The following is a 130573-nucleotide window of genomic DNA, read 5'->3' on the forward strand; positions in this document are numbered from 1 at the left end:
GAATCTTTGGGTTCAAATGCTGTTCATTGTGCAATAGGTCCCAAGCCTAGTGACGCTCAAAGTTTCATCCAAAAAAAGAAAAGAAATTATTCCATGTGAAGAGATACCTAAGAAAAGTTTACTCCCACTTCCTTTGGTCAATCGATAGGGCATTTAAAAAAGGGAAATTTTCCCACATGTTATCTAGTAATAGAGCCAATAATACATGTAGCTATGATTATAAACTCAACACTGCTGACAAGAATAACATGTTCCTATCATTGTAAAACCAATACTAATGTGGAAAGAATAATATTGCAATGATATGAATAGATATTGAAGTGACAAAATGCTAGGGTCATGATGGCAATGTGCATTTGCGTGCTAATAAAGTCATAAAATGACGGCACTGATTGATTTGATGATGATCATGAGTGTTGCACCATATTGCCGTGATGGTCATAGCCTTTCCCAAAACAAGTTTGTTAGAGTTAACAAGCTAACTTTGTGTCTTTTTGTTGAAGCTGGCCGCCTATAGCCCCATGGCCATGGAAAGCGCTCCCAATCGAAACCTCAAGGTTATCATTCCCAATCGAAACCTCAAGGTTATCCTCATTGGAGACAGCAGGTAAATAACATTATTACCGCATTTATTTCCAAGTTCACTGCTGCTGCTACTTTTGCTTCAAATCATAAGTTATATATGTTTGCAGGGTGGGAAAGACATCACTTATCAACCAGTATCCGTTTGCAAAATTAGTGTGTGCTGCTAAGGTTCAACTAAGCTTAATCGCATTGTTTGGTAAATAAAACCCTTGACCATTTTAACCTTAGATATGTGAATAAGAGATTTAGTGATCACAAGGGAACAGTGGCTCCCGATATTTTGACTAAGGAAGTAAAGGTTGAAGACAACTCTGCAACACTGGAGGTAAGAGTGGCTTAATTGTAGCGTAAGATAATGATTAGGTAGAGCTTAGCATAATGTGTATACAGACAGTGTATGCTGTAATTATGATGATTAATAACTACTTTTGGTTTAGGGAGAGATATATAATCTGTATGCGATTTATGTAAAGTGGAATTGCATTTCCTTAATTTTCTGAATTGGTGTGTGTTTTGTTGTGTTGTAGATGTGGGATACAGTGGGGCAAGAGCATTTGCAAGGCCTTGGGCCTGCCTTCTTTAGGGGTGCAAAAGGCTGCATCCTTGTTTATGATGTGAATCAGATGAAGACTTTTGAAAGTCTGGAGGGATGGCGCGACGAGTTTATCACCCAGGTCATGCCTGCCCCATCCTTATATATATATATATATATATATATATAGTGTACTATCACTCGCTCATATATATATATATATATATATATATATATATATATATGAGCGAGTGATAGTACACTATATATATATATATATATATATATATATAGTGTACTATCACTCGCTCATATATATATATATATATATATATATATATATATAGTGTACTATCACTCGCTCATATATATATATATATATATATATATATATATATATATATATATATATATATATATATATATATATATATGAGCGAGTGATAGTACACTATATATATATATATACACTATATATATATATAGTGTACTATCACTCGCTCATATATATATATATATATATATATATATATATATATATATACACACTATATATATATATAGTGTACTATCACTCGCTCATGTATATATATATATATATATATATATATATATATATATATATATATATATATATATATATATATATGAGCGAGTGATAGTACACTATATATATATAGTGTACTATCACTCGCTCATATATAGTACACTATATATATATATATATAGTGTACTATCACTCGCTCATATATATATATATATATATATATATATATACATGAGCGAGTGATAGTACACTATATATATATATATATATGTGTGTGTGTGTGTGTGTGTGTGTGTGTGTGTATGTATGTATGTACAATGTATTATCACCCCGCTCTTTTTTTGCATATACACATATATGTATATATAGTGTATTATCACCTTTTTTTTGCATATGGCCCACCCATCCCTTTAAGGTTTTTTCTTCCTTCTTGAAAGATATATATATATACCCCCAAATTTTCATTTGAAGGGATCATTTCAACATTGCATTTCTTTGTAAAGAATTTGGAAGACATCCTAAGGGCAATTGTGAGGATAAAACCTACTAGTAGTAACCTTCAAATTCTAGCAATGGGGAGAGAGACCATGAATCTTAGCACATCCATGTTTATGTATGTTTATCTGAATGGCTTCATCTATGTTTCTCCTAGCAATTAAGCAAGCTTGGTAAGGCCTGCTTTACTAACCTAAGGTCTCGACTTTAGGATAAAGATCTAAGACCTCATTTAGACTTTGTTCTTTCAAGATAATTCTCACCACACTAGACTTTGGAATTATATATATATATATATATATATATATATATATATATAGTTCTTTTTTACAATAGTTTATATATATATATAAACTATTGTAAAAAAGAACAATATAAAAAGTTGGCAAAAATAAGGTTGTTTCTTAAAAAAAGCTTACCTAACTAAATAAGGTACACACTCACATCTTAAAAAAGCAATTTATTATTATTGAAACATATGAATGTTACTTCCACAACAAGAGTCACCATGATGGTGTAGTGTAAGTGGTAGGACACATTAGTCCTGATGACTTGGAGGCTTGGATTCAAATCCTAACGCTCTCACTTTTTTTTTTTGTATGAGAGAGTGGGCCTTTAATAAGTAATAATGTGGATCTCCCATTAAATCTCATGTTGGTCTAATTAAGAGAATAAATATAAAAGGAGCGATTTGGATAGATATGTGTGTGTTATTGTAATGAAACTCACCCTTGAAATGCACATCAACACACTAGCATGTTAAGCCAATCACAACCTGTATGTGAACCTCGGGTGCTTATATGATGTAGAAACTTCCTCTTTTTTTTCTTTTCTTTTTTTGTCGATTCCAAATTGTAAGGTTGTTTTTCTATTCTTGTGATTCTCTCATCTCTTGATTGAGGTGTCTCTCTAATTCCTAAGCTTAGATGTACTTTACACGCATGTAGTTGAATGTGGCATATATGATGAAGCTATTCAGTCAACTTTCCTTCTTGCGTTGGATTTTGTTGCAGGTAGCTCTAGCTGAACCAGATAAGTTTCCTTTCATTGTGATTGGAAACAAAATAGATTTAGATGGTGGGAGGAAGAGAGTGGTATGACAAGATTTGCATGATGCTTGCTTTCACTAGCCTTATGTTAATAAGGTCTTGGCATGTAGAAAGTTATTATATATTACTTGGCTTGTTTTGGATCTAGGTATATGAGAAAATGGCAAAAGAATGGTGTGACAAGAAAGGGAACATTCCTCATTTCGAAACTTCTGCAAAAGAAAACAAGAATGTGGATGTAGCCTTTCAACACATTGTTCGACTTGTTTTGAAGAAGGAAATCAACAAGTGAGTATATGGGGATCAATAACTGTTTCTATATATGTGCTTTCTATTAGTTTGACCCTCTCTTTTGTGTTTCCCTCTTTTTAGTGCATACAGCTATAAACCTCCTCCATCACCTCCTCCATCACCTTCTCCTCCATGTCGTTGTTGTTAAGGATCCAATATGATCTTTTTCTTCCCAAGGTTTCAACGAGGCAGCACACGAAGGGAAGAAAGCTTCATGATCAGTTTCTTTTAAACTTGGCTTTAATAGGTATTTGAAATTTGAATGGGGTTTTATTTTTCATTAATATCTGTAAAGTTTTTCCATAACTATATAAGCATGATACAACACCCATGCAATGTATTTTGTGAAATACCATGCTGACAAGCATATGTTTAATGGTAAAGACATTACATGAGATTTGTTTGCAAAAATGCATGTACCTGATCAAGCCTATAATTAGATGCATTCTAAAAATTAAATTGATAATTATTAAGGGTGAATCAAGGTTTATTTTTGAGGGAGACTGGAAGAAACCCACACCCAAAAATCCAAGTACCATAAGAAAATTCATCAAGAGTGACCTCATGTTACATGCATCATTATGGGGCACCCCGGATTACCTTTGTAGTCACCTTCTCTCACGGTGATGTCTCAAGACGGGTCATGCACTCTAACACTAGTGTTTAGCATACACTTATCTCATGGGGCACCCCGGATTACCTTTGTAGTCACCTTCTCACGGTGATGTCTCAAGATGGGTCATGCACTCTAACACTAGTGTTTAGCATACACTTATCTCATGGAGCATTGCTTCTAGGGAAGTTATGTCACTTTGAGGTTGCAACCAGGATTGAAATCTGAAGGCTTATCATAACCTTCAATTTGAAGGCCATAAACTAGGTTGACCTTTAAAATATATATGTTTATGTCTAAAATTTTGAGAAATTCTTCAAAATAGTGGCCTTAGGTGACCTTCCTATTTTCTAAAAGGCCTTCTCTAGAAGGTTTGGATGGCTTTGATGCCCTCTAAAAGCTTCAAATTTCAGCATTGGTCACAACACCACTTTTAAGAAGAAAATGCCATATATGCACGAAAGCCAAATCATGTTGCATATGCATTTATTACTTATCAAAAAGATGCTACCATCCTGTAAGAGATTTCGTGATGTAATCAACTTTCATGCCACCATGCTTAGCACCAGAACAAGACTTTTGAGGCACTAAGGAGACTCCATACCACTCAATACTAAAACTACAGCTTGGAGGGAAGAAGTGGATTATTATACAATAAGGTACTTAGTTACAAAGTAAGAGTCAAGTGTATAGAGTATTATACATTAGGCCACTTCCACCCGATGAGATTCGTGCTACGAGATGGAAAGATGGGCAAGTTTGCCAATGTCCTAAGGTGTCTATCTACCAAGTGGAGTAGCAAGCACATCACATGGATGAAGAAACTTTTGTCGATAAGGACCTAGCATGGAGATTCATTAAACAGAAAAGTTGTAGTTGTAAATGATGATATCCTCATCTTAAGCACCATACCTATGTTGTTTATTTTTTGTATATAACATATCCTAGAAAAGGAGTCTATCTACCAAGTGGAGCAACAAGCAAATCACATGGATGAAGGAAATTCAAAGACTTGTATCTTTTAAAGTAAGCCCAAGAGCTTGTGTGAGGAAGGTGTAGGCTAAACTAGAGCCAATGCTAGAGTAAGTGGTCAAGCATGCCCAAAGTTCCTGGAACTATATAGCAGTCGAATGCCACTGAGTGATCAATAGTGCTGCTATCCACACACCAAAAAATATCTTGACCACTCTTGCATCACATGAGGGATAATAAGAGTCACGCTACCATTCAAGTGCCTAGTACACCACTCCACCACTCTACATCGTGTCGAAGTCGGTGATGCTGTAAAGAGCACTTCACGCACACACTAGCACCATCATGCGCCCCTTTTCCATGGCCAATCTCAAAAAAGCTCCAAATAACCTGTCTAAGTTGCTAGTCTCTAAGTGTCACCTGTATAGCCAATAGAACTACTTTGAAGACTTAAATTGATGCTTAACAAGGTGCGATAAATAAGCTCAAATTTCAATCCACAAAGATTGATGAGGCAATTGTGGATGATAATGTGGATGAGGAAAGTGCAGTTGTACAAGTATCTAAGGATATGCCAAAATGGATGGTAGTAAAGACATTAAGAGATAGCAAATTAGCTACACCTTTGCCTAGGAGGAAACGATATATACAACAAGAAAGATCTTCCATAAATAGTATACGAAAACTTTGTATGACCTCTAATATGAATAATCATATGGGTCATCATATTCACCACCACAATATTTTCTTGGTGACTCAACTTCATTTTGACCCCATCAAAGGAACCGCCTCCTATAGAAGGATTAGTGCACATCCCTTATAGATTGGCAGGCCTATCTCTGAGTAAGAACAAACCAAGTGAGCACAAATCTCACCCAAGGGACTAGCATGCTGCACTACCTTCTTATTGTGAGGCATATCTCTTACAGATTGGTAGACCTAGCTCTGAGTAAGTACAAAACAAGTGAGCATAAATATCACTCAAGGGACATAGCATGCCTCACAACCTTCTTGTTATCCTTGGAGGTCTACCACCAACTAGGACACAAGATGGAGGAAAAGGACTTGCCATTTGCAGATATGCTCAAAGATAAGAGGTACAATACTAATGGAGAGTATGAAAACATTGTTACAAAAAGGGCGCATTGAGCCTTGCCAATGATAATTCAAGTTAAACAAATGGACATGTACAATACTAATGGAGAGTATGAAAACATTGTTACAAAAAGTGCGCATTGAGCCTTTCCAATGATAATTCAAGTTAAACAAATGGACATGTACAATTGGCTAGATCTTTGCAAGCTACAAAAGGTGCATCTAGGTATACAAGATGAGTAGGCATGACTAGGCATATTATATCTATAAGGAGATGAATTTCTATCTCCATGCCTACTAAAGCAAAGTGGTAAATCCATTTCTACTTAATCATAAAGTTGATCAATCATGCAAGTGGTATTATATTATATCTATAAGGAGATGAATTTCTATCTCCATGCCTACTAAAGCAAAGTGGTAAATCCATTTCTACTTAATCATAAAGTTGATCAATCATGCAAGTGGTATCCCTCTTCCTATAGAACTGATGGGAGATCAAGTTCCAGCACCGTGGGCTCAGGAGGCAAAGGAAGAAGAAATGTAAGAGCCAACTGCTCTTATTGTACTAGCACCCAAGAATTATGGAGAAACTAGGGAAAGTGCATGTTCAAAAGAAGAGGATAAAGAAGATATTCATGAAGCCAAAGCTAAAAATCCATAAGGTGAACCATCTCAAGAACAAGAGGAAGTAGAGGAAACAACAAGTGTTATTGGCGATGAACCACTCTCTCCCCCCTCTACTTCAATGCAAGACTACGACATGGAGGTCACCATAGTGGTTGACTAGCACATAGGTATAGAGCATATTACATTATCACCAACACAAAAATGTGACTGGTGCGCAATTTAACTAAAGCATTAATGCAAATATAATGCCCAAGTGTTATAGGTTCCAATCCATGGTGCCAATATTTTTACACAAGTTGAAATGCTAATGCCTACATGTCATAGATAGTGTAGATAAAAGTATGTCCATAACTGTGCCATTATCATAAGAAGTTGATATTAAATGAGTTAGGACAGAGAATAAATAATGTAACCAAAGGACAATTGCAACTTAAAACACCTATGCCGACTCCCATGATATTCATTGATGCAACTACTAGTATGTCCCATAGAAATGTAGATAGCACAGATGATGCAAAGATGATGTAAAAGGAAGGAAGATATTAGATTTATCATATGAAGGTGTAAGAATGCCAAATCTCCCGCTCACACACATAAGAATGCCAATTCTCCCACTTATACATAAACAAGCTGCCCATTGAAGTTACAGAGGTGTGCTAACCTCGATGTTAGAAGATATTCAGCATTGTGATTGGAAGGTTTTGAGCATTGTGATTAGAAGGTAGTGAGAATTGTGATTAACATCTCATTATGAGTTTTCATACAACAAAGACACATGAAAACTAGGTTGCCCATTAATATATATTATTACACTACACAAATAGATGATCAGTTGACTAATGAATTCCCTCAAATAAAAAGGCTTAGAACTCATAAAGACAAATGAGGAGAAGACAGTGGCACAAGCTCAAGCAACAGAACTTCAAGTAGTTAAAGGTAAAATTAAACACCCCAAGACAAGAGACGAAGAAAAACTAGAACATCCAAGTCCAAATAGCTCTCTCGAGTCAGCCACGTGAGCCCACAATAGTCCCACAAAGATCAGACATAATGTGAGCCTGTAGGGATGATGTGAGCCTAACCAGACATCATGTGAGCTTGGTTTGAAACATGATGTGAGCCTAGTGATAGTTGCACACCTAATATTATACTGAGCAATTAAACCCACCTTAACTTATAAGGACTCACATACCCTATCCCAAAAAGATTTTTTTTGCCATAGATACATATGTACCAGCACCAAGGAAATTTCTTTTCCTTTCTAATAAGTTTCCAATTAGAAGGCTATAAAGACCTAATTTTTTCTCACCAACCTCGTTGAGGTACTGGGATCCACTTTTTCCACTTGAAACCAAAACCACAAGCTTGGCTCACCAAAATGATTAAGCCTAATTAGACATGATGTGATACCAGCTAGACGTGATGTGAGCCAACTAGACATGACATGAGCCCAACCAGATATTATGTGAGCTCATCAAATTAAGCCTATTTGAGCTAAATCACGTGAACACATTTCATCCAAATCACTTGAGCTAAGGGAGCCACAATTAATGTGAGCCTACCTAGACATGATGTGAGCCAAAGCTCACCAAACTCGTATGAGACTATATCACCAAATTGTGTGAGCTCACTAGCAAGCAACACTGTGTGAGCCTAGCAAGTCCTCACAATTGGACGTGACGGGCCCTAACATGATATGTGCCTAACCAAACATGACATGAGCCTAAGTAGACATGATATGTGCCTAACCAGATGTGATATTAGCCTACTAACTAGACATGACGTGAGCTCACCAAACCTGCATGAGCAATTTTTATCCAAACTTGAGTGATAAATACAAAAACAAACATAAAAAAAGTTAAAACAAAAAGAAAATAAGAAAATGCATTTTTTTTTGCAACTTGCACAGTGTGTCTTTGATTTCAGTTAGACCTAAGTGGCCCATCATAGTAATTCCTTAGCATATTTTTTTCCAATAACATTGTTATCGAACTTGCTCATCTAGATAACTATGAACCACCAAAGGAGCACTAGAGACCAATTCACTTGAGAGAAACTCTTTGATGCGAACTCAATCTAATTCTCTGGTTTAATTATTTGGGAGAAATGACAATTTGGTGGATTGTAGTACTTCAAACCACCCATCCTTTGGTCCCACCATCAAACCACCCATCCTTTGTTCCCACCATATTAAATAACCAGCACTCAATGGATTGTGTCCTCGATAAGAAGGCAAGTTTCCTTTGAATCTACCTCAATCAAGAAGCTTTAGAAATGAGCTAAATAAACATACACTTGGGTGGGGAAACCAGTGAACCTTTGGAAACAAGAGGCCCACAGTCCTCCAAGCCCTAAATTTTCTATAGGCATTCAACAATCCTACCTTTGGGCACAACTCCACAACTCTTGAGAGGGGAGTAGGACTAGGACCATAAAGGTTCACTCTCCAGAGCCGAAAGTACTCAATCCATGTCGGACACACACTTTTTCAAACCCTAGGTGTGTCAACTTCAAGTTGGGAATGCCGAGAGGGAATGCCCCTAGTTGGACTTAGCTATGCAACCCCATTACCTCCTTTGGCATCAATCTCTCGAGTTAGGAATGCCCCCAGCTATGCAACCCCATTACCTCCCTTGGTGTTAATCTTGAGTTGGCTATGCAACCTTTTACCTCCCGTGTGGCAATCGAGATGACATGTCTCTTTTGTAGCACCATTAAGGGAAGATAACCCGTAGGGAAATGCCCAATCCAGTCCCCCCACAAGTATACGCAAGAGATGACCACTTCTCAAAGGAGTTCACCTTGTACATTTCTTCACTGTAGTTCGAATTCCTCCATTAGATGAGGAACAAAAAATATAGGAAAAGGTTAAGAATACATCCCAGGTAAAGAATACATCCCAGGTAAAGAATACAGTTCCAATTCCTCCATTAGATGAGGAACAAAGAATACATCCCAGTCCACAAGGGCAATCATCACCTAATGTAAACTCAGCTATGTTAGGCGTGTAACATGGTGTAGGTGTCATTGGAAGCACAATTTGGGACCAGAAAGCTTTCAATTTTTATTGGAGATTGGTAAAATATTTACTAGGATGTTCCTAAAGTATAGATGAGTACCATAAAAATACAGATCAAATGGATCTATAGACGTGCGTATACTCTCTATACTACTAACTCTTTCATGGATTCTCAGAGATAGATTTTTTCCTTTTCGAACCCCTTCTCTCTCTTTACCGCCGATAAAAAATCAAACAAGAAAAAAAAAAGAGTTGGAATAATATACCGGTACTGGGGGAAATATCTAATAAATGCCAATGATTGTTTGACAAAAGAAATAATATCTTTGGGATGGAATCCCAAATTAGGGTTTGTCGATATGCGGCAGAAGGGTTGACGAAATCTCGGAAGAAAAGAAGGTTTACCCACTTTTTGGGGAATTACGTAACAAAATGTTTCATCTTGGGACTAAGTCGATATTCATAGATTGAAAAAGGAGAGACGATTAAAAACGTAATATTATATGGGAAAAAAGGAATAAGAATAGACAAAAAACCGTACAGCCCACTCCCATGGGGCTTGAAGCTCCTAACCCACAGATAGAATTTTATGCACAACCATTCCCTTACATTCTTGTAACCTCATGAATATGTCGACACCATTTTTAGGATGGCTTACAAGGGAAGTAGGAAGGGGGATTGCCATGCATATAGTGCACCTAGAATCATGAACTTCACTATAGCACCAAGGCAATCATGGACTTCTCTAAGGTAATTACCATATTTGACAAAAATGGAGATCCCATTTAATGCCTATAAAATTTCAAACAAGTTTACAAAGCTATGGGAATCCTCTCATTTGGAATTCCCTTGAAGGGAAGGCAATTTGCCTTTAAGGCAAAGCAAGCCAATGGTTTAGGTCACTAAATCCACTTACAAAGGCACATATGAGGTCTTGAGGCACACCTTCATAGTCATATTATCATCGAGCGGAACTAGGTAAAGACCCATGGCTTAGGTCTATAACCTCAAGTAGGAGGAAGGAGAATCCATCGAGACTACATTGCCAGAGCCATATACCTCCATACAAGATGCAGTCCTTGAGAAAGACTAGATGATCAACCTAAAGAGCAAGATGCTTCACAACCATTTCTAATGTCTGGGCACTATATCAAGTTTTCCCATAAGGAAATTGACTTTATAGATAATCTACAAGGTAAGGATGTTGAGAAAAAGATGTCCACCCGAACTAAGAGGCCTCCATAGCCTAGGAAGCCCACAACTATAAGATATGGATGTAGAGCAATCATCCACTTGAGCCAAGAGAGAGGGGTAACATCATCCAAGGCCTCCACAACTAAGGGATTATCCCAATTGCACAATGAGAAGGGGCTATAGTCAAGGACATGTGCATAGATGAGTAGGTCGAAAATCTACTCAACCCTATCTAGCTCCACAAGCCAGAACACCCACATCTATTCCCATGAAGAGATATGGATTTATGCACAATTTGTCCCAAAACTGTGTAAGTATGGTGTGATGCTAAGGACAAGGTCACAATAGATTTGTGCTTACACTCTGGTGTTCAAGTACGAAGTGTGATGGGTAGCTAAGGTCACAATAGATTTGTGCTCATTGTGCCAATGCCACCACGGGATACCTCTCATTATGGTACTAAGGAAAGCTTACTATTAGTACTAAGGATTTACCTCTCATTATGGTACTAAGGAAAGCTTACTGTTAGTACTAAGGAAAGCTTACTGTTAGTACTAAGGATTTACCCGCCGATAGGGTGGACTTATGTATGCCCTTAACATGGACTCCTGCCCCACAATAGTGCCAAGTAGCACCTCACCTAGCATAAACTTCAGTGCCTATTACTAGAACCCCTTACTAAGAGTATGTACAGACTACCACAGATGCCATACCCACCTCTGATGCTACCACCGCATCCAATTCCTCCAAGAACCAAACTAGTACAATAGTACTCAATGACTTTATTAGCAAACTCTGAGATTCCAAAATATGAGAGCTATGAGTCTTATTAAGCAATACAATTTGTATGGATTTTGGAGAGGAAAAACCGACCATAGAATATACCTCCTTGTTTGAAGCCATGGTGCAACAAAGAGAGACCTCCATAACATGTCATGCAAGCCACCTCTTCTCACAATGTTTCCATTGTAAGGGGCTACACTATGTTGTCAAGTGTGCTCATAAAGCACTTGCACCAAGTATCCCAACTCTGTTGCCAAACTCCAATGCCATTCCTTAGGAGGCACATGTTATAAGTGTGGATTCAAACATGCTTTCAAAGAATGTCCCAATAGATTGATAATTGTTCCAACCTTGAAAGCAAGTAGCTAAGAAGCTTGAGGCACAAGTCTTGAGGTGCAAGTCCCAAAGGCTATGGTAGCCCTTGAAAAGGCTTAAGAACCAAAACTTACGACCTAAAAAAGAAGTAGAAATTAAATAGATACATGAAAACTAACGCACGATCAATCAATGGCATCATGACTTGACAAGTAAGGCAAAGACTCCATCAAATGCCAAACCAAAGATGGAGTCGAGACCTGAAGTTGTGCCTCTGATACCATCCCCATAGACTAAGTAGGAATGAAGTGCAGTGCTATCACCTCTACTCAAGAGAGCCGACACCACCCTTGGAGAAGTTTGATGGCCAAGTTCATTTGGAATGGCCCTGCCCATAGCCATTCACGTACGTTGGAAGATGCGATCTCGGCCGTTTAAATATCTCGATCGAGGTATATAATGAATCTTGACCGTCGAGATACCTTGTCGTGGTAATGCCTTTAAATCGTGGCCGTCCATGTACCTCGAACGAGATAGTAATATCAAATCTCAGCCGTCGATCCTTCCCCAACCCTAAAATTAGGTGTGTATCTTGGCCGTATGTTGCACTAACCCTAATATCCAGAGCGTTAATCTTGCAAACCCTAAATTGCATGATGTTACCAAACCTCGATCGAGGTTATAAAACCGGAAAACCTTTTTTTTGCCTCATTGTCACAAGTCGTTTTCACTCTCCTTGCTCTCTTGATTTGGATTAGCATTAGTGAGCCCATTAGCTTTGTTTTTTAGCTTCATTAGTGCTACTTAGCACTAAGCATTAGACCCTTCACATTGGACCCTTCACATTTGGCTTAGGTTTTAGCATGGAGTCACACGAGGAGGGCCACGAGGAGGGCCGCTCATCTATTGCGGACCTCATCGCGGAGATAGACCGCGAGTTAGCGGCTATCCGTAGGAGTGCTAGAGACACTCCGTCTACATTACATATCGTGGCAGACTTGGAGGCGATGCTTGCGTCCCTTCGTAGCCTTCACGATATTGTTTATGTAGATGAGTGGATAGCCCACCATCGCGCTGCTCCTGTGTCACATGGCCTGACATATCGTCAGGTCTGTGATCTTGCTCCTATTAGGGATGGAGCCTACCTAGATCTTTTCCTCGATAGTCGTGGGATGAGGCCTGGGGCGGGCAAGCCCCTCACTATTTCGCGGTGTTTGCATCCTCGTATGGCGGCACATATCTATAGTCGATATGTTGCCGCATATGGGAGGATGCTGAACAACCGCCAGATTCCCATATACTTCGCAAAGCAGTTATATGCGGAGTTTGTCTTAGGGGAGGAGGTGGATTACACCAGCCATCGTCCGGGTGGTGGTGCTGGCCGAGGCCGTCTCCAGGACCAAGGTAGGCGGCCTCCACCAGCCCTTCGTGTAGCACCTACCACAGATCCTTCATTTGTGCCATTGTCGACAGTAGAGGCTCTTGGCACCCAGGTCAGCATTGACGTACGGAGTACCACGGAGAGCATCCAGCACGTGGTGCGCCTATTCTCACAATCTATACCGACGCGACAGATGTGGAGGTATTTACATATATATTACGTCTTAAGTTTTTTTAGTCATTTATCTTCATGTTTATATATACTTTTCTATATTTTTACATGAGCAGCATGGTTGATTGTGTCACGTAGGTTCCCACACCTACCACTGAGAGGCTCACTCAGGAGTTGGTAGAGGCGAGAGCGGAGATTGACCGCCTCAGAGCTGCATTACAGATGGCAGAGGCACAGCATCTGAGAGAGTCCGACATCCAGCAGGTAGGTTTCTCTTGCACGTAAAAGAGTTATAATTAAGGTCCTAAGTTATAAATTTCTTTAAGTAATACCTAATGAGAGACTAATCAATTATTTTAATACCTAATGAGAGACTAATCAATTATTTTAATGCTTTACTTTTTTGCGTAGGCTCGGACCGAGGTAGAGAGCTCCAGAGCTGAGGCACAGCATCATCAGATTATGGAGCAGATTGCCCAGCACAGGGCAGAGCAGCTGATGCTGCATGTTCGAGAGTATCGTAGATCCTCGGACGTGACAGTGCCTTACCTACCTTTATATCCACGGCCTGTTATTTCACAGAGGTTTTTCGATGACCTCTCCCGCAGGATGCACCACCCTTCCTACGTGATGCGTGCTGCTCTTTATGTATCGAGGACATTGATAGTACATGTGGATATGCCCTGGGATGTGGACATATTTCCCACTTGTCTTGCATCACCCAGGAGCTAGTCCGGTTCTCAGCATGCCCCTCCTGCCGTGCACGCGTCGACCTAGCGACGTACAGGGTATTGGGCATCGATGATCTTCACCCAGGCCTCGTTCGAGTAGATGCCAGGATTGGCAGGCCTGTCGACTTTACATCAGCTATGGACTTGGGACTCGACGCCTTCGACGATAGAGCCCAAGAGCCTGAGGTGCCTCCTGAGATAGAGTAGAGCTCACATGAGTTCGACGCTTACTAGAGAGTCCTACATGAGAGCCAGGTCACAGCATATGAGCGCGTGGGTGGTGCTGGCCCTAGTGGCACATCGGGTGATGGTGCTAGTAGCAGTGCTGCTTCTCATGAGCAGCGTGTCCTTACAGCAGAGGAGCTTACACGAGCAGAGTGGCAGACACGTACCATTGCAGATTATAGATTTTGGGTTTACAGACAGAGGCGTCTTGCATTAGCACGACGTAGAGAGAGAGAGAGGGCCATAGCAGCTTTTGGGACTCGTGAGCTCCCGAGTACACCGGCACCAGCTCACGATCCTGCCTTTGAGGCAGACCTCCCCACAGACATTCGACGACCCCCGCAGCCGGCACAGCCTCCTCGACGTGCACAGCAGCCTCGACGCGCACGTCGACCGACAGTTAGAGATGACGATTTTGATTGGGTTGCTGTTGATAGTGACTAAACTCAAACTAGCTGGGTTAGCTCACTTACATTGTACTTAGATTTCTGGGCAGTGACTAACCTCAGACTAGTTGGGGTAGCTCATTTTCATTCTGATGTACTTATTTGATGTTTATATCATTATTGAGTATCATTACATTTTAGTTGATGTTCTTGATTTTATTATATTTTTTAACACTTTGGCTATCATATTGTTTGTTGAAAATCTCCATGCCATCGTACCCAAACATGCTCTGATTGGGGACCAAACTTTGCAAGCATGGGGGGGCACCCACCCCCACATGCTTGCAAAGTTTGGTCACAATCAGAGCATGTTTGGATTGGTAATTAGTGCCCAGTGCGGGTTTTTGAAGTCTCTTGGTGCTTAAGAGGCCATGGAAAATCCGGGCCTTCCCCATACCATCGTACCCAAACATGCTCCGATGGGGACCAAACTTTGCAAGTATGTGGGGGTGGGTCCCCCCCACATGCTTGCAAAGTTTGGTCACAATCAGAGCATGTTTGGATTGGTAATTAGCGCCCAGTGCGGGTTTTTCAAGTCTCTTGGTGCTTAAGAGGCCATGGAAAATCCGGGCCTTCCCCATACCATCGTACCCAAACATGCTCCGATGGGGACCAAACTTTGCAAGCATGTGGGGGTGGGTCCTCCCCACATGCTTGAAAAGTTTGGTCACAATCAGAGCATGTTTGGATTGGTAATTGGCGCCCAGTGCGGGTTTTTGAAGTCTCTTGGTGCTTAAGAGGCCATGGAAAATCCGGGCCTTCCCCATACCATCGTACCCAAACATGCTCCGATAGGGACCAAACTTTGCAAGCATGTGGGGGTGGGTCCCCCCCACATGCTTGCAAAGTTTGGTCCCCATCAGAGCATGTTTGGATTGGTAATTAGCGCCCAGTGCGGGTTTTTCAAGTCTCTTGGTGCTTAAGAGGCCATGGAAAATCCGGGCCTTCCCCATACCATCGTACCCAAACATGCTCCGATGGGGACCAAACTTTGCAAGCCTGTGGGGGTGGGTCCCCCCCACATGCTTGCAAAGTTTGGTCACAATCAGAGCATGTTTGGATTGGTAATTAGCGCCCAATGCGGGTTTTTCAAGTCTCTTGGTGCTTAAGAGGCCATGGAAAATCCGGGCCTTCCCCATACCATCGTACCCAAACATGCTCCGATGGGGACCAAACTTTGCAAGCATGTGGGGGTGGGTCCCCCCCACATGCTTGCAAAGTTTGGTCCCCATCGGAGCATGTTTGGATTGGTAATTAGCGCCCAGTGCGGGTTTTTGAAGTCTCTTGGTGCTTAAGAGGCCATGGAAAATCCGGGCCTTCCCCATACCATCGTACCCAAACATGCTCCGATGGGGACCAAACTTTGCAAGCATGTGGGGGTGGGTCCCCCCCACATGCTTGCAAAGTTTGGTCATAATCAGAGCATGTTTGGATTGGTAATTAGCGCCCAGTGCGGGTTTTTGAAGTCTCTTGGTGCTTAAGAGGCCATGGAAAATCCGGGCCTTCCCCATACCACCGTACCCAAACATGCTCCGATGGGGACCAAACTTTGCAAGCATGTGGGGGTGGGTCCCCCCCACATGCTTGCAAAGTTTGGTCACAATCAGAGCATGTTTGGATTGGTAATTGGCGCCCAGTGCGGGTTTTTGAAGTCTCTTGGTGCTTAAGAGGCCATGGAAAATCCGGGCCTTCCCCATACCATCGTACCCAAACATGCTCCGATGGGGACCAAACTTTGCAAGCATGTGGGGGTGGGTCCCCCCCACATGCTTGCAAAGTTTAGTCACAATCAGAGCATGTTTGGATTGGTAATTGGCGCCCAGTGCGGGTTTTTGAAGTCTCTTGGTGCTTAAGAGGCCATGGAAAATCCGGGCCTTCCCCATACCATCATACCCAAACATGCTCTGATAGGGACCAAACTTTGCAAGCATGTGGGGGTGGGTCCCCCCCACATGCTTGCAAAGTTTGGTCCCCATCGGAGCATGTTTGGATTGGTAATTAGCGCCCAATACGGGTTTTTCAAGTCTCTTGGTGCTTAAGAGGCCATGGAAAATCCGGGCCTTCCCCATACCACCGTACCCAAACATGCTCCGATGGGGACCAAACTTTGCAAGCATGTGGGGGTGGGTCCCTCCCACATGCTTGCAAAGTTTGGTCACAATCAGAGCATGTTTGAATTGGTAATTGGCGCCCTGTGCGGGTTTTTGAAGTCTCTTGGTGCTTAAGAGGCCAATCCAAACATGCTCTGATTGTGACCAATCCAAACATGCTCTCATTGTGACCAAACTTTGCAAGCATGTGGGGGTGGGTCCCCTCCCCATGCTTGCAAAGTTTGGTCCCCATCAGAGCATGTTTGGGTACGATGGCATGGAGATTTTCAACAAATAATATGATAGCCAAAGTGTTAAAAAATATAATAAAATCAAGAACATCAACTAAAATATAATGATACTCAATAATGAGAAAACTCATAATGATATAAACATCAAATAAGTACATCAGAATGAAAATGAGCTACCCCAGCTAGTCTGAGGTTAGTCACTGCCCAAAAATCTAAGTACAATGTAAGTGAGCTAACCCAGCTAGTCTGAGTTTAGTCACTATCAAGATAGAGATCTAGTTAGCAGCACCCTCTCTAGCTCTCAACTGCTCTAGAATGCTCTCATGGTCATCCACTCGAAGCCGAAAATGAGGGTGAGAACTGTGTTTTCGGCTCTGTACTCGAACAAGAGTGAGCCTGGTAGCAACCACTAGATGAGAGAACTGAAATGCCTCTAACTCCCACTTCCACTGCTGGAACTCAAGACTCCCCCGATGAAGTCGAATCTGCTGGTAGAACCGGCCTGCCACAATCATGCTATGGGCGTCATAAGAAAACCCATGATCATCCACTGTATCCTGGTCAAGCATGCACTTTGGCCTAGTGCAACTCATCAGATAGTAGTCTACTCCCTCGATATTTCCCTCACTGGCAATAACAGCAAATACATCACCCTCTTGTAGCAAATCTGTCAGGTCATCATAACTGACCATGAACGCAGGACCTGTGTGCTCATCAGACACCACTGGATGTGAAGGATGCTCGGGGGAGAGGAATGTCTGTATCCATGCATCTGCCCATCCTCTCGAGGCACAATGTGACCAATCGCCATCCATACATGCTCCATAGAAGCATGCAAACCGTCGTGTGTAAATCATGGGGGCCGCCATGCACGTGCTCCTGATGGAATGTAAGCCCAAGGTGCCAGGTACTGTGTCACAATCATGGGAGGCTCTACGGTCAATCATGCCACCATCCACATGCCAAAAAAATCTCCTGACAATCCGAGCATCACGTTTGGGGTACGATGATGCTGCACTCCCACATAAATGTTGGGAGCACCACTCGACTACGTGGCCCGCATCTCTGAACCGCTGAGCATCCTGTCGCAGCTGATGATGCCTCAAGGCACGTTTCACACACGCGCCCGCACTATCATGCTCACCCTTCCCGTGACCAGTCTCAAAGAATGACCAAATCACTGGGATACTAGACTGCACATGCCACCTATAAATCCATAAAAGATAGTCTTAGTTATTGTTTTCTTTAAGATGTTCTAGTGAATTTAGTTTAATTGTAAATGTAAGAAAGCCATAAGTACTACCTGTAGAGCCAATAGAATTGACGTGATGACTTGAACTGTGCGCCACAACCATCCGACCAAACCCATCGCTGGACATGTCTGATCCCACAATCTCCTTAAAAATCGTCATGGAGACGAAAACAGTGTTGCACAAAATGTGCATCATGTGAATGATCATCACTGATATAGAAATGATACTCTCGAATAATGACACGGGTCTCGGGGATACTCACTATCCCATCTACATGAGCCTCTGCATGTCGATAGCTAATGTGGACCAAAATAGCAACCTGGTGAGGTAAGCAATACATACGTTTAGGACACAAAAAATCAATTAAGTAATGTAGCTCAAACATAAAACAAATATTACAAAATATAACCATTACCTGCTCTGAGAAGTAATACTCAGATTGTATCTCCTGAAAAGGTGTGAAAGTGTAGTTCTCTGCAAAATCAATCACAGAGACGACCACACCAATAGGAAACTCTGCTAGGCATGCTCGGAACTGACGATCCTGCCACTTGGCACAATGACTGTGCCGTATGTAGAGGTAGATCTGCTCCCTAAATGTGGCTGTGAACTGACAACGTGGTGTATGTTTGTCCACGAGCTGCAACTTCCTGGACTGTCCACCACTCTGGAGCTGGTGTGTCACATACTCATAACGTTGCCATGCCACTATCTCTTGGTCACTTGCATCAAGATCTACCATCTGTAGATGTGCAAGTGAACCACATGATGTGCAATTGCTCTCCACACAAGGCATCCTATGGAACTGGGCATCCTCCGTGTGTGCACACAAAAGAGAGTGGATGAAATCACGTGGACTACGAGGCAACTCTCTATGCCCACTAAGAGAACGGAACACATTATAAAAAAGTTTGAACTCAACATGGTAGCGACAACAACATGTGTCACGCTGACGTGAGTACCTCACAAACCAAGGCTTACACCCCTCAAATGACCTTTGCCCAATTTTAAACTCTGGATACGAAGCCACAAACTGAGAATACAACTCAGTTTGGGACATTTCAAGAAAGCAAGCACCGTGCTCAATGAACACTCCTCTTGTCACTCTCTTACGCAAAGCTTTCTTGAAAACTGGCGATGCACGACAATTCTCCTCCCAAAAACTTTCTATCAAGGTTCTAGTGGTTTCATCTAGTAGGCGATCATGCCTAGCTACACGACCACTACTCGCCCACATAGCACCAACCTCATTGGCATCTAAACTTTGTCGCCTAATAGACCCAACTCTAAGTGCGTGTGGTGCTATGGAAAGGATGCAAGATGTGGCACTAACCTTACCCTTCATTTGGGAGCTACTTATGGCTGCCACAATAGCCCGTTGAGCAGCCAAAGCGTCCGCAGAGTTCCTCTTCTTGTTAACTATATAGGAATGACGAACACTTTGTAGCACCGCCATGCCAGCTCTCCTCTCTCTTCGACCTCCAATGTCGGAAAGCGCCCTGCAGTTGGCCATGTTGGGCAGATCAATCAAAGCATCAAGCACACATGCCTGTGATGAAGACGTGAGGTCTTTGAAATAGGAATGGAAGATTGCATGGGCACGATGATGTGCCCCTGACTTTGATAGTTCTTTCCTATCCACACGAAGGGCGCCCAAAGGAGGGGGGTGGGTTCTTGTAGAAGAGAGGACTCAAGAAGGGCGGGTTCATGTGGATTATCTAAACTAAGGGGTAGTGGGGGGGAAGAGGGTGAAGGGAGAGGAAGTGGAAGAGGAGGAGCAAGGCTTGGATCATCGCCAACGGAAGGTGTTGCTCATTGACGTGCTCTCCACTCTCTCTTTCTCTCACGAGCTACCCTTCTCCTCTCCTCCTCTTGAACTTGGTGGATGGGGGGGAGTCTAGTCCTATCACGTTTCCGACTCCTACGACTTTGAGAACCCATTCTCAAGGAAGCTAAGAGAGAAAATATTATAAAGGCTCAATGATGGGATAGTACTAGAGATAAGTGTGGGATAGTACTAGAGATGTGTGATTATATAGGAAAAATAGGTTATCCACTTCAAATCTCATTGGATTTCCTATCTAAGATTGATTGGATAACTAAGATAAACATAAAGATAATTAAAGATAAACTATTATCCACTTAAAAATTAATATTATTTATAATATTTATTAACAAGTCTAAATATTTATCATTACTAGATATATAAATATATCTTTAAAGATATCTTTTATTTTATAATTATATAACTGCTTTTTTTAAATAAAGTATTTTTTTCAAATTTTATTCAAAGGTTTATTCTACATAAAAAAATTTTAAGAAATATAAAATTAAAAAATTTATTTTTTTTAAAATTAATAATATGATCTTTAATAATATTTTTATTGATCTAATCCCAAAATATAATCCTTTAAAATTAGTGATTTTAAATTATTTTATTTAATAAGTTACATATATTTTATTATTTAAATTTCTATATTCTATTTCTCTAAATTACTAAATTAACTTTTCCAAAAATATGTTTTTGAAAAAAGAGGGGAGGTGGGAAGGAGATGCCACGTGTCACAAGCGTGCATGACACGTGGCATTCTCTTGACATGTGGCACTATTATGGTTGATGTGGCAATTCCATGATGTGGCATGCCATGTCACCATGTGCGAGGTGGCATGCAAAGGTGGCAATTCCATGATGTGGCATGCCATGTCACCATGTGCGAGGTGGCATGCAAAGGTGGCAAGATGATGTGGCATTAATGATGACTAGGATGATGAGGTGGGGAGTCAACTAGGTTGACCATGTTGACATGGAGAGTGGAGGTGGCAAGCTGAGGTGGCAAGCTGCTTATGTGGATCCTCTCGATGCTCACGTGGACATAAAGTGGCATGCATATAGAAGGTTTGGGCCTATCCAAGCCTCACACATGGAATAAAACCTAAGCTGTGAAGTTTACCAAGTCTAGATTTCCAAACCTAACTAGGATTGGTTTTAGACTTGAAAAGGGGAGAGTGGACACAATATGGGAATTTTCACTTGGGAGGATTGAAAATGGACCTTCCCATACTCAAATTAAGCCAAATTTTTTTTAATAAATTCATGGCAATAAGAGTATTGATCCCTTGAGTTTTTAGATTGAAAGATTCAATATTTAATTTTTTAGAATTAAATTACTATTGATTTAATGGGCCTCTAACAGTCATAATAAATTTTTCAAAGTAAATCGACAAAAATCAAACCGTTAGATTTGTAATTTTACCTTACATCCACATTATACTAATCTTTCCCAATCTAATCATCACTAAATCCATACAATTTGAGTATTTTAAATGGTAGATGTGGTGGGAGGATAAAATAGTATGTTTTTTAACAATTCTAATATCTTTTAAATAATATAGAAAATAGTAAAACACATCAAAAATTACTCAATAAATCAAGTTAAGCTCTATGTTATTTGTATTTGTGATATGCAAAGTGGGAACATCATATGAGTAATAATGTAAAAGTTATAGGCAATTTACTCACATTCACTATACCTGTCTAAACCTAGGACAGGGCCTGTATACAAACTTGGTTCCCAAAGAAAAGGGGATTTGCAATTATTGGATATTTGATCAGATTATAGTTTTAGGTGCCCAACTTTGCATATGATGTTTCATTAGAAGACCTTGAAGTGAAACTCCTTGGCTAACTATGAGAGATTGGCTATTCTTCTTGAAAAAATGCCTGTTTTTCAGCTAAAGCCAAGGGCGCCCACGACATGAAACGAGATAACCTCATCTTGCAACCACCCTTAGTGTTAATCATTTTTTAGTATATGTTAAATACTATTTTTAAAAATCATGTTCTCTAAGTTTAGTGCATAATTTCCTAGTGATTTTTTTCATCAAATCCATTTGTAAACCCTAGTTTCCTTCATTATTTGCCTAGTTTCTTTAGATTCTTGGTAGTTTGGGAGATACAGGTGGTTGTTATGCAAATCTTAGTGCAGAGTTTATCAAGAAAGTGTATAGATTGCAGTTATGTTTGTAGATTTGAGCAGATTTATATACATATTGTAGTTCTATTATAGATTTGAGCAGATCTATGTGTAGTTTATAGTTCTATTACAGATTTAGATAGACTGGAGTTTAGAGAAATCTTGGTGCGGATTTATGGAGTTTATACAGATTAAGTGCAAAAATTTAAATTTGAGCAAACCTAATATCAGTGAGTGATTCTTGATCAAATCTTTCCCAACCTTGATTATTTCTTACAAGCAATTATGTTTTCTTTAAATAAAATTGCTAAAAACTTCAAGAAACCACGCTCAAGCAAGAAAAGCACAATTGTTGAATTCTTGTTGAAATTGATGCAAGAAAAGCAAGATAAGTGAACCTTGTGGATGTGGTGTAAGATTGATCAAGTTCTTGCAATCTTTTGTGAAACATTTTGTATCAGTGGGGGAATTAATTGCCATCTAAGTTTTTAATCAAGAAAGTGATTAACACGAAGAATGCTTTGAGGATATATGCAAAGAGATTAAGCATGCTTGAAGCTTAATCAAGGGGATTAAGTCTAGATTCACAAAAAAGATTGCAATCAAATACAATTAAGATAATTTGTTGACAAAGATTAGTAGATTAACAATAAATTATGTAAGCTAGTTGGATGCAAAGATAAGAGCAGAGATTAATGTTTCATAGAGCATCACCTCTTCAAAGAGAGCTTAGAAGGCACGAGCATCAAATAGCTTTTACTCTCAACAAAGGGAAAAGATATTCAAAACTTTATCTAATGAATGTATAAGCTATGGCCTAAGCTATCGTGGGCAACATGTTCTGAATTCTTTCTTGGAAGCCTAACCATATCTTTGTGAAGCCTTTTAGCAATGACAAAGCAAACAAGTGGACAACAAGAGATTTATTAGATTATGCAGAGATTAAGCTTATTTGTAATTTAATCAAGAAGATTAAGATGGTATTAAAGTTTGATTTGCAAAAGATTGGTGACTAAGAGCTATGGAGATAGCTTCTTGGCAAAGATTTATAGTCGGTACTAATCTTAAAGATTAATGACTAATCTTGGTAAAATCATCACTATAGAGTTGCAACAAGATAATTACAACCTTAACAACAGAATAGTACCTTTATAACATTTATAGTGAATTATCAGTGCTTAACAATGGATCAACAGTGCTGGACATTTTTGAAAAATGTATCATTTATGTTGAGAAGTGTAATTAGAAGACCTAATGGAGTTTTTCGGCTTTTTGACTATTACCAAGCAGTTGTGCACCTGCTCTCCACTTCGAGAGAAGAAGTACTGTGCGCATGGCAAATGACACTGATATTGGTGACATGGTCTCAACCAGTAGCTCTGTGACCAATAAGCGAAATGGACGTTGACGCCTATATTGAGGAGGCAAATGCGAGCTTAGACTCTTAGGACTCACAGTAAAACAAGAGCAAACAGGGACTGCTGGCCAGATGCGAGCTAAGACTGTTAGCACTCACAGAAGCCGGACAAGAGCGAACAGGGAGGGCCTGGTTGCAAGGTAGGGTCAGCTTCTTCACCTTCTGATGCTGCAACAGCAGAGCCACTACAGTGGCGGAAAACAGTGTGTTGGTGTACAGCTGCTATCGCTTCGAAGCGTGTAGCAAAAGGCAAAGCAAATTAGTTCACAGGACATCGGTGCTGCATGCTTTCAACAAACGTGCAGGTTTGGCAAAGAGAGGAAGGGTGGTTTTTCTTTGCCATCACAGCAAAAGAAGAAGAAGAAAAAGGAGCAAAAACTCCAAGCTTGTTGTGTTCAGTGTTCTCTTGAGGAAAGGAGTTGGGGGCGCTGGGCGATCACAGACAAAGAAAAAGAAAGAAAAGGGCATCATAGTCGGCTCAGCAACGCGCACTTTATAAGAGCTTGTGAGAAGCTCTAAGCTCACTCAGTACTTCAGATCATAAAGCTTCACAATGCTCTAAGCTCCTCTCAAGGAGATAGCTTCAGTGTGAGGAGAAGGATGAGATTTTTTTTTTAAAAGAAATTGAGTTTCTAGACGTAGCTACGCTCTTCCCTTGCTCATTCCCTCTTGTCCCACCATCTTACCCTTTTCACACTTCATTTGGTCCATGCTTTGAATTCGTGGGCATATTCACATTTTTAGGGGCTTTGTGGAGAGCGTTCACACGCCTTGTATTTTGTGGAGGTTTTTCACATATATTTCACATCCCAGGTGGTTTAGCGTTTGATTTGAGCAATTTAGGTAGTGTTCACATGCTTTGAGTGTGTTGGGTGGTGGTCACGTGTAGCCAGGGTTTATTAATACTATTCTTCATTGGACCGACATGCTACATACCATCATCGATATCGGCATCACTTTGTTTCCATGGTTTTGATCGTAGGAGATCTGCTCATGCTTTGTCTCATCATGGCCCTTTGCTCGTTATTTTGCGAGTTGCCATTTTGTGTCTTGGGTCACATTTCTTTTGCCGAGTTCACACATATCTTTGGTACTTCAAGGCTTAGACCTCTATCTCCTCATCTGTCAACTTCATGCTATGACGAGATGTTATGAGACGACACGGCGTATTCATGTCACGGCGGTTGGATGTTCGAGTTTGAGAGTTTGATGCCTAGCCATTTGAGGCACTTGTCAGGGGATGTATGTGCCGAATGATCTAGATGGTTTGAACGCGACGACTTATTGATTCATTGCTTGGCTACCTCATGGTTCGACATTGTTCACATGGGATGATTCTTCTTTTGGCTACTTGCATGAGTGTCCTATGCTCTTGAGCCATCATGATTATGTTCCTAGGGATGATTCTTCTTTTAGCGACTTACATGAGTGTCCCGCATGATGTTGTACCACAACATACACACACACACACATGTTGATATTGATAGTATCCTACAGATGCTCATGATGATTACATTGATACATATGAACATAATGATATTCATACACGTACACATGATGATATTGATACACATGCACATGATGATGACATTGACAGATATGCACATGATGACGATGTATGTGGTATTGATTGATGTGTGTGAGCTAAAGCATGTGGACATGATCTTGAGGGCAAGCATAGCATCAAGTATTGTGGGTACACCTATGTCTACCTATCTTCCTAGTAGGGATCATTGGGATGATTCTTCTTTTGGCGACTTGCATGAGTGTCCTATACTCTTGAGCCATCATGATTATGTTCTTGGGGATGATTCTTCTTTTGGCGACTTACATGAGTATCCTACATAGGCTTGAGCCATCATGATTATGTTCCTGAGGATGCATACCACTCCGATATAGATTTAGATGGTCATGATGTTGTATCACACACACACACACACATGTTGATATTGATACACATGCTCATGATGATGACATTGATACATATGCACATAATGATATTCATACACATACACATGATGATATTGATACACATGCACATGATGATGACATTGACAAATATGCACATGATGACAATGTATGTGGTATTGATTGATGTGTGTGAGCTAGATCATGTGGACATGATCTTGAGGGCAAGCATAGCATCGAGTATCATGGGTACACCTATGTCTACCTACCTTTCTAGGGATCATGGGGATGCATTAGACATTGATGAGGGTCTATCAGAGATCATGAGCATTTGACTAGTAATGTATCTATTGTTACACATGGGGATGATGATACTTCACATGTTGGATCATATGAGCATATGATGGACCAGAGCATAGACCTAAGTTTCTTGTGTTAGATATGTTAGGCTATTCCTCTAGAGTTTTGCATGTGGAGACATTCCTGATTTGACCATTATTCCTAGTTCTCATAGCTTTCATAGCAATGTTCGTGTCAATAGAATTACATGATTAGCCTCATCTTCGATGGCATTCCACCTTTATTTCCATTTGATCCCGAGGGTTATGTGACTTTGGCATTGACATTGTGCGACTCATGTTTTTGCCATCCATTTGCCTCGGTAGCATTGACACCTAGTTATGGTCAATTTTTGGCTTTTGTATTGTTTGTGTACTGTCACCCTTTGATTTCAAGGATGAAATCATTGTAGGAGGGGATGGTTTGTAACAAAGTGATTTTAGGATGTACATGCACATGGGGCATGGACCGAGGCACATGGAGCATGGACCTAGGCACGTAGGGACTTAGGGTACATTCGCATGTGGGATTTGGGCATATGGGGTTTTGGTGAATATAAAAGACAACGGCCTCCTGTACCTTTTGATGTCTTTTGATAGTAAACATTTTATCTTTTTTAGAGTTTATGATCCAAGCTTCCATGGTGGCTACTCCCATGAGTAGCACATGTGTGTACTCCATGCATTATAATGAGTACAAAGCTGTGTCATGGGAAGCCTTCCCATACTCCCTATGATGAGTGAATTTAGAGAGAACTCCCTATGACCGTGGATATATGGTGGCACTCCTTTTATGAATGCAATCTTGATCTCTATTCCAAGATGCCTACTAGCCAAAAACCCCTCTCTAGGCCTTCTGATTTAAAAAAAACAGACACACACGCCTCTCCTTTCCATTGTAATTTTTCCTCTTTCCGAAGTGGTCGCCCTGGGGTAGGTAGTAAACGACCTCCAATGGGTGGCTGTCCAGATGCTGCCGCAGCAGCACGCACTGACTGGAGTTCTGTTTCTAGTAAAAGTGGGGTTGCTGCTGCCCGCCCACCATCGACCAGCTGGTGTGCACTCAAGTCTGCAGACAATCCGGGCGATTTCGTTGTGGACATCTTCTATACGGCACCAATATATGGTACAGGCAGGCGACTGGAGTGGCAAGGATGTACCGAAGCATAGGCAAGCAAAGCATTGGTCGGCGCCAACCTGGATTTGTCGCAGAGGAAAAAAACAGGTGATTCCGATGTTCTACTTTTCCTCTCATCACGTGTATAATTTGTTGTTCTTCCTCAACCGCCCTCCACACTGGTTTCTTCCCCTTGTTTTTAACTCATATCCCTTGTTTATCCTCGCACACTCTAAACCTAAGGACGACGTAACCAACTCCCTACACAAGGAACGCAAATACACCCAAGACCTCACAAGCATATCATCTCCAACATGCTTCAAAGAAGTAGTTCATGGTTCTCCCTCCAAGACTGCAGTTTCTCGCTAGACACTGGAGTACCACAAAGTTCGCTCGCTATAGACACCAGAGTACCACAACAATGCACCATAACCATTGAGGTATATGTCTGGAACTATAGTGGGTGAAAGCCATAACCTTGTCACAACCATTGAGGTATATGTCTGGAACTATAGTGGGTGAAAGCCTGGTCTACCATGGTATGGCCCGTCGCCTGGTTTTCCTCAATAGGTGCACGCCCAAACGGTTGTCCTCAATGAGCCAATTACCATTCTAATTGACACTCCAATCTCGCTAGCAACCAATCCCTTCAATGACAACCTCCTCATAAATAGGCCCCTCAAAATTCTCTCAAGAAAAATGAGCATATGCCACGGAAAGCAGATATCAAAGTCAAAGATATAAGAGTCCAAGAAATAAGAATTGAGCTAGTATATGGAAGAGAACACCCTCGGGCACAACATCCACCCACATAGCCCATGCACTCCACTTGCATTATTCACAAAGGGCTTCGTGCTTCATAGGCATATCTTGCATAGGCATTCACAATCACTAACACCTACACCAAAGCCTCGTCATCCATGTAAACATGATGGTTCTGTGGTGTGCAATATGGGCAGGTGAGAGCAACAAGCTTGGACAATGTTTGATCGATCACCTGGATTCTCAGAAATAAAAGAAAGATTCTGTTTTACCCTGACCTAGAGAGAGAAAATATCTAGAGAGAGGTAGTCCAAAATTGAGATATTTTTGGATATAAAAATCCTTCTAGTGTCTAAAATGGGTTCCCTTGAAACAAAAATTCAAAAAGAACTTTCCAATGTGCAATTGGAATTAATTAGAAATAGGTATAAAGGACCTTAGCCTAAGGGTTTAGATTTTCAGAAATTTTTGGATTATGGTCCAATTAAGGTTCCTATGGGCCAATAGGATCAATCCATGTGTGGGGAGGATATAAATCCAATTTGTAAAAGAAGATACCCAAAAATGAGTGAATGCCCACATAAGATGAAGAGTTGACTATGTACAAGGTTTATAGGTAAAAGACTATGAGTATTACTAAGAAAATGAGATATTTTGGGTATAATGATTCCATTTTGACACATGTGTAAGGAAGGGGAGTCCCTTCAAGGAGGCGCCTACTTCACATGTGTAAGGAAGAGGAGTCCCTTCAAGGAGGCACCTACTTCACATGCTTGAATGAGTTTTAAACTAAAAAATAATGTGATATTTTTATCTCTTCTCTCTCTTGGATCAAACTAAATCAAAAGGGAACCTAAAATCTTATCCAAATTCAACCAAACTGAACTTGGAAAATTTTAAAAATTAGTTGGACTTGGTTAGAGGCCTCCCTCACCTATAAATAGATCCTTAACCCTTTGTAAAAAAATATGAAAACTATAATATGCCAGTATTATACTGAAATAATGATAATTTTTACTATTCTCTAAAATTCTCTCCAAATTGAAGAAATTGGAGCTTCCCTCTTTCTTCAATCTCCATTGGTGGCTCCATCAACATACCAAACCAATTGATTGGTTGGGGGCCTCTACCGTGATCAAAGAATCAAGCAATTTGTAAGGTAAAGGGTGAATTTTGATCTTTTTCTATAATTTCTCAATGTTTCTCTCTTCTCAACCCCTCTCAAGCTTGAGAAGCTTAATTGGAATGGCTTTTTAATGCTATTGAAGTTAATTGACGAATGGTAGTAAGGAAATACATAAATTTCTATTTATGCTTAATTTTAATGGTTTTTATGTAATTTCTCTCTCTCACTCAAAGAATGGTCATTCCCATGACCTATTCTCAATCCAAAATGAAGCTTCTCACTGAAGTTTTTCCCTAATCCAAGAATAAATTCTATGCTTGTTTAATTGGAGGCCAAATTAATGGCTTTTTTATGCTTTTAAGTTAGTTATTTCATGAAAATTTATGATTCAATCCATAATGGGTTAATGTTCCAATTAGGGATCATTCTAATGATATCCATAATGTTAAAGTTCATCCTTTTAGAATAAATTGAGATTTATCAGTAATAGCAACGGAGCTATGGGCGAAATTTCTGTAAAAATTACACATAAAACATTTTCATTCAAAGTATGAAAAGAGGACTTCCTACCATATTCTAGGAATTATCATCCTAGATAAACTGATTGATTCTCATTGTAATCATAGAAATATTGATTTTTAGATTTATGCATAATTAATAAAATTTTACATAAATTTATTTATCTATGAGAAATAATTAAATGTTAAAAGAGGAATTCCCATTACATTTGGAATTCCATGATTGGATGAAAAAAGAGAATTTCCTATCATATTGGAATTATGGGATAATTCATTTAATTTCAAAAATAAAATTTTAGATAAATTTATTTATCTATGAGAAATAATTAAATGTTAAAAGAGAAATTTTCATTACATTTGGAATTCCATGGTTGGATGGAAAAAAGAAAATTTCCTATCATATTGAAATTATATGATAATTCAATTAATTTTAAAAATACATTTTTAGATAAATTTATTTATCTATGAGAAATAATTAAATGTTAAAAGAGGAATTCCCATTACATTTAGAATTCCATGATTGGATGGGAAAAAGAGAATTTCCTATCATATTGGAATCATGGGATAATTGATTTAATTTTAAAAATTAATTTTGAGATAAATTTATTTATCTATGATGAGAAATATTTAAATGTTAAAAGAGGAATTCCCATTACATTTGGAATTCCATCATTAGATGGAAAAAAGAGAATTTCTTATCATATTGAAATTATGGGATAATTCATTTAATTTCAAAGATGAATTTTTAGATAAATTTATTTATCTATGAGAAACATTTAAATGTCAAAAAAGGAATCCTTACGACATTTGGAATTCCATCATTTAGATGGACAAAGAGAAATTTCTAGCATATTGAAATAATGGATATTTTAAATGAATTTATTTTATAAGAAATATTTGATGGGAAAAGAGGAATTCCCATGGTAATTGGGATCCTAGAAATTAAATGGGAAGAAGAGGAATTTTTAGTATAAATTTGATTTATGATTATTTTACCATAAGAGGAAATATGGATAGAATTGATTTCTACAAATCCCATGAATTCTTTTATTCAAAAGAAGAATATTGAATATAATTTAATTGAGGAATTTAGAAGGAATACGGAACTAGTTGTCAGAAAAAGAATCTTTAATTAGGTCAAGCAATTGGCAGAAATTTAAAAAAAGTCCTATTATCGGTATCAATCTGGAAAAAGCTATTAAATGGTAATAGCATGTGACTGGATGTGATAAGAAGAAAATAGGATGTGATAAGATGTGTATGGGTTGTGATAGGATGAGAATGGATGTGTGTATGGGATACGATAGGATGTGATAAGATGTGTATGGGTTGTGATAGGATGAGAATGGATGTGTGTATAGGATGTGATAAGATGTGAATGACTGTGATAAGATGAAAATAGGATGTGATAAGATATGATGTAATGGAAATAGATGTAAATGTGAATAATGAGATGAGAAAAGGGTTGAGAGGATATGTGAAAGGGTGAGATGGGAAGTACACGGATGTGAATACGGATGTATATATGAAAGAAGGGATATGCATGTGTATGTGGATGTATTTGTAAAAGAATAGATATGAAGGTGGATGTGGATGTGGATGTGGATGTGGATGTGGATAGATATGAAGGTGGATGTGGATATGGATGTATGGATGTGGATGTGGATGTGGAAGTGGATATGATATGGAATGTGGATGTGGATGTGGATATGGATGTATGGAAGTAGATGTGGATGTGGATGTGGAAATGGATGTATGGATGTGGATGTGGATGTGGATGTGGATGTATGAATGTGAATGTGGATGTGGATGTGGAAATGGATGTATGGATGTGGATGTGGATGTATGGATGTGGAAGTGGATATGTATGGATGTGGATGTGGATGTATGGATGTGGAAGTGGATATGATATGGAATGTGGATGTGGATGTATGAAAGTGGATGTGGATATGGATGTATGGATGTGGATGTGGATGTATGAATGTGGATGTGGATGTATGAATGAGAATGTGGATGTGGATGTGAAAATGGATGTATGGATGTGAATGTATGAATGTGAATGTGGATGTGGATGTATGAATGTGGATGTGGAAATGGATGTATGGCTGTGGATGTGGATGTGGTGGATGTATGGATGTGGAAGTGGATATGATATGAAATGTGGAAGTGGATATGATATGAAATGTGGATGTGGATGTATGAATGCGGATGTGGATGTGGATGTATGGATGTAGATATGAAATGTGGATGTGGATATGGATGTATGGAAGTAGATGTGGGTGTGGAGATGGATGTGGATGTATGAAATTGAATTGGATGTGGATGTGGAAATGGATGTATGAATGTGGATGTGGAAATGGATGTATGGATGTGGATGTATGAATGTGGATGTGGATGTGGAAGTGGATATGATATGGAATGTGGATGTGGATGCATGAATGTGGATGTGGATGTGGATGTATGGATGTAGATATGGAATGTGGATGTGGATATGGATGTATGGAAGTAGATGTGGATGTGGATGTATGAATGTGGATGTGAAAATAGATGTATGGATGTGGATGTGGATGTGGATGTGGATGTGAATAGGGATGTATGGATGTAGATGTAGATGTGGATGTATGAATGTGGATGTGAAAATGGATGTGGATGTGGATATGGATGTATGAATGTGGATGTGGATAGGGATGTATGGATGTAGATGTGGATGTATGAATGTGGATGTGGATAGGGATGTATGGATGTGGATGTGGATGTGGATGTGGATGTATGAATGTGGATGTGGAAATGGATGTATGGATGTGGATGTATGGATGAGGATATGGATGTGGATATGGATGTATGAATGCAGATGTGGATGTGGATGTACGAATGTGGATGTGTATGTGGAATAATGAATGCGAATGAGTATGTGAAAGGATGTGACGTTGATATGAGTGAATGGATGAGATGTGATGACATGCGAATCAAGACGTGAATAAATGAAATGGGATGTGAATGAATGATATGTGATTTGAATGAATCTGATGTGATGAGATGGAAAATGATGTGATTGGATGAGAATGGAAAATGATGTGATTGGATGAGAATGGATACATATATGAATTGAATGTGGAATAAGTAATGTGGACTGATGAGGGATAAATGTGGAAAGATAAGAGTTCATTATAGAAACTGTAATTGTGACCTGTTTGTAAATGACTGTTCTATGTCAAGAATGCTGGGGAAGCATTTTGACTATCTTGTGAATAAGGTCATGGAGACCTAACTGATAAAGTTGCAATAGCTGACGGAGAGTCAACGGAGGACGTCTCGCGTAGCAAGGTCGGTCGAGGTCTTGACCAGCCTCGGTTCAATTTAAATGGTGAGCTTTCGGTACGGTGGATGAGGGACCAAGGAAGCGGCCTATGAGTGAAGCGCTAGGTGACCTGCGAGAAGGATCCTAGAGGGTGCTGACCATACGGTGCTCGGGCTCTGGGTCACCGAAGATACCCACACGTGCGTCGTGGAAGATATTGGAACAAGGAGTAAGAGTTGTTTTCTGAAACCGAGCATGGATCTAGTTGACTGACCTTGCTGGTCCTCAACGGATGAGTCCATGGATTTTTTTATATATGGATCTGTTGGTTGATCTTGCTGATCTTCAACGGAGATTCTATCTTGATTTTTATAAGTGAATATATTGCCGGGTACTATGAGCTAGGAACTATTAAAAAGGCCCCTGAGTGGACAGATGGTGAGCGTTCTGGTTGCCAATGATGCCATAGATACTCCGATAAAGGAATGATTGGAAATTAAGATTCAACCAGATATTTTGGAGGATTGTGATCAGTGATACTATGGTTTCATTAAATGATTGTTTTAAAGATGGCTGAATCTGTGAAAAAGGCAATTTCATATTGGGTGTGTAAGTGGCATGACTGGTGTTAAATTTGCATGAATATCCGGCTAGGGGGCCTAGGAACTCTTTTCCCTGGTACCCGGGATAAAACCTAATCAAATTCTAAATTGGATCCCATCACTATAGTGGTTGGACGGTTGGCTAACCCATGGGACTCTGGATAGGGTTAGGCTGGACTGATGGATCCGTAAAATGAGACTCAATTCTATTATAATATGATAGATGAAGTAGACCCCGGATAGTAATTGTTCTATGGATAAGAATCAACGGCTGTGCCTTCTCTCGATGGGAAAAAAAGCGTTGATCTCTATGATCCAAGTGCAAGTTTCTTCCTTGATCTGACCGAGTGTCTTTATAGGTTCGGTCAGATCAGTTTGGTTAGTAATGACCTTGACTACGTTAAAGTAAAAATATCCTGGAGGAATCGCCCGTGCTTTCTGGGCAAGGGAAGTTTTTTTTCGGGTTCGGTTTTGGAAAAACCGAGGGATTAGTCTCCTGTTCGGATATCCGTGTGGTGGGCGAGGCCCCGAGTGAGAGGACCCTGCACTGCGCAAGGAGTGCTACTTCCGCTGCTAGCACCCCCGAATCCGTTGCACGGAGGGGGCAGGGATCTTTCACTAAAGCACCAAACTTGGCATAAATAAAGCACTTAATTTCATTGAATAAAGCACCAAACTTGGCGTAAATAAACAGCTAGCATTCCAACCCAATATAATGTTGACAATCTCAACACACCTGAACAAAGCTTTAAAACAATCTTCGGACAACTGGATTATCTCTCCTTGGAAGTCTATACTCCTCGCCTCCATTTGGCAAAAAAATATTTAAGAAAAAAAATTAGTTATTGCAAGATATACTTTTTGTGGAAAAAAAGAAAGAAAATGACAAAACCTACAGAACTCATTTGGTGGATCATATTTCAGGCGAATGGGGTTTGAACAGGCTTATAGACAGCAAATCAAAAAATTATGTATTGTCCAGTGCCTATGACTTGAAAATCTAACCTATCAAGCTTTTCATAGTCCACAAACATTACATGTACATGAAGTTGATCCGCGATCTTTTGTAATCTCAGATTGTAAATTCCAAGGAGCCCAAAGCTCTTGTTGTAAGGGCCTTGACCATACAAACTCAGCAATAATTTGGGTTCTAAAAGATAAAGATATTCCCTGTTGCAAAAAGAATGTATCAATAGGCAATATAAATTTATCAAACAAAACGCAAAAGCTACATAAAAAATAAGTTTCTATATATACCGTAAAACACCGGTGCTCTCTAACAGTTCGATAATTAGAGATGTTGTTGCTTGTCCTTCCCAAAATGGAGGGACTACAATTCAGCCATGAATATTAATAGATTATGAAAAACAATAATACCTAAATTATAGCAATCTAAAAAATATTTACCTTCAATATCTTGGTCATCACCATAAACAAATGAAAATGATCTCCTTGCCACCTCCATCATAAGCAATATACCCCTAATATCAAATATAACACTCACTACACTAATCATTTACATAACACTTTAAGGTCTCCCTCTCTCTCTCTCTCTCTCTCTCTCTATATATATATATATATATATATATATATATATATATATATATGTTTAGTATTTTGTGCCAAGAAAGAAAAATAAATAATGCTACTGTATATAAAAGCAAGTCAAAAGTAAATGTTTGCTTATCCAAATGTCAAAAAAAAACAGGAACTCATCGATACCCTTCAGCCATCTCAATAATTAGAACCACCTCTTGAGCAATGACGGGGAACTCCCTTTTGTGGATTTACATGGTACCTTTATATTAATGCAAGTAGATTTATACACATGAATTCAATAATACCAAAGAGAGTAGCATAAATGTGAAAGATTTGCAAACATTCTCTTTTCAAATGCTCACTTCATTGATACAGAGATATCTATGAATGTAGTCTCTAGCATTTGTAAGCTGCTCTATCAATAGCTTGTTCTCTACCTTTTGGGCATAGATTAAATTTACATTATGATTCATGCCATTTGGAAAACCTCCTTGTAGATAACATTGGTTGTGAAGACTTCGGTTGAACCTTCTATGCTGCTTTGTTCCATATAATGCTTTACACACACTTTCACTGCATTAGATGATCTAACACGTGACATAGCAACGTACAACTGTCCATGTGTGAATACTTGTGTGGCTAGATAAAGTCCCAATACACTCAATGTTTGTCCTTGTTGTTGGGACTTATTTATTGACATACCAAAGGTTAACCTTTTAGGAAATTGTCTCCTTCTCATGTCAAAAGGCAATTGCAACATAGTAGGTATGAATGTTATCTTGGGAATAAAGACCATGTCTCCAATGTTTGTACCTGTAATGATTTCTGCTTCTATCACCTTTGAGTGAAATTTCTTGCATGTCAATCTAGTACAATTACAAAGTCCCCGCCAAGGATCCAAATTTGCGAAGCAACATGATAGGAGCATTAATCTTTAGAATTGGGTACAATATTGCGTCATTCTCGAAAGAACAGTATTGAGGTATTCTCTTTCAAGATCGGGCAATGCACTCAAGGCTAGTTCATTAACCTCATCAACCTCTACATTTCGTGGTGCAAATATAGCACGGTCTTTAAAGAAGCATACATAATCCTCTACCCTCTAAAGATCTTTGTATACCCATTCTGCCAAACTCAAAATGGAGTTCCCATGGATCAACATTCGTGGTGGTATTACCACTCTGCCTTCATTGTTTGGATGGCCTATAGAGCAATCTCTAATTTGTAATGTCCATTTGACAAATTCTTGTTCTGTACAATCATAAGCACTCTGTCTAACCCGCATGTTTTGGGTGAGCTTTAGAACATTCACATATCTCCAAATATGTGACTGGCATAACATTGCATCAACAATGGCCTCACGCGATCCCTTTGGCACAACCAGTAAGATTTGCCTGAAGTCACCACCAGTAAGATTTGCCTGAAGTCACCAGCAAAGAGCATAACTTTTCGGCCAAACACTGTATCACTCTGCATAATGTCTTTCAATGTCATGTCCAGTGCTTCATATGTGTATCGATACATCATTGGAGCCTCATCCCAAATAATTAACCTTGCAAGCTTCAACACCTTCGCTAATGGGTTGTTCTCTTTGATACCACATGCGCTAGAAGCCTTGAGCACCAATGGAATTTTAAAACGTGAGTGTGTTGTACTAAGCATTGACGTTTAAAATCTTTTGTATAAAAGCTTTAACCTATAAACCTTGCTTTGTGCTAAAGCTTATGAGCCCATAATTCAAACCTTTATATATATATATATGTATATATATATATATAAGAGCTCTAAAAAAAATTCTATCTTTGAAAAGCTTGGTTTTAAAAACACTTTAAAGGCTTTCCAAAGCTTTGAAATTCAAAGAACTTTGTATAAATACAAGGGACATTGTTTTTCAAAGTTGATTTTGTGGACAAAAACCTTTCAAGTGGAAATTTTGCAACAAATCTCAATCACTTTGCTGTATTTCTTGGGCTTTTTCAAATTTTAAATCACTCAGATTTCTTGGTAATTGGTAATTTACAATTAGTTTATCCAACATCAAGGAATTATTTTTCACATCTTCTTTTTCGATTTCCCTTGGCTTCAAAATTCTATTTTCTTATCGGCACATCAACAACAAGCACGATGACAAAGTTTATTTTTCACTCAGCAGGAATCAAATTAAATCAAGGGTTCAAGGACACTTTGGGTGTTAAGAATTTTCATATTTTGGGCTTCTTTGATACTTTTTTCTCAAGAGCTTCCAAAGGGATACAAATAAAGAGCAAGGCCTTTAGCAAATTGAGCATCAACCAAGAGCTTTTTACAAATTTCATCATGGCTTGTTATTTTTCACGAGTCAACCATAAGGATGACTACTTTTCTCTTGAGCAAGAAAGTAATTCTGCACACAAAGGTATTTTTGATAATCTAGGTATGCCTAAACATATTCAAAATATAGTTTCACTTCATATGCTTCTAAAATAATATTAATTAATTAAAAAATAAAAGACACATTAATGATAAGGAAATAACATATCCTAAAATTAGAAGAACATCTTATTATTACTGACCACCATGAGACCATCACTACACGTATGCATAACCCTTATGTCAAATATCCTATTCAAGATGCCAGAAAAGTTTTTTTTTTCGTTCTTACCAAAATCTCATCCATGTAATTGAGGTCAATTGTAATCCGAGCAAGAGGGAATGTTAGTTGTAACCTCTTTGGGAACGCCCATTATTTTATTTTAAGATATTTTATTTTTGGATACGCTTTTTATATCATTTACCAAGATTAGTGTGTTTAATCAAGCTGTGTGCACTGGTATGATATAGTCAGGATTAATGTGTTTAATTAGCTGTGTGCATTGATTAATATTATTTTGGATGAAGACAATGATTGAGTGGCGGATTAATTGTTAATCGTGGGTGGAACATGTGTTGGACCACTATGAGATATTTTGGAAGACATGTGAATACCTTAGATGGTTTCATATTTAGGCATCTATATTTTTGTAAGGTTAAGGCCTCATCCTTTTGTACATACCAAATAGTATTTATACTTTTGGTAGGCCCAAGACTTTATATTAATGCTTGCTATATTTTTGTAGAGCTTGCAACTCAAAAGCATTTGCTTGTGCTTTGATTTTGGAATTATTTTTTTGAAAAGTAAGTGCTTTTTCTAATACATATAAATATGGGAGATTGGTACAAGGGCCCACACTCTATCCAGGGGAGATTCAACCCAATCTTGTGTTGACGGTGATCTCTACTCTATTTCCATCTTTTTTATTTATTTTATTTTATTGAGGTTTATGCTTTTAATTCTTACAAATATATGTTATGCTCTAACTTTTGTGGTGAGAAATTGCAATTCCTTCTCCAAGGTCCTGACAGATTCTTTAAGGGTCTCTTTGTAATCCAAACTTTAATGTTCCATTTAAAGTAGTGAAATCATGGTGGGAGAATAGGAGAGGCTTTCATACCCACGAGACGTTATTGATATCATGGTTTGGGAGATAAAAGTGTACCTTGGGGTGGTGGTTGATGGAGAGGCCCACTTTTAAGGAGAGCTTGTGGTGCTCATCATGTGGCATAGCAGCAAAATAGTCTACCACATGAGCCACATCAGCATATGGGTCTCATAGTAGCCATAGTGGCATAAGGGTCTCTAAAGCTCACGATCTGCATGTGGAAGAACCACATAAAACTGAGCTTGGAGGTTGTTTTCTTACATCATGCTATTAATGCATACTATGTAAGGGACATACATGCATGTAGGGGTGGCTTGTAAATAGGATACAAGTATCTAACAAAGGCATGAGCATGATGATAATGTTGACCTAACCATGATGTGAACATGGCCGTCATGACATGACTATGTTAGATATGCACAATACCATGACGAGATGATAAGGAGTGAGAGGCCTACACAATACCATGCTAATTGTGCTCTAATGCTCCTCCACTCACCTATCACAAAGGGCCTAGGACAACAAGGGGCCTCACGATTCCTAGAACCAATAGCACATTAAGAGCACCTAGTTGATGCACACAGCAAATAGGGATGGCAAACTGAAAAAATACATTCTATGCTCTTGTAATGAGGGAGGGCAGATGTGAACATGACCACCATGATACATGACCTACAATGACACGAACAACATGATGAGCCAAATACCATGGCCTACAATGACATGCATTGACATGATGGTTGGCAAAGCACAACCATACTTTAACACACCACGAGAGGAAAACCAAATCTACATCAAAAGTCCATAGTGTTGAAATATACAAGTGAATAGGGTGTGTGCGGGAACAAGCCCTTGGTTAGAGGCTGTAAAAGAGAATGTGTAAATGTGAGAGAACCTGTGAAAAGGTGAGAAGAATCTACTGGGAGAGAATAAAGGGTAGCATGAGAAGATTTAGGAAGTGTGGAGATATTCTGGGAGAGGTGGAGAGAATCAAGCAAAAGAGGTGGAGTGAATCAAGGAGAAATCAGTGGGATTAGATGCTTGGATATAAACTCTATAAATTGAGGCATTGGCCTAATGAGAATCTGCTGGTTTTTTATTATCCATGCCTACATTAAGCTATTAGTTAATTGCTCACTAATTACATCTTAATTATTTACTAATCACTTTGTTAATGATGTTGATTCTAGTATTTGATCCACCATAGCTCATCACATTGCTGTAATTTCAACATGGTATCAGAGCCAAGCCTAGAATCCATCATTTTGTGAGCCCATTATCTTGCTAATCATTTTGCTAATTTAGGATTAGTATAGCTAATTATAATTTTTCCCTCCTTTTTCAACTCACCTCTGTACCCCCAGCTGGTGGAGGAGCTCTAGCTCCTTGCATACTCATCATTAGGCCAAACCCTTCTAGCCACAAATAGCCATGATCCCCACGATTCAGCCAGTCGAATCAGAACGTCAAATCGCCGCGTAGAACTCCGAAAATTCGCTGATTAGTGGGCGCCTTTTTTCTACAGCAAATCAAAGATCTCTACTTCATCAAATCAAATCTCTACTTCTTAGCCCAGGGGGTTTTCAAGCATGCTCTACAAGTTGGTGAAGTCAAAATTCAATTTGATCAAGTCTACAGTGAGATCCAAGCTCTTCATCAAATCTGCAGGTGACTTTGGTAAAACAGAGATTAAGCATTCAATATTTGGTTAAATCTTGTGTTTATTGGCTTAATCCTCTACTAGACTCATTGCTATTGATGGCCTTGAAAGCATTTAAGCTCATTTGAAGTCTAAGGCACCAGATCTGGACTCCTCGCATACTCTGTTTTCTGCACACAAAATAGAGGATTAATTTGCTAATCAGTGAGGATTAATCAGTGCTAATCACTATATTTTGGTACAATTGAGGGTTCAAATTAACCATTAGGTATCTGATACAGATCCCTATAACTTCAGATTGCAATTCGGAGTTGGTTTGATACTCCAACCATTCCGTACAAATTGGTTACCCTTCATTTAATGTAATTTCTGGTGATTTTATGCTGATAAATTTGTTGTAATCATCTCTTAAACACCAGATTGAGTTGTAAAAGGGTAGACATTACCCTTGAATCTTGAAATTGGATCAAGAGGTAAGACCCCCTTCACATCATCATGAGTACAGCACAAGAAATAGCCAAATTTAATGGGGAGCAGTTTTACACATGGCAGACAAAAACCATGTATTTGCTCATGAGGAAAAATTTGTGGGGGCTAGTTGAGGGAAGAGATGAATGCCCGGAGGCGAGAGGGAAAAATGAGTGGAAGAGCAGGAATGAAAAAGCATTGGGACTTATTGCACTCAGTTTAAATGACGAAATCATTCATCACATCACAGGGATACAATGGGCAAAAGATGCATGGGATGAACTCAATAAATTATTTGGCACACAAGCTAAAAATTCAAAGATAAATCTGTTAATGCAATTCTACAAATTGGATATGAAGGAAAGTGAACCTTTAATCACACACTTGAACAGATATAAAAGCATTAAGCAACAAGTGGCAGCTATTGGCAAAAAGGTAGAAGATGATGAGGCAGTAGTAGCAGTGCTTCTGAAGAGTGTGGACAAAGGTGAATATGAAAATATTGTAGCAACACTAAAGAATATACCTGAATTGAAGCTACACGAGATAGAAGCAGCTCTACTAGAGCAAGAGAGCAGAGGCAAAGAGAAGAAATGGCTCGACTCAACAGAGCAGGAGAAGAAAAAGCATTCTTCACCCGAGGAGGATTCTCTCGAGGACGAGGACGAGGAAGAGGCAGAGTAGGAGGAAGGACCTTCACTTGCCACAACTGTGGAAAGCCAGGACACATGGCAAGAGACTGCTACAGGAAACCCAGTGGAGAAGGAACGACATCGGCAAACTTCATGGAGGCTCCAAAGGAAGTGGAGTCGGATCATCTTTTCTGAGAGAGAGAGAGAGAGAGAGAGAGAAACCCCACAACCCAATGTAACCTGCTCCAACAAAGTAAAACCACCTCTGAGAGCCACCGATGATGTAGGCCACGTCGTAGATGTATGTGTGAGCACTTTAGTCAAGGTCGCGCGGGCACTTGTAGTAGCCTTGGACACATAGAGAGAGAGTGTCAAGGACTATGAGTTTAGGGACTTGAGGCACTGGTCGCGGGCTATATCAAGTAAGAGAGAAACTTGGTATAGGGTCCAGGTGTGCTAGGAGTATTCACTTAAGGGGAGGTGTTGAAATATACAAGTGAATAGGGTGTGTGCGAGAACAAGCCCTTGGTTAGAGGCTGTAAAAGAGAATGTGTAAATGTGAGAGAACTTGTGAAAAGGTGAGAAGAATCTACTGGGAGAGAATAAAGCGTAGCATGCCAACAGAATCCTGGGATAAAGATCCCTTATATAGAACTCATCATCAGATAACAATTCATTCAGAATATATCATTCATCATCAGATAACAATTCATTCAGAATATATCATTCATATCTTTAACACAATAATGGTCCTTTAGACCGAAATTTTTTTTTCTGAACATTCCTCCACGGGAATTTAAGTCAAGCAAGTCCTCAATTTGTCATCCAATTAACTTGATCCACTGGGTCAAGTGTTAACAGTAGCAATCTGACAGCACAATCCACTAATCTCATAGTGATTTGCTGAAGTCATTATCATCGTTCCAGTTACGAACATTATCATAGAGACTTGTCCTATTCATCCTCATTGTGGTTTTTGCTCAGCTTAACGCTTTTTAACCAAAATTCAGGAATCATCTTTTTCCAATCAGAATCCAAATCAACTCATCAATTCTCAACGAGAATTTTAAAATCATATCAACCACATTCGAATTCATCATCTGGATAGCATTTTAGCTTATAATTTCAAGGTCTTAGATTTACTCGTATATATTGCCAGTAAAGAGCGCAATTATACCCTCGGTATATACGGGTAGTCACGGTCCTTGGAATTATAAGGTAAATACCATCATGTCTAGGCCTCAAGCAAGTCAGGGATTCCATACAATTGCAGTACTTCCATCTGAAGACCCAATTACCAACTTATGAATTTCAGTCTGAATACCAATTTGTATGAATTTCATCACACAATTCCAACCTTTTACTGTTACTTCATAAATTTTTGACATTTTTGGCTTCTCAGTTGATCCTCATTAGCCAATTCGCTCTGATATCAGCTGAAAGATCCCTGCCCCCTCCGCGCAATGGATTCGGGGGTGCTAGCAGCGAAAGTAGCTCTCCTTGCGCGGTGCAGGGTCAAGGTCACAAATTCAATTTCTATAATAAACTCTCGTCTTTCCACATTTATCCCTCATCAATCCACATTACTTATTCCACATTCAATTCATATGTGTACCCATTCTCATCCAATCACATCATTTTCCATCTCATCACATCAGATTCATTCTCATCACATCAGATTCATTCACATCACATATCATTCATTCACATCCCATTTCATTCATTCACGTCCTGATTCGCATGTCATCCATTCACTCATATCGATGTCACATCCTTTCACATACTCATTCGTATTCATTATTCCACATACACATCCACACATCCACATCTACTTTCATGAATCCATATCCATATCCACATCCACATCCACTCCACATCCACATCCATACATCCATTTCCACATCCACATTCATACATCCATTTCCACATCCACATCCACATCCATACATCCATTTCCACATCCACATTCATACATCCACACCCACATCTACTTCCATACATCCATATCCACATCCGCATTCCATATCTACATCCATACATCCACATCCACATTCATACATCCACATCCACATTCTATATCATATCCACTTCCACATCCATACATCCACATCCACATCCATACATCCATTTCCACATCCACATTCATACATCCATTTCCATATCCACATTCATACATCCACATCCACATTCACATTCATACATCCACATCCATACATCCATTTTCACATCCACATCCACATTCTTATTCATACATCCACATCCATATCCACATCCAAACATCCACATCCACATCCAAACATCCACATCCACATCCACATTCATACATCCATATCCACATCCACATTCCATATCATATCCACTTCCACATCCATACATCCACATCCACATCCACATCCATACATCCATTTTCACATCCATATTCATACATCCACATCCACATCCACATCCATACATCCATTTTCACATCCATATTCATATATCCACATCCACATCCACATCCACATCCATACATCCATTTTCACATCCATATTCATATATCCACATCCACATCCACATCCATACATCCATTTCCACATCCACATTCATACATCCAAATCCACATCTACTTCCATACATCCATATCCACATCCACATTCCATATCCAAATCCACATCTACTTCCATACATCCATATCCACATCCACATTCCATATCTACATCCATACATCCACATCCATATCCACATTCCATATCATATCCACTTCCACATCCATACATCCACATCCACATCCATACATCCATTTCCACATCTACATCCACATCCATACATCCACATTCATACATCCACATCCACATCCACATCCACATCCACCTTTACATCTATTCTTTTACATACACATGCATATCCCTTCTTTCATATATACATCCGTATTCACATCCGTGTACTTCCCATCTCACCCTTTCACATATCCTCTCAACCCTTTTCTCATCTCATTATTCACATTTACATCTATTTCCATTACATCACATCTTATCACATCCTATTTTCATCTTATCACATTCATTCACATCCTATCGCATCCCATACACACATCCATTCTCATCCTATCACAGCCCATACCCATCTTGTCACATCCTATTTTCTTCTTATCACATCCAATCACATGCTATTACTATTTAATAGCTTTTTCTAGATTGATACCGATAATAGGACCTTTTATAAATTTCTGCCAATTGCTTGGCCTAATTAAAGATTCTTTTTCTGACAACTAGTTCCGTATTCCTTCTCAATTCCTCAATTGAATTATATTCAATATTCCTCTTTTGAATAAAAGAATTCATGGGATTTGTAGAAATAAATTCTACCCATATTTTCTCTTATGGTAAAATAATCATAAATCGAATTTATACTAAAGATTCCTCTTCTTCCCATTTAATTTCAAGGATCCCAATTACCATGGGAATTTTCCTTTTTCCATCAAATATTTCTTATAAAATAAATTCATTTAAAATATCCATTATTTCAATATACTAGAAAGTTCTATTTGTCCATCTAAATGATGGAATTCCAAATGTCATAAGGATTCCTTTTTTGACATTTAAATGTTTCTCATAGATAAATAAATTTATCTAAAAATTCATCTTTGAAATTAAATGAATTATCCCATAATTCCAATATGATAGGAAATTCTTTTTTCCCATCCAATGATAGAATTCCAAATGTAATGGGAATTCCTCTTTTAACATTTAATTATTTCTCATCATAGAAAAATAAATTTATCTAAAAATTCATTTTTGAAATTAAATGAATTATCCCATAATTTCAATATGATAGGAAATTCTCTTTTTCCCATCCAATCATGGAATTCCAAATGTAATGGGAATTCCTCTTTTAACATTTAATTATTTCTCATCATAGATAAATAAATTTATCTAAAAAAATATTTTTAAAATTAAATAAATTATCCCATAACTCCAATATGATAGAAAATTCTCTTTTTCCCATCCAATCATGGAATTCCAAATGTAATGGGAATTCCTCTTTTAACATTTAATTATTTCTCATAGATAAATAAATTTATCTAAAAATTCATTTTTAAAATTAAATGAATTATCCCATAATTCCAATATGATAGAAAATTCTCTTTTTTCCATCCAATCGTGGAATTCCAAATGTAATGGGAATTCCTTTTTTAACATTTAATTATTTCTCATAGATAAATAAATTTATCTAAAAATTCTTTTTTAAAATTAAATGAATTATCCCATAATTCCAATATGATAGGAAATTCTCTTTTCCCATCCAATCATGGAATTTTAAATGTAATGGGAATTCCTCTTTTAACATTTAATTATTTCTCATAGATAAATAAATTTATCTAAAATTTTATTAATTATGCATAAACCTAAAAATCAATATTTCTATGATTACAATGAGAATCAATCAGTTTATCTAGGATGATAATTCCTAGAATATGGTAGGAAGTCCTCTTTTCATACTTTGAATGAAAATATTTTATTTGTAATTTTTAGAGAAATTTTGCCGTAGCTCCATTGCTACTGATAAATCTCAATTTATTCTAAAAGAATGAACTTTAACATTATGGATATGATTAGAATGATCCCTAATTGGATCATTAACCCATTATGGATTGAATCATAAATTTTCATGAAATAACTAATTTAAAAGCATAAAAAAGCCATTAATTTGGCTTCCAATTAAACAAACATAGAATTTATTCTTGGATTAGGGAAAAACTTCATGAGAAGCTTCATTTTGGATTGAGAATAGGTCCATGCATGGGAATGACCATTCTTTGAGTGAGAGAGAAATTACATAAAAACCATTAAAATTAAGCATAAATAAAAATTTATGTATTTCCTTACTACCATTTGTCAATTAACTTCATTAGCATTAAAAAGCCATTCCAATTAAGCTTCTCAAGCTTGAGAGGGGTTGAGAAGAGAGAAACATTGAGAAATTATAGAGAAAGATCAAAATTCACCCTTTACCTTATAAATTACTTGATTCTTTGATCACAGTAGAGGCCCCCAACCAATCAATTGGTTTGGTATGTTGATGGAGCCACCAATGGAGATTGAAGAAAGAGGGAAGCTCCAATTTCTTCAATTTGGAGAGAATTTTAGAGAATAGTAAAAATTATCATTATTTCAGCATAATACTGGCATAGTATAGTTCTCATATTTTTTTACAAAGGGCTAAGGATCTATTTATAGGTGAGGGAGACCTCTAACCAAGTCCAACTAATTTCTAGAATTTTCCAGGTTCAGTTTGGTTGAATTTGGACAAGATTTTTGGTTCCCTTTTGATTTGGTTTGATCCAAGAGAGAGGAGAGATAAAAATATCACATTATTTTTTAGTTTAAAACTCATTCAAGCATGTGAAGTAGGTACCTCCTTGAAGGGACTCCCCTTCCTTACACATGTGTCAAAATGGAATCATTATACCCAAAATATCTCATTTTCTTAGTAATACTCATAGTCTTTTACTAATAAACCTTGTACATAGTCAACTCTTCATCTTATGTGGGCATTTACTCATTTTTGGGTATCTTCTTTTACAAATTGGATTTATCTCTTCCCCACACATGGATTAATCCTATTGGCCCATAGGAACCTTAATTGGACCATAATCCAAAATTTTTTGAAAATCTAGACCCTTAGGCTAAGGTCCTTTATACCTATTTCCAATTAATTCCAATTGCACATTGGAAAGTTCTTTTTGAATTTTTGTTTCAAGGGAACCCATTTTAGACACTAGGAGGATTTTTATATCCAAAAATATCTCAATTTTGGACTATCTCTCTCTAGACATTTTCTCTCTCTAGATCAAGGTAAAACAGAATCTTTCTTTTATTTCTGAGAGGGGAATAATTATAAGATCAGAAAGGGAGGTTCTTACTCCTGTATACCTCAAAAGCTGGGGGAAGGAATCTTACATCCTACCCCACTTAAAAAACGTGAGATGTCCTCATCTCGCAAACTAGAGGACAACTCTTTCCCTTAAGATCCAATTGATTCTAGGGTTCCTTATATTCTGGTCAACCCAACAGAATCCTGGGATAAAGATCCCTTATATAGAACTCATCATCAGATAACAATTCATTCAGAACATATCATTCATATCTTTAACACAATAATGGTCCTTTAGACCGAAAAATTTCTTTCTGAACATTCCTCCACGGGAATTTAAGTCAAGCAAGTCCTCAATTTGTTATCCAATTAACTTGATCCACCGAGTCAAGTGTTAACAGTAGCAATCTGACAGCACAATCCACTAATCTCATAGTGATTTGCTGAAGTCATTATCATCGTTCCAGTCACGAACATTATCATAGGGACTTGTCGTATTCATCCTCATTGTGGTTTTTGCTCAGCTTAACGCTTTTTAACCAAAATTCAGGAATCATCTTTTTCCAATCAGAATCCAAATCAACTCATCAATTCTCAACCAAAATTTTAAAATCATATCAACCACATTTGAATTCATCATCTGGATAGCATTTTAGCTTATAATTTCAAGGTCTTAGATTTACTCGTATATACTGCCAGTAAAAGAGCTGCAGTTATACCCTTGGTATATACGGGTAGTCACGGTCCTTGGAATTATAAGGTAAATACCATCATGTCTAGGCCTCAAGCAAGTCAAGGATTCCATACAATTGCGGTACTTCCATCTGAAGACCCAATTACCAACTTATGAATTTCTGTCTGAATACCAATTTGTATGAATTTCATCACAAAATTCCAACCTTTTACTGTTACTTCATAAATTTTTGACATTTTTGGCTTCTCAGTCGATCCTCATTAGCCAATTCGCTCTAATACCAGCTGAAAGATCCCTGCTCCCTCCGCACAACGGATTCGGGAGTGCTAGCAGCGGAAGTAGCTCTCCTTGCGCGATGCAGGGGTCAAGGTCACAAATTCAATTTCTATAATGAACTCTCGTCTTTCCACATTTATCCCTCATCAGTCCACATTACTTATTCCACATTCAATTCATATGTGTACCCATTCTCATCCAATCACATCATTTTCCATCTCATCACATCAGATTCATTCACATCACATATCTTTCATTCACATCCCATTTCATTCATTCACGTCCTGATTCGCATGTCATCACATCTCATCCATTCGCTCATATCAACGTCACATCATTTCACATACTCATTCACATTCATTATTCCACATACACATCCACATTCGTTTATCCACATCCATACATCCGCATCCACATCCATACATCCACATCCACATCCGCATTCATACATCTACATCCATACATCCACATCCACATCCACATCCACATCCACATCCATACATACATTTCCACATCCACATTCATACATCCACATCCACATCTACATCCATACATCCCTATCCACATCCACATTCATACATCCACATCCACATCCACATCCACATCCATACATCCATTTTCACATCCACATCCACATCTACTTCCATACATCCATATCCACATCCACATTCCATATCATATCCACTTCCACATCCATACATCCACATCCACATCCATACATCCATTTCCACATCCACATTCATACATCCATTTCCACATTCACATCCACATTCATACACATCCACATCCATATCCACATCCATACATCCATTTCCACATCCACATTCATACATCCACATCCACATCTACTTCCATACATCCATATCCACATCCACATTCCATATCTACATCCATACATCCACATCCACATTCATACATCCACATCCACATTCCATATCATATCCACTTCCACATCCATACATCCACATCCACATCCACATCCATACATCCATTTTCACATCCACATTCATACATCCACATCCATACATCCATTTTCACATCCACATCCACATTCTTATTCATACATCCACATCCATATCCACATCTATACATCCACATCCACATCCACATTCCATATCATATACACTTGCACATCCATACATCGACATCCACATCCACATCCATACATCTATTTCCACATCCACATTCATACATCCACATCCACATCCACATCCACATCCATACATCCATTTCCACATCCACATTCATACATCCACATCCACATCTACTTCTATACATCCATATCCACATCCACATTCCATATCTACATCCATACATCCACATCCACATCCACATTCATATCTACATCCATACATCCACATCCACATTCATACATCCACATCCACATTCCATATCATATCCACTTCCACATCCATACATCCATTTCCACATCCACACATCCACATTCATACATCCATTTCCACCTTCACATCTATTCTTTTACAAACACATCCACATTTATACATCCACATACACATGCATATCCCTTCTTTCATATATACATCCGTATTCACATCCGTGTACTTCTCCCATTTCACCCTTTCACATATCCTCTCATCCCTTTTCTCATCTCATTATTCACATTTACATCTATTTCCATTACATCACATCCTATTTTTATCTTATCACATTCATTCACATCCTATCACATCCCATACACACATCCATTCTCATCCTATCACACAGCCCATATACATCTTATCACATCCTATTTTTTTCTTATTATCACATCCAGTCACATGCTATTATCATTTAATAGCTTTTTCTAGATTGATATTGATAATAGGACTTTTTTTAAATTTCTGCCAATTACTTGGCCTAATTAAAGATTCTTTTTCTGACAACTAGTTCCCTATTCCTTCTCAATTCCTCAATTGAATTATATTCAATATTCTTCTTTTGAATAAAAGAATTCATAGGATTTGTAAGATTCTTTTTCTGACAACTAGTTCCATATTCCTTCTCAATTCCTCAATTGAATTATATTCAATATTCTTCTTTTGAATAAAAGAATTCATAGGATTTATAGAAATCAATTCTACCCATATTTCCTCTTATGGTAAAATAATCATAAATCGAATTTATACTAAAAATTCCTCTTCTTTCCATTTAATTTCTAGGATCCCAATTACCATGGGAATTCCCCTTTTCCCATCAAATATTTCTTATAAAATAAATTCATTTAAAATATCCATTATTTCAATATGCTAGAAATTTATCTTTGTCCATATAAATGATGGAATTCCAAATGTCGTAAGGATTCCTTTTTTGACATTTAAATGTTTCTCACAGATAAATAAATTTATCTAAAAATTCATATAAAAATTTATCTTTGAAATTAAATGAATTATCCCATAATTCCAATATGATAGAAAATTCTCTTTTTCCCATCCAATGATAAAATTCCAAATGTAATGGGAATTCCTCTTTTAACATTTAATTATTTCTCATCATAGATAAATAAATTTATCTAAAAATTAATTTTTGAAATTAAATGAATTATCCCATAATTCCAATATGATAGCAAATTCTCTTTTTCCCATCCAATCATGGAATTCCAAATGTAATAGAAATTCCTCTTTTAACATTTAATTATTTCTCATAGATAAATAAATTTATCTAAAAATTTATTTTTAAAATTAAATAAATTATCCCATAATTCCAATATGATAGGAAATTCTCTTTTTCCCATCCAATCATGGAATTCCAAATGTAATGGGAATTCCTCTTTTAACATTTAATTATTTCTCATAGATAAATAAATTTATATAAAAAATTATTTTTAAAATTAAATAAATTATCCCATAATTCCAATATGATAAGAAATTCTCTTTTCCTATCCAATCATGGAATTCCAAATGTAATGGGAATTCCTCTTTTAACATTTAATTATTTCTCATAGATAAATAAATTTATCTAAATTTTTATTAATTATGCATAAACCTAAAAATCAATATTTCTATGATTACAATGAGAATCAATCAGTTTATCTAGGATGATAATTCCTAGAATATGGTAGGAAGTCCTCTTTTCATACTTTGAATGAAAATGTTTTATGTGTAATTTTTACAGAAATTTCGCCATAGCTCCGTTGCTATTACTGATAAATCTCAATTTATTCTAAAAGGATGAACTTTAACATTATGGATATGATTAGAATGATCCCTAATTGGATCATTAACCCATTATGGATTGCATCATAAATTTTCATGAAATAACTAACTTAAAAGCATAAAAAAGCCATTAATTTGGCCTCCAATTAAACAAGCATAGAATTTATTCTTGGATTAGAGAAAAACTTCATGAGAAGCTTCATTTGGATTGAGAATAGGTCATGGGAATGACCATTCTTTGAGTGAGAGAGAGAAATTACATAAAAACCATTAAAATTAATAAAAATTTATGTATTTCCTTACTACCATTTGCCAATTAACTTCATTAGCATTAAAAAGCCATTCCAATTAAGCTTCTCAAGCTTGAGAGGGGTTGAGAAGAGAGAAACATTGAGAAATTATAGAAAAAGATCAAAATTCACCCTTTACCTTACAAATTGCTTGATTCTTGGAGCCACCAATGGAGATTGAAGAAAGAGGGAAGCTCCAATTTTTTCAATTTGGAGAGAATTTTAGAGAATAGTAAAAATTATCATTATTTCAGCATAATACTGGCATAGTATAGTTCTCATTATTTTTTACAAAGGGCTAAGGATCTATTTATAGGTGAGGGAGGCCTCTAACCAAGTCCAACTAATTTCTAGAATTTTTTAGGTTCACTTTGGTTGAATTTGGACAAAGGGCTAAGGATCTATTTATAGGTGAGGGAGGCCTCTAACCAAGTCCAACTAATTTCTAGAATTTTCTAGGTTCACTTTGGTTGAATTTGGATAAAATTTTTGGTTCCCTTTTAATTTGGTTTGATCCAAGAGAGAGGAGAGATAAAAATATCACATTATTTTTTAGTTTAAAACTCATTCAAGCATGTGAAGTAGGCGCCTCCTTGAAGGGACTCCCCTTCCTTACATTATCCATATACAAATATTATATTGAAACCTTTTAACCCTTTGATTTGTGTTTATTATTCTTGAAGGGGCTTTGTTCAGGTGTGTTGAGATTGTCAACATTATTTTGGGTTGGAATGCTAGCTGTTTATTTACGCCAAGTTTGGTGTTTATTCAATGAAATTAAGTGCTTTAGGAGATTCTACATGGATATATATGGCAAGCATGGTGTGTTTATATATAGGTTGGCAAGTTAGGGGAACCATGGAGCCCATCATGGGCTTCAAATATGAGGCTTATCTCTACTTACCCTTCGAGGACGAGCGTTTCTTTTGTTTTTTTACAATTGGTTGGAATTAGAAAATCAAAAAACACACACCCGTGCGTGCCATCGCTTTCGCAATGAGGGCTTGAACCCGTGACCTTAGGACTCTAGAACAACACCCTCTCCTCTCTCTTGCACTAATTTGTGATCGACAAAGATGAATGGAAGAAAACTCTTGCCCGTCAGGGATTGGTCAAGCCACTAGTGGAGAATAATAGCTAGTGAATGGTAGAAAAGAAAACGAGAAAGCACTGGCGGCAGCACATGCGAGGAGAGGGAAAAAATCAACCCATCACTATATATATATATATATATATATATATATATATATATATATATATATATATAAAAGGGCAGCCAGAGCATTAACACAGAAAAACGAAATGACGATAGGTGTGACGTAAAAGAGACAGTCGGTTTAGCACAAAAGAGAATTAGAAAATTAAAAAGGCGGCCAGTTGAGTTGTGCTGTGGTGCAGATTTGAAAGAAGAGAGCGATTGAAATCAGGCAGTAGCGCAACTCTTTTTTTTTTAATAAAGAGAAAGCGTTACTTTGAAAAATAAGAGGCCGTCACGCAGCCCAAGATGGATTTGAAATTGTTCTCTTTCTTTTTGAAAAATCAATGAGAAATGATTATGAGTATGCAAATTCTGTCTTATAATGGGTTTAGCAATTTGAAGATTAGGGGATTGAAGTTCTTGCCATCCATAATGCTTGATTTTTGAGGGATTGAGAATTGAAGAAAGTGGTTTTGCAAAAGGGGTGGTTTCTGTTGGGTTTTGCTTTGAAAAATTTGTTATTGAACCCTAGCCCTTAATCTAGATCTTGATCCAATGACTCAAAAGATTCCCATAAAATATTCAAGCCTTCTTCTTTTTATCTTTTGGATTTTTTTATTTATCTTTTAGATTTTAGATTTCTGTTTATGTCCTCTCTTTGTCCAAGCACAAGTTGTTATTGAACCCTAGCCCTCAATCTAGATCTTGATCCAATGGCTCAAAAGATTCCCATAAACTATTCAAGCCTTCTTCTCTTTTTTGGATTTTTTATTTATCTTTTAGATTTTTGATTTTTGTTGATGTCCTCTCTTTGTCCAAGCACTTGCACCCTCTTCTTTTCTTTATCTTTTGGATTTTTGTTGATGTCCTATCTTTGTCCAAGCACTTGTACCCTCGTCGTAGCTTAGCTTTTAAAGGCCTTTTCTCTTCGTGTGATATTTCTCCTTGATTTGTTTGAAGCTTTAGAAATTCCAAAAATTAAACCTTTGGCCTTCTTTACACCGAGTAAATTGGGTACGATGATTTAGTGAGCGTCTATTTGAATGGGCTTGGAAAATAATACAAGCCATTCAAGACCTCTATTTTTTAATTTTCCTTCTTCATAAATCCTTCTTCTTAAGAAGTCTCACTACATTTATGGACCTTGGAGAAGGAATTGCAATTTCTCAACACAAAATTAGAGCATAAAATAAATTAAAAGCATAAACATCAATAAACCAAATAAAATAAACAAAAGAGATGAAAAATAGAGGAGAGATCACCATTGACATAAGATTGGATTAAATCTCCCTTGAATAGAGTGTGGCCTTTGTACCACTCTCCCATATTTATATGTACTAGAAAAAGCGTTTCAAAAAGATAATTCCAAAAATAAAGCACAAGTAAGTTCTTTTGAGTTTATGAGCATGCAAGCTCTACAAAATAATAGCAAGAATTAATATAAAGTCTTGGGCCTACCAAAAGTATAAAATACTATTCGGTATGTCCAAAAGGAATGAGGCCTTAACCTTACAAAAATATAGATAAAATATGAAACCATAAAAGGTATTCACATGTCTTCCAAAATATCTCATAGTAATCCAACGCATGTTCCACCCACGATTAACACATAATTTGCCATTCAATCATTGCCTTCATCCAAAATAATATTAGTTAGTGTACAACACAGATGATTAAACACATTAATCCTGACTGTATCATACCAGTGTGCACACAACTTAATTAAACATATTAATCCTGGTAGATGATATAAAAAGGTGCATCGAAAAATAAAATATCTCGAAATAAAATATGGGCATTCCCAAAGAGGTTACAACTAACAAAATCAAAGTAAGAAACCAATAAGATACTAAACTGCACCAAGGGACAAAAGAACCAATCATACAAAATTGCTCACATCAATGGTGAGTTCTAGCAAGGTTGTTCAAAGCTCAAGAGTCTACAAAGGAAAAACCCTCATCTAGCAACCCAAGCAAGTAGCAATCCCTCTTCGTGGAAAAGCCCCCAAAAATACACTCATATCCGAGTACCCAAACAAGTAGCAATCTCTCTTCCTCAAACAAGCCCCCATAATATTCCTAGAAGAAGACATAAACCAACAAGGCAATGCCAACAGGATCCTAAAAATAAACCAAGATGGTTGCTTAAATATGTTCAAATTACCCAAGGGTACCACGATGGTAATAAAGGGCACTATGATGGTAACACCATTATCTTGGTGACAAAGTCAGTATAAAGAAATATATCATTACCATCATTTAGAGCCCAAATTTTTACACCAATGTAAGAAATGGTTTGGCAGCCTAAGGCAATGAAAGATCTCACAATCTAACATTTCGCTAACAATTGCTAATCCACAAGAACCTACGTGCAACATTAAAGACAACGGAAAACAAAGGATTGATGTGCCTAAGGCTCATCTACTTCTTTGAAGAACCATCAACACCACCCCCATTATTCGAGTGGTCTTATGCAAGTGTGATAACAACCTACACCCCCAAAAAAATGTACCACAGGAAATATCTCTCCCATGAGGACAATGCTATGACTCCCAAAGTTTACTTTTTTCACGTTTGGCCTCGAGTTAGCAAAAGCGTAAACAATGTGGACTACAAACATCTCAATTTTTACACTATTTATTTAGGTGCACTTCATGGCTATCCAATCAAAGGGTTCCCATCCAAAGTAGCCCTTTAACACGATGGCCATTCAAGAGTCAATTTAACCAAACACAAACACCTAAAGTCCTACTCAATAAGGTGGAAATAATATAATGTATTTCTCTTTTAAAAAATGAAGTTTTGGGAGTCCTTGCCAATAAGGTGGAGATAAAAGAACCTATTTCTCTACATTTGGAAGTCCTTGTTGCCAATAAGAGACATGAAATAAGAACGTCCTAGCACTAGACACTCGTCACATCAAAGTCATTATATTAATAAAGTTTTGGAGGCAATCTCAGCCAGCAATATCAACTTGCAACTTGTGGCACATACGACTGCCACCACTAACTCTTTAAGGAAGGCTAATTAAGAATCCACTCCCGTGCAGTCCTAATTTTCCCTTATGATGTAATATCTTTTGTAAATACATCCTAGCATAGCATCCTAGCCCAGTAGGGATAGAGCTTCAAAGTTTTTCATCAAGTTTAAAGAGCCAAATCCTAATAATACCTTCTAATAAATATCAAGACATGTGGTTGACTTCAAGAATCAAGAAGCAACCCCACTTATGATGTGATCATTGGTCACATCACAACAGACAAATCAAAAGGTTTCTTGATAAGTACATATTAGCAAATATACATACGAACCTATTCTCAAAAAGGGAGAGCTAGAAGCTACTATTTGCTCACACGATCGCATAAAAAAATCTTGGTAGTATAGAAGAACCTTTTCAAAAAAGGGTAAAGTACACAAGAACCTCTCCCAATAGGTTTAGCATCATCAAAAATCTTTTGATACCACTAGCACAAGGTTGGTCGAAAGCCAATCTTTCTTCATAATGGACCCATCAGCTCTACCAAGGAAACTCAACTTCTATCTTGAATCCTAATTTTGGCCATTTCTGGCAAGAAAGAGTGAACAAACTAAATTAACTACAAAAGTAAGCAGGGCCAACGTAATATCCAGCTAGAGCATCATACACGTCCCAATCAAGTGTTCCAACACAAGTGTAGCAATCTTCAACCAAAAACCACTTAAGCAATTAGAGCTCCTTTGATGAAAGCCCCCTAGGTGGTTTTTGGTTGTAGATTGCTACACTTGTTACTTTGGAAGCCCCCTTGCATTGTTGCTACTTTGGAAGCCCCCTCTTACTTTACTAACCTTTTGGTCTCTAACCCTTGGTTATTAACATCACTAAGTTACTCCTTCACAAACTAAATTGATGATTGATTTTTCCAAAAATCAGTGTCTAAAAATGCATAGCAAAATTAAAAAAACAAGAGACCAAAAATTTAAAAATGAAAAAAGATGAGAAAAAATATATTTTCACAAAAAAATGAATATATAAGAGATAAAAGCATCACTGTGTTTGCAAAGATACCTACCCCCCTTAAGTCACTTTATCTCTCATAGTACTCACTAACACCTGTAACAGTAACATATTTCTTTCATCACTCGCATCCCTAGCTCATTTCTTCCAGACTATGATATAACTTCTACTACTACAAGGACAAACACATGTAAATGAGTAGAAAATGGATGCCCCCATGTCATTTACTCCCATGCCCGCCTAGTGAGGAGAAATTTCTTATGAGGTATGTAAGTTAATTTTGTTTTCTTTAAAGGACTTCCCATTTGTGCAATAGATTAAGTGTATTCTCTATACTCTCTCTCCCTTCTTGCAACTCTATTCTAGTATATGTGGCTTTGATGCTTAGGATTTGCAAATGCAATGCCATCTATTAGATCATGTCCTCTCTCTTCTCTTCTCTCCTTTAATATGCATTGCAAGTGAGTAGTATGGAGGTTAGAACTTCCACACAAGCTTTGGATTCACCAATTGTAACACCTATGAGATAGGAACCACCTAGGTATGATAGTGAGTGTCAGAATAACACTTTAGGAGTGAGCTCTAGCTAGTATGAGGGTTGAAGGGTAGGTTTAGATTTGTTATAAATTTCCCAATGACCCTTTCTCTAATAAGGCTTAACAACACAATTTGATCTTTCTATTTTTTTGGGCACAACAACAATGGGTGTTATACTCATTCAATATATAATTTCATAGATAAATTTTATCAAAATTTACCTTGACTATCTTAGTAGAACACTTTTGATTCATCAAGTAAGGACCTTGTTTATTAGACATGTTATGCCATTGCAAGCAGCACTCCTTTCATGTCCGTTTATTTCGATGCAAAAATATTCCTTGTACTTATTTAAGAGATAAATCAAATCTTTCTCCTCTTTTCTAGAGTAAGGTCCTTAGTGATGTTAAACCACTTTAGGATCCTCTCTAGGTCTTCTAATATCAACCTCTTTAACTTTTTTGGGCCATCATAGAAAACACTTGCCTGATGCAAACACAATAATTCTCTCATCTATATTATAGAATTTATAATGATCAGATACTGAGGTCAGGTTCTTGGCTATCCTCTCTTTCTTTGAAGGTATTCTTGGCTTCCTTTTTTGCTTAAGCCAATGCTCTATTACAGCATCTTCACTCAAATTTATATAGTTTCGATTGGTCATTATCTTGTCTTTAACTACTCTTTGTCTTTGTTACTGTTCTCTTTGGGTTGGTGAACCTTTGGATATCTTCTCACCAATTCTTGGAAAAATCATCAACATAACACAACCATTGAGGGTGTGTGACCTTTCTCATCAAAAGATTATTTTGGTTAGCTTGATAGCACTTATGCTTCCTCCAATGTTTCAATCTTCCTGAGTTGTCCAATGATGTATTAGAGTGTTCACTTTCAAATGTGCTAGCATACTCCATCATGTAACTAGTTTCAACACTAAGTATGTTGAGACAAGTTCTTAAAACCCTAAATATCTCTCTAGCTAATCACTATGCATAAACACACATAAACCCGGCATATACTCATCCACCCGACCACCCAGGGTGCACACATCAACATAATGAAAAACCACATACCTAAGCTTGGTGTCCCTAACTAGTACCACCAAGAAGTATGTCTTCAATCTAGCAGCACATAGCTCTAGTATGAAATAACAAGAGATTAGATATAATGCTCTAAACAAGAGAACATCCCTTGAGAGTGTCCCATGCCCCTATTATATAGGAGAGTTCTCAGGTGACTCTCGACTCTCCATTTCCATGTGTGACCCTTGGTTGCTTGACCCTAACCTCAACCCAAGGTTAGGTCTAACCCTTGCCCCACACTAGAGCATGTTCCCATACATGCCTAGGGTGGGTTGGCTTCCTAGTATATGCACATATAATGTGCACATAACATACTTCCCCTCTCTCAAAACATTGCACTCTTGCTATATGAAAAGAAGGAAACATGCGATCAATTGACACCCAAGTCGAATCCTCGATTTTCCTATCTTTCCACTTAATTTTAACCTCAAGGATTAAACGATTACGAAGTTTCCTTTCACTTAATTCAAGTACCTTTTCATTCATGTGGAATGTAGGATAAATCCTTGACCTCAACGAGTTCTTGAGGAGTAACTATGTTATCCTCACCTCCCAGCTCTTCTTTCAATTTGCTGACAAGAAAGACTAGATGAACTCTAACATGTAGAGGTAGTTTTAGCTCATACGCAACTGCGACAATCCAACGTATAACTCGGAATGGACCACAATATCTAGGAGATAATTTTGAGCACTTTCCTGTTGATAAAGTTTAAGAATCTTTAGGAACTTTCAAATAAACCAATGCTTCTGGCTCAAAAGACCAAGGTGAGCGTCCCCTATCACCATAAAACCGTGCCGTATCCTGAGCACTCCTGATAGAATACTGAGCTTGGGTCAGTATTTCCTACATATCATGCAAGAAATCCCTTGATGTATCAAGCTCAATGTCCTTAAGACCAACATCAATAGGTGCCCTAGGTTGATACCCATACATAAGCATGAACGGACTATAACCAGTAGTCATATGCTTAGAACTGTTATAGGCAAATTCCATCATTGGAAGATACTTTTCCCAACTCGATGGTTTTCCAGAGATATACGCATGAAGCATATCTTCTAAAATCTAATTCACACACTCTATTTGCCCATTAGACTACAGTGATTAGAGGAACTCATACTCAAAGTAGTTTATAATTTCTTGAAAACTTCTTGCCAAAAATGGGCCATGAACTTAGAGCCCCGACGATCACTTACAATATTAGAAGGTAGACCATACAGTCTAAACAACTGCTTGACAAACTGGTAAGCCAATTTCGACACTTTTACTACTGTCTTTGTGGATTAAAACCTAGCCATCTTTGTCAATCTATCCACGACTACCCAAATGGCATCGTGACCCCTACTTGCACGTGGAAGTCCCATAATGAAATCCATGGAAATACTTTCCCACTTTCGAGATGAAATATCCAAAGGATGTAATAACCTAGCAAATTTAAGGCGTTCAGTCTTGTTTATCTTACATTGATGACATCGGACCACATAACTCTAAATAAAATCTTTTATTTTTAGCTAGTAAAATGTCCTTCTAACCAAAGCCAAGGTACGTTGTATGCCATGATGCCCTGTCAATGGTGCATCATGGCACTCAAAGAGGATCTTGAGTCTAATTTTCGGCACATCCGGCCACGCAAACCTTATTATTTCAGAATAATAGACCATTCTAAATAAAAAATTTGGTTGGCTTTTCCTTGATTCACCAGGTTTTGATCTACCACAGAGTTGGGACCCTGCTTTTGCCAAATTCTAATATTTTTCAAAGAAAATATATGTACTGCATTTCTCCCTGAGTGAATCGTACAAGTTAAAAGTAATTTCTGTAAAGCTAAGTTCATTAACTTCACCAATTCGACTCAACGCATCAGTAATACAATTCAAGCTACCTTTTCTGTATTTATCATGAAATTAAAGTCCTGCATTAACTCAGTCCATCTGGCCTTTCTACCCTTGAAGTCTAGTTGATCACAAATGTACTGCAAAGACTGGTGACCTGTCAAGACCATAAACTGAGACTCGTAGAGATACTGTCTCCATGCCTTTAAAGCATAAATGATCGCATACAACTCTTTCTCCTAAACTGGGTACCTAGTATGTGCATCGTTGAGTTTCTTACTCTTGAAGGACATAGGCTTTCCATCTTGGAACAAAGTTGTGCCTAATGCAAAATCACTAGCATCAGTCTCAACGATGTAAGGCCTACTAGGATCTGGAAAGGCTAACACAGGAGCATCTCGAACTTTATTTTTCAAAGTATCGAAAGTTTCTTATAGCTTCTCATTCCACTCAATCAGAGAATTAGACTTTTTGTTTTTACCCTTAAGAAGGTTGGTAAAAGGCACTATCAACTTCAAATAATCCTTCATAGATTTTCAAAGAAACACCACGAAACCTAAGAAAGATCTTAACTGCTTGACCATATGCAGACTTGGCCATTCCAAAACCTTTTGGATTCGATCCAAATCTATACTTAAGCTATCTCGAGAGATCTTATGACCCAAGTATAACAATTTCTTCTTGAAGAAATCACACTTAGATAACTTACAAATATAGTTTCTCCTTCCTAAGCTTTCCTAGAACCTCTCTAAGATGATTCTCATGCTCAGCCAAAGTTTTACTATATATCAAAATGTCATCTAAGAAAACCACCATGCATTTTCCTAACAGATCCCGAAATAAAGCATTCATCATCTGTTGAAAAGTTGTTGGTGCATTAGTGAGACCAAAGGGTGACACTAAAAATTCGTAAATGGTCATAACGTGTCCTAAAAGCAATTTTAGGAACATCTTCCTCTCTGCAATACACATCCGCTAGGTACCTTGATCTTTTTTCTTAACCAGGAGAACTAGTACACCCCAAGGAGACTTACTTAGTCTAATCTGACCCATTCTCAAGTATTCAGCTAGTTTCTTGGCTACCTCATCTTCTCCTCAGTCTAGCTAAGCCGATATGGAGAAATACTAACATGTATCGCACCCAGTATTAGCTCAATTTTATGGTCCACCTCTTGTTTAGGAGGTAATCTGTGAGGTAACTCATCAGAAATACATTCAGAAATTCGCTCTTAATGGAATTTAACACTTTACTTTCCCAAACATCTAGAGAAATTTTGACTTTGCATTTTTACCTCGTACTGATAGTCTCATGAGCTAGACCATTGATGAAAATCCCACATAAGGTATAATCATCTGATTTGTCTTTGACAGCCAATTATCTAAACTTTTGCACATAATTATCAAATGACTAATTTTCCATGCTATTTTTAACAAGCTTGGCAATTATCTCGAATTCGTCCTCTGATTGGATGAACTCTTTTTTGAAAGCTTCTTCAAAATTCTGTCAAAGTGGTAGGAATGGAATCTTTTTTGAGATCCTTCCACTATGTCAATGCCTTCCCTTTCAATAACCCCTGCACCATCTCTTCTTCAACTTAGAAATTAAGATCTTTCCTTCCTGAATCAGGATGATCACACATATCATGAACATTATCATTGATCGAGAAATCAATGTGAGCCATGGTTATAAGATTCTTGAAAATCATAAAGAATCACTCGAGCCAGCGTCACTTGACCACCCTTAACTAAAATGATCTAGCAAATTAATTCACTAGAATTGAGTGCACATAAGAAAACATGCTTAAATTAGCATTTGGTGGCTAAACAATGGTAAAAAATCATGAACACACGATCTAGAATTAATCCAAACAAAAATAACTACTAATACGAGGCACATTCGTAGTAATTATATACAAATAACTCGCATCTATCTAATATAAGCACGTGAAAATGTACTTTAACACTAAATAACCCCCGAAAATATTATATTCTCGAGAAAAAAATTATCATGATTTTTTTCTTAATTTTTTCTATTTTTTAAGGCCTCAAAATCTACTAATTTTGAACTCAACCAAATCGTATCTTATGGCACTCCAAATCTAAATTTTTCAAAAAAAATTAGCTATAAAATTTACCAAAATACAATTGGTACACAAAAAATACCAATTTCGAGGACTTCTAAAATAATTTTAAGAAAATTTTCCAAGTTTGGTAATTATAAAAAAAATTGCCCCGAGAATCCCATCGATAATCAAATTTATTAATTCGGCCCTGACAATCCTCAAATCCAATTAAAATCTCTAATTTCAATGGAATTTCTAATTTTCTAAGTAAAAAATAGATTTTTACAAGAAATTGAAGGGTCACGGGTGCCCGCATGGACACACCACATGCCAGACGACAAACTCGGATATTCCAAAAATTGAAAAAAACCGTCTAATTTTTCATAAATTTTCAAGAATTTTTAAAAATTTTAATTGTACCCCAAACGCACGAGAATACAAACAGTCAAAAATTTTGGAGCTCGATCCCAGAATGCAAACATCCAAGGGTCTCAGAAACCGGAAAGACAAGTAACTCCCGAAATTTGAAAAGGTAAAAAAGAAATTGGATTCCAAAGGCTAAAGGGCTCAAGATGATTTTTTTTTAAGTAAAAGTTTTTTTTAAAAAGCTTTGAATTACAACTTAACAAAGTTTTTTTTTTTTTGAGAAACGTGGGAGGAGGCACAGGTTGCTACCGTGCTGCCCCCCCCCCCCCCCCGCCCCCGAACGACGGGCGGTGGCAGTTGTGCGAGGGAGAGGGGGGGAGCATGAGCTACTCCTTCTCTTTCCCTTCTCCACCTCAACAATCTCCTTCCATCACTTCTCTTATCTCCTTCCTCTCCTTTGTTAATCATGGTGGTTAATTACTAATCATGTTTTATTCATTAATCATGATTATTTACTAATCAAACCTACCCACATAAGGGGTGTTTCCATGCGGAAGATAAAAATTGAAGGAAAATTTTGATGGGTGAGATAGAAGTTATGCCGCACACACGGGAGAGAACCCGATGCGTTCACATGCTGCCCCCACTAATTTTCAACAAAAAATTGGCAGAAATTTATTAACGTGTCCGTGGGAAACCTGCAAAAATGCATTAAAAATTACCATAAAAATGCTCTTAAATTTTTTTAAATAATTAGAAAAAATTGCTTAAAATTGTAGAAATGTAAGGAATCCTTTCTACTAAAAAATAACCATAATAGCATGTACGGTATTTTGGTTAAAAAAATCATAAAATGCTTATTTTAACCATAAAATTAGAGAAAAATAACATTTTCACTCACGAAATTTCCCCGCATCATCGAAACGTCCATCCAAGTTGAAAAGCATCACGTTTTGACCGCCATATTGGCGTTCCCAATACATAGGCCACCAAAACAAACCAAAAAATAATATTTTTTTTAGTAAATATTAAAATTTACTTTTAAAATGCTAAAAATTTAGTATAATAAGAAAATTAAGAGGAGAAAAAACATTTAAAAAATTTAACTAGAGAACGCTCTGATACCACTGTTAAAACCCTAAAGACCTCTCTAGCTAATCACTATGCATAAACACACATAAACCAGGTATATACTCATTCACACAACACCCCTGAGCCTAAGGGTGCACGCATCAACATAATGAAGAACCACATACCTAACCTTGGTATCCCATACCACCAAGAAGTATATCTTCAATCCAACAACACATAGCTCTAGCATGAAATGGCAAGAGAGTAGATACAATGCTCTAAACAAGAGAATGTCCCTTGAGAGTGCCCCATGCTCCTTTCATATAGGAGAGCTCTCAAGTGGCTCTTGACTCTCCATTTCCATGTGTGACCCTTGGTTGCCTGACCCTAACCTCAACCCAAGCTTAGGTCTAACCCTTGCCCCACTAGAGCATGTTCCCATGCTCCCATGCTCACATGCGTAGGGTGGGTTAGACTACTGGTATATGCACATATAGTGTGCACACATGACAAGTAGTCTAACCCACCCTTCACCTCATCTTCAAATTCCATCCACCTTGGGATCACATTAATAGTCGCTAACAAGAACATCTAGATCTCACAAAATGTAAGTCTATGAAGTGGCTCTTATAAGCCATATATCATCATCAATGATTTTTATGGCATGCAAAATGGAACCTATTTAATTTTCTATGTCAAATTTATATACAAATAATCCTCCACCCATGAGATGATTCTTCCACGTCTTAAGATCAATCTTCAAAAAAACATGGCTGACCTTCCTTAAGCACACGTGATCCCAATCAAGGATAAGTTTAAATTCCCTCAGAATGGATTGGACTAAAATAACATTATAAGAATCCAATTTGTATAGGAGGCTTGCATTACACAAGTGGCAATATGCGAACTCAAGGATTATAACCTAATGGCATGGCAAAAATCCATTTTTAGCTTGATTTAAACAAGTATTTGTAATAGTAGGTGCCCATGATATGGCACTAGGGTATACCCAAGGATCGTTTTTTTTTTTTTTTTGCTAAATTAGGAGCTTAGAGAAGAAAGAGCCAAATACTAAACTAGAGAATAAGTGAGTAAATACTAAACTAGAGAATAAGTGAGTTTTGGACGGTGAATTAGTATAAACAAGCTTAATATACCTTGAGATTATAATTTGAACTTGGGATCTCTTGTTTAATCTTTCCTTTTATTGATGTTTCTTCTCATGCCTTTGTACTTTCACACGTTCATGGTGCTTGTTAGCTTCTAGGGTTCCATTGTAGCTTATTTGTAATTTCTTTTGCTTTAAGGGAAGTGGTACCATTAGAAGGGAAAGCTCCCACTCCCATGTGCTTCTCTTGAGTAGATGAACTTTTTTAGGACTAAGATCTCATGGGGGCCTAAAGGCACTTAGGATTGGTGAGTGAATGAATTATGAGAGATAAAAGGGAAAGCTCATGTGCTTCTCTTGAGTAGATGAACTTTTTAAGGACTAAGATCTCATGGGGGCCTAAAGGCACTTAGGGTTGGTGAGTGAATGAATTATGAGAGATAAACAGGTGAACCATAAGAGAGAGAAAGAATTTCACTTGAGAAGGTGTGGAGAAGGAGACCAAACTTGGAAGAATGAGTGTACAAGAGGTCATTGGAAAAGAGAGTTTCCCCAACGTTTTTCTCCTTGTGGATCTTAATAAACACAATGGAGCGTGGCCCTCAAGGAAGGAGTAATGGGCTTGCCTCCCCAAACTTGGGTGGATGACCGAGAAAGATATTTGTGCGCTTGTATCGTATTGACACCATCTCATTGCTTCTCATTTAAAAGCATTAAGATAGATATGCGACCACCTTTCTAATATAGCTTGGAAACCCCCCACTCGACTTTGGTGTGTAGTAATTTAAACGGATCGACGCCCTTCAACTTTACATATTCCAAATGTTAATAGAGCTGGGGAACAATATCATTGTCGCTTCAAAGATAATTTTAGATCTCTTTTGGCATTTTGGTCTTGCCTTATACAAGACATTACTAGGAATTGCTCAATCAAGACACTCATCTAGTGACCCAAAGGGTGGAAGATTATTTTGCAGTTTTTGTTTTTGACATTTTTGGATTTGGTGTACATATATTCTTCTTCTTCTTTGTCTAAGTATAATTATTGTTTACAACAGAATGTCAATCACCAAACAATCCAAAGAGTGGAGATTTATCCTTGCATTTTTGTTTTTAAAAGTCCTTGATTTGGTGTAAATTTGTTTTGATTAACATTTATGGTTTGTGACTGCAACTATTGTTTAGAACGGAAAGTCAATATCATCAATCAAACCAAAGGGTAGAGATTTATTCTTGCATTTTGTTTTAAAAAGTTAATGATTTGGTGTAGATTTGTTTTGATTAACAATTACTGTTTTATTGTTTGTGAATGCAGTTATTGTTTATAATAAAAACATCACATAGTGGCATCGTGACAAGACGCCCATTTGCAAAACGGACATTTGATTAAGGATACGTTAATTTAAATTGACTTCATTCTCTTCCATAACATAGCTTTGCAAACAATTGTGAGGCTCGTTAGAGCTAGCAAATCAATATAGCAAGCACTAACTGCTTGATAACTAGTACGCAGGTAGTGTTTTCATATACATTATGAAACAAATGCTAGCGTTTTTATATCACACGTCATTATGGACAACTCAATTTCAACATTGGCTGAAGTGGTGAGTAGCACACGCTAAAGAATTATGGACAAGGAAACACCTCATTATTTTTCTACAAGACCGGTCCCTAGCAACCTGCTCTTCAGAAAGCACATCATAGCTCCTGCATGCCTGCTATACAAAAATAGATCACACCTTCTGTTCAATAATGCAGGATGCACAGTACACACTCAACTGCAGAGCTTGCCAGTGCTTCACTTGCAAACGTTCCTGGTTTATACCTCATTATGGAAGCACAAAAATCTCGGATGCACCAAGTGGCTAAGCTGTGTTATATAGACATTGTTGGGCCCTGCTTGTACATGGAGAAGCCTTTGCTAGAGTAGCTATTAAATTTTTCCAGGTCCATGTGCAGGCTGTTGTTAATTACCATACTTGATTCACCAAGATGAAGGTAAGTTTCCAAGCACTCCGGGTCACCATACCAATCATCTTCATAGAGTGGCCATGCAAACCTCTTATCATCTTTTAATGCCTCCGGAAAACCATCCACATCTTGATCAGCCAAAGGTTCATTAGAATAGTTTGACAACTCTCCACTCGAAACAGACATCGCAGTCTCCTCTTTCCAAGCTGACACGGCCCTTGGTCGTTGGCAGGCGTCCCCGAAGGGCCTCTTTAAAGTGTTTGTTGATGTAAGCACTTCAAAACTCGGATCATCTAAAGGACCACTGAAGCCTTCACAACAAGGATTGGGTGTTGCAGACAACTCACAGTCATACATTCTTCCATTAATCATATAAAAGGGGGCAACAACAAAATCAATTGATTTAATATCTTCACATGGCTGGTGGAAAGAATTCACATGAAACTGTTGTCTAGCACCTTCTTGGCTGATGCACAAAGAGTCGTGTTGTAGTTTGGTATCCACAGGCTTCCATGTTGTCGGTTTTTCATTTGTCATAGTGAGACCAGATGCATGTTTGCCAGCTGAGAACAAGCCTCCGTCCATGATAGGTACATTTTTTTTTGTACATGCCCCTGCAGAAAGGACATTTTATAAGCAAAGGTATTCACCAGTAACACTTCCTTAGCTTCTTTCACACGAACGCATGGACTTGCATGAGGCTGCATCCCAATGAGAAAGGCAGTGATGAAGCATGGGCAGAACAGCCAGCCTTACAAAAAGATGAAGGGCCAGCAAGCAGTAGTAACAGCTGGGAACGGCCGTTTCCAATTAGATAACCAGAGCATACCAATAGGAAACGGCCATTTCCTAGCCAAAATTGCCGAAACTCCGTTTCTCTGGAGGCATTGTTTCTGTTCTCATTTACCATTTCCTAATCTCATATAAGAATTTTCTCACTTTTTCCCTGCTAAGTTTTGAGTTATTCTTGTTCTATCTCTTTTGATTTATAGTCCATTCCAAGTTTCTTCTCTATACTTAGATCTACTATATAATGTAAAAGACATGCCGTTTCCGTTCCCCAGTTTCAGACAGTTTTCGTTGCAGACATTTATGTTGCAGAGACATCATCCGTTTTTGTTGCATGCAACTAAGAATCAGAGACTGCCAGCATGTCATACATGGGCTTCTCCCAATAATCGAACCCCCCCAATTCACGATGTGGGATATATCACCAACACCGACACCTTGCCATCCACGTGGTGCTTGCTTGACGGCGCTACCCCAATACCCTCCCTTGATGGCAAGCTCGCGACACGCCTGCACTTAACAGTGCGACTCACCGGTAGCCAGTTCTCACCTGCCAGCCATGGCCTCCACCACCGGCACCGAGCCTTTTTATACCCGCTAGCCATGACGTCCACCCGGCAAACTAGTGCTCACAGCTGTAACCCAAGAAGCAAGGGCGACAATGTAAAAAGCCACGCAAAGCAAGTGCAAGACCCTCCAAGCAGCCTGTCTAAAGGCTTTTTACAACCCTGGACAACATGTCAAGCCAGCCGACAAGCATCTGGAGCAACCATGCTCCGATCGACCAGCATATACAGCAGGCTGACAGCATGTCTTGAGCATATGCAGCAGTCGGCCAGCCATGGAACACAACAGCAGTAGGGTGAGAGAAAGTCGGCCAGCAGTATCATATTGGGCAACACGATTATTTGTGCACAGCATTAAATACTGTTTGCGCAATATTTAATGCTAACTATAGCAATATTTGTCCAATAAAAACAGGTCGACAGCCCTTTTAATGGCCAACCAGCAGATTAGTTCCATATATAAGCAAGCGCCAACCTTCCATCATAAATCATCAAGCAAAAAATCAGCACAAGAGTCAGAAATCAGCATTCTTCCTCTCCAGGCTAACATTGAAGCTTCTCTACCATGATCAACCTCAGTGCATGCAACATAGGTTGTAAGGGACCAACTCCACCCAGCAGTTACAGTGGCCTAATTGACATTTAACTCATTCAAGAGCATAAATTAGATGAAAGCCAATGCATCATTTTGGCAAGCTTCTATCTGGTGACACTTTTTCTGCAAGCTCCAAGAGTGGTGTACGTATTTCAGTTTCCCAGTCCATCTTGTCTTGTCATGGTGCCGTTATGCTTGCTAGAGCTCAGTGGATTGTCATAGGACAATATGCATGTTGGTATCCTCAATATTCATTCCCCCAATCATAGAGGGGAGATCACTTCCTTTTGGCCGCTTCTCACAAAATGGCTTCCACATGTAGATCACCGGATCATTGGGGGAGACTTTAATATGGTTGAGCAGCCAATAAAATAAAAGAGGAAGACATGAAGGGGTGCAACTTGCTGAGAGAGTTGTATGGAAAAGATTTATACTCTCTACCTCTTTCAAACCATCACCTACGTCTAGCATCTATACACTCTCGATTTGGATCGCCTTCCAAGGCTAGTACTAGAGTCATCTATAAAGTTACACCAGGAAAGGGAGAGGAAGTGGGTTAGGTTGTTTGGACTGTCCTACATTGTTGGGTATTTTGGAGTCTCTATGTGTGAACATCCCTTTATTGTGTGTGTGTGAACACTCACTCATGTGACTAAGTGAGTATGTATGTGTGAACCACCTCTTATAGCCACTAGAGTATTTGTGTGTGTAAGCACTGCTGTCATTGGTTTAGTGTTATTGCCTCATGAGTAGTGTCACGACCATGTGTATTTGTACAATGTATCCGAACATTGGGCATGGTGGTCAATGTGCATAACATTTGTCAAGTGTTCATACTTGGGGTCAAAGAGGACTCAAGGTATTATTAAGGTCCTCTTTTCATAACCCATGGGGACAAAGGTTTAAAAAAACCTAACTACTTTTTTTTTTGGGAATTCGTGGCCCTTTGAGGGGTTACACTACTATTGGCGGGGACTCTCTTTTTGGAGGGGTTGGCTGCAGCTGCACACGTGTATGCTTTTTCGTGTGGGAAGGCTGACGGGCTGGGCTGAACAGTACGCTTTTCTACTTCCCTTTCTCTGTGGTGGAAGGCGGCTGCAGGGAGGAAGCGCACAGCCCTTTCTCTCTCTTGGCGAGCTGAAGGCAGCTGCAGGAGAGGAAGCGCACAGCTCTCTCTCTTCCTCTTGCCAAGCCGGTGGGCTGGACTACAGGGGGGCAGAAACGCAGGACCGAGCAGGCTCCTCACGCTCTCTCTCTTTCTCTCTCTCTCTCTCTCTCTCTCTCTTGGAAGGGGGGTCAGCAGGATTGCAGGCAGCTGCAGGCTGCAGGAGGCATTTCTCACTCCCTCTCTCTCTTGGAAGGATGTGGGCTCTGCAGGAAGCACACGGGCTGACAGCCGAGAGGCTTCTCTCTCTCTCTCTCTCTCTCTCTCTCTCTCTCTCTCTCGGGCTGTTCGGGAGTGTGCTCTCAATCCTTTGTGAGAGGAAGGATTTGCAAGAGAGTAGAAACAGGGCAACCCGAGAGACGATTTTGGACGAGTCTATGGGCTGAAGTGTGGCTGTTTTTTCGGCTGCAAGTAAGAGAAATTTGGCTATGTTGTTCGAGGCCTCATGAATGTATTTTCTTGGCATAAAGGGATGCAGGATTGTGTATTGGAATTAGCACAAGATTGTGCGGGACTTGTATGCTGAGAGGATCAGAGGTGTTAACATCTTGAGCATGCTATTACTTTCAGCCATGTTTGGCCATGTTGTATTCAATTGGACTCTTCCTGGAATGTGAATAAAGAAATACCGAAAGGGGAGCCAAGCTTTGGGGCCAACAAGTGTCGTTGTTTTCTTGTAGGAGCGCTCTAACTCCCTTTTATCTGTTTTATTTGCTGATTTACAGCTTTGTTAGGGCGATAGTTCGTTTACCGCACTTTGGTTTTCACTGAAGGTCGGTTTCAAGATTCTGTTGCTGGGACCATCACCAACTTTCCCAAGGGGGTGAGCTCGTGGTTGTCTCGAGGAAAGTCGTCGCTGTAAATTTCAGCAAGATGTCTTATCAAGAGGAAGACTACGACTATGATGAAGAGGAAGAGGAAGAGGAGGAAACCACTCCTGCGAGGACTCAGTTTGAGGATACATATGCAGAACGACACGCTGCAACAGATGCACGTTATGAGGATGTAACGCAGCTAGAAGAGATGCCAAGTAAAGAGGAAGAGGATGCCCAATTTAAAGCCCGATTGGCAGGTGCAGTGGATGTGCTCATGCAGCTCACGCAGAGTATGAAGTTTCATGAATTTACGAGGGCCCCTTCTGAGCCTAAGAAGAAGAAAAAGGTGCGTTCTGAAAACCCACCTCAGGGTAACAGTAATGCTATCCCACAGGATCCTGCTTATGGACAGTTTTCCAACATGCAGAACACTTATGGTGCTAACCCACAGAATTCCTTTTTCAAGCAGCCACCTATTCCGCAGCAATCTTTGCATCCAAGCTATTCTGGCGGAGGTTCCGTGTTCCAAACTATGACTAGGGGTTATCCTCAAGGAGGCATGGGAATGCAAGGGAATTTGGTGCTAGTTTTCAGCTTGGAATGCAAGGAAATATGTATGGGGGCATGCAGCCCGGAATGCAAGGAAACATGTATGGTGGTATGCATCCAGGAATGCAAGGAAATACGTATGGGGGAATTGTCACCAGCCTGGATATTTCCCAGTCTGAAAGGGGTCTGGTGGACTCCAGGATGTTTAAATATTTGGAAAGTACAAGCTTTGGGAATGGGGGATTATCCTAGAATACAAAGGACCACACTCCTAAAATTTAGGAGAGTTGCTATCTCTGGCCCGACTCCGATGGAAATTCTGTTCGCGTCATTACATCTGGAATTGAGCATATACCAAGAGTTGGCAAAGTGCCTATGACAGAATGTCTACCAGTTGGGATATTTTTAGAGGTAAAGATTATGGAAGGACCCATCTCTTAGATTGGGACATGTGGCAAGAAAGTGGATCAAAGTGAGACAAGTGGCCTCACACTTGTCACTTCAGCTATTGTGTGGCTCTCCACTTGTCATTGTAGCCTTCTCTTGCCATTTTAGCTCATGGAAGGCCCAAATCTATAAATTGGAGCCCTCTCTCTTCATTAATAGAGGCTCTCTTGCCGCACACTGGCCTCTACCACCGTTGAAGGTTGCCCTAATGATAGCTACTCTCTTTCTCTCTCTCTCTTGAAGGCTGCCCATGAAGAATACCGGCTATTGGGGACTGTTTTGGAGGCTTCCATCGCGAAGAAATACTGAAGGCAAGGGTATTTAATCATTTATTATGATTTCTAGCCATCGTACTTGTTGCACCAGCATTTGTACTTGCTCTACCTGCTGTACCAGCCATCGTACCGACTGTACTAGCCAATGTACCTACTGTACCAGCCACCGTACCAGCTATACCCGCTTTTTAAAGATATGGTGACGAGATATTTCTTTTGGCTTCATGACCAACCTGGCAAAGAAAAGCTAAGTATACTTTGAGTTTGCAAAGTTGGTGCTTTGGCTATTTACTATGAAGTGTTTTTGATGTTCACTAACCCTTGTATAACTATGCAAGGAGAAAGGTGTTGTTGTTTGCCTTGAGATGGTTTCAGGGAAACATTGGTTATGGCTCCCTTTAATGGGATGAATTCTTTTCATGGCTCCCTTTATTGGGATGGATTATATCCATGGAGATTTCTTTCTTGGACGAGATTTATATAGATATTGGGCTTCACAAGCAATTTCTATGGACGAATCTGTCCGTGTTTATAGAGAAGAAATCTTTGGATATCTCATGGATATGATGCTTTTATGGATAAAGTCCACCTCTACTCCAAGGTGTGTAGTTAGCACAGACTATGTGGTAAGAGTTATGGTATACAAGGATTATGGTATACAGGTCTATGGATTCTTGGACTTCTTTTCTAGGAATTTGGATCCATCCTCAGGTTTATGGATTATGTTTATGGCTCCCTTTTACTGGGATGGATTATTCTTTTTAGCTCCCTTTATTTGGGATGCATTGGACTTATGAAACTCATGATTCACATACCATGTGTAGTGTTCTCTTGTCCTACGTGCTCTCTTGAAGATTGTTTCTACCATGTGAGGGTGGAACAATAGAGAGCAGATGGAAGGGAACATGGGCACTTCAAAGGGTAGTGACAAGCACAACATACCCTGTGTGGTGTTCTCTTGTCCTACGTCCTCTCTTGAAGATTGTTTCTACCATGTGAGGGTGGAACAATAGAGAGCAGATGGAAGGGAACATGGGCACTTCAAAGGGTAGTGACAAGCACAACATACCCTGTGTAGTGTTCTCTTGTCCTACGTGCTCTCTTGAAGATTGTTTCTACCATGTGTGGGTGGAACAATAGAGAGCAGATGGAAGGAAACATGGGCACTTGAGAGGGTAGTGTGAGTTGGTGGCTGAAATGCCTACAAACTATTGGTGGCCGAAATGCCTATAAACTATGTATAGCAGAAATGCTTATGGAACACCAGGTTATCTATGCCTACGAGTGATTGTTTTATCTTGTTACTTGAGCCCACCTCTCATCCAAGGTGTGTGGTCAGAGTACCAACACGGAGTGCAAGTGGTAAAGTGGACATGACGGGACTTATGTCTATGCCAAGGGTCATGTGGACCGATGTCTTGTTGGCAGGAGACTTATTTTGTCTCGCCCATTTACTTGGGACATGGATTATGATATCTGGACTTACGGGACTATTTTGTCTCGCCCATTTACTTGGGACATGGATTATGATATCTGGACTTACGGGACTGTTTTGTCTCGCCCATTTACTTGGGACATGGATTATGATATCTGGACTTATGGGACTGTTTTTTGTCTCGCCCATTTACTTGGGACAGGATTATGATATCTAGACTTATGGGACTAATTTGTCTCGCCCATTTACTTGGGACATGATTATGATATCTGGACTTATGGGACTGTTTTTTGTCTCACCCATTTATCTTGGGACATGATTTTGATATTGGTATTATGGAGACGTATTTAGTCTCGCCCATTTCTTTGGGACATAGATTCTTCGGTTATATTGGATTTTTGAGACTGTCTCGTCTCGCCCAATCGATGGGACATGATTATATCTTGAATATATGGCTTGAAGCTTAAAGTTGCGGACAACTTTTAAGAAGCTGGGGAGGATGTCACCAGCCTGCACATTTCCCAGTCTGAAAGGGGTCTGGTGGACTCCAGGATGTTTAAATATTTGGAAAGTACAAGCTTTGGGAATGGGGGATTATCCTAGAATACAAAGGACCACAGTCCTAAAATTTAGGAGAGTTGCTATTTTTGGCCCGACTCCGATGGAAATTTTGTTCGCGTCATTACATCTAGAATTGAGCAGATACCAAGAGTTGGCAAAGTGCCTATGACAGAATGTCTACCAGTTGGGATATTTTTAGAGGTAAAGATTATGGAAGGACCCATCTCTTAGATTGGGACATGTGGCAAGAAAGTGGATCAAAGTGAGACAAGTGGCCTCACACTTGTCACTTCAGCTATTGTGTGGCTCTCCACTTGTCATTGTAGCCTTCTCTTGCCATTTTAGCTCATGGAAGACCCAAATCTATAAATTGGAGCCCTCTCTCTTCATTAATAGAGGCTCTCTTGCTGCACCCTAGCCTCTACCACCGTTGAAGGCTGCCCTAATGATGGCTACTCTCTTTCTCTCTCTCTCTTGAAGGCTGCCCATGAAGAATACCGGCTGTTGGGGACTGTTTTGGAGGCTTCCATCGCGAAGAAATACTGAAGGCAAGGGTATTTAATCATTTATTATGATTTCTAGCCATCGTACTTGTTGCACCAGCATTTGTACTTGCTGTACCAGCCATCGTATCTACTGTACTAGCCACCGTACCGGCTGTACCCACTGTACTAGTCATTGTACCTACTGTACCAACATTTGTACTTGCTGTACCTGCTGTACCAGCCACCGTATCGGCTGTACCTATTGTACCAGCATTATACTTGATGTACCAGCCATTGTACCTGCTATACCGGCTGAATGGAGAGTTGTACTTGCTGTACCAGCTCTATTGCATGAAGACCCGTGGTTTTTGGGGAAGAATCAGTACCCACACGGAGGTATATGGATTATATTGTTGGCTCAGCATTTCTACAGCCTATGTTTCGGCTTGGTAGCCTTGTGTTGGGCTGTGTTATGGCATTTGTATAGGGATAATCCGGCATCTCCCGTGGTGAGTGTAAGGCCCTCAAAGCTTGTACATGATATTATTCTCCTTGGGTAATAAAATACTCCAAGGGGGGGTCGGCCCATTCCGGCCTCTATGCGGTGTCACACGTGCAAGCTCCATTTTAAGCATTTATGGATGTTTTGTCCAGCTTTATGTTTTATGCAAAGTGATGATGGATATGTGTTAAGACTGTGGCCATGTTTAAATGTTTTAATATGCATTGATGGTATCAACAAGTGTGTCAAAGGCCCTAGTCCCCCGGACAGCCGTCGAGTTTCAGGCATGCAATCCAGAATGCATAGTAGCATGTTTGGAAACATGGTTGGATCAGCAAGACTGCATGGTATACAGGGTGTGGGAACTGGCAATGTTGCCCCTGGTATGAGCATGAATGCAAGGGGTAGCAATCTTGTAAAGCCGCATCCTTTTACAATAATCTAACGCCTTTGGGTAAGGCGAAGGATTATAAGGCGGAGCTACAGTGAAATTTGACACATTCAGTGGGGCAAAAGACAAGCTCAAGGCTCTTACCTTTTTACAGTAGTTTGATGCTGCTTATTTTGGCGGAAATTACATAGTCCTCGAAAGTGTGAAAAGTTGCGACTTTTCTCAAGAACAGTGCATTGCACTGGTGGTCCACTCTTCTCTTGCAAGATATAGCACCAACTACTTGGGTACAATTTAAACAGGTGTTCTCTTCTATGTGGCTCACATCTACATTCGAGGAGCACATCTACATTCGAGGAGGATGTATTGACAACGTGGCATAAGTTGGATGCATCGAAGTGTCAGAATCTAGAGGATTATAACAAGAAGTTTTGGGAAGCTTTACTTCACTATTGAGAACGTTGAGAAGTATTGTTGTGGATTGCTCAAGGAAGTGCGTGACTATAGCATTAAGACCCAAGTAACAAATATGTCGCAGATGATAGAGAATGTTATGACAGCAAATGCGTTTCTCACTGGGGTTTCAACAGGATTTAAGGGCAGCAAAAGCACTGGTAAGAAAATTGAGAAGTCAGCCCATGCACCTCAAGATGTAACAGTGGTTGCAGAGAAGCGGCGTAAAATGTTACCAATGCCTAAGAGAAGTCCTGAGAAGAAGCAAACTTTATTGGATGCCAAGAAATGCTTTTTCTGTACCGAAGAGGGACATATGTCTTTCAATTGTCCTAAGAGTAAATCCAACAAGGACTCTGACACTAAAGGGGAGCACAAGCCTAAGAAACCGAAGTCTTCTACAGGGTTAGTTCCTGATCTTGTTGGGGAACAGCTAGGTGGTGAGGAGACAAAGTTGTGTAGAGCATCATGCATGGGGCAAGGTCAGAGATCAGACTGCTTTGATTTTCTTTGACACAGGTGCTAGAGCCAACTTTATCTCACCAGATTTGGCTGGCAAATTGGGGATCCCTGTAGAGGAGATGGGGCGTATGTATGAGGCAAATATGGCTTGTCCTGGGTATACAGAACCCGTTACCCCTATCATTGGGAAGCTAAGGCTTCATGTGCAGGGTTATGTTGACAACGAGGAGTTTTATATCATGCCACTTGATGGGTGTAATGTGTTGTTGGGTATGCCATGGTGCCATAGGGTAGATGCAGTGGTGGATACGTATAACAGAAAGATCACTTTGACTCGCAAAGGGAAAGAACACATTTTGGATGTAAATCTTAAAGGGGAATCTGTTCCTATTGTATCGGCTTCAGCCATTTCATCAGTAATGAAAAAGCATCTTTCCGCATACTTGATTTTTGTTGAGAATGCAAAAGATGATGAAACTCAGTCAAATTTGTCTATGTTAGATAAAGACAGGACCAAATTCCTACGTGAGTACCAAGATCGCTTTTCTGAGTCATTGCCAGGAGAGCTTTATTTGAAAAGGCCAGAAGATCATGCTATTGATCTTATCCCGCGGAGTACCCCACCAAATAGACCACCATACCACGTTAGTGCAGCGCCCAACAAGAGGAAATCATGAAACAAGTACAGGAGTTGTTGAGAAAGGGGTTGATTCAACCAAGCTCCTCACTTTTTTGCTCACCTGTACTCTTGGTGCAAAAGAAAGATGGTTCTTGGCGCATGTGCATAGATTACAGGGCGCCAAACAAGAACACCATCAAGAATCGATTCCCTATTCCGAGGATCAATAACATTTTGGACCGCTTACAGGCTCTATAGTCTTTAGTCGGATAGATTTGAAAAGCAGGTATCACCAGATCCGCATTAGACCCAAGGATGTGCATAAGACAGCATTTCGGACCACTTTTGGGCTATATGAGTTCTTGATCATACCCTTTGGCTTGACAAATGCTCCCGCCAGCTTTAACAGGATGATGGACAAGATTTCCCGGCCTCATCGAGCGTTTGTGGGCACATTCTTTGATGATATGATTGTGCATTCACGCTTAGAGGAGGAGCATAGGGAACATTTGGCCACAGTGTTTGAGGAAGTCCGAAAGCATAGGTTGGTCATAAATGGCAAGAAGAGCGAATTCTTCTTGGAAAAATACACTTCTCGGGACACATCGTGTCAAAAGACGAAGTCCGTATGGATCCTTCGAAAGTAGAAGCAATTCTTAATTGGCCAGATTTGAGGACCGTGCATGATGTATGCAGCTTTTTGGGATTGTGTTCCTACTATAGACGGTACATACGGTATTTTGCTAAGATTGCTTCCCCCTTAATGCTTTGACAAAGAAGGGAACTGTGTTTCAATGGGCTGATCCGAAGTAAGCTTAAGGAAAAGCTTACTTCGGATCCCGTATTGGTACTACCGGATCTCCGAAAGGCTTTCATTGTCCCGTGTAATGCATGTGGGAATAGCATTGGGACAATTCTCATGCAAGAAGGACGTGTGATAGCTTATGAGAGTTGCATATTATAGAATGCTGAGAAGCATTTACAAGTCCATGAGAAAGAGATGTTGGTTGTAATTCATGCTCTTTCTACATGGAAACACTATTTGCTTGGGGCTGATTTCACTGTCTAGACAGATCATCAGACCTTGCGTTATTTCCTCACACAAACTAAACTTTCTGAGAAGCATACGAGATGGGCCAACTTTTTGTCTATGTTCCACTTTCAAATTGTCCATGTGGAAGGCAAAAAGAATGTTGTGACAGATGCTTTGTCACACAAACCACACGTCTCAACAGTTTCACTTGCTTATCATCATGAGCTTGATGAGATGAAAGAGCAGTATGCGGAGGATGAGGATTTTGGGAGGGTCTATGATCAGGTGTCTAAGGGTACTCTCAGGGATGGCTTTTTGTTGATGCATGGTAGACTGTGTGTTACCAAGCAGTTACGGCTCAAGGTTATGATTGAAAGTCATGCTCCATCGTATGCAGGTCATAGGGGCATTGAGGCCACGGTAAAGGCAGTTGAGGCTATTTTTATTGGCCGACCTTAAAAAGGGATGTTGATACTTTTGTTAGGCATGCATCATTTGCCAGAAGGTGAAGTTTGACCGCCAAAAGACAACAAGGTTACTTCAACCTTTACCTATTCCAGATAGGCCATGGGAGAGCATTGCCATGGATTTTATATTTGATCTTCCAAGGACACAAACGGAAAATGATGGCATTTGGACTATCATATGTCGGTTCAGTAAGCAGGCTCATTTCATTCCCGTGCGTACGAAGATCAAAGTAGATCACATGGTGAAGTTGTTCATGGCAAACATCTTCAAGTATCATGGCATGCCTTCGTCTATAATCAGTGACCGTGATCCATGGATCACGAGTTTATTTTGGAGAGGGTTGTTTGACAACATGGGTACAACTCTCAAGTTTTCATCATAGTTTCATCCACAAACAAATGGGCACTTCGAAGAGACCAATTCCACAGTGTTAGATCTTCTCAAGTGCTATGTGTCACAACACAAGCAACAATGGGAAAAGTATCTTCCTTTGGTGGAGTTCACTTATAACAACACCGTCCATACCTCAACCGGCAAGGCACCTTTTGAGATTGTGGAAGTAGGAAAGAAGGTACCACCCATTTTGCACACAAAGGATAAGATCTTTCAGGCTGACCAGTATGTGGAGCGTATGGATGAAGCTTACAAGAGAGTTAAGTTGGCACTTCAAAGAACTCAACAAAAGCAAAAGAAGGCAGCAGACCGTCACAAGCGTGCATTAGAGTTTGCAGTGGGTGACTGGGTTCTTTTGCGTTTTGAGAAAGCCAGGCTCAAGAAGATGAAGGATAAAGAGCGCTTATTTCCTAAGTTGAGCATGCGCTACTATGAACCTTTTCAGGTATTGAAAAAGATCGGTGAGGTAGCCTATCATTTGAAGCAACCAGATCACCCTCTCATCTTGGGACGCCTGGACCGCCCCAGCTCTATAGCCCGATCAATCAGTGTACCTCTGGTGCGGCTATACTCTGGGGCTAGCTGCAATGCCTGCTGGCCTGACTGCTCAATCTCTGGTCGAAAGAAGTCTGTAATCTGCCTCTGTAGGTGTCTCTCCCTCTCTGATCCCCTCCCTCTCAAGAGACCCTCTCTATGTCTACAAAGCTCCAGCAAGTATAATCCGAGGCATCTCTGATCCTAGCATCTCATGACTCTAGAAAGTGGTCCGAAACCCTCTCTAAACAGGCAATGAAAACGGCCTCGTATCTCATAATATACTGGACAATGACATATGTAATGTAACTCTATCTCTGGCTCCATCTGGCACAGCTGACAAATCCTGGCCTCAACTGGTACTCCTCTGAATCTGCCAGTCTCAATCTCTAGCTGGTGTGAGGATGTGCGCATCTGACCAATAGCACACCGTAGCCCATGAGAAAGATGAGTATCCATGTAGCTAGGTCTAATCACAAACCCATCCTGCGTGAGCTGGAAAAGATGATCTCTATAGAAAGCCATCTTCGTACCAAGCTCGTGTGTCGGCTGTATCCATGTCCTCTTAGTGTCTAGCTGAATCAAGTCCTGCCTGATAAGTCTGGTAATCTCTGCCCGTGTGAGAGAGAGGGAGGGTGCATCCAGGGAGTACTGAAATGGAGGTAGCCTGTCCATACTAAAGCCATGCAGCTGGAACCAAGCTGTCATCTGTGCATACCAACATGATCCGTCTCCCTGTGATGCCAACTGTCGTGAAGACTCCAGGGCTAAGTGAGCATATTTGTCTCTAGGGAGAGCCCAAAGTGCTATGTATAAAGGAGACTGATCGAGTGAGTGCCTCTACTACCAATGGAGAGGCAGCCATCTCTGCACGGATAATATCATGTGGTACGGAGGCCTTGGCCCTAATCATCCGGGAAATCATAGAAAACAAGGGCCTCTCCATACGTCTCCATCCATCAGTGCTACCAGCTCGGCTGTGGTGATCCACTGAGGGTCCCCATATCTCCACTCCATACAGCATGGCTGAAGTGACCAAAGTGTCAAAGAGCCAAAGCTTTGTTCAAGGTTCCTGAAACTGAACCTGCGAACACATCCTCTCCAGTCTCCCCAATGCTGCATAAGCCCTGGTCAATCTGGTCTCCGCTGCTCTCCTCAAGGAAAAAAGTGTCAAAGAGCCAGAGCTTTGTTCGAGGTTCCTGAAACTGAACCTGCAAACACATCCTCTCTAGTCTCCCCAATGCTGCATAAGCCCTGGTCAATCTGGTCTCCGCTGCTCTCCTCATGTGGTACGGAGGCCTTGGCCCTAATCATCCGGGAAATCATAGAAAACAAGGGTCTCTCCATACGTCTCCATCCATCAGTGCTACCAGCTCGGCTGTGGTGATCCACTGAGAGTCCCCATATCTCCACTCCATACAGCATGGCTGAGACCAAAGTGTCAAAGAGCCAGAGCTTTGTTCGAGGTTCTTGAAACTGAACCTACGAACACATCCTCTCTAGTCTCTCCAATGCTGCATAAGCCCTGGTCAATCTGGTCTCCGCTGCTCTCCTCAAGGAAAATAGTGGGCCACTGAAAACCACACCAAGGTAAGTATATGCATCTGTATACTCCACTGTCTCCTGACCATATGTAAAGGTGGGTACTGACCTCCTAACCCACTGTGCTGTGGTGTTAAACACCATCACTTTGGTTTTACCAAGGTTAACAGACAATCCACTGTCCTGTGCAAACATGTGCAATGCATCCAAATGACGCTGCATCCCCTCTGGAGAATCTGAGATCAGCACAATATCATCAGCATACAATAATAGCGGAATCCATGTCCCTGCTAGCTGTGCTCCTCTGTCACCCTCCCACTCTACATAGTCTGAAACCTCATCCACGTACATCCCAAATAAGGTGGGAGAAAGGGGGCAGTCCTGTTTCACCCCAATAGTGGAGTGAACCATCTCAGATATACCCTGAGTAGTACGTACATGTCCCACAACTGTCCTGTATAAAGCCATGATTCCCCAAATCAGCTCTGTGGGCACTCCCATCTCCTGTAGTCTGCGCATTAGTTTGGCTCTCAGTGCTGTGTCAAAAGCTTTGTGGAAATCCACAAAGCAACAATAAATCCTCTTGCCATATAATCTGCCCTCCTCAATAATAGCTATGAGTGTCAAGATATGGTCAAGAGTGGAGAAACCTCTCCTGAACCCTACCTGCCCTGATGCACGTATGCCCTCTCTCTCTGCCCATCTACTCAACTCCTGCTCAAGAATAGATGCATATAATCTAGCCAATGTGTGACCAATCATGATGGTACGATAATTCCCAGGAAGCATGGGATCTCCTGACTTGAAGATAGGCACAATCGTGGACATATTCCAAGTCTCAGGAAAACCCTCACACATGGCTCGGTTAAACATCATAGCAATAAGCTCTGCAAGCATATCTCTGGCATGAATAAAGTGTTCTGCTACCAAACCATCATGATCATATGCTCTCCCAGTCCTCATCCTGTCAATAGCTTTCCTTACCATCTCAGCAGTAAAGAAAGCACATGTCTCTGGGCATGGCTCCGATGGGTCTAGCAGGGGCGGCTGACCTGCTGCTGCTGTTGTATACAGGGATGCTGCATACTCACCCCAAATCTCTGTGGAGGTAATGGCTGGTGATGGTGAATGCTCATGGAATAGTCTCCATGCCTCGCCTGAGTCCTGACTCATAAATAACTGATACAAATCCCTCTCTAACTGAGCAAGATAAGCTCTCTTCTTCCGTCGCACTATGTGCCGGAAGGTAATCCGTGACTGTCTGTGAGTGGTAACACCCATGAGCACCTCTCTCTGTAATCTGATCCTCATCTCTCTGCACACCTCATCATACCAACTGTTCTGGGGCATGTTCCCAGATCGTCTCCGTGTAGGCTGACTATGGGGATATGCCTCTGATGCTGCAGCATGAAGCGTCTCTATCAACATTTGAGTGAGCTCATCTAATGGCCGTCCCGCCTCCTCGGCACATAAGCGTCTGTATATCTCATCCGTGTACACGGTGTCAGTCTCCCTCGTAAAGGTATAACGAGTGTGTGTGGAGACCTGTCCCAATGGAGCGGTGCTGAACTGAAATGTGAGAGTGAAGGACAAGATAGCATGATCCACTGCTATTCCAACCAGCCTAGTGCCTACCATAAAATCCTGAAAAGAGGGAATGAGACTGGGCTGAGCCATAACATAGTCCACTGTACTAGCACCATGCCTATGTGGAAAGCTAGTGAAACAGCCCGATGTCGGTAATCTCTGTAGGCCATTCAGGATGGCCAATCCATGTGCAGTCCCCATGTCTATCAAATACCGCCCATACACTATATGTTCCTCATCCTGTGAGAGTCTAGATAGGCCCATATCCCTAACATCAAGCTCCCTCAACATCTCCTCTAAGGTATCATAAAATACTGTCTGGTTATGGGCGGTCCTGGCATTGAAGTCCCCCAGGAGAATGATGTCACCATCCCTGGAGAACTCCCAAATGTTGTCATCCAAAATAGAAAAGGGAGACTGCCCGTTAGGTGATGCATACACTGATGTACTAGGAGCAAAATAGCATATAGCAATGTAGAGATATCTGCCCATCTCTGCCCTCAGTCTAACCCACATGTACCTAGCCTGTTCATCTCTGCGGACTATATGTATCAGTGGCTGTAGCTCCTCTCTAAACAATACTGCCACTCCTCTTGAGCCCCGTCCTCTATGCTCAGAACGAGTCTCATGTCTACAAGCTCTCCCATCGATATCCACTAACATGTGGCATGGACTGTCCAGGAGCCTAATGCGTCTCACAGTAGAAGATGATGTCCCTCCCAGTGAAACTATCCTCAAAAGCCCCTACATCAAGGCGTAGAGATCCATTACAATTCCAAGTAGCAACTTTGAGTGTAGTTTGATAGGTCTCGCGCCGTCATGAAGAGCGCCTCTCCATAATGAGAGAGAGAGAGAGAGAGAGAGAGCGAGAGGACCTCTTGTTGAGCTCATGCCGAGGTCGTTGGTGGTTGAGGACAAAGGAGACCATGGTGTTGGCCTCCTCAATGAGCGGGCTGATCCATGGCAATGCCCATATGTCCTTGAGGAGGTTGTTTAGGCAATGAGCCATACAAAAGGACACCGTGGCATGTCCATACATACCTTGAAGGATAGCTCCCACCGCCCTATTGGAAGGCTCCCCATCTGCAACAAAGCCCACTACATGCTCGAGGCTAATGATCTCCATGGTGGTAGCATAGTCACAGGGGATGCCCGTCCCATGCCTTTGGGATGGGGGAACATTGTCCCAATCTCCCTTTCACATGGGGATGCGTCCCTCTACAGGGGGGAAGTCCCATGTCTCGTCCCCTATCAAGGGACGTGTTAATCTTGTGGGACGGCTGGCAGCTCTGTTTGGGAACAGGGAGGAAAAACAAACAAGATATTTTGTCTTCGCCTTGTTTTATATTTTTTTGTTAAAAAAAAGGCCTATTGTGCGAGCATCTTTGCTCTCCTCAGTCTCTGCTGTCGTCTGATTGAACTCTGTTGAGTGCTCTCCAGACTCCTCGGTCTCTGCTGTGACCTATCACCTGTGCAGTGTGCACACTTTCTCTCCTCTGTCTCTGCTCTTCCATCTCTGCTCTCCTCCGTCTGTGCTGTTGTGCAAGAAATCTCTGCTGAGTGCTTTCCTCCGTCTTTGTTGTCACCGTGCACACTTGCTCTTAGCCTCTCTCCTCCGTCTCTGCTCCTCCATCTTTGCTCTGTAGTGTGCAATGACTGCACAGCAGCACAAGTTCTTGTCACTACCACAGGCCCACAACTCCATCTAAGCTGCCCAGGCCCTAGTGCCATCAGCGGCCAGCCTTCAAAGCTCAAAGTTCAATCACAATGGCCTCTTCCTCGCGCGAGCACTAGTAGCACGTGTTCGGGGCAAGGGTTCAAATTGGTCTTGGTGGGAAGAGGTGAATGCCCAGAGACCCGGAAGGGGGAGAGGTTCACATCAATGGCGCTGCAAGTTATGCCCATACACACGAACAAGTGGGACAAAACAAGGTGAGAGCTCACCTTCTCCATGAGTCAGGGCATGAGGTGCAGTTTTGCCCAAATGTAAGCCAAGAGAAGAGAACGGAGCTCGTAGAGCGGGCTGCAACACAAGCATCTCTCTATATAGCAAGGAGGGCGGCACGTCCTGTAGCAGTTGACCCCGTAGCATTTGTCAAACCACCTATATCAGAGGTATGTAGTAGAGGCTCTAGAGCTTCTGCATCAGCCTCAACTAGCCATACATCGTCCACAACACATGCGTCTTTTAGCATGCCATCCACAGTTCCTGCACGTCGACAGAGTACCCTTGCTCAGAAATGGGATCCCAAGAGAAAGGAGGATGTTGATACGATAGCGGCTCACTTCTTTTTTCATGATCATATTGCCTTCCATGCTGCCAAATCCGAGAACTTCAAGGTTATTGGTGAGGAAGATTGGCGAGTATGGTCCATCTTGCACTCCTCCATCCTCAGACACCTTACGTACCACTCTTCTTGAGAAGGAGAGGCGTGCTATAGAGCAAGCTGCAAAGAACACAAAGAATGTGTGAAAAAAGAATGGAGTGTCTCTCATCGCTGATGGATGGAGCGATACACGAAAGAGGTCTATCCATGGGATAGTGGCCTATTCTCGAGGAGAGATGTATTTCATTTCATCGCATGACTGGAAAGAGTGTTGATGTGCTTGCATCAAAGTGGACAGAGGCAATAGTGTTTGTTGGTAGTGACCTTGTTATGGGATTTGTTGTTGATGGCGAGGCCGCCAACAGGGTAGAGCAGGTGCCATTGTTGAAGGGATGTATCCACATGTGACAGTGTCATTTTGCATGGCACATTGCCTCAATAATTCGCTAAAGGATATAGGGAAGTTATATTGGATTGCACCCATCATTGAGAGGGCAAGTCACATGGTCACTTGTAGACACGGTTTGCGTATAACTTTCTCATGTTGGGCCTACTAAGTACATGTAGTGCCGCATTGAGGCAGGTTTTCATTAGTGATGAGTTCACTACATCTCCGTTAGCCTCTACTACTAGAGGGTGGAAATGCAAAGATGATGCTAAAGATCTTGAGTTTTGGAAGCATGTGTGTCGCATTGATGCAATGGTGCAGCCCATAATGCATTTGTTGAGGCTTGTAGATGGCATGAAGCTATGCATTGGGAAAGTGTATGAGGCCATGGACAGGATGATTGAGCGATTGAAAGAGCTCATTAAAGAGCAAGAGCAATTTGATCATGATGACGAGGATGAGGAGGACACTCTCAAGAGCAAGTATGAGATGGTTCACGATCTTTGTGTCTAAAGATGGAATGCATATCATTCTCTTTGCATGCAGCAGCATACATTTTGGACCCCGAGTTTCAAGGCAAAGGTCAAGAACATGATCGAGAGGTGAATAGTGGTTAGCGGATTATCTTAGAGAGATTGGTGCGAGAGCCTAGTGCAAGGCGCAAAATAAGAGACCCACTTGCAGAGTATAGATCTTTTCCTGGCATGCATGGTTGCCCCGATGCACAGGAGGATCGGACTCGGGTTAGGGCAGCTTTGTGGTGGGAGGATTCTGGATCAGACGAACCAGAGTTATAGCAATTGGCTATTCGCATTCTCATCCAAGTTGTAAGCTCCTCTTGTTTGGAGCAACTGTGGAGCTCCTATAGTCACATTGCATCAAAGAAGAGAAACCACCTTGGCGTAAAAAAAGCCCGTGATTTGGTTTTTGTAAGTGCCAACTTGCGTATGTTGGGCAAGGGGGTGATTGCAAAAGCTGATCCTTTTGTGGAGTGGGAGCAGCAGCAAGAGAAGGAGAATGAGCAGGTTGAGATCACACAGACTGATGCTCATGACAATGAGGCTAGCGTTTCCTTCAGTATGGATTCTAATTGATTAGCGCAACGTCGTAGGCTTCAACCTTGGATGTCACATGTGGAGCTCAACCTTTAGGGCCCTCTACCCAAGCTATATTTATGTAGACATGGTTTATTTTCTAGTATCTGCATTCTAGAGACAGTAGACTATGCTTCAGCCGTGAGTCTCGAACAGTTGTATTGACACAGTTAGCAGTACACTATTTTTGTAATATGAATCATGAATTGTGTCATTTTGTGTGCTTTCTTTCAGAGTACTCAAATGTAATATAAATACTTAATATTTAATGGATATATTGATGCATTTTTTTGTGTACCATCACACCCCTTGTCCCCTTTCCCTGCCTCCAAGCGTTCCCCATCCCCGTTCTCGTCCCCCGACCCATTGACTCTGGGTGGTAGCCTACTCCCCTGCAAGCACATCCGCGCTCTTCCCGGTGCCGGATGCATCATGAGATGAGATGAAGTACATCTCTCCGCGGGGAATACGCAACCATGCCATGAATACAACTCTTGCAGGTGTCGCTCCATCCATCCACAATGAGAGAGACTCCGTTTCTCTCCCATTACTACTTTGTGTTATCGGTCGCCTTACTCTAGAGCAATGTAGTATGCAAGCTCTCAGATGAGGAGGCCGTATAGGTTGAGCCATACTCCCCAATCTTCTTAACCATGACCTTGAAGTATGCTGACCTATTCAAGAAAGCAATTTACTAACGAGAAGGGGACTTGTATGATAAAAAACATGAATGATGAATTGGCAATGATCGATCGCACTCACCTAGCCACTTGAAAGGTAATGTGGTCGTGAAAGAAGAAGCGAGCTCCCGCCATATCCACCTCCTCCTTAAACTTGGGGTTCCAATTCTCCCCAAGTGTAGATTGTCACCATGGGTCGCGCGCAAGGGTTGAGAGGCCGTGGAGCTGGAGGGTGCCGACATCATAGATGGAGCAACATTCCGACTCGATGGTGAAGATAATGGCGTGCATGATCCTGATCCACCACATGACTCCATCGTAGAGGCTTGAGTTCCTATTCCCATCGTTGTGGGATCCACGACCACTCGTGGTGTCTTCCTTGCCGCTTTGACCACCTCGTAGACGGCAAGCGTGTCAAGAATTCCCGTCTCTTTTCGGGCATGACATTCATGCAAAACCGTACTTCATGTCCACTCTCATGCAAGAGGTAGGCTCGCACTTTGTCGGCGCCACCCGTTTGCCGGTACGGGCAAAGCTTGCATGCCCATGGCCAAGAACCACCTCCATGAGCATATGGGGTGTAGTTAACCTCCTTCCACCATGTCCATCCCGTTGTCCTTCTACGGGAAGCCCCAGCACGTGAGGAGGATGCCATAGTTAAAGATGGTTTGAGAGAGGGAGAGAGGCTTGAGGGAGAGAGACTAGAGACTAGAGTGCTTGTGTGAGAGCCTAGAGGCTTGGAAGTTGGAAGAGGCTTGAGGGAGAGAGACTAGATAGTAAAGAGTAGAGACTGGAATGCTTGAGCCTTGTGTGAGAGGCTTGGAAGTTGGAAGAGGCTTGAGGGAGAGAGACTAGAGAGAGTAGAGACGAGAGTGCTTGTGTGTGTGGCGTTTGCCGCTTGAAGCTTGAGCAATGAGCAAAGACTCAAGAGACTTGAACTTCCTTGAAGACTTGAAGGTGTGTGTGTGAGGAAGTGTGTGTGTGTGTGTGCTTGTTCTTATATAGATAGGCAAGAGAGAGAGGCAAGACTCAAGAGAAAAGGCAAGGGCCGAGGGCCAAGGCAAGAGGGCCCAAACACGCCCCCAAGACGGCGTCCCCAGACGGCCAGAAAAACGGTCATAAAACTGACCGTTCGAAAGCGCAACGGCTATCTGTCGTCCCCCACAGAGCCGTCCCCTACACCGTCCCAACTCGTAGCCGTCCCCGTCCCCCCGTCCCTTGTGAGGGACGCCTTGAGGGGGGTCGTTCCGTCCATCCCCGTCCGTCTCCGTTGCTGCCACGTCGCGGAACAGCGTCCCAAGGTCCGGTCCCCTGCGTCCCCTATGACTATGAAGAAAACAATGAGAAACAACCAGAAATAGCTTATCCAAGCCACACCATAGGGATAAGCAACATTGATAAACCGTCCTCTGTTAGAGTGTCTTTAAGAAAAAGAAATCTGTTCTTCCTCCCCTTTGTGTAGCCTCTAACCTTCCAAATCCCTTTGGATATCCTGGCCACTGTGCTCAGCTTCAGAATCTCTTTGAGCAAAAGTCCACCTTCAGCTTGAATCTTGGACTATGTCCATACTTGGGCCAGCTGTGAAAAACCCTTTTCAACACTTCTAACAACCTGGATATTATGCCCACCACTTAGGACATCAAGAGAACCTCCTGGAACAAGTCAACCTGTCCTTGATAGTGACCAGCAACTGTGAAGGTTCTAGGAACACTCCAATACAGAATCTGCCTGCAGATAATGTTTTGTCCAAGTGATGCCGTATAGTGTCCAGCCCTTATGTAATCCAGATATGCTCCAGTACAAGTGGTACAGCAGAAAGAAACAGCCGTACAAGATGGTATAGTAGGTAGAAGTTGTAGAAGAGTAAACCCTGTAAAATGCCATAAATTTGTCAGCAGACAAGGGCACTCCAATGGGGATAAGTAGTATGTGCTGCCAAGCGCCCTCGCACTATCTTTCCCTTCACACACCCATGCAGGCAGGACACAAAAACACGTCATTCTCTAGCAAAAATCCACTAATGCATTCACATGCATCCATGATTTAAGCACTTGCACGCAGGGTGGAAATCCCCCGTTCTCTATACTTGTACTATTTTTTTAGGCATCCTAGAATCCCAGAGCCTTTCACACTAGAACACTCCCAGACTGGTGACACTTTGTGTGGCACGTGACCCTGAAGCAGCCTCCCTCAATAAGCACTTGCTTTCAATGTTGCCATTGCTGTTGCACAGCGTTAGCACGACTCTCTCTTCATTCATGTGCTGCACTTGCCTTCAATGTTACCATTGCCGTTGCACAGCATTAGCACGACTCTCTCTTCATTCATGTGCTGCACTTGTCTTCAATGTTGCCATTGTCGCTGCATAGCATAAGCACGACTCTCTGTTCATTCATATGCTGCCCTCTGCTCCTGCCATTGTTGCTCTCCTGCGTAGTACCTTTGCTGCTCCAAGTGTTACTGCACAAACAGATCATTGGTGGTCCATACCACACAGAACTATGGAGCAAAACAGAAGGCTATTCTGCATAACACGACCTTGACTCCGAAGGGGGGATTGTTGGGTATTTCAGAGTCTGTGTGTGAACATCCCTTATATGTGTGTGTGAACAGTCACTTATGTGAGTAAGTGAGTATGTATATGTGAACCACCTCTTATAGACACTAGAGTGTTTGTGTGTGTAAGCAATGATGTCATTGGTTTAGCCAAGTGTCATTGCCCCATGAGTAGAGTGTTGAGAAAGGTAAGGCATTCAGCCTATAAAAGCATTGCACATCATGAAGTTATATAGATCAATACAAGCATTATATTGTGCAGTGCAATCATCTACTCTTACTTTCAATTTGTTACATCTCTCACTCTGTCTCTTCTACACATACACCATGGATGTCTATGACCCTCCTTAGCTTAGGCTTGTGTAACCCTAAAACCTGACATACACCTCATCAACAACATCATCATCACTATCCTCGCCAGCATGATACTCAAAGATGGGTCCTGGTTTGATACACACAGCCATGATTGGGTTCTCGAATGAGAAGCATGTATATGCATTGTAGCTTGGACTATGAAGTCTGACCATTGTCCACTACCAACCATTGTCAAGTGGTTTTGAGTATCAAAGATCTTGGACAGCATGGCTCTATGCCTCATGTGTGCATTCCGAAGCACTTCTACTCGGATGATGAGCTCTTCCGCCAGCAGGCGATTGACAACTAGAGCTCTCAAGACTTCTTTAACCCCAAATCAGCAAGTAGCTTACGTAACCAAGTTACCTCACACACTGCCACTGCAGCTCCTCTATACTCTGCCTCTGTACTCAACAAGGCAACTGTGGGCTGCTTCTTGCTGTTCCATGTCACGGCAGCACTCCCCAATGAAAACATAAATCTAGTGGTAGATCTCCTGTCTGATATGCTACTGGTCCAATCTGCATCTATGTACCCATATGGCTCCAATGGTACACCTGCTACATAAAACAATGCATAATCAATAGTGACTCTCAAATACCGAAGTGTGCGTCGCACACTATAAAGATGTGGTTTGTGCGGAACTTGCATAAATTGGCTCTCTAAACCAACAGTGTAACTCAAATCTAGCCTACTGATCGTGACATAGATCAAACTCCCCACAATCTTCCTGTACATAGTGGGATCCTCCAACACATAACCTACATCCGCGCTAAGCTTACCATTTTGATCTAATGGCATCGAGATTGACTTACAATCAGCCATCCCATACTTAGACAACATATCCAATACATACTGTCTCTATGATAGCCAAATACCATCAGGTGTGCGAATGACCTCATTTTCCAAAAAGTAGCACAGATCTCTCAAATCCTTCATCTCAAACTTTCTTTTGAGAAGACTTTTCACATGCTCAATCTCATCCAAGTTGTCAACCCCAACAATAAGATCATCTACATAGATGGTGATGATCACAATACCCTTATCACTCTTGCACACAAACAAAGAGTGATCTGCATCTACCATATGAAAACCCTTAGTGACAAGATACTCAACAATCTTGTCATGCCAAGCTTGTGGAGCTTACTTCAGCCCATACAAGGCCTTACGAAGCTTACATACATACTCTAGGTGACCTGTATCCTCAAAACCAGGTGGCTAATCCATATACACTTCTTCTTGCAAGTCACCATGCAAAAACATATTTTTTACATCCATCTGATGTAAAAACCAACCTTTAGTTGCAGCCACCGCAATCACAACTCTCACATGTGCCATCTTTGCAACCGAGGCAAATGTCTCCTCATAATCACTCCCATGTGTCTACACATATCCTTTGGCTACCAATCTAGCCTTGTACCTACTTATGCTACCATCACTGTTATGTTTAACCTTATACACCCACTTACAACCAATAGCTTTCTTGCCTTCTTGCATCCATCTCTCATCCATAGCTTTCTCCCCAACACACATTTTCAATAGCCTCATCAAAACATGTGGGTTCTACAACCTACACAACTTTTGCCATATAACCATAGTGATGTGCCACATAACCATCATAAGTCAACCTCTGCACAGGATTTTTAACTCTTCAGATTTCTCGCTCAGTACGACAGATTGCCCTTCAGTCCCATTATTATATATCATAGTTGCAAAGGCCATGAGCATCTTCCTCCGCTCCACTATTGGTATTTTTGGATTGAGGTTGCCTCTTCGTAGCCAAAAGGAGCTAGTTGACTCTGACTTAGCTAATGACGCAGCCATGTTCTTGGAGGCCTCACACATATGCTTATGTTTCTTTCCGGTAGCACTCGAAGAGTTTTGATTGGCAGCAGGAGCACTCATTAATTGGCAAAAATCTATTGGTTTTTGGATTAGTGACTCACCGAGAGTTGCTTGGGGTGCAGAGCTTGGTTTTACTTGGATCAATAGAGGATGCACTGCTAGATATTTGGGATGCCAGGTTGGGGTTGATATTACTCCTGCACAACAGTTTGCTCTGGTACTTAATGAGCATCTGGAAGAAGTTTCTTCATTGGAGCTCTAGGAGATTAGATTTAGCCTCTCGAGCTTTGGTAGCTAATCAGGTATTGCTTGCCTCCGCTTGGTTTATTACCTCTTGTTGGTGCTTCTCTCGTGCGTGCATTGGTCAGCTACGGAGATTGATCCGTAATTTTCTTTGGTCGGGTTTGGATGGCACCACAGACACTCTTGCTAGGGTAGCTTGGCTCACAATTATTCAACCCAGACGAGAGGGGGGACTGAATATTATTGATCCGGATGTTCAATGCAAGGCGTTGCTCTGCAAACTTGTGGTCAGAGGTTTCCTACCAGGCATTGAGCCTTGGAAGGATTTTTTCTTGTCTCAGATTTCCCGATGTACACCCCGTGTTGGGAGAGACTGGCTGCCCAGTACACGGTTTTTGTTCACAAAGGCTGATATTAGGGCACCATCTTCCCCTCTTATTGCAGCCATTGTCAAAGCATGAGACCATTTTTGTGACAAAGGCTTCCTAGTGCTTTGGATGAGACTGACCCACAACCTATTATGTGAAAAAAGTTCATCAGGGATGAGGCCGGTCGGCCACTTGGTGCATCTCGTTACATGCAGTGGTCATGATAGGAGAGATGTGCATACACAGTTTTTGCTTGGAAGACCTTTAAGCGTCTTCCGAAGGATCGGAGTGCTGCATCCATTCAGCATCTTAGGGGCTTTCACATACGTATTGATCAGATTGATGTAGCTATTCCGCATGAGTGGCTCTCTAGGACCTTTCATGAATACTATCATCCGAGTTGGCTGGGAGTCTTTTCGAGGATAGGCATACCTCTTCAGGTCATTACTCTCCCAAGCCAGAAGGATTCAGATTGCATCATCTGCTCTATCATGCCTGGAGGGAGATTGAGGAGATGTAGCATGGAGGGGATCATCCCAGATACTAGGCTTAGTCCAGAGAGGATTGTTGGTCGTTCGGGAAAGCACTAGTTTATTGACTCTTCTCCTCAGATAGTGACTCATGGCTCTTGGTGTTTGTAGCAATTGGGATCCCAATAACCACTGAAGATCTGGCATAGAGGTGCATCAAGTCCTGCCTCAAACGTATGAGTCTTATGACAACATTGAATACTTAGGTCACAAAGGCTATATGGTGGTAGTCCTATCACATATCTTCAGTGGGACCAGGAGAGTGGGAGTGGATTGATGCTTTCGATCCATTGAAAAGCCTTCCCTTTTTCAGTTTCATGGTCTGGAATGCCAGGCTTCTCCTCACTCGACAGATGCATAGGATCCCTACTCTCAAGCCTCATAGGGACAGTTATGATATCTCTCCAGTGATACAACGCAGATATTGGTATTAATACAGAAGGAGCCAGATCTCTCATTTCTTTTGGTTATTTTTACATGGTGATCTCCCCACCAATCAATGGAGATCGGTTTTTGGTGTAGCACCTACCTGCTCTAGATGTGCAGCAGATTCTGAGACTATACAGCATTGTTTATGGGGATGCAGCATTGCACAACAGATTTGGGTTTCTACAGCCCAACTTATGGGCAAATTGAATGGCCGCGCCATGCATGTGGAGGTATTGCCCACCATGGTTTATTGCAAGATGTCCCTCACTCTGATTATACACCCCCTCAGACAAAGAATTGACACCAGTTGGGAGATTGTTGCCAGTACTACAGCATGGCAGATCCGGAAAGCTAGATGCACGGAGGCTATTGAGGGTGTCGTTGAAATACTCGTCACTCTTGCCAATCTTGCCATTTGTGTTATGCTTCATTCTAATCTATCTATTCATATGTGCACTGAGCTGTGAACATTGAGGACTCTGGACATTCTGTCCAGAGGAGAACCACCACTTAGTGTGCTGGGCAACCAATGCTGACACACATGGAATAGTGCCTAATCCAATGCAAACAGTGCCATCTCCGTCTAGAGTCCAATTCTCAACATAAAATTTGTCCAATGTGCATAGATGGGGCCTGGCTGCAAGTGACCCATTTGCAGGCACAAGGGGCATAGCAATGTGTAGGCTGGCGGGCAGGTCTGTAGCATGTTGGGCAGGCCAGAATCAGGTTGTGCACCAGGGTGGGCAGTTCAGGTTAGGTACAACAGGTTTTGGCTTGCCAATGGCCATGAGTGCCCACATGTGAACAGTCAGGCAATTTTGTGAGGTTAATTATTTGTCTTTTACTAATTAGATTCCCATGACTTGAAATTCACCAACTGGCTGTTGGGTATGTCAGAGTTAAAGAAAGTGTGGGAATGTACTCTTAAGTGTGGTGTATGTAATGATGTCATAGTCTCATTAAATAAGGTCAAAGAGGAGGTTGTAACTTCATCCCATAAAAAGGGCTTCATTGTACTCGGTTAATCATCAAGCAAACTTGTACTTTGTGTTCAACCATTGTACTTTTTTTTTTCAAGAAAGAGACTTCTATTAAGTATGAAAAAGACATACAAAAATCACGGCTGTAAGCCGTAAAAGAATAGAATCACCCAATATGTAAGGTGATTTCAACCACTGAGGAGCATTATGATGACATGAGAGACCTATGGGACTAAAGGAAAAGAAAATGCCATGGTCCCACTCCCTCATAAATACAACGCGCTTTGCTTGCGCAGAACGAGACGACCCCTGAATACGAGTCCAAGTAGCCATGAGAGTATGGATGATGTCACCCCGTGTAGTACTAATGCACTAGGCTTTCTTAACCAGTGGGAAAAGATAAGACCTTGCATGTACACAACATTTTTTACATCTTTTTGATAACACATGCATAACCATACACCCCTGCACACAACTGTCATGATAAGGCATCACATAGCAAGGAATAAGCTCTACCTGAATTAGCATGAGATGACTTGATCAATTCGTAAGCAATGTCCTTCCAACACTGTAGTTCTTTCTCTTTCATAACTAGGTTGATTTCTGTTGCATTGATTTGTGCTTCTAGTTCCATTATTCGCTCCTCTTGTTGTGCCTGTAATACTTCATGTAAACGCTTATCTAAAGCACCTGGGGAAACTGCATAATGGAAATTCAGCACTTCATCATTTGATGAGTGTGATGTGGTGTCATCTTGATCATGTTTCTTCAACGATTCATTAGCAACGCTTGTAAGCTCGTTCGGAGAGACAACTACATTCCACTGCACAGGTAAGAGCAACAGATTGATCTCTCTCTCTCTCTCTCTCTCTCTCTCTCTCTCTCTCTCTCTCTCAGAGGATGGTTCAAGTAATGGAAGAAAGGAAGGCCGGAAAATGGGCTGTCTATAGGGATGACTGAGTCATTATCACCAAGAACCACCCCAAATAGGGCTTAAACAGGATCTTTGCAATTGTCAAGAAGGATGAAGAGGCCCAATACACGTGGCTGCGATTACCACTACCAGGGGACAGGCTTGTACACATTGCAACTTGCTATTTTCCAGCTGAGAATTCTGCATATGCCCAGCCCAGTGGGCAATTGCCATACATGAGGACATCATAGTGTATTCCAAATTGGGCGACATTCGACTACTAGGGGAGTTTAATGAAAGGACAGAGCCCATTTTTGATACACGAGCTAGACCCTAGGGACACAGGTATGCAAAAGACATCACTAGTCCTTGGGCACACCACAGGGTTCAGAGGTACTTCCTTGACATGAGAGCTACCCATGAGCACATTATATAAAATGTTTGTCTTATACTCCTTGCGTAGCTCAATCGGTGATGCCACGGCTTTCCCAACAATACATCACATCCATGCAATGGTGCAACCAAGAAATTTTCATGATCGAGATACCCTTGTATATGAATGTGCAACTTTCTAATGATAGGAGTCACTTGCACTTGCTTTCCCACAAAGGCAACCTCCACTTCAATCTGAGGTCCCATGTTCTCTACAGCAATGTTCAATTCGGCTCCCATCTCCATAGAGATGAAATTATATGTGGCACAATCATCAAACATAGAGTATAGGTTGTTGCATGTGCATAAGCTTTACTACTAAATCCATAGCCCTAAGCTTGATTAAGGACGAGATGCTAAATGAACATGATTAAGACAAAGGAGAGAAGAAAGAGAGAATTGGTGTTACGGTTTTATTTGTTTTATAGTACAAAAAGGTGACATAAATGACTGTACATCTTCAGGCCCTTGGTCTACCCAATAAGGTGACCTCTAGCCTTCTACATGCTTCTATTGACTACTATATTTCTTAAAAAGGTTATGTGCTTATGCAAATGATGACTTCTACTTATATATGACCAGGGGCAATAGGTCGGCCACACTAGCTGTTGTCGGCTAGTCTTGGACAAACAAATACATTAAATACTATTGTGCATTGGTTGGCCTACAAGGAAGCCGGTTGGCCAGGTCCTCATGACCTAATGCGCAGCCCATATGTGCATATACTATTGTTAGCTTGCTACCACTGTTGTAGATGCCCACAAATGCCTATACTAAGCCTTAATCCTGCCCTAAATGCTGTCCTATACAGGGAATATGCTGAATATGCTGAGGTTTTATGCCATGGCACGGGCATGTGACATCCCTCCTACTAAACTTGATGACAGGGTACTCTGTCATCGTTCCTTCCTCCCTGGACTTCTGACTTTGACCTTCTACTTTGACACTTTGCCTCAACAACTTCCACTTCTGATCTCCACTTCCAAGTCTTGTTGAAAAACTGAGCATCTGTTCCACTGTTGTCTCCACGCCTGCTATCCCTTTCCCTTAACACAGCGGCGGTCACCTGCCGGAATTGATCATGCCTGTTGCTAGGCCTTTGGATCTGATCCAAGAGCTAATGATGTATTGGTTCTGAGTACATACGCCCAAAGAATGCTTTCCTCCAACTTCACCTGTTGTAGACCACTCCATGTGCTACCCTAGCTGCATTCTTATGATGGAGCTGTGCACCTCCTTGGGACTATGCTTAGTGGTTGAGCCTGAATGCTCTAATACCAATGTTGCATGCGCGGAAGCCTTGCTTGCTTGATCCTCAGTCCTAAGCCTAATAAAGAACAATGATGCAAACTTTAATGATAATTAGATAAAGAGAGAAGAGAGAGAGAGAGAGAGAGAGAGAGAGAAAGAGAGATGAGTTATGTGTTCAACGCATGGTTTAGTAGCTTGTAAGGAAGATGGCCAGCCAAGTCCTCATGCCTAATCCTGCCCTAAATGCTGTCCTAAACATGGAATATGTTGAATATGTTGAGGTTTTATGCCATGGCACAGGCATCCACTTGACACACGTTGATCCTTAAGTTGTCCCCAAGCTTTGCAAACCACCCTCTCTTTATCATCATTCCTTGTATTCCCTTGCACATCGGGAACGGCATGCACATTAACCTTTTGTTGCTCCACATTGTACTTATTCTTGCGTTTAGGACACTCACGAAACATGTGATCGTGGCTACCACATGAGAAGCATTTCCCCTCTTTAGCATATTGCTCTCTTTGCTCCATGGTTAAGCTAAACTTGTGCTTTTTTTGAGAGGCATCTTTGGGCTACGTATTTACAGCAGAGTTATGAGAAACGCTGGAAATGGCACTATGCCAAGGCTGAAACGCTGTTTCGGGCATGCCACATGAAGGGAACGCGTTTCTGCAGCTGAAACGTTTCAAGGAAATGGAATGGCTCATCTCTCGCGTTTCTCGCCAATGAGAAACGTCTCTCATGATGAGAAATGGACGTTTCTCGTGTCATCACGACACATGGCCACAAACATTTTTTAAAAACCCCAAATTGGGTAGGCGTAGATTCAAAGCCGTCACACTTACCCAAGAACGGTCATAAAGACTTCAAAATGTGTGAATGCCAACTACCCCGTACACAAGCACAAAACGTCAGCTAAACGGTTGCTATTGTGAGAAAAAAAAATCCGTGCATAAGTGCCTGTGAGAAAAAAAACCCCAAATCAATGCTCTTTATGAAGCGAACAAAAAAAGGCCTAAATCATGTTTTTTACTCTGTCGGAAAAAAAAAACCCTAAACCAGTTCTTTTTTCCAGTTCTTCTTCCCAGTTTTATTCCACTCCCTCTGCATTGCAAATCCTCCCCTTTTCTTTCCATAGCCTCTACACATTCTCCCCTTTTCTTTGTTTATGTTTGTCCCTTTTCTTTTCCATCCCCATTCTTGCAGGCATCTCTTTTTTTCGTCACTCTCATGGCATCTAGGCAACCACGTCTTGAGAGAGAGAATGAGAAGGAATTCACCCAAAGGACTATTGGTGGCAACAAGTGGATATTGTTAATAAATATGACTCCAAGAGAGGTGAGGCAAAAAGATTTCATTGCCAATATCGTGGTCTAGAAAGAGGTGGCTGTCCAAAGCGGGTTGAATATATATATATATATATACCTAAATGAATCCAAGAACATGCCCAAATTCACCTTTTAGAAACGTGCATGCTATATACTCATGGTAGTCAAGGTTTGCTTGCCTTGCCAAGGTTTGGCATTGGTAAATGTGAGAAGATTGCTCCAGCAGATGCAATAAGAATGAAACGGGAAGCTTCACTTCTTCCCACACAAGGAGCATACAATAAGTGTTCCAACTCAGCATTTAACTTGCCACAGCACTCCTGTAAGTGCTACAGCTGGCCACCCACCCACTTCTTTTCATGTTGCATCATCTCTTGGGAGTGGAAGCTCATTTGATATGCCTACACATGCTTCTCCCAAAGGAAAGGCAAGGCAACCACTCTTCATTCAGCATGGCATCCACAGAGAAAGGCACATGTTGATGCTCATTGCTGATGTAGCACACTTTTTCTACTCTTGTGGGATCTCTTTTATGTTGCCCACTCACCATTCTTCAAAGAGATGGTGGCTGAAATTGGAACATTTGGTGGTGCATACACTCCACCCTCTTATGATGCCTTTCGGGAGAGATTGCTTGAGAATGAGATAACATCCATCAATGAAGCCATTGCACTTGTGAAGGAGAAACGGAGACCGTATGGGGTCTCTTTAATGGCTGATGGATGGAGTGATATATGCAGCCATTCATTGGAAGGCGTTCTTGCAGCATGTAGAGGGAATCCAATCTACATAAACTCTACACAAGGTGGTGAGACAAAAAAATGCTCCTGGAGTGAGGTTGTTGAGTATGTGGGTCTACAAAATGTGGTTCAATTTGTTTCAAATGGTGAGAATCCCAACAAGGCAACAGGGGCCTTATAGGAGCAAAGGCATTACATGGAGTCCATGTGTACCATGCGAAAGCTTGGTGGATAGAATCAGTAACTTCAATGTTCTGAATTCAAAAATCGTTCCCGACAAAGATAATGCACAACATAGAGAGAGTTGTGCAAAAAGAGAGAGAGAAAGAAAGAAAGAAAGTTATATTAACGTCCACGGGAGGCCGAATCCGACCTATGGGACAGATCAGGTACATCCATTTACATTCCACTCTGGGTATCGATGCCAAAGAGGCATAAAACTGGAAAAAAAATAACTCAAAATAAACTCTTAAGACTCTTAAGAGTTTAAATTACAATGGGTTCTATTGCATCTAGTTTGAAATTGAGGTTCAAAATAAAAATAGCTATATTTCATCCATGGATGGATTTGCTCTTGAGGGAGGTGGGGTACGGAATTCTTTAATGATTGCTTGTCCTCCTCTGTATATTGCCCATTTGCCATTCTTTCTTGCTTCTTTAACTTTATTCAGCTCTGCCGATTTGTTCTTGAGTTGTAGCGGGGTGAGTTCATCAGCTATCCATACCTTTGTCCCTTGGAGAGACCTTGTTTGCTTCATCACTGCTATTTTCTCATTGTTGTCCATATAGGAGACTTTTGCCTGTGTACCCTTTACTATAATAGAGATAGGGTCTCCTAAGTCCACGAAGGGGACTACTTTGCTCAGTTGTGCTGTAAGTACATCTGTATCTAATATGTAGTCTTCTCGAAGCTCTTGAGCTATGTCTGCCCTATCCCAGCCTTGAGGAAGACCACCGACTCTGATTACCTTTTTGTTACTTTCCATTCGTTCCTTTTCTTTGACCGCTGATATGACTTCTTTAACAAAATCTTGTGAGTTAACTGAATTTACCTTTGAAACATGGTTTGTCATTTCTGTTTGTAGTGTTGTAGGTATGGGTCCTTCTCGTGCTTCCTCTTGCTTCGTCTTCATGGCTTGCACTTGCACTTTCAGTTCATTGATTTGTTCATCTTTCTTGATAGTCTCGTGTTTCAGTGCTGCTAATTCTCCCTGGAGTTTCTTCAGTTCTTGCATGAGGTAGGCTTCCCATGGTGTCGGCTTGCTCACGGGTGGAGGAATGGGCGGTAATCGTGAAGCGGTGACTGAGGCAAAAGACTTCTTACTTTCCATGTGTTGCTGCTGATAAAGGAGAGGGCTGTTGGTGGAAGGAGTCCCCCCTCAAGGGTACCCTCTCCCCTTTGGGGGAGACTCAAAAAATGCGACCTACAAGATGCTCAGCTACAGGTGCAGGAGATGCTCAGCTCTACAGGTGCAGGAGAGAGTTATGTTGCTACCTTGGGGGCTTGAGCAGGGGTGGGTGGGGAAAGGGAGCGATGGGGAAAGGGAGCGAAATGCAGGGTGGGTGAAGCGAAGAGAGAAAAGGCCGGTGGAAAGAGATAAGTGAAGAGAAAGGGAGCGAAATGCAGAGGGAGGGTGAAGCGAAGAGAGAGAAGGCCGGTGGAAAGAGATAAGCGAAGAGAAAGGGGGGGGGGGGGGGGGGCGAAATGCAGAGGGAGGGTGAAGCGAAGAGAGAGAAGGCCGGTGGAAAGAGATAAGCGAAGAGAAAGGGGGGGGGGCGAAATGCAGGAAGGGAGCGAAATGCAGAGGGCGAAATGCAGGGTGGGTGAAGCGAAGAGAGAGAAGGCCGGTGGAAAGAGATAAGCGAAGAGAAAGGGAGCGAAATGCACAGAGAGAGAGAGAGAGAGAGAGAGAGAGAGAGAGAGAGAGAGGGAGTCGGACATAGTATTGGGTCCCGAATACCCTCTATAGGGCCCCCACCATGAATGGTGTATTTGCTTTATTAGAATGATGCAAATTTTGCAAATAAAAATCTAGTTCTTGACCTGTACTCTTCACCTTGGTTGAGAGTTCCCCTTGGCTGTCTTGGCCCCTGGAATTTAGCAACCCTTTGTGAATTATGAGATGCTTGACTAGATTTCATGCTGAGCTATTTCTTCCTACTGCCAAGGGTCGACTTGCTGATTATTTCCACACGACCAGGTCCTATGCATTTATTAATGCACTTCACACTATGGCTTGGCTGGCCCTTCTACACATGCTGCTGTGGCTAGGCCTGTTGGCTGGTTGGCCAAGCCCCATGGGCTGGCCGACAGCCTCGTGGGCAAGGCCATGGGCCTCTTGGCCCTTCTTGGGGAGGCCTAAGGCCTACCCCATGCCCAATGCAAGGGATTGAATCCCTCTTCTCGGGTAGCCGTAAGGGCTGGCCCCCTTTCTCCATGAAACCTACATGCTCCTACACAGATGCTTGGTGTTCGGCTGCAAACCCGACACTTAGAACACCTGACATCATTCCAAAGGAGACTCACAACACGGACTAGCACTACTTCATGTGCAGGACAATGCACACCTGACCTTGGACGCTTAGAGTGGAACCCTAGCTAACTCATCCCAGACTGGGCTCACATGGGACCAATTTCCACTCCAAGTCCTGCACCTTCTGTTCAGATATGTCCACGTGGCATCCAAGTGCGGACATAGCAGCCAGAAACGTATGAAACGTTAGAAACGGAAACGTATGAAACGCGTAAGAAACATTTCTAAAATTCGGGCCAAAATAAGAAACGTTGTTTTTTAAAAAGGTTTTTAATATTTTCATATAGAATTTTTGCTTCAGACCTAAACACTATAGCATCACTAAAGTAGTAAGAAGCTAAAACCTGTCATTGTCACTTAGCGGATGGAGTTGCTCAAAATTGGAAATGGCTAAAAATAGGGGCTCATTCCATAATTGGGAGAAATTAGGGTTTGCAAATTAGGAGATATTGGAGATTTCAATTTTCAGCTGAGAATGATATGGGGATGAAGAGGAAGAATAGAAGAGGAGGAGAAGAAGAAGAAGAAGACGAAGAGGAAGAAGAAGAAGGAAGAAGAGGGAGGGAAGAAGAAGAAGCGCACGCGAGAGAGAGAGAGAGAGAGAGAGAGAGAGAGAGAGCAGGGGATTGAAAACGTCAAAACATTAAAACCTTTGCTAAGGCTAAAGTCAATTTTAAAAAAAAAAACTTACCTCACGTTTTTTAATAAAAGAAACATTTCTTATTTTAAGAAACGTCCCGTACGTTTCTTTTCAAAAGAAATGCGTTTCTTTGCTCCTATGAGTGCGGGATGCACGTGACACCATGCATGGCACATTTTCTCAATAACTTGCTTAAAGACATTGGAAAGTTGGATTGGGTGGTGAAGGCCACCATTGACACGGGCAAAGAGGTTGTTTCTTTCATAACCCACCACCGTTATTCTCTTGCATTATATCACAAGTTTGGAAAGAAAGCGTTATTGAAGTACTCTAACAACACCTGCTTTGCATACAATTTCATGATGCTTTGGGCAGATTTGCTATGCTACTATCACACGGGATGAGTTTTGGCCTGATGTAGAGCATCTTCTCAAGTTATGTAGACCGATTGTTAGGGTTTTGAAGTATGTGGATGGAGATGTGCCTTACATTGGGAAGATTTATGAGGCCATGGATCCGATGGTTGAGGCCATGGATCGAATGCCACTTTGCAAAGTTTGGTTGGTACTCTAGAGAAAAGATGCAAGGTGAAGGATCAACTTGCAAACTACCCCAACCAAGAGGGAATGCTTGGATGGAGTGACGCACAACATGAAAGGTTGAAAGCTGAAATTTAAACCTTTACTTAAATCTATGAACCTTGAATCTTTATTTGTGGTTTTTCAAATTTTCAAGATGTTGGTGCTGTCACTTCGTGGGAAGACCATGGCACAAAAATGCCACAGCTTCAGCACCTGGCCATTCGTATTCTGGGGTAGATGTACTCTTCATCAGCTTTGGAGCATTTATGGAGTCCCTTTGGTCACACACACTCAAAGAAGAGGAAATCGCCTTGGGAGTAAGAAAGCAGATGACCTCATCTTTTTGTTAATGCAAACTTGTGTTTGCTAACAAAGATGAAGCATGAGTACATGCATGATAAGTATATTGGCCTTCATACATTGAAGGCAGACAAGGGTTCTATCATTGGTGATGTAGTTGAGGAGACAAAGGATGATGGCCAAACACATGAAGATTGACATGAAAGAAGCTCCACTAGAGGAGGAGCATTAGGATGGGCTTCACGAGGATGAGACTATTTCTATAGCATAGAAGAGCCTTGAGGAGTCGGGACTCTAGAGTCTAGACTCTATAGAGTAGCTTCCTTTATATTTTAGCATTTGATTTTACACTTTTTTGTAATGACTTGGTCTTGAGGCTTGACTCATTGATATATATACCTAGATGAATCCAAGAACATGCCCAAATTCACCTTTTAGGAACGTGCATGTTATATACTCATGGTAGTCAACCCACAAGACCATATAACTATCAACTCCATTATGCATAGTATGGACTAGATACTACGACATCCCCACTAACGTCATCAGTGTCCAATAGTAGGTGTAGAACTCTATATCAAGATATGCTCATTGATGATTGAGTGATGGTTTTAGCTTATTTTGTGTTATGGCAAGTTCTAAATGGTTTGATTTCTTATGCAACTTTAAACTTTTAAACTGTGGAGTTTGAAATCATAAATTGTAGAGTGTACACTAGAGACTCTAGATTTTACTTCTTCAGTACATGTCTTACATTATACATGTTGCCTCTCAACTTAGTGGCTTTCACCATCTCCCCCTCCCTCCCTCCTAGGATAACCTAGGATAATGTCGCGTTTTCGTTTCTCCCCTCCTCAAAATTTCTATTTCTGTTCCCATTTCCGTTTCCGTCTCGATTTTCGTTTCTGTTTCCCCGCCGTTTCTCGTAACTATGATTTACAGCCTTCCCTCCACTTTTCGCATCGTTCACATAGATATTGTCCACCCTTTTGCAGGTTACAACCAGCCCCCTCTTTGCCCTTGAAAACATGATCCCCTTTGCCACAACACTACAGTTTGCGCTCTAACTGCTCTATGGCAAGAGCCGTTGAACGCTCGGGCTCCACGTTTGTCTTTGCTCCTCCTGTGTGTGACAACATGAGTTGTTTCCTGCGTCCAAAGCTCGAACTCCCATACTTGCAAGTCATGTAAAGCACAAGACTACTACGCTAACTCCACAATGGGGTTAGCCGACGCAAAGATTTGGAAAGGGATATCGGTGAAAACTGGCAAGGGAGATGTGCCTAGCTCTATTTCACATGATGGACCCCTTGCCCAGACACCAGACACGTGGAAGAAGGCATGGGAACAAGGACCATAAGGTTTTCTCAAGAAAAAGCACCAGTCTTCGTCAAAAAGTAGAGAAAAGCAAAAAGTAAAACTGGGTTGACCGCGAGCCAAGGAACCTCTGGCAAGGGGAGACTGAGCCAGACGAAAAACCAAAAAATCACTTTCTCAGAAAATAGCTCTAGGTCCAAAAAGCAAGGCCTTGAAACCAGAAAAGGCAAAGCACAAGAACTTTGGAAAAGCTGGTCTTATTTGAATGATATTTTATTGAATAAAGTTAAAAGAGAAAAGCAAAGCAAAAAGTATGGCAAAAAGCAGGATCCTCTCAAGTATAAAAGAAGCATGTATCTCTCCAAGTGGACCACCATGGTTGAAGGGCGTGTGGAGTTCATCATCTCCTAGATGTACCTGTCCATACTATTGCTTGTACTCGACTACCACCACCATCAACATTGTCACCACCAACGCCTAGTTGTGTAAGCATGTGCCTCTGTGCGCCTAAATTACTAGCCATCTGGGTGCTGCTGAGCAGAACCACCAGCGCCGCCAGAACCTCCCCTGTTGTCTTCTAACGCCGCCTACCTGCTGCTGCCTGTTGTGCGCCATCTACAGCCACCTGCGTCATCTGCTGCCAACACTGCAACCACCTCCACCTGCACCCACACACCTGTGCATCTACACAACCAGCACTATTACCAGCGCCAGCCCCTCGACATTGCCAGCGCTGCTTGTGCGTCAGCTACCGCCGGTGAGACAAGCTACACTATCTACCCCACCATCATCTTCTGGCTGCCGACTACACCTAAGTGCCGCCTGCAACCAGTGCCGTTCGCTACACCTGGCCACCATCACCAACCACCTAGTTACCACTGACTGACGTCGACTAGAGCTGCCGTACAGAACCGCCTGCCTGGCTGCTGCCTCCAGAACTGCTCCAGCTGCTTGTTGCTACCATCTGAATTGTCTGCCTGCGACGCCTACCTCTTTGCCGTCACTTGTTGAAACAGCCGTGTAGCCATTTGGACTTGGATTCGGATTTGGATTTGGTACTAGCCCAGTGTGAGATTCTTGTGGGTCATCCCCATGGTGTGCTCGACATCAAAGATCTCGTGCCTCCACCTCGACTTGGATATTCTACTTCGGTATATTTGTTTGCTTTTGTATTCATTGTTGTATTGATCTTGGCTAGCGTGCCCATGGATTGTTCTTGAATAAATTCCTTAAAGGGAGCAGGGCCTATTCCCCATTCAGTGTGTGTGTGTGTGTGCTGTGCAAAGCTCCCTAATCCCTTCTCTCTCTTCCTCGTCTCTCTGTATCATTGTTTCTTGGATACGTGGTTGAATCTGTCACAGCGCGCCCCACTGGGCTTACAGTGGTATTAGAGAAGGATTTCCTTTGAGGAATCTTTCTTGGGGTGACAGAACCATGTCAAGAGAAGAGGGCAACCAAGGGCCTAATGAAGGGAATAACAATCAGGCCGATCCAGGATTTCAGGAAGGGAACCAAAATCGTCGATCCATTACTCATGAGACCACGGCCATGTCATCAACAGAATACCAAGATTTTCAGCAATTCATACATTTGCTCAGAGATGATGAATTTTTCGCTCGGAGAGCCAAGAGAAAACAAGACCAAATAAAAGGACTCAAATGTTTGAAGAATTCCAAAGCCGAAGGAGTTGAAGCTGCCAAAGCCTATCTTCATGCCAAAGGGGTCACCATTTCGGAAGGATCTAGAGTCACCATTTTGGAAGAATCATCATATTGACATCATGCCAGGACTGTCGTCAAGAGGTTTGCAATGTATGCTAGACCAATGCAAGTTTAAGCCATGAGATCTTTGTGGACCAAAGTTGAAACAGAATCCTTTGAAGAATTGAAACTTTATGTTAGCAAAGGACCACTGTTGGTTATTCTTAACTTTTTTGTGGTTGGAGAGATTGCATTGGAATTTGGAGCAATCTTGAACCAAGCAAGCCATGCTGTGGTCTATGAACATCAAAGACAACAAGGTAGCAGGTGCATTATCTTGGAGATCCCTAAGCCATGTGGTTCCTATAGGTTACCATATGGATTTCACTGTGATGAAGGATCTTTATGTTACCAAAGAAGATTTCAAAGATGTTTTGAAAGAAATTGCAAAAGGAAGATTTAGTGACTTCTTATGTCATCAAAAAGGGTTTTCTTATGATGCAAACCCGTTTATGTGAGACAAAGGATTTTTGAGACCAAATGTGACTACAACTCAGGTTTGCGAGAAGCTACTTCTATTGGAATAATAGAAAGGACATTGAGCTATATGTTCTAGAATGTTTGGTTTGCCAGAAGGTCAAGTTTGATCGACAAAAGCAAGCAAGATTTTTGCACCCATTGAATGTTCTATGGAAGAGTATTGCTATGGCTTTTATCTTTGGATTACCAAAGTCAAGGAATGATAGTATATGGACCTTTTCAAGATACCAAGATAATCGATCATGTATGTTTTCCCAGATCATTGGAGGATACATAATGCCTTCCATGTTAGTTTGTTGAAACCATATTCAGGGTTACCCCCAGAGGAGCTTGTATTGGAGGATCCACCATGGGTGGAAGAGCCAGAACAAATTATGTTTCATTCTGTGAGAAAAAGAGGAAAGACGGTGGTCAGAAAGTTCCTCTTGGAATTCGAGAATTATTCGCTATTGGATGCGAAATGGATGCCAGAGAAGTACTTCAAGGACTATCAAGATATACTTCGAGCTTATGAGAAAGTGGTTGGTCCAGTTGTATTTGAAGTATAGATACAGACATCTTGCGATCAAGACAAATTCAAGAGGGAGGGATTGTCCCTCTAGCCCTCTTCATTATATATATATATTGGACTAGAATTGATCATTATTATGCTTATATAATGGTTACTTGGACATGCTCTAGTTTGTGTGGCAACAATGCCAAATAGCCCAAGGAGCAAGATTTGTATTTGGGTGGCAATGATGCCAAATAACCGACCATTGGACGACAATGATGCCAAATATCTTGGACTTCATAGTCAGGCAAGCATTGCGACCAAATAGCCCAGATGACTATTGATGAACAATCAACAGTCAGGTGGTCATTATGACCAGATAGCCCAAATGACTTTATTGGATTTCATAGTCGCGCGGTCAATGCGACCAAATGGCCCAGATGACTATTGATGAACTCTCAAGCGGTCCTAGTGTGACCAGATGGCCTTGAGGATAGTCTGAGCGGTTTCCTTCGGGAGCCAGATAGCTCAGCACGATTTCCGATGAAACCAGACAAGACAATCCATGAACAGGAGGATCATTACTTGTGCACTGCATACTGATGTATGTTTGAATTCCTTTGACTTTGTGTGTTGTTTTTGATGTGTAGACAATCCTTGGATTTATGGCATGTGATTGTCCACTGGGCTCTAGACTACCTGGCCAATACCTGGAATACCCAGTAGACACGAATGAAGCATATGCTTGTTTGTTGACTAGCTTCTGTCTAGTTTTTACAGGAGATAAGTATGCATTTAATTTATCTAACACATGTGACTAACCATGAAGAAGTACCATCAAGAACAAAGCCATTGGTCAAAGATAAGACATAGAGATGTTGCCACTTGACCAGATGACACTACAGACATGGGGAGAGACCAGGTGCACAAGCTCACCAGATAGGGCTAGTATTGGGAACATATAAATATACTTGAAACATATGTACATATGGAAGTACTTCAAACATATGGAGATGCTTGGAACACTTGTATTCCACAGTTGAGGACAACTGTGATACAAGAGGAAGGGAATGTAACTATTTGACCCTCCTATCTCTATTTCACATAACGGACCCCTTGCCCAGACACCAGACAAGTGGAAGAAGGCATAGGGACAGGGACCATAAGGTTTGCTCAAGAAAAAGCACTAGTCTTGGTCAAAAAGTAAAGAAAAGCAAAAAGTCAAACGAGGTTGACCCGCGAGCCTCTAGCAAGGGGAGATTGAGCCAGATGGAAAAGCAAAAAGCTGCTTTCTCAAAGAGCAACTCTAGGGCCAAAAAGCAACGCCCTGAAGACAGAAAAAGAAAAGCACAAGAACTTTGGAAAACTAGTCTTATTTGAGTGATATTTTATTGAATAAAAATAAAAGAGGAAAGCAAAGTAAGGAAAGAAAAGCAAAAAGTATGGCGAAAAGCAAGATCCTCTCAAGTATAAAGAAAGCACATCTCTCTCCAAGTGGACCACCATGGTTGAAGGGCGTATGGAGTTTTTCATCATCTCCTAGGCGCACCTGTCCGTACTACTGCTGTACTCAGCTAGCACCACCATCAACATTGTCACCACCAGCGCCTGGCTCTGTAAGCTTGTGCCTCTGTGTGCCTGAACTGCCCACCATCTAGGTGCTGCTGAGTAGAACTAGGGGCGCCACCAAAACCTTCCCTACTATCTTCTGACACTGCCTGCCTGCTGTTTCCTGCTGTTCGCCGTCTGCAGCCACCTGCATCATCTGCTGCCAGCACTGCAGCCTCCTCCACCTGTGCATCTGCGCAGCCAACGCTGTTACCAAAGCCAGCCCTTAGCACTGCTACCGCCTGTGACAGGCTGCGCTATCTATGCCGCCATCGCCTTCTGCCTGCCAACTACACCTAGGCGCCGCCCGCAACCAACACCACTTGCTACATTTGGCTGCCATCACCAACAGCCTAGTTACCACTGGCTAATGCCGACTGATACAACTGGAGCTGCCACCAGCACTACCGTACGGAGCCACCTCCCTGACTGCTGCCTCCAGAACCGCTCTAGCCACCATCAAAGCAGCCGCCTCACTGCTACCATCTAAACTGTCTGGCTGCGACACCTACCTCTTTGCCGTCACTTGTTGAAATAGGTGTGTAGCCATTTGGACTTGGACTTGGATCTGGTACTAGCCCGGTGAGAGCTTCTTGTGGGTCATCCCCGTGGTGTGCTCGGCATCAGATATCTCGTGCCTCAACATTGACACCGAGTTGGATATTCTACTTCAACATATTTGTTTACTTTTGTATTCATTGTTGTATTGATCCTGGCCAACGTGCCCGTGGATTGTTTCTGAATAAATTCCTGAAAGGGGGCGGGCCCGGCCTATTCCCCGCTCAGTATGTGTGTACTGTGCAAAGCTTCCTAATCCCTTCTCTCTCTTGCCCCTCTCTCTATATAATTATTTCTTGGATAAGTGGTTGAATCTGTCACGGCACGCCCCGCTAGGCTTATAGGAGAGGGGCGGAAGGATGGGTGACAAGGAATCCTTAAAAGGTAAACGCTTCTCCAAGGCCTGAATCATAGCCTTTTGCTCAAGTATTTGTTTCCACTATTGCGTTATGATATACATAAATTTCTGTAACATGGCTTGCATATCTCCACTAGCAAAGTGGCTTCTTGATCCAATCGTTGTAGAAGTAACAGTTTCTTCAAGGGTCTTGTCTTCTCTCATCCTCAAATTTCGCCATACTAGGAGTGGTCAAGTATTCGATGGTCCACAGCAAAGCCCTTTTGGGCAAGTTGATTGTATGTGGCCTACAACTAGAGGCGAGGAACCCTAGTAGAATTTCCTCATCAGTCACATCTCCTTGAGACTTCCTTACCATGGTAGCTTGTGGACACCAAGAATCTCTTGAATCTTTTCAAGGAAGAGAAGGGAAGGGGGGAAGGAAGGGGGAGAGGGGGGGGGGGGGGGGGGGGGGGGGGAGATTCTTGCACGAGCTCAACATTTCTTTCGAGGACAAGTTCCCAACTAGGCTCTTGCAAGCCTCGCAAGAGCTCCATCCAAACCTCACCTAGTCACTCCCAGCCAAAAGGAGGACCATGAGCAAAAGCCCATAGCCGAGTACCCTCTCCTTTGTTTTATGCCACTCTGGCAAGTATTTCTTATAACTAATAGAAGTAGCTTTTCTTGGGGGTAAAAAAACATCCAAGATTATGCATTAAAGCACCAAAGATGTCAAGTAATGTCTAAGGGTAGGTGGTCTACTACATCCATTGGAGATTCCAGGTGACAAGTGGGAGAGTATGTCCATGGATTTTATTAAAGGACTACCAAGGACATTGAGAGAACATGATTCTTTGTGGGTAAGCGATCAATTGACAAAGATGGCTCATTTTATTCCAACCAAGAAGAATGTTGGCTCTTGAATTAGCTGGACTTTTCATGGAGGGTATATTTAGGCCTTATGGGCTACCAGTGGGTATCATTATTGACAAGGATATTACAGTTTTCGGGGGTTGTCTTTTAGAGATTGAATACAAGGTTATATAAGAGCACAACTAAGCTTCCTGAGATGAGACAGATGGTCAGACTGGGACGGTCAATCAAATCTAGGCTTTAAAGTTTGGTCCATTTTTTGATGATGTATGGATTTCAACCTAGCGATTCAGTAGCACTAGGATTGGAGAAGAAAAAGATATATGACAAATAGAGCTAAAGACTTCCTTGACAATATGAATCGAATGGTTAAGCTAACTTAAGACAACATAAAGAAAACTCAAGATAGAGCAAAAGTTATGTAAGTTCTCACCAAAGAAAGGTAGATTTTACTAAAGGAGAAAAAGTTTATTTACAACTACCTAAATCTTCTGAAACTCTAAAGAGGGGAAGATGTGTTGAGCTATCTCCTAGGTATTGAGGTCCATTCCCAATAATTAGAAGAATAGGTGAAGTTGCTTACAAATTGAAACTACCAAATAAAACCTCTTCACAACAGCAAGGGCCAAGGCTCAACTAGATAAATAACAATGATCATGATTAGCTCCTTCAAGGCCGTGCATGGTGCTATGCAAACTTGGTAGGTGGCCTACCACAAACAACAATGAGCATAAGAACAAGCGGGTTTTCAACTCGCACCAACCATCTGGTCATTTGAAGGGTAGCTCATGGAAGAGAGTAGACTCATAGGTAACGGGTCGTGAAGCTACTTTGTGGAGCCTTTGACATGGTTTCACGAGACAAAGAAGAGTTGTGCGCACAAAATAATCCTTGCCACTAAACGAATATAAAAGCAAGTCAAATGTTGAGTGCGCAAAAGAAATGGAAGTTTAGAGATGCTCAACAATGACATAGGTGTGAAACAAGGATGTCCTCTCACCCGTTCTATTTGGGCTCTGCATTGATCAGCTTGAAGCCATGGTACTTGGCTATGCTAGGCAAGTGTAACACACCTCCGTGTATTCCAAGCACACGTGGGAGCCACTGGTCACAAGAAGCATATGGGGTAGACCTGGACATCAACGCCCAGGTGTCAGGCAGCCACTTGAGCAGCCATACATGTGAAATCGACTGCAATTATGTAAGTCAAGGGCTGTCCCCTATAGGCCCGACAGAAGTAGTAGGATAGGCCGATTGGGCATGAGGACCCCTATATAAGCATGTGTTGGATATTCGGTCACGAGTCTTATTTTCTACCAAGCGATAGAGCTTCTATGGAGCGCTTCTCTAAAGTGAGGCTGATCAAGAGTGATCTACAGTTGTGTTATCTCGGGTGGAGTTGTTTATCCCCCTAAATGCACAAATGGATCAACCGGATGAGCCCCGCTCCCCGCCTGGCAACCATCATTTGAAACGTGGAGTAGGTCAGTAAAGAGACACCATTCATGTCATCGACGGTCTCCTTCACTGAGGCCCTCTCTAACCTAATCCGCTCGCCTTCACTGGCTCAACAACAAGGCACTACAAGTTTACAAAAGTTCCTCCTCCATTCCTCGTAGGGAACAAACTCAATTGTTGATGCTTTTGAGGCCTCCCAAGTTCAACAAGAAGATGGACGGTGAAGTCGCCACCGACTAGACCCACGAGATAGCTACCACCTTGATAACAGCAACGTGGTTCCGACATGTTTCAACTTCATTTGGTTTGCATACAACACTCATTGGTGTCGTCCTCCTGTGGTGGGAAGACCACCTAAGGCACCACTCCATCACTTGCTAGGATGATTGTTGCAAGGCAATCTTAAAGCAGTTTGTACCTGGATTATCAATGAGATTTGAGAAAACATCGGGAGCGTTTGTCGTGGAAACATGGCAAATCAATAACCAACTATCTTGTCCATTTTTGGAAGCTTTTGGTCATGCTCTTGTTTGGTGGCTGAAACAGGTTCAGCATTTTGTGGATGATTTGAAATTGTCCTTACACACGTGTGTACTCCATCCCCGGATATGGTCAGTATGACTTGCTGAGTGCAAGTTCCAAAATGAAAAGGCAAGAATATTCCAAAAATTGTGGTTGTTAAGACTAGGGAAGATAACAGTTCTAGCGGGGGAAACTAGAGGATGAGTGTGAAGAAGCTACATGTGGTCATGTCTCGGCTTCTTTCATTTCTCAGGTTGAGCACACACAAAGGGTGTTAAATTGCATCAAGACACAAGCATGAGTAGAGGAAGTTTCCAACCAAGTCTATGAGATCATGTGTAATCAGGCTGAGATCAAAAGTTTGCCTCTTAAGAAATATCTATTTAATACCTGATTTCACAAAAATCCCAAATTTAATTTGGGAGATTTTTCTTCAATTTCACCAAATTGAGGTGAAATTGCAAAAATCAATAAATCCAATCAGAGGCTTTTGCAATTGTTGAAAACAATACACCAAAATATTACATGTGACATTGGGGATAAGAGCATATGGTCCAAAGGTCTCTTTAGCCTTAGCAAATCTTCATAGACTATGGTTAGTAGCATCTTTTGGAGCATATTCTACGCACCTAGAACAAGTGGGGGAGGATCTCGTCTTGCACTTAAATCTAGGATTTACACCCTAATCACTTGTACTCCAGCCTATATAAGAGGCTCTCAACTAATGCATGGGTACACAACCTCCATTATCCCATGTCTTGTGTCATTATGCTGCCCATTTAGTTAATCATGTGATTAGCATTAATCACTCTCTCATCTTGTTTGTTTTATGCTAATACAATGAGTATCATCATAATATCTCTCAATCCACCCTAATTTCAACATGGTATCACAACTAGGTTATCCTCCTAAGCTTGCATTAGCTATTTCACTTCAATTCTTATGAAAAAAATTTAGAAATAGGAGATAGGAAAATCTGTGGAGCATTTCTCCAACGTCAATGTTTGACTATATGGGAAAGGCAAAATGGATCCAGTTAACAACACTATACAGTTCACAAATTCTCTCCTTCATAAAAGAAAGAGGTGGAACGCCTCACTACTTGATAAAACCAGGGCCACAGTATGCAATCCAACTAAGCTCTCGTCATTTGAGATGTGAGACATGGTGATATCATTGTAGATCTGAGTTTCAGAACACGCAAGGTATAACTACCATTTGATGGAACCCCAAGAAGCTGCAGTATTTTTGTTGTAGAAAAAGCCAGAACATAGTCCCAATCTGTTACCCCGCTGGGATAAATCATACCTCATCAAAATCTCTGAGACTTGCTTCCGTTTCAGCTCCCAGATTTTGTTGCATGAGCACAAGCTCTGCTTCAAGTGCTGCTTCAAGCTCGGCCATGTGTATGCTTTCTGGCATGGATTCAACGGCATCGTTTGCTTTGAGACCTGAGTCATAGATCTTTCCTTCTAGCTTATCCTGAAAAGTCTCACCTTTCTCATATTTTGGAACTTCAGGTTTTCTGATACCAGGATTTCTTAAATTTGATAAGCAATCAGGAAGTGGACTTTTCCCAGGTTGGACCTGCTGCTTCACGTCCTTTACCAAAGATTCTGTTCGCTCTAAAAGACTGTTGAGCCTTTCGACTTCTTTCCGATTGGCAACAAGCATGTAGGAGATTCCAATTCCAACCCCAAGATTGAAAGCACTTTCCAGAGCAACCCCTCTTCTATGGCCTGCAAGAAAAAGGATCACAATCAGTAGAGAATACTTCAAAATACGCATTGCAGCAGTGCAAATGCCATGAAAAGCTTTGTCAGTACATCAATCAGTCAAGAAGACATCACGTAGTGTAGATGAGATTCAGCAAAAGATAACAGGGGAATGGTACACACCAACAGCCGCTAATCCTCTGCGCTTGAGCAGGTTGGAAATTGCCTTTCTGCGTTTTCTATTTCCTCCACCAACAGCCGCTAATCCTCTGCGCTTGAGCAGGTTGGAAATTGCCTTTCTGCTTTTTCTATTTCCTCCCCAGTGCTTTTCACTAGTTGCAGACCTGGCTCTCTTTTTATTTTTGCCATGAGGCAGCGTAGACTTCTCTGAGTCAAGAATTAGAGAGTGCTGATTTTGTGTGATGACCTTCCACCTGACTGGTGGTGATGCTATGTTGCTGAGACTCATCTTTTTTGACTCCTTTTTGGACTTGAGATCCTGCAACTTCCTTTCATTTTCTGTTTGAAAGCACGGCTTTCCAGCATTAGCTTCATCAGTCGGATCGTCTTTACCCTTATGGAAGCAAACAAGGGAATCTGTTATATGGCCACTGCCAGTCATTTCTTCTTTTAGAGAGAAGTCAGCATGAGTGTACAAACTTGGTGGTGGTGGTTCCACAGGTCCACTTTCAGATGATTGATCTTCGCTATTGTCCAGAGACAGCATTGACATGCAGCTTTCACTTGACAATTGCCTCACATGTACCTTCTTGCCACCTAGAACCTGCAACATGCGGCATGTTTTGCTTTCTGAGAAGGGAAGAGATTGACTGCTTGAGCCAAAAGTAAAGGAACTGAGACAAATCGCACCTTCGACTTCGCACTCGGTCTCTTCACTGTCATCATTGACACTTCGCCCACCATCATCATCTGGCATGCCTTTCTTTCTATGTGCATCCGAGTCTTCAGATCTTGAATGAACGTGTCTGCTGTCACTTATGTTTTCTGCTGCCATTCCTCTGCAAGAAGCTGGCCTTAATTGCGAATTTGCTGTCAAAGACACCGGCATATCTATAAATTTTGAGACAAAGCTCTCTTGAGCATCTGAAAGCTCACTGGAGTAGCTGGCAGTTTCTGAAACCATCAAGGAATACTCTTCCTTGATTATTTCTTCAGGGGAATCCCTTGTACTGAAAACAAGTGCAAGAGTCTTACGCCCAAAACCTTTCCCCTTTTCAGGAACCTTGCTTTGCCATGAATTGATACTGCTCTGATTTGAATCCTCAGATGCCTGCTGTTGCAGGCTTGCAATAGAAACCAAGCTTTTGAGGTGGGATCTAGAAGAAGGTGAAGATGAAATAACCTTTCTGTGCATACCTTTATCTATACTTTTGTGAGGTCTAGGGTTAGCAGCAGGGCGATCTTCTGTTGTGAGCTTTGTTCTGTTGGCCATGGTTGCAGAGTGTTCTGGTTTCCCTTTTCTGGTGTTGAGGTGGACAAGGTTATTCTCCAGAACGTCTACTTTGCCTACCAGACCGCAACAGGGACCCGCCATGCTTTTCACCTTCTCATCTCGGAGCTTACAGCCTCCACATTTTTCAGTCACAGAGCTCTCTTTGGCTCCATAAACTCTCTTGCTTTTGCCAGTGTTTGCTTTCCAGCGTTTGCTTGAAAGAGTAGTGACTGGAATGCTGGAGTTTTCTGAGCTTTCTGCAGAGATTGTTGGTGTATCTGTTAGATTGAGCTCGACTTAAGAGCTCCATTATTGTAGCCAGAGCCTGCTTCTGATAGGTGCAGTCCGAAGAAGCTAAAGAAAGCCTTACCTGTGCAGAGGCTTCCTGCGCTAATCATGGAGACAAAGAGATAGAAAAACAAACAAGCTATGATTCTGAAAGCTTCAACAAAGCTGGATTACCAAAGGTAGTCCGAAGCATTTGATTTTGAGGGGAAAAACTTGAAGAAAAGCGGGGGGAAAGGGCGGGATTTACTTCACTGCGAGAAAAGTTTATTTTCGATTGCTAAACATGGTTAGTAAAGTTCAGTTTTGAAGCCACCATGGCCACGCCCCTTGCCCCACCACCAACTTTATTCTCCTGCCGTCCGGCAGCAGGTAGTTTGACGGACTCTCGCGTCCGTTAGAGCTTCGGCAAGGCTTGCCCCGCCTGGCTAGCGTTTCGGCAGGGCTCGACAAGGGTAATCTGATTGGGATTTCGGCATGGCTAGGGTTCTTTTCTAGGTCTTTTATTAAGTCTAGCCGGGGTCCGTAGGAGTCCTTGAACGAACGTGGTTAGGGCACGGCTTTGTGTACTATAGATGTATGGCTTGGGTAGGGTTCCTGTGCCTTGCTAGGGCTTGATTTAGGCTTCTTAGGCCAGATTAGGGTTCCGGCGGGGCACAGGTTGAATCAGAAAACTTAAGTCCGGCAGTTCTACATACTACATAGTATAAATTACACAGAGCACTTGCAGCCTGTCAATGGCAAAGTACACCGTTGCGCAACATGCATGCAATAAAAATATATAATGGATTCGACGAGCTGCGCTAAAGCTGCCAGCCTTGTTCTTTCTTTTTCGTTTTCGTTCTGTTTATTTACGTTGTTGCCTATGAAATCGTCAGTCCTCAAAAGCGTCGAAAAAGCAAAGCAACGGATGCGCACATACGTACTTTCACGTGTGCATATTTAATTGCCTGCAGCACCTGTGCCTTTTTTTTCTTTTTCTCTCTCTTTCTCTTTCTCTTTCTCTTTTTTTAGATTTTACTAGTATTGGACATGCGGCAAGTAGAGTTCCAAAAAAAATAGACTCAGTTTTTCCAATTTAGGTCATGTTTTAAGTAAACACAATACATTATTTCAAGTGACTTCATATATACATATCTCAAAATAACATCCATGTCTCGTAGATTTATGATGAAAATAAAAATATCATAGTAATGTAGCATACGAAGATGCAAAAAAGGACCAATATTACATATTCTCAAAATGCACCACAAAATACGTATTTTCAGTCAGTAATGTAAGAATCAACAAATTGAATTCTTCTCTTGTGAGAAGGATCATTCAATTGTCTCATCACAATACTCTCTATTGTAAAGCGGTGATCCATCCCGCACATGCTCTACTATCGATTTGACAATGAATGCAAAGGACCTGCACAAACGAAACAACGATAAATCAAATCTCAAAAGGACCTGCACATAACGACACATCGATAAATAAAATCTCAAAAAAATCTTATAATAGAAAAACATAATCAAAATTACCTCGTACAATAGAACATCGAGTGGATGGTACATGTGAGGAGGAGCTCTAGTATAAAACCCATAACGAATACCAATGGTCATGATGGATGTAAGAAACAACCACTCATCGGGTACTGCATACCCCTCAAATGATGCAAAGCATCTGTCCATCTCTCTCCAAAACAAATAGACACCCCACTCCTCATCAGGAACACCGATCCCATACATCTCGATGCCTTCGTCGATAACTCTTACCATAAACGTATCAATGTCATGCAATATCCTAAAATCAAAGCATAACAAATAGGTTATATAATTATTTATATATAGGTTCAAAAAATATTCATACAATGCCTAACAATTACACTTATACTTACCCATCCCTATAAGCATCAATCATAATCCCTGCTACGTGACCTGCAGTAATAGGAGCTGACCATAGCGGTGGCTCTGTACAGATAGACATCAGTATAGAATGTCATATTCCATACTTTGTAATTAAGAAAAGTTATGCAAATATAGAGAATAACTCACCTACTATCCTCGACAAAGGCATGTCCAATGTAAAGGTAATCTTAGACATGTCTGTCAAAACATAAACAACGAAATAGGTACTTTTACATGCATAAATATGTATAAAAAAAGAAATCACAACAAAATTAATCAAATTGCAGAACTTAAATAAGAAACCTGACTTGTCACTCTGAAGTCATCAAGATCTCCTTATAAACAATATTGTTTGTTGTAAATGTATAACTTTGAAGATCATCAAATGAACACTCCACATTAGCGTTATCCTCAAGTAACACCTTCACAGCATGAGGAGACTGTGCTCGTGACAATACGACATACAATTGCCCATGAGTAAACACTAGAGTCACCAAATACAACCCCAAGACATTTAGGGTTTGGCCTTGTGATTTGTTTATTGACATGCCAAATGCCAACCGTACAGGAAACTGTCTCCGCCTCATGGTGAATGGTAGTTGGGCCTCGGTGCATACAAAGGTAATCCGTGGAAGAAATACTCTTTCACCAGTGATGATTTCAGTCTCCAAGACTTTAGAGTGAAAGGCCTTACATATCATCCGTGTACCATTACAGAGTCCACGTCTTTACGAAGCAAAATAACAGGAGCTTCTAACTTTAAAACCAAGCAGTGAGGTGGATATCCCCTCCGAAGGTCGATTGTGTTCAAAAATTCTGTGGAATATAGGAATGAATTTTCATCATTTTCAAGAATTGAATCTGCACTGAAATATTGCTTAGGCTCACCGGGCATTGCATCTTAAGCTGTCTTATTCACAATATCCACTTGGCTGTTTATCGGAGCAAGAATAGCACGCTCACTAAAGTATGAAGCATATGTCATAGTGATAGCCAATTCAGAGCCAATGTACCAAGTCTTTAAGAGTCGATCTTTGTTTTGCAAGACCATATTACTTGGTAGTGTCACCATCGTATTATCATCGCTACAATCCACTCCATTCCCAATATTCATGACCCACTGTTTAAACTCATTGCATCCATTAGTATTGCTTGATTGAGTACGCATATTTCCAGTTAACTTTAGAACTTTGATAGAGTTCCATAGAAAGGAACGACACAATGCTACATTAACAATATCCTCACGTCTTCCCTTCATAATAACAGGCAAGATTTCCAGTTAACTTTAGAACTTTGATAGAGTTCCATAGAAAGGAACTACACAATGCTGCATTAACAATATCCTCACGTCTTTCCTTCATAATAACAGGCAAGATTTGTCTAAAATCTCCCCCCATTAATACAACCTTTCCACCAAATGGCTTATCTGAGAATAATACATCTTGTAAGCTCCTATCCAATGCTTCAAAAGCATAACCATGAATCATTGGAGCCTCATCCCAAATAATGAGCTTACAAACTCTCAAAACCTCAGCAAGTTGTCCATGTACATGGATTTTGCAAGTTGAAGAATTGTTTAGCTCCAGAGGTATCTTGAATCTAGAATGTGAAGTACGTCCATTCGCCAAGAGTAGAGAAGCAATACCTGACGATGCAGCGGCCAAAGCAACATGCCCTTGTCCACGTACTCATGCAAGCAAGCAATTATACAAATAGGTCTTGCTCGATCGCACCATCTAGGAAAAAAATGTCGCCTGCATCTGTCGCAATTGCATGCATTACAGCATCTAAAGCAACACGCTGGCTATCTGTTAATGTTGACTCCATAGCACTTGACAGGTTAGATTGTTCGACAGTATCAAAAGATCTCTCTTCCAAAAGCAATCTATTTTCACCCAAGACTTCCAAATCAGTTCTGTTTAGTTCAGGCATTCCTTCAAAATCTGCCAATGTCCGTCTCTGAGCACGAAGAATTTCTTCTAAATGTAGTAGTGCATGAGTTTTAGCTAATTGTTCAATACCAATGAGCTGACCCCTGCTTCTCGATAATTGGTATAGAAAATCTTCTATCATTTCTTCTCAAAATCTCTTCCACAATATTCCTGGACAGGAAGGCTCACAAAATAGCAACATAGTACCAAAAAGACATCTCAATTGCAAGGCATTTTGCATGGATGATGCTTCCGCCATACATGCAACCCATTCAAAATCATCTTCCAGTATCCCTCTGGCAATGCAAGCTGCCTTGAAAGAAGGATAGATGTGACCATTGAGCGAACGCAAATCTTCAAATGACTTAGATCCTTTACATATTGTAAGAAGTAGGCGAACATAGTATGCCTCACCTGCCAAAGGAGCTACAAAGTACATGCGCCCTATAGTGTTTCCAATCTTTCTTTTGGTCCATTTCTTCAACCTGGAGTTCCAAACCCATTGTTGAGGGAAATCACTATACAATGTATTGTTTGCTTCAGGATGTTGTTGATTATAGGTAAACCATTCAGTCATAGTAGTCTTGCCTACATTTTCCCTCTGAAAAACATCTGCAATATTATCATCATCTCTGAAGATAACATTATGACCCCCATCTAAGTGTACCTGCAACCGTTGCACATCAGGCTTCTCATTGTGTAAATCATACTCAAAGAGTCTCCAAGATGCCTCTGATGCAGAGACGTAATGTGCATCCAAATACCTCTGAATCTCATCAACTATGCAAGCAGCATTAACATCCCCACCTTGTACAGTGCTAAATCTTATTGTTGCTCTGTCATGCCCCTTGTATATGTACTTGTAAAGATATTTCACTGCTGCTATTGTTGAGCATATTTCCACATTTACATGAGCATTATATGTGACTGAAAGATAAGGGTTATATGGCACAACCCATCTATTATCAACATTACACTTTTTCAATGCCACAGTTCTTCCATCATTTCGACGCATATACACGGGGTAACCACTCTCATCCACAGTAGTCTCTTGTGCAAAAGCTCGTGGATAGTTCCTTGTGCATTTCCCCTTATCTATACAAATTGCACTTGGATTGAATGGCCCATAGGGCCCATGGATATTGTAATGCAACACGACATCATGCAAAGTAGGAAACATTTGCTTGTCAGGCAATTCGGCACATACTAATCTATCATAGTCTGGACAGTCTTAGGTTTATGGGCACTATCCAAGATCAATAACATGTGTGAATGAGGCAATCCTCTTTTTTGGAACTCAATGACACTCACATATCCAATCACCTTACCAAAGAGCTCCTTCTTCACGATATTTTTCATCATATCTGAATGTTTTTGGTGAGATACTCTAGTAGTCAAATCAGGCCGGTCACATGCACTTTGCCCCGAGAGTAAAGCATCTAATACCTCTGGCCGCTTTGGGTTATAGGTGAAAGTAATGAGTAAATCGGGCTTGCCCTTTGAACGAACAATTGCCATGGAATCCTGATAAAGTTGATACATTTGTCGTGGCCCACTAGTAAAACTGGAAGGTAACACTATTCTGCTTCCCACTCCTTCCTGCAATACCACTTCCACTTCCTTCTACATGAAGCATGTCTGCTAAACCACTATAAACCTCTGAGCACAAACTTTCTTGATTATGGTATAGCCAAGATAATTGTGGCTCTTCAACACTACAATAGGCATCAACCATAAACTGTTGCAACACCCTTCCACCGCGTAGCAAGCATGCATTTGTATCTGGGTGAATTTGCAATCGATAAGCATAGTATTGTCGTTGAGTCACACAATGACCATTTCTCAATGCACTCACTTGTGCATCAGCATAAGGGATTCTCAAGTGCCATCTGTCCTCCCCTCTTGGAAATAACATGACGTACAAAAGAGGCATATAGCACCTATGTAAATTAGAGATGTGTTTGCATGTGCCTTCTCGAGTATGCAATAAAATATCATGACGACCAACATTATGATCATCACCTTGACCAATCACGATACCAGCAATCTTGGAACCTGTTGGCATTAAGTACTGCCTAGATGTGGATTTCGTCTCACATATAGTCATTTTCAAATCCAAACTCGGATTGTCACTCAACATTCTTCCCACATACTTAAAAGCTTGTGCAAATAGATTAGAAGTCTGCATCATGGATTGAAGTGCTTCTAGGGTTGTGGATTCCAATCCATTCATGACACCTAGTCGATTTTGTAATTCGTGCTCAGTATCAAACACATACAATTGTGCAAACTGTGGTTTAGGATTGTACATATTATTGGGGACCAAGGACCCAATCCCATGATAAACAGTCCCATGCACCTTGAAAGTATAGACACTACTATTGTGAAAGAGAGATTTATCTATTTGTGCACCCAATGATGAAAAAGCCAACACACTATTATAAGCCTTGATGTTTTCTTGAAATTTTTTACTTGTAGTGTCACTACCAATCAAAAGAGACCTTAATGGCTCAGGTGGTTCAGCAAGTGAAGGAACAGACACACGCCCATGTTTACAACAATATTTGCCAAGAACCTGTCCACAACTCATCTTCTTTTCACTTGCCCATAACTGTGCTCCACAAAACCCACACTCATGTGTCATCCCTCCTAAAAAATGAGTGACTTAAAGTGCACGAATATACCAAAGGCCAAGTAGCTGCATGTGTACCTTATACGGGCGGGAGTTCATGGAGGATAGACAAAATCCCTCCCTTTCTTTTTTCAAATACATAAGAGGGAATTTCTCGATATTCTCCCTTCTTATTGTATTAGCAAAATGACACTTCTCTCTCTTCATGGGCAAAAAAGGAAGACATTGTAATTGCATTACCCTCATTTACTCTTCTAGCTGCATTATAAGAGGTCCTATTTCTAGCGATGAAGCGACGGTACCTTCTTGTAAGTCTCAAATTTTCAACCAGTGATATCCCTTAATAAACTCCACTTGCCATTTCCCTTGTTATTTCTTTCAAAAGAGTCCTATTCCTAGCAATTTCATGGCGGTGAACACTTCTAGCACTCTTGTTAGGTATCCTTTTATCTCCACCCAGGGCAATTTGAGACCTCTTAGTGCTAGATTGAGGTAAATACATCAAAGTTTCTTTTGCTACTTGTTTTTGTGCACAAAAGGTATCGTTTTCTGTAAGAATCCTATGAGTCTCTTGCATCAATACATCACTAGTATTACAGGTAACATTATGCACCCTTACATCATCACAACAATGAGGTTCACTATCCCTTGAGTCCTGTGCACATTTCATTTTTTCATTTCTTCTTCTTTTCCTTTGAGCATTCAAGGAAATGGTCTGAAGAGGACACCTCAAACTACGTGTCTACCATTCTTGCTATAAATCTAATTCCATCAAGTATTCAATTAGAAGGAGTGGCACATTGAGTATAAAGTCATTTTCTTTATTATAAAATAGTAAACATTGAATAAAAATAATAATATTTTTTTCTATAATATTTGTGTATACACATAATATACAATCCCTCATGAGATTTTCTCCAATCTTCACATACATACTAAAAGATTATAAAGCTCTCTCTCTCTCTCTCTCTCTCTCTCTCTCTCTCTCTCTCTCTCTCTCTCTCTCTCTCTCGGGATGACATTTACCCACCTGGGTTCAAGTCTCCCCGTCGATTGGGTAGAAATAACCCTCTAAGTCGACGTTAAGCGGTCTAGTCTCAAGTGGGTGTGTGTGTAAAGAGGACAATTCTCACTACCTTTCTATCACCTATGCGTGGTAGAAATGGCTAGTGGAATTGCCCTTGGGATGACATTTACCCACCTGGGTTCAACTCTCCTCGCGTCAATTGGGTAGAAATAACCCTCTAAGTCGATGTTAAGCGGTCTCCTCCTCAAGTGGGTGTGTGTGTAAAGAGGACAATTCTCACTACCTTTCTATCACCCAAGCGTGGTAGAAATTGCTAGTGGAATTGCCCTTGGGATGACATTTACCCACCACCTGGGTTCAAGTGTCCCCATCGATTGGGTAGAAATAACCCTCTAAGTCAATGTTAAGCGGTCTTGTCTCAAGTGGGTGTGTGTGTAAAGAGGACAATTCTCACTACCTTTCTATCACCCAAGCGTGGTAGAAATGGCTAGTGGAATTGCCCTTGGGATGACATTTACCCACCTGGGTTCAAGTCTCCCCGTCGATTGGGTAGAAATAACCCTCTAAGTCGATGTTAAGTAGCCTCGTCTCAAGTGGTGTGTGTGTAAAGATGTGTGTGTAAAGAGGACAATTCTCACTACCTTTCTATCACCCAAGCGTGGTAGAAATGGCTAGTGGAATTGTCCTTGGGATGACATTTACCCACCTGGGTTCAAGTGGAATTGTCCTTGGGATGACATTTACCCACCGGGGTTCAAGTCTCCCCGTCGATTGGGTAGAAATAACCCTCTAAGTCGACGTTAAGTGGTCTCGTCGTCGTCGTCGTCTCTCTCTCTCTCTCTCTCTCTCTCTCTACATATATATATATATATATATATATATATATATATATGTATGTATGTATGTATATATATATGTATATACACATGTATATACATGTGTATATACATATATATATACATACATATATATATATATATATATATATATATATATATATATATATATATGTATGTATATACACATGTATATACATGTGTATATGTATATATATATATATATATATATATACACATATATACATATATATATATATACATCTATATATATATGTATATACATGAATATATACATGTATATATATGAATATATATATATATATACACATGTATATATATATATATATATATATACATGTATATATGTATATATATATATGTATATATATATATACATGTATACATGTATATATAACATATGTATGTATATATATGTATATATACACATATATATATACATATATATATATATATATATATATATATATATATATATATGTATATATGTGTGTATATATACACACATATATATACATATATATACACACACACACACACACACAGACACACACACACACACACACACACACACACACATATATATATATATGTATATATATATACATATACATATACATATACATATACATACATGTATATGTATATATGTACATATATACATATATATACATATATATATCTATATATATATCCATCCCTCTGACTCAAGCTAGATTGTGCTTATATGTAGGTAAGTAAATGTCATAAACTTATTTGATCTTTGCCAAGTTTTATCTTTTCTCATGAGCATTAAAATCCTTATACTCTTATCAAACTATACCAAACTATTTGTATTTAAAAATCATAAATTTCAAAAATAAACATACAATTAAGAAGAAAAACAAAAATAAACATACAATTAAGAAGAAAAACAAAAATAAAGCAAAGTTTTGGTAGCTTACCTCAAAAGACTAAGGAAGACCCAAACTATATGACAAATCAACAATATGGCAGCCCTATGAAAAGCTAATGTACCTACATTGATCCACAAAGTAGAATAGATGAGAGCTCTTTCCATCCCCTTAACTTCATTTCACATTTTTCCTTAAAACTTACATATATAAAAATAACAGACAAAATCTATAATCCTAAAACATTACATATATACTTATAAAAAGATAATAACAATGTCACAAATATTACAAAAACATTATAAAATTAGCATCCAATGTCTTCCAATGACCAAACCAAGATTAGAAATCTCTCTCTCTCTCTCTCTCTCTCTCTCTCTCTTCCCCCCATGTACATATAAGAGACAAAAAGCCATAAAAAGATAATTTTCTATAAAAAACCATTAAAAGAGACATTCTCTATAATCTCCATATAAATACTAAGAGATTATATCCACATATATAAATCAATCTCTCTCTCTCTCTCTCTCTCTCTCTCTCTCGCAATGATATCCGAGAGACAAAAAGGACCATCATTATCATTCAAGTACTTAGAGCCCAAACTTACAAAAAGATAATATTGTCAATAAGCATTACAAAAGGATCATAACATCAACTCCTAATCGGTGAACCAAATGAATAATTACATTCCACGTGTTGCAATCTATAACTCATTTTGGTAAGTAAAGGACCATCATTATCATTCGAGTACTTAGAGCCCAAAGTTACAAAAAGATAATAGTGTCATAAGCATTACAAAATGATCATAAGATCAACTCCTAATTGGTGAACCAAATGAGTAATTACATTCCACGTGTTTGCAATCTACGACTCATTTTGGTAAGTAAAGCCCCAAACCTATTCAATGTTACTTTAAGGCTTGATACTTCCATTCCAAGCCTATCATCAATTGTCTTTCGACAACCAATATCACAAAGGTGTGCTTCTCCGAAAGCACCACATGTATCCATTATGCGGAGGTAGGTAGCTTCGACAATATCCTTGATCTCGTGGATTGCCACTTATAATGGCAGAAACTGATTCTCGAGTTGAACTGCTCTCCCCACTTCCATGATTTCTTATGCACTGACCAAGACCAGCAATCAAGCTCTCCACATTTAACACATGGGAGTTTGTGTCGTTGACCAAATGGAGTATATTCTCTAATGTTACATTTATTGTCTTCTTTCCATTTCGAGTCTTCTTACCATGGTTACGTGGCACCCACTTAGTAGAGGTTTTTAGTTTCCTCTGGCATTACTTAAAAGCATGCATTATTCGTCGTCGAGTCTTCTCATTATCTTCTCTTACCTCAGATTGTTGAGGTCTTGAATACTTTGCACGATGGCTTCTATCCTCAATGTCCATGGAACACCTCACAATTTTCCCCTCGTTATCCATACTGTATATCATTAAGAAATATATTAATAAAATATTTTTTTTAATTTTATTTAATCTAGAAGAAATTATGGATTATGAAAATAATCCAAACAGTGAATCACAAACTAAATCACACATACGTAGAATAGATTAAGACCTAACTACGGTCAAGTGAATGAATGGTAAAAAGATATCCACATGAATATATATATAAATATGTGTGTGTGTGTGTGTGTGTGTGTGTGTGTGTGTGTATGTATATGTATATGCATATGCATATACATACATATATGTATGTATATGTATTTGTATATGTATTTGTATATGCATATGCATACATATATATATATGTATATATATCTATATATGTCTGAAGGCAGTTCACCTAATTTTAGCTTTTAGGAAACTCATTTAAAAAGATGGATGAGAGTGCGGGCTCAAGGGATTCACCTAGGAATATGTAAAATATCATGTGAGTTAAACAAAAGGAGCTTACAATTTCATCGACTTACATAAAGTTTTACATACATCCTCGATTTTTTAAATACAAAGAATGAAAAAAGTTGTAAGTTTAACCGTAGTTTATTACCTTGAAGTTAACAAAATGGGTATATTATTTAAAACATCAAGCTTCATAGATCAAAGAGTTTTAAACTACTCCTTTAGTGAACTCCCTTACACTTATCGTGAGAACCACTCTCTTTGTCTCAACAACATGCATGTTCCCCATGTAGAGGACACATATTGTGTCAACTTTCATAAAGAAATCTGTTCTTGAAGGCGTTCATGTCAATAATTCGAGCATAAGAGGTATGAGGGGCAATGCTCTCTGGGTCACCAACACCAAGAAGCCTTTTGACATACACGCCGATCATCATGCATGTCGCGGGATCAATTTGCAAGACAATAGCCGTCAATGCAGAAGGGATTTGGTCCCATGGGCTTCTCAGGTATCACAACAAAAACCACGGTAGTGATCGATCGATTCCTTCTGGCCATGGCGAAGGGGTTGCCGTTGGCCACACCGTTGACATCAAGCCGTTCATGAGAATAGCCTCCTCTCCCATCCATGAATGCATTGAGTTCAAGGTAACAGCGCAGTACTAGTTATGGTTTGCAGCGCATTTTTGTGTGCATTTTAAAACCTTCTTCTGCCTCCTACTCTCAAATTATAAAACCAAGCCGAACATGGCATTGCTTACTTATCAAATTATACCTCCTTCTGCATGCTTGCCTTCAAAGCTGGCCACCTCGATGCACACTTTGCAGAGGCCATGGCGAAGGGGCTGCCGTTGGCCGCACCGTTGACATCGAGCCGTTCATGAGAATAGCCTCCTCTCCCATCCATGAATGCATCGAGTTCAAGGTAACAATGCAGTACCAGTTCTGGTTTGTGTTGCCATATATATAGGCAGTGATGTGTGTGAACACACTTAGGACCGCCGGGGCACTTTTTCCCTCTTTAGGAGGTTTTTTCCCCCAGCTTGTATATACGCCCATCCTTCTAGGGCTATCGTATCTTTTGTACATTGACACAATCTAATACTTTGTGTTGTGTGCATTCTTGCTGCTTCTTCTCCAAGCTTTGTGTGCTTTCCTGCAACCCTAATTCCAACAATTGGTATCAGAGCAGGCGCGTCGGCTCCCAGGGCTACACCGCTAGCACCCTCTGACTCGCGTTCTCTGATTGAGGTGAGCTTTCATGAGCGCTTGCAGGTCCCTATACTTTGAGGTCGTTTCGGGCTCCGTTTTTGCATTTCAAGTTCTGCACATGTGTTTTCGTCATTTTGTGCAGAAATTTCGACAGTGCAGTTTTTAGCAAAACAGGCATACGTACTCTATTGTGGACCGTGCTACATAGCATAAGTTGTTTTCTGTTCAGTCTTTGCTTCATTACAGGCAACTTTTGCATCAGTTTGAGTTAGTGGCCATGGCTGATAACAGCAATGATGTATTTCGCATGTTGTCTGCTGATGACAAACTGGATGGAGACAGCAATTACCCACTTTGGGCATACATGATGCAGCATGTTTTGGTTGCAAAAGGAGTGTGGAACATTGTGCAGGGTATGGATGTACGTCCAGGTTCCGTGGATGTAGGATCTGTTGAGGATGTTGCAGGTTCTAGTAGCTCTACTGTTGCTACTGTTTTACCCACTGCTAAAAACAAGCTCGTTGGATGGTAAAGATGCGCAGGCTCATGCCTTGATTGCACTTTCTGTCAAACGTAACATCACCCCATATATTCGTTCAGCTAAAATAGCAAAACAGGCTTGGGATATTCTAGCTAGTTTGTATGCAGGTCGTAACGAGGCAAAAATCTCTTACCTGCGTAAAGAGCTAGAATTGAAGATTATGCAGGAAGATGATGACATGAATGTTTTTCTTGCTGAGATTAAAGATCTCAAAGAACAGTTGATTTCTACAAGTGAGATTATTCCTGATCATTCTCTTGTGCAGACTGTTCTTAATGCTTTACCTGAGACATATCAGACTTTTGCTTCCACGTGGAGACTTCTTACTGAGGACAGACCTGATGCTGTCAAGTATGATACTTTAGTCAACAAGCTCTTGCAAGAAGTGCAGTCCAGGCAAAACAGGGCCAGGCATCGTGCAGTTGATCAAGTATTTATTGCTGCCCAGCAGTAGAGAAGAAGTGGTAAGGCAGCCCCTTCCACTGTTTCTTCTCCTATTAGTAGGTCTGCAACTTCTTCTCCTTCCACAGGTAGCAACAATAAGTCTGAGAAGGCTCTTGATAAAGGCAAGAAAAAGATCAGGTGCAACTATTGTAAGGCAACTGATCATGTCATTAAGAATTGCCCTAAGCTAAAGGCTAAAGAGGTAAAGAAGAAAGAGTCAAATGCAGCCACAATAGCGGATGCTTCTACAAATGCAGATTCTGCAAATGTTGTGCAGGATACAGAATGGGCGTTTAGCGTGTATTGCCAGTATGACCCATCTGTACATGATGCATGTTTGGCAGTTTCTATTGACTCTCATGTATGGTATTTTGACAGTGGTGCTACAAAGCACATTACCTTGCATCGTGATATGTTCACTTGTCTTGAGGCTGTCTCTAATGGGAATATTGTCACATGTGCCAATAATGCTTCTTACCCAGTGAAGGGCGTTGGTAAAATTATGCTTACTACTGCAAATGGCAGCGCTTTCACACTTTCAGATGCTTTGAATGTCCCAGGGATAAAGAAGAATCTATTGTCTGTCTCTGCACTTGCTTGACTTGGATTTGTAGTCAAATTTGTGGATGACAAATGTATTGTTCATGATTTGACTTCTGGTGATACGATTATTGCATCTGGCACCTTGTTTCGTGGGCTGTATAGGCTCAATTCTTGTGACAAGTGTGTGGAAGATTTAGCAAATGCAGTTTCTGATGAAAAGGCAGTTTCAGATGCAAAACTATGGCATGCTCGTTTTGGTCATCTGAACTTTGCTAGTTTGCTGCGCTTTGCAGAAATTTGATATGGTTGCTTCATTGCCCCCTCTTGAGGCACCATTGAAACATGTTTGTGAAGGCTGTATTTTGGACAAAATGCAGCGTTCTGCGTTTCCAAAGGATGGTTCTGTGCGGGCCACTCGCAAATTGCAACTTGTACATAGTGGTGTATGTGGGCCTATGCAAACTCCGTCATTTGGTAAATACTTGTACTTTGTGACTTTCATTGATGATTACTCAAGGCATGCATGGGTATATCCATTGAAGGCAAAGTCCGAAGTGTTTTTGTGCCTCAAACAGTTTTTGCTTATGGTTGAAAATGTATTCAATTGTAATGTGGGCACCCTCCCGTTCTGATCGAGGGGGGGAGTACGTCTAAAGAGTTTGATGCATTTCTGGCTAGTCGTGGGATAAAACACCAATGTACAGTGCCGTATATCCCTCAGCAAATGGTGTTGCTGAGA

At 40.6% G+C, this 130573-nt stretch overlaps 2 protein-coding genes across 7 annotated transcripts; one reads left to right on the top strand and one right to left on the bottom strand.

Moving 5' to 3' along the window:
* The first annotated feature begins 401 nt into the window (after nucleotides 1–401).
* On the top strand, nucleotides 402–3910 carry LOC147603812 (ras-related protein Rab7-like). Of its 2 annotated transcripts, XM_086796126.1 has the most exons (7): nucleotides 404–607; nucleotides 693–719; nucleotides 814–910; nucleotides 1113–1259; nucleotides 3173–3253; nucleotides 3357–3496; nucleotides 3581–3910. In XM_086796126.1, the coding sequence occupies exons 1-7, from the start codon at nucleotides 522–524 to the stop codon at nucleotides 3645–3647; spliced, it is 645 nt and encodes a 214-aa protein (XP_086652252.1). In that variant the 5' UTR covers nucleotides 404–521; the 3' UTR covers nucleotides 3648–3910. The 2 variants fall into 2 exon arrangements, with proteins under 2 accessions (XP_086652253.1, XP_086652252.1); XM_086796127.1 differs by lacking the exon at nucleotides 3173–3253 and having other exon boundaries at nucleotides 402–607; nucleotides 3581–3828.
* A 62654-nt stretch (nucleotides 3911–66564) lies between these two features.
* Nucleotides 66565–116921, bottom strand: LOC147603813 (uncharacterized). 5 transcript variants are annotated; one of them, XR_015265508.1, is made up of 6 exons: nucleotides 114451–116921; nucleotides 113861–114291; nucleotides 94943–95249; nucleotides 67425–67580; nucleotides 66821–67277; nucleotides 66565–66710 (listed from the first exon to the last, which is right to left on the bottom strand). XR_015265508.1 is itself a non-coding variant. In XM_086795938.1 (5 exons), the coding sequence occupies exons 1-5, from the start codon at nucleotides 115820–115822 to the stop codon at nucleotides 66871–66873; spliced, it is 2673 nt and encodes an 890-aa protein (XP_086652064.1). In that variant the 5' UTR covers nucleotides 115823–116921; the 3' UTR covers nucleotides 66565–66870. The 5 variants fall into 5 exon arrangements, 3 of the variants coding, with proteins under 3 accessions (XP_086652064.1, XP_086652062.1, XP_086652063.1); XR_015265507.1 differs by having other exon boundaries at nucleotides 66821–67580; XM_086795938.1 differs by having other exon boundaries at nucleotides 66565–67277.
* Between the last annotated feature and the right edge of the window lie 13652 nt (nucleotides 116922–130573).

This window comes from Cibotium barometz, chromosome 63, assembly GCF_041138505.1.
Source record: "Cibotium barometz isolate CiBa-2024 chromosome 63, ASM4113850v1, whole genome shotgun sequence".
Classification (NCBI taxonomy): domain Eukaryota; kingdom Viridiplantae; phylum Streptophyta; class Polypodiopsida; order Cyatheales; family Cibotiaceae; genus Cibotium; species Cibotium barometz.

Coding starts and splice junctions, on each gene's coding strand:
- LOC147603812 (XM_086796126.1), top strand. CDS start 522: ATGGCCATGGAAAGCGCTCCCAATCGAAACCTCAAGGTTATCATTCCC. Junction 608..692: donor ATCCTCATTGGAGACAGCAG/GTAAATAACATT, acceptor ATATGTTTGCAG/GGTGGGAAAGACATCACTTA. Junction 911..1,112: donor ACAACTCTGCAACACTGGAG/GTAAGAGTGGCT, acceptor GTTGTGTTGTAG/ATGTGGGATACAGTGGGGCA.
- LOC147603813 (XM_086795936.1), bottom strand. CDS start 115,822: ATGGCGGGTCCCTGTTGCGGTCTGGTAGGCAAAGTAGACGTTCTGGAG. Junction 114,292..114,450: donor CAGAGGATTAGCGGCTGTTG/GTGTGTACCATT, acceptor TTTTTCTTGCAG/GCCATAGAAGAGGGGTTGCT. Junction 67,581..94,942: donor GTCATCTCATGCTAATTCAG/GTAGAGCTTATT, acceptor TCCTTTCTGCAG/GGGCATGTACAAAAAAAAAT.